Source organism: Uranotaenia lowii, chromosome 3 (genome assembly GCF_029784155.1).
Source record: "Uranotaenia lowii strain MFRU-FL chromosome 3, ASM2978415v1, whole genome shotgun sequence".
Classification (NCBI taxonomy): Eukaryota; Metazoa; Arthropoda; class Insecta; order Diptera; family Culicidae; genus Uranotaenia; species Uranotaenia lowii.
In genome coordinates this window covers 69,587,220-69,720,326 of record NC_073693.1, presented here as the reverse complement: position 1 = coordinate 69,720,326, position 133,107 = coordinate 69,587,220, and the positions used below count along the sequence as shown (strand labels likewise).

The 133,107-nt window shown below is 37.0% G+C and overlaps 3 protein-coding genes and 1 long non-coding RNA gene across 5 annotated transcripts; 2 read left to right on the top strand and 2 right to left on the bottom strand.

Annotated features, from left to right (window-relative positions):
- Positions 1 to 12,888: 12,888 nt before the first annotated feature.
- LOC129758431 (uncharacterized) lies at positions 12,889 to 48,712 on the bottom strand. Of its 2 annotated transcripts, none has more exons than XM_055755935.1 (3): positions 48,551 to 48,712; positions 21,952 to 22,115; positions 12,889 to 14,688 (listed from the first exon to the last, which is right to left on the bottom strand). In XM_055755935.1, exons 1-3 carry the CDS (start codon positions 48,573 to 48,575, stop codon positions 13,504 to 13,506), a joined length of 1,374 nt encoding a protein of 457 aa, XP_055611910.1. In that variant the 5' UTR covers positions 48,576 to 48,712; the 3' UTR covers positions 12,889 to 13,503. The 2 variants fall into 2 exon arrangements, with proteins under 2 accessions (XP_055611910.1, XP_055611909.1); XM_055755934.1 differs by lacking the exon at positions 48,551 to 48,712 and adding an exon at positions 32,894 to 33,417 and having other exon boundaries at positions 12,896 to 14,688.
- An 898-nt stretch (positions 48,713 to 49,610) lies between these two features.
- LOC129758435 (uncharacterized) lies at positions 49,611 to 50,073 on the top strand. Its single transcript, XR_008739982.1, has 3 exons — positions 49,611 to 49,746; positions 49,851 to 49,880; positions 49,958 to 50,073. It is a non-coding gene; the product is annotated as an uncharacterized LOC129758435 (long non-coding RNA).
- A 31,874-nt stretch (positions 50,074 to 81,947) lies between these two features.
- Positions 81,948 to 82,906, top strand: LOC129756577 (serine protease SP24D-like). The gene is made up of 2 exons (XM_055753485.1): positions 81,948 to 82,232; positions 82,298 to 82,906. The coding sequence occupies exons 1-2, from the start codon at positions 82,024 to 82,026 to the stop codon at positions 82,833 to 82,835; spliced, it is 747 nt and encodes a 248-aa protein (XP_055609460.1). The 5' UTR covers positions 81,948 to 82,023; the 3' UTR covers positions 82,836 to 82,906.
- Positions 82,907 to 86,246: 3,340 nt separating this feature from the next.
- LOC129752274 (uncharacterized) lies at positions 86,247 to 90,998 on the bottom strand. Its single transcript, XM_055748060.1, has 3 exons — positions 90,720 to 90,998; positions 90,224 to 90,678; positions 86,247 to 89,160 (listed from the first exon to the last, which is right to left on the bottom strand). Exons 1-3 carry the CDS (start codon positions 90,996 to 90,998, stop codon positions 86,247 to 86,249), a joined length of 3,648 nt encoding a protein of 1,215 aa, XP_055604035.1.
- Positions 90,999 to 133,107: the final 42,109 nt, after the last annotated feature.

Here is a 133,107-nt window from a genome sequence, read left to right as displayed (position 1 = left end):
GTTGTGATCCCAAATTAAGCTCAGAATCCCGAAAAACGGCTTCTAAAGGCCAGAAAACGCATTTTAAAGTTGTGATCCCAAATTAAGCTCAAAATCCCGAAAAACGGCTTCTAAAGGCCAGAAAACGCATTTTAAAGTTGTGATCCCAAATTAAGCTCAGAATCCCGAAAAACGGCTTCTATTAGCCAGAAAACGCATTTTAAAGTTGTGATCCCAAATTAAGCTCAGAATCCCGAAAAACGGCTTCTAAAGGCCAGAAAACGCATTTTAAAGTTGTGATCCCAAATTAAGCTCAAAATCCCGAAAAACGGCTTCTAAAGGCCAGAAAACGCATTTTAAAGTTGTGATCCCAAATTAAGCTCAAAATCCCGAAAAACGGCTTCTATAAGCCAGAAAACGCATTTTAAAGTTGTGATCCCAAATTAAGCTCAGAATCCCGAAAAACGGCTTCTAAAGGCCAGAAAACGCATTTTAAAGTTGTGATCCCAAATTAAGCTCAGAATCCCGAAAAACGGCTTCTAAAGGCCAGAAAACGCATTTTAAAGTTGTGATCCCAAATTAAGCTCAGAATCCCGAAAAACGGCTTCTTTAAGCCAGAAAACGCATTTTAAAGTTGTGATCCCAAATTAAGCTCAGAATCCCGAAAAACGGCTTCTAAAGGCCAGAAAACGCATTTTAAAGTTGTGATCCCAAATTAAGCTCAAAATCCCGAAAAACGGCTTCTATAAGCCAGAAAACGCATTTTAAAGTTGTGATCCCAAATTAAGCTCAGAATCCCGAAAAACGGCTTCTAAAGGCCAGAAAACGCATTTTAAAGTTGTGATCCCAAATTAAGCTCAGAATCCCGAAAAACGGCTTCTAAAGGCCAGAAAACGCATTTTAAAGTTGTGATCCCAAATTAAGCTCAGAATCCCGAAAAACGGCTTCTAAAGGCCAGAAAACGCATTTTAAAGTTGTGATCCCAAATTAAGCTCAAAATCCCGAAAAACGGCTTCTATAAGCCAGAAAACGCATTTTAAAGTTGTGATCCCAAATTAAGCTCAGAATCCCGAAAAACGGCTTCTATTAGCCAGAAAACGCATTTTAAAGTTGTGATCCCAAATTAAGCTCAGAATCCCGAAAAACGGCTTCTATAAGCCAGAAAACGCATTTTAAAGTTGTGATCCCAAATTAAGCTCAGAATCCCGAAAAACGGCTTCTAAAGGCCAGAAAACGCATTTTAAAGTTGTGATCCCAAATTAAGCTCAGAATCCCGAAAAACGGCTTCTAAAGGCCATAAAACGCATTTTAAAGTTGTGATCCCAAATTAAGCTCAGAATCCCGAAAAACGGCTTCTAAAGGCCAGAAAACGCATTTTAAAGTTGTGATCCCAAATTAAGCTCAGAATCCCGAAAAACGGCTTCTAAAGGCCAGAAAACGCATTTTAAAGTTGTGATCCCAAATTAAGCTCAAAATCCCGAAAAACGGCTTCTATAAGCCAGAAAACGCATTTTAAAGTTGTGATCCCAAATTAAGCTCAGAATCCCGAAAAACGGCTTCTAAAGGCCAGAAAACGCATTTTAAAGTTGAGATCCCAAATTAAGCTCAGAATCCCGAAAAACGGCTTCTAAAGGCCAGAAAACGCATTTTAAAGTTGTGATCCCAAATTAAGCTCAGAATCCCGAAAAACGGCTTCTAAAGGCCAGAAAACGCATTTTAAAGTTGTGATCCCAAATTAAGCTCAGAATCCCGAAAAACGGCTTCTAATGGCCAGAAAACGCATTTTAAAGTTGTGATCCCAAATTAAGCTCAGAATCCCGAAAAACGGCTTCTAAAGGCCAGAAAACGCATTTTAAAGTTGTGATCCCAAATTTAGCTCAGAATCCCGAAAAAACGGCTTCTAAAGGCCAGAAAACGCATTTTAAAGTTGTGATCCCAAATTAAGCTCAGAATCCCGAAAAACGGCTTCTAAAAGCCAGAAAACGCATTTTAAAGTTGAGATCCCAAATTAAGCTCAGAATCCCGAAAAACGGCTTCTAAAGGCCAGAAAACGCATTTTAAAGTTGTGATCCCAAATTAAGCTCAGAATCCCGAAAAACGGCTTCTATAAGCCAGAAAACGCATTTTAAAGTTGTGATCCCAAATTAAGCTCAGAATCCCGAAAAACGGCTTCTAAAGGCCAGAAAACGCATTTTAAAGTTGTGATCCCAAATTAAGCTCAGAATGCCGAAAAACGGCTTCTAAAGGCCAGAAAACGCATTTTAAAGTTGTGATCCCAAATTAAGCTCAGAATCCCGAAAAACAGCTTCTACAGGCCAGAAAATGCATTTTAAAGTTGTGATCCCAAATTAAGCTCAGAATCCCGAAAAACGGCTTCTAAAGGCCAGAAAACGCATTTTAAAGTTGTGATCCCAAATTAAGCTCAGAATCCCGAAAAACGGCTTCTAAAGGCCAGAAAACGCATTTTAAAGTTGTGATCCCAAATTAAGCTCAGAATCCCGAAAAACGGCTTCTAAAGGCCAGAAAACGCATTTTAAAGTTGTGATCCCAAATTAAGCTCAGAATCCCGAAAAACGGCTTCTAATGGCCAGAAAACGCATTTTAAAGTTGTGATCCCAAATTAAGCTCAGAATCCCGAAAAACGGCTTCTAAAGGCCAGAAAACGCATTTTAAAGTTGTGATCCCAAATTTAGCTCAGAATCCCGAAAAAACGGCTTCTAAAGGCCAGAAAACGCATTTTAAAGTTGTGATCCCAAATTAAGCTCAGAATCCCGAAAAACGGCTTCTAAAGGCCAGAAAACGCATTTTAAAGTTGTGATCCCAAATTAAGCTCAGAATCCCGAAAAACGGCTTCTAAAGGCCAGAAAACGCATTTTAAAGTTGTGATCCCAAATTAAGCTCAGAATCCCGAAAAACGGCTTCTAAAGGCCAGAAAACGCATTTTAAAGTTGTGATCCCAAATTAAGCTCAGAATCCCGAAAAACGGCTTCTATAAGCCAGAAAACGCATTTTAAAGTTGTGATCCCAAATTAAGCTCAGAATCCCGAAAAACGGCTTCTAAAGGCCAGAAAACGCATTTTAAAGTTGTGATCCCAAATTAAGCTCAGAATCCCGAAAAACGGCTTCTAAAGGCCAGGAAACGCATTTTAAAGTTGTGATCCCAAATTAAGCTCAGAATCCCGAAAAACGGCTTCTAAAGGCCAGAAAACGCATTTTAAAGTTGTGATCCCAAATTAAGCTCAGAATGCCGAAAAACGGCTTCTAAAGGCCAGAAAACGCATTTTAAAGTTGTGATCCCAAATTAAGCTCAGAATCCCGAAAAACAGCTTCTACAGGCCAGAAAATGCATTTTAAAGTTGTGATCCCAAATTAAGCTCAGAATCCCGAAAAACGGCTTCTAAAGGCCAGAAAACGCATTTTAAAGTTGTGATCCCAAATTAAGCTCAGAATCCCGAAAAACGGCTTCTAAAGGCCAGAAAACGCATTTTAAAGTTGTGATCCCAAATTAAGCTCAGAATCCCGAAAAACGGCTTCTAAAGGCCAGAAAACGCATTTTAAAGTTGTGATCCCAAATTAAGCTCAGAATCCCGAAAAACGGCTTCTAAAGGCCAGAAATCGCATTTTAAAGTTGTGATCCCAAATTAAGCTCAGAATCCCGAAAAACGGCTTCTAAAGGCCAGAAAACGCATTTTAAAGTTGTGATCCCAAATTAAGCTCAGAATCCCGAAAAACGGCTTCTACAGGCCAGAAAATGCATTTTAAAGTTGTGATCCCAAATTAAGCTCAGAATCCCGAAAAACGGCTTCTAAAGGCCAGAAAACGCATTTTAAAGTTGTGATCCCAAATTAAGCTCAGAATCCCGAAAAACGGCTTCTACAGGCCAGAAAATGCATTTTAAAGTTGTGATCCCAAATTAAGCTCAGAATCCCGAAAAACGGCTTCTAAAGGCCAGAAAACGCATTTTAAAGTTGTGATCCCAAATTAAGCTCAGAATCCCGAAAAACGGCTTCTAAAGGCCAGAAAACGCATTTTAAAGTTGTGATCCCAAATTAAGCTCAGAATCCCGAAAAACGGCTTCTACAGGCCAGAAAATGCATTTTAAAGTTGTGATCCCAAATTAAGCTCAGAATCCCGAAAAACGGCTTCTAATGGCCAGAAAACGCATTTTAAAGTTGTGATCCCAAATTAAGCTCAGAATCCCGAAAAACGGCTTCTAATGGCCAGAAAACGCATTTTAAAGTTGTGATCCCAAATTAAGCTCAGAATCCCGAAAAACGGCTTCTAAAGGCCAGAAAACGCATTTTAAAGTTGTGATCCCAAATTAAGCTCAGAATCCCGAAAAACGGCTTCTAAAGGCCAGAAAACGCATTTTAAAGTTGTGATCCCAAATTAAGCTCAGAATCCCGAAAAACGGCTTCTAAAGGCCAGAAAACGCATTTTAAAGTTGTGATCCCAAATTAAGCTCAGAATGCCGAAAAACGGCTTCTAAAGGCCAGAAAACGCATTTTAAAGTTGTGATCCCAAATTAAGCTCAGAATCCCGAAAAACGGCTTCTAAAGGCCAGAAAACGCATTTTAAAGTTGTGATCCCAAATTAAGCTCAGAATCCCGAAAAACGGCTTCTACAGGCCAGAAAATGCATTTTAAAGTTGTGATCCCAAATTAAGCTCAGAATCCCGAAAAACAGCTTCTACAGGCCAGAAAATGCATTTTAAAGTTGTGATCCCAAATTAAGCTCAGAATCCCGAAAAACGGCTTCTAAAGGCCAGAAAACGCATTTTAAAGTTGTGATCCCAAATTAAGCTCAGAATCCCGAAAAACGGCTTCTAAAGGCCAGAAAACGCATTTTAAAGTTGTGATCCCAAATTAAGCTCAGAATCCCGAAAAACGGCTTCTAATGGCCAGAAAACGCATTTTAAAGTTGTGATCCCAAATTAAGCTCAGAATCCCGAAAAACGGCTTCTAAAGGCCAGAAAACGCATTTTAAAGTTGTGATCCCAAATTTAGCTCAGAATCCCGAAAAAACGGCTTCTAAAGGCCAGAAAACGCATTTTAAAGTTGTGATCCCAAATTAAGCTCAGAATCCCGAAAAACGGCTTCTAAAGGCCAGAAAACGCATTTTAAAGTTGTGATCCCAAATTAAGCTCAGAATACCGAAAAACGGCTTCTAAAGGCCAGAAAACGCATTTTAAAGTTGTGATCCCAAATTAAGCTCAGAATACCGAAAAACGGCTTCTAAAGGCCAGAAAACGCATTTTAAAGTTGTGATCCCAAATTAAGCTCAGAATCCCGAAAAACAGCTTCTACAGGCCAGAAAATGCATTTTAAAGTTGTGATCCCAAATTAAGCTCAGAATCCCGAAAAACGGCTTCTAAAGGCCAGAAAACGCATTTTAAAGTTGTGATCCCAAATTAAGCTCAGAATCCCGAAAAACGGCTTCTAAAGGCCAGAAAACGCATTTTAAAGTTGTGATCCCAAATTAAGCTCAGAATCCCGAAAAACGGCTTCTAAAGGCCAGAAAACGCATTTTAAAGTTGTGATCCCAAATTAAGCTCAGAATCCCGAAAAACGGCTTCTAAAGGCCAGAAAACGCATTTTAAAGTTGTGATCCCAAATTAAGCTCAGAATCCCGAAAAACGGCTTCTAATGGCCAGAAAACGCATTTTAAAGTTGTGATCCCAAATTAAGCTCAGAATCCCGAAAAACGGCTTCTAAAGGCCAGAAAACGCATTTTAAAGTTGTGATCCCAAATTAAGCTCAGAATCCCGAAAAACGGCTTCTACAGGCCAGAAAATGCATTTTAAAGTTGTGATCCCAAATTAAGCTCAGAATCCCGAAAAACAGCTTCTACAGGCCAGAAAATGCATTTTAAAGTTGTGATCCCAAATTAAGCTCAGAATCCCGAAAAACGGCTTCTAAAGGCCAGAAAACGCATTTTAAAGTTGTGATCCCAAATTAAGCTCAGAATCCCGAAAAACGGCTTCTAAAGGCCAGAAAACGCATTTTAAAGTTGTGATCCCAAATTAAGCTCAGAATCCCGAAAAACGGCTTCTAATGGCCAGAAAACGCATTTTAAAGTTGTGATCCCAAATTAAGCTCAGAATCCCGAAAAACGGCTTCTAAAGGCCAGAAAACGCATTTTAAAGTTGTGATCCCAAATTTAGCTCAGAATCCCGAAAAAACGGCTTCTAAAGGCCAGAAAACGCATTTTAAAGTTGTGATCCCAAATTAAGCTCAGAATCCCGAAAAACGGCTTCTAAAGGCCAGAAAACGCATTTTAAAGTTGTGATCCCAAATTAAGCTCAGAATACCGAAAAACGGCTTCTAAAGGCCAGAAAACGCATTTTAAAGTTGTGATCCCAAATTAAGCTCAGAATACCGAAAAACGGCTTCTAAAGGCCAGAAAACGCATTTTAAAGTTGTGATCCCAAATTAAGCTCAGAATCCCGAAAAACAGCTTCTACAGGCCAGAAAATGCATTTTAAAGTTGTGATCCCAAATTAAGCTCAGAATCCCGAAAAACGGCTTCTAAAGGCCAGAAAACGCATTTTAAAGTTGTGATCCCAAATTAAGCTCAGAATCCCGAAAAACGGCTTCTAAAGGCCAGAAAACGCATTTTAAAGTTGTGATCCCAAATTAAGCTCAGAATCCCGAAAAACGGCTTCTAAAGGCCAGAAAACGCATTTTAAAGTTGTGATCCCAAATTAAGCTCAGAATCCCGAAAAACGGCTTCTAAAGGCCAGAAAACGCATTTTAAAGTTGTGATCCCAAATTAAGCTCAGAATCCCGAAAAACGGCTTCTAATGGCCAGAAAACGCATTTTAAAGTTGTGATCCCAAATTAAGCTCAGAATCCCGAAAAACGGCTTCTAAAGGCCAGAAAACGCATTTTAAAGTTGTGATCCCAAATTTAGCTCAGAATCCCGAAAAAACGGCTTCTAAAGGCCAGAAAACGCATTTTAAAGTTGTGATCCCAAATTAAGCTCAGAATCCCGAAAAACGGCTTCTAAAGGCCAGAAAACGCATTTTAAAGTTGTGATCCCAAATTAAGCTCAGAATACCGAAAAACTGCTTCTAAAGGCCAGAAAACGCATTTTAAAGTTGTGATCCCAAATTAAGCTCAGAATACCGAAAAACGGCTTCTAAAGGCCAGAAAACGCATTTTAAAGTTGTGATCCCAAATTAAGCTCAGAATCCCGAAAAACAGCTTCTACAGGCCAGAAAATGCATTTTAAAGTTGTGATCCCAAATTAAGCTCAGAATCCCGAAAAACGGCTTCTAAAGGCCAGAAAACGCATTTTAAAGTTGTGATCCCAAATTAAGCTCAGAATCCCGAAAAACGGCTTCTAAAGGCCAGAAAACGCATTTTAAAGTTGTGATCCCAAATTAAGCTCAGAATCCCGAAAAACGGCTTCTAAAGGCCAGAAAACGCATTTTAAAGTTGTGATCCCAAATTAAGCTCAGAATCCCGAAAAACGGCTTCTAATGGCCAGAAAACGCATTTTAAAGTTGTGATCCCAAATTAAGCTCAGAATCCCGAAAAACGGCTTCTAAAGGCCAGAAAACGCATTTTAAAGTTGTGATCCCAAATTTAGCTCAGAATCCCGAAAAAACGGCTTCTAAAGGCCAGAAAACGCATTTTAAAGTTGTGATCCCAAATTAAGCTCAGAATCCCGAAAAACGGCTTCTAAAGGCCAGAAAACGCATTTTAAAGTTGTGATCCCAAATTAAGCTCAGAATCCCGAAAAACGGCTTCTAAAGGCCAGAAAACGCATTTTAAAGTTGTGATCCCAAATTAAGCTCAGAATCCCGAAAAACGGCTTCTAAAGGCCAGAAAACGCATTTTAAAGTTGTGATCCCAAATTAAGCTCAGAATCCCGAAAAACGGCTTCTATAAGCCAGAAAACGCATTTTAAAGTTGTGATCCCAAATTAAGCTCAGAATCCCGAAAAACGGCTTCTAAAGGCCAGAAAACGCATTTTAAAGTTGTGATCCCAAATTAAGCTCAGAATCCCGAAAAACGGCTTCTAAAGGCCAGGAAACGCATTTTAAAGTTGTGATCCCAAATTAAGCTCAGAATCCCGAAAAACGGCTTCTAAAGGCCAGAAAACGCATTTTAAAGTTGTGATCCCAAATTAAGCTCAGAATGCCGAAAAACGGCTTCTAAAGGCCAGAAAACGCATTTTAAAGTTGTGATCCCAAATTAAGCTCAGAATCCCGAAAAACAGCTTCTACAGGCCAGAAAATGCATTTTAAAGTTGTGATCCCAAATTAAGCTCAGAATCCCGAAAAACGGCTTCTAAAGGCCAGAAAACGCATTTTAAAGTTGTGATCCCAAATTAAGCTCAGAATCCCGAAAAACGGCTTCTAAAGGCCAGAAAACGCATTTTAAAGTTGTGATCCCAAATTAAGCTCAGAATCCCGAAAAACGGCTTCTAAAGGCCAGAAAACGCATTTTAAAGTTGTGATCCCAAATTAAGCTCAGAATCCCGAAAAACGGCTTCTAAAGGCCAGAAATCGCATTTTAAAGTTGTGATCCCAAATTAAGCTCAGAATCCCGAAAAACGGCTTCTAAAGGCCAGAAAACGCATTTTAAAGTTGTGATCCCAAATTAAGCTCAGAATCCCGAAAAACGGCTTCTACAGGCCAGAAAATGCATTTTAAAGTTGTGATCCCAAATTAAGCTCAGAATCCCGAAAAACGGCTTCTAAAGGCCAGAAAACGCATTTTAAAGTTGTGATCCCAAATTAAGCTCAGAATCCCGAAAAACGGCTTCTACAGGCCAGAAAATGCATTTTAAAGTTGTGATCCCAAATTAAGCTCAGAATCCCGAAAAACGGCTTCTAAAGGCCAGAAAACGCATTTTAAAGTTGTGATCCCAAATTAAGCTCAGAATCCCGAAAAACGGCTTCTAAAGGCCAGAAAACGCATTTTAAAGTTGTGATCCCAAATTAAGCTCAGAATCCCGAAAAACGGCTTCTACAGGCCAGAAAATGCATTTTAAAGTTGTGATCCCAAATTAAGCTCAGAATCCCGAAAAACGGCTTCTAATGGCCAGAAAACGCATTTTAAAGTTGTGATCCCAAATTAAGCTCAGAATCCCGAAAAACGGCTTCTAAAGGCCAGAAAACGCATTTTAAAGTTGTGATCCCAAATTAAGCTCAGAATCCCGAAAAACGGCTTCTAAAGGCCAGAAAACGCATTTTAAAGTTGTGATCCCAAATTAAGCTCAGAATCCCGAAAAACGGCTTCTAAAGGCCAGAAAACGCATTTTAAAGTTGTGATCCCAAATTAAGCTCAGAATGCCGAAAAACGGCTTCTAAAGGCCAGAAAACGCATTTTAAAGTTGTGATCCCAAATTAAGCTCAGAATCCCGAAAAACGGCTTCTAAAGGCCAGAAAACGCATTTTAAAGTTGTGATCCCAAATTAAGCTCAGAATCCCGAAAAACGGCTTCTACAGGCCAGAAAATGCATTTTAAAGTTGTGATCCCAAATTAAGCTCAGAATCCCGAAAAACAGCTTCTACAGGCCAGAAAATGCATTTTAAAGTTGTGATCCCAAATTAAGCTCAGAATCCCGAAAAACGGCTTCTAAAGGCCAGAAAACGCATTTTAAAGTTGTGATCCCAAATTAAGCTCAGAATCCCGAAAAACGGCTTCTAAAGGCCAGAAAACGCATTTTAAAGTTGTGATCCCAAATTAAGCTCAGAATCCCGAAAAACGGCTTCTAAAGGCCAGAAAACGCATTTTAAAGTTGTGATCCCAAATTAAGCTCAGAATCCCGAAAAACGGCTTCTAAAGGCCAGAAAACGCATTTTAAAGTTGTGATCCCAAATTTAGCTCAGAATCCCGAAAAAACGGCTTCTAAAGGCCAGAAAACGCATTTTAAAGTTGTGATCCCAAATTAAGCTCAGAATCCCGAAAAACGGCTTCTAAAGGCCAGAAAACGCATTTTAAAGTTGTGATCCCAAATTAAGCTCAGAATACCGAAAAACGGCTTCTAAAGGCCAGAAAACGCATTTTAAAGTTGTGATCCCAAATTAAGCTCAGAATCCCGAAAAACGGCTTCTAAAGGCCAGAAAACGCATTTTAAAGTTGTGATCCCAAATTAAGCTCAGAATCCCGAAAAACGGCTTCTAAAGGCCAGAAAACGCATTTTAAAGTTGTGATCCCAAATTAAGCTCAGAATCCCGAAAAACGGCTTCTAAAGGCCAGAAAACGCATTTTAAAGTTGTGATCCCAAATTAAGCTCAGAATCCCGAAAAACGGCTTCTAAAGGCCAGAAAACGCATTTTAAAGTTGTGATCCCAAATTAAGCTCAGAATCCCGAAAAACGGCTTCTACAGGCCAGAAAATGCATTTTAAAGTTGTGATCCCAAATTAAGCTCAGAATCCCGAAAAACAGCTTCTACAGGCCAGAAAATGCATTTTAAAGTTGTGATCCCAAATTAAGCTCAGAATCCCGAAAAACGGCTTCTAAAGGCCAGAAAACGCATTTTAAAGTTGTGATCCCAAATTAAGCTCAGAATCCCGAAAAACGGCTTCTAAAGGCCAGAAAACGCATTTTAAAGTTGTGATCCCAAATTAAGCTCAGAATCCCGAAAAACGGCTTCTACAGGCCAGAAAACGCATTTTAAAGTTGTGATCCCAAATTAAGCTCAGAATCCCGAAAAACGGCTTCTAAAGGCCAGAAAACGCATTTTAAAGTTGTGATCCCAAATTAAGCTCAGAATCCCGAAAAACGGCTTCTAAAGGCCAGAAAACGCATTTTAAAGTTGTGATCCCAAATTTAGCTCAGAATCCCGAAAAAACGGCTTCTAAAGGCCAGAAAACGCATTTTAAAGTTGTGATCCCAAATTAAGCTCAGAATCCCGAAAAACGGCTTCTAAAGGCCAGAAAACGCATTTTAAAGTTGTGATCCCAAATTAAGCTCAGAATCCCGAAAAACGGCTTCTATAAGCCAGAAAACGCATTTTAAAGTTGTGATCCCAAATTTAGCTCAGAATCCCGAAAAACGGCTTCTAAAGGCCAGAAAACGCATTTTAAAGTTGTGATCCCAAATTAAGCTCAGAATCCCGAAAAACGGCTTCTATAAGCCAGAAAACGCATTTTAAAGTTGTGATCCCAAATTTAGCTCAGAATCCCGAAAAACGGCTTCTAAAGGCCAGAAAACGCATTTTAAAGTTGTGATCCCAAATTAAGCTCAGAATCCCGAAAAACGGCTTCTAAAGGCCAGGAAACGCATTTTAAAGTTGTGATCCCAAATTAAGCTCAGAATCCCGAAAAACGGCTTCTAAAGGCCAGAAAACGCATTTTAAAGTTGTGATCCCAAATTAAGCTCAGAATCCCGAAAAACGGCTTCTAAAGGCCAGAAAACGCATTTTAAAGTTGTGATCCCAAATTAAGCTCAGAATCCCGAAAAACAGCTTCTACAGGCCAGAAAATGCATTTTAAAGTTGTGATCCCAAATTAAGCTCAGAATCCCGAAAAACGGCTTCTAAAGGCCAGAAAACGCATTTTAAAGTTGTGATCCCAAATTAAGCTCAGAATCCCGAAAAACGGCTTCTAAAGGCCAGAAAACGCATTTTAAAGTTGTGATCCCAAATTAAGCTCAGAATCCCGAAAAACGGCTTCTAAAGGCCAGAAAACGCATTTTAAAGTTGTGATCCCAAATTAAGCTCAGAATCCCGAAAAACGGCTTCTAAAGGCCAGAAATCGCATTTTAAAGTTGTGATCCCAAATTAAGCTCAGAATCCCGAAAAACGGCTTCTAAAGGCCAGAAAACGCATTTTAAAGTTGTGATCCCAAATTAAGCTCAGAATCCCGAAAAACGGCTTCTACAGGCCAGAAAATGCATTTTAAAGTTGTGATCCCAAATTAAGCTCAGAATCCCGAAAAATGGCTTCTAAAGGCCAGAAAACGCATTTTAAAGTAGTGATCTCAAATTAAACCAGAAACCTGAGCAAAAATTTATCCGTGTTATAACCACCTTAGTGTGCTTTCTATAAATAATCTTGGCTCTGATGGTATACGTATAAGTATGGCAATTCAATTAAGCTTTTTCTTAAGAGTTTCTTAAATGTCCCGCTTTTTTCAGCTGTGTCCCGCTTTTTTGTCGTGAAATGTCCCGCTTTTTTTCTGAAAGTATCTGGCATGCCTATCTTAACATAATGTTTAAAAGGCCAGTGTCACATGGCTAAAAGGTGCGTTCGCACTTACCGCGGTAGTGTCGTTTGCACTTGCCCTACAGTGTGAATTGACAAGGGCGAATATTATCTTCATCACTTTCAGGGTGTAGGGGAACATGCTATATTATGCCCCATCTAAGCAAATAGCCAATTTGGCCATGAACATTTCGAATAAAAGAGGAGTAAACTTGTTGAAGAAAAGTGCCTTCTACAAAAGCATATAATTTTTTCAATATGTAGGTTCTTAAATTTACTTAGTTGCTCAAAATTTTCTAAAACCCTATTAAGAGCCGAGAAATACTTAAATATTCCAACCCCTCAAGTTCTGCCATGTCAGAAATTATTCGATCTTTTAACGGAGCTTCGCTTCTAATGAGCTTAAATTGCTCTTGATTTGGTCTTTCGATCGTGACCTCATGTAACATCGGCTTATCCAGGTAAAAGGCGAGAGTCACTGCCCAAGAAATAACTGATAAATTTTGCACGAATCTTCGGCGTTGATGAAAAGAATTTTTTTTTTCGAAAAGAGTTAAACACTGTACACCAGGACTAACAAGTTCATCTTAGTTTTGGACAAATTTGATTACCTACTGTTGAAAATGACAGTTTCGCCTGACGGCCGAATACTCGGTATAGCTTAAATATTTATTCAATTAAATGTATATTTGTACCTACCACCTTTGAACATAAATTTAAATTTGGTATAATGCGGCGTTTCGAACACAGAAGATGGTGAAATCCTCGGACGTTTGGGAATGTTTAAAAAATAAAACATCAACAAAGTTTTTTTTTTCATTACATGAAATGGTGCACTTTGTTATATTTTTGTGTTGCGCCTTAATGGAAGATGAGAAAAAAATGGAAATGTGTAGGGTAGATCTCATTCGCTTTTCTACTTAGCATATAAGTATACCAATATAAATCTATCAGCCTATTTACACAGCACAAACAGTGAACTAAATTACTTCTATTAGATAGAGACAATGTTTCGATATTTCGAGTCTTTTTTCTGATGAATTTACGGCTTCAATACTCAAACAAAGCTAAGTAATGATGAATTTCGTATCTTTGTGTTTAAGGTTTTTCTGTGTGTTTCAGTAAATATAATATTTAAATAATGCAACTAAACCTACTGAGTCGTGTTCATCTCTCTCTCTTGTTCTATATTCTCGATTTCCATTCATTATTAAGCCTAGCTATTCTCACGTGTATAATTTCAGTACAACGGTTTGTAGTTGTTTCAAAACTTTAGAAGAAAAAAAAATAACAACATTTTACTATGCTGTCATGTAACGCAAATACTTGAGAGCTATACACACCATTTGGGAACCAAACGGCTCACGAGTCTAGGTCGATAACTTCATCTTTTATACTAACGTAGGGATGTAGAATCTGAGGCAAGATTTCCGAATCGTCATCTTCTTCGTCCTCCATGCGCGGCCGCTTGGAGGCGAATTCTTCGAACGAAATGTTATTGCTGTCGGAGTTTTCCCCGTTGAAGAAGCCCGAGTTTTCCAAACTGGACCGGCTGCTCTCGTTCAGCAGTTGCTGTTGTTGTTGCTGCTGTTGGGTGAAGTGCATCTTGATGACGTGCTTCGAAAAGTTTGAGATCACGAAACGATCGCCCTTCTTGGTCGGCAGTTTCGACACTTTAATCTGAACCGCACACATGGGACACTTGATGAAGGCGTTGTAGCCGTTTAGTTCGTACGTCACATTGATCATCTCCTCGGTCAGCTGTAGCTTGATCGGTTGTTTCTCACTCCACATTTCGATCAGCTTGATGATGATGTTCTGTATTTTCTTGATGCGAGCTTCGTCGCTGAGAGGCGGAAACATGGTGGCCTGTTCGAAGGCAAATGGTGGATTTTTGTTCGAGGCCGGTTTAATGTCGGCCAACATTTCTGGCAGCAGATCGGGCTGCTGATTGATAAGCTCCTGCTGGTGTTGAGCTTGCTGTAGCTGAAGTTGATGCATAAGAGCACGTTGTTCACGGATTTCTCGGACCAAGTTGATGTCAGCTATTCGGTCGGGTCGTTCGACCTTTTCCACCGGTGGCAGAGGTCGTTCAACCATCCTTGGAGGTTGATGAAGTGCTTGCTGTGCTGCCTGGTGGTGGTGTTGTTGCTGAGCTTGATGATGGTTCGGCACGTGATGCCCATGATGGTTGTTGAGCATCGGTTCCGCACGCTGCAGTTCATTGGCTGCATTGGTGTAGTTTAGGTAGGCACTCATTTGGATCAGCAACTTCCGGTGGCCAGGAACGAGCCGGAATTCCCGTGCCGGGTCACTGCAGAATATGTGGAAATAGAACTGGGTCGGTGGCACCAAGTGGACCAGCTCTTCCCGTGCGAAGCGTTCCATGTCCACGAAATCGTCATCGTTGAGACTTCGCAAACTGCTCTCCTGCTCGTAGCCGCACATTTTCAGCAAGTTCTTCAGGTATATCGGCACCGGACCGCAAACCCGTTCAATGCGGGACCAATTGATGGAACTTGGTTTTTTGGCGATCGGATTTTTTTCCTAGAAAAAAAAAGACAGGGTTAATCGAATAGTAAACGTATGAAGCTTAGTTAGAAATGGGACAGTGCGCGTATCACGAAAACCATTTATTTGATCTAAAAAAAAATGAAGGAAATCAAGGTAATCTTATTATTTTCATAGAAAAATATAAAAACAAATTTTTTGTCAGAATAATTGTGTTGAATTCTTAGTATCTCGGTCAGCGCACACTTTTTTTCAGTTATGTGTTGATCAGATTTTTCCAGTAATACTTCATTTAATCGATGATTTCGGTGACTACATCCTTCCTCTTTATTTTTTGCTACTGTTTTGACCAATTATTCTTCTAATTTGCCAGAAATTGGAGTCAATTTGGTGGGTTCAGCTGTTTCAAATTTACCAAAACTTGATTATTTTTGTGCAACTGAAACACGTTTTTACTTAAAAGTCGGCTAGCAAAATCAGACAAAAGCATAGTAGAATCTTCAAAAGACTCAATTAGAAATAAAATCGATTAGTTTAGATCGTAAATAGCGCAGTTTTCAAACAAGGCTACTCTTTTTAGGCTTTTTGAATCATCTAAATTCAGAGATTTCGTTAAGATGATTTAGTTTTTTTTCCATAGGGACAGAGTTTTGCCAAATTATGACATTTTGCCTAAAACAACTAGCAAATATAAACTTGTCAGAAGCAGATTCAACTGCCGTAACTTGTGAAACATTGTTTTGATCGCAAATTTTGTCGTCCATCAAAATTTATCTTACGCATTTGCTTGGCTGTGGCTAGACAGCTTACGAGCACTGGAACTGGCAAAAATTTGTTGTTTGAGGTTTAGTTCACATGATAAATTGCTGGGCAACAATTGGTTATTCATAATTTAAAACGCAGGTATAGCCTTGAATTTCGTGATGATTTTTATCCGTGGTTTTCGATCATGTGCATAACTCTAAAACTTGACCGTAAAACGGGGTAACATTGAACATCGGGGTAGCTTTGATCAACATGAAATTTTTCCACATAATCATCAATTACTGAGTCTAAAGTTAAAATATCTGAAAACTTTTCTACGTTTGAAAACCTATATTAGTTGAGTTTCAAATTGGGAAAAAATTGGTTTGTTTTTGAAAATTTCAAATGTAAGTAAAAATGTAATTTAAAAATCTTGAAATATTCATTTTTTCGAAGAATCGGAAACAAACACCCTTCCTAAGGAAATCAAAGCTTTAAGAAGCAGCAATTTGATGTATGTGAGAGTTCGACTATTGTCTTCAGTAAATATATTGTTTTGGTGTAGTTTTTGTTGTATTTTGAGGTAAATTTTTGGTATTTAAAAAATAGAGACGTTCTAGAGACATAAAAATCCCTTCCAAATGGTAAAGTTTGAAGGAAAAAATTAAAGAGGAGCAAAGTAAGGGCCTAGAGAATTGAATGAAGACAAAATTTCATTTTTTTTTCGTAGTTAAATTTTAAAAGTAATGTTGAAAAATAGAGCCCCTTAATTTATGCAGCATCATTGTCCACCTTTCAATTTTAATTGTTGTTCGGCCTTAACACATTAAGGTCCGCGATGTTGTTGTTTTTGGACCGCGAAGAAATCTTCTGAAGATGTTTCGTATCATTTATGATCAAGGAAACTCGTTAAAATCGTCAAAATAGAGACTGATCAATGTTATCCCAAAGTATCAAATTCTGAACAGAGACGAAATCGATTTTTAAATCAAATTTAATGTAGTTTGTAGTTGTAGCATTTTTTACGTTCATAGGAGTCCAGTACTGGTTTTAAAAATATGAAACATGCCACATTCCCCTTAATAGGAAAAAAAATAAAAAATATTGAAAAAAGTGATCAATTCGACCCCGTTTTACGGTAGTCATCGAATAGACCCGGCAGCAATATCAACTCTGAAAAAATTGGCAGATAATTATTGTTGTAAAAATGTACAGCTTTCAAAATCTATATATATAAAAAGCAATTTCTGTATGTTTGTTTGTTTGTTTGTTTGTTTCTTTGTTTGTCCTCTATAGACTCAGCCGTCTTAAGAGCTAGAGAGCTGCTCATTAGGACCAGGAAGGATGAAAATTGTTTTCAGATTTTCGGATGACCCCTTCTGAAGGGGGTCGTCCATACAAGACAAATATTGTTTTCGCGATATTGACGTTACTTTTCGTCGGATCGTGTTGAAAATTTGCACATAAGTGTTTTGAAAGACGAGCAATCGATTTCTGGTGTTAAATTTTGTGTAAGGGGTCAGCCAAAGGGGCCGTCCATATAAACTGTTCACTGTTTTTGCGATATGGACGTATTCAAATGAAAATTTGTACACGAGAGTTTTGATTGACGTGCAATCGATTCGAAGTATCATGGACGATTACTTTGCATGGGTCCGTAAAGAACCCTAAAAAATTGTTGTTCAGTAAGGGTCATCGAAAGAAGTAATTGTTTACAAAAGTTGTCACTTAAAGGCCTAAGCTTTAAAAAAAATGTCGGTAATCAAAATCTAAAGGCTATATCCTCAGTACAGCTCAAAGTTCATAATTTTAACAAACAAATGTGCATGAAAAAACAGACTAACAGACTGAAAGGTAATTAAATATTGTAAAGTTTGTAAAATTTTGGTTATGTTCTGAAATCTAGCGAGATCTGATGTGTGTATAAATTATGAAAACAATTCGATTGACCAATCGTTTTCAATATTGAGATCCAAATTTTCTTGGATCTCATTTAAAAATTGCACAAGAACCGACCTCCGATTTCCAACTGTGTTTGCTTAATAGATCCATAAAAACAGAATTCGGTGGAAAAACGATTCGAGGTAAAAATATTTTCTTTTCCATCATTAAAAGTACAAAGCAAAAAAAAGGGCTCCAGTAAAGACTGTTTCATTCCCCGCAGTAAATAAAAATGCTATCTCGTTCCAATCAACTGCCAACGTTGGCCGTTCTTCTCATCACCCTGTTTCGTGATATTCATCCCACGGTACTCTGTATTACATTATGAGCAGCATATTCTGTGAAGTTCCATCATTACTTCTGCTGTCGGGCCTGTTTTATTCCATTCTTCGTTCGAACCAGCCATGAAACGGGCAGCTGTATTCGGTGAAGTAATTTCCGATGCTAGCTGTTGTCTGTTGCTCCCACTTTTTTTCCAACCCAAGTTCCAAAAGAAACATCCGAGAAATTCTCGCATTTCTTGCTACATCACAGCCGAAGAAACTGAGCAAGACGCTGGTGCTGCTGCTGCTCGGAGAAAATGACTCAACGGAAACCTCCTGGAACATGTGGTTGGTTTTTTTTTTTGAACTTCTTGCATCTGGTGCCGGTGGTGGGCAATTTTAGAAAAATAACTAAAATTTTGAATTGTTTTCGAGGCCTCAGTACTCAAACATAAACGAGGATGATAACAAATTATGCCAAAAAAATTCTTCTTGAATACCCTGGAAAATTTTAAAAATTATTTTTCATTGAAAATCAATCAATCAAAATCATGGTGATGATTTAAAAAACCTGAATTTTCATTAAAAAGATGCCGGATCAACCCCAATTCTTCCTAATATTTTTAATTCCCAGCTGAATTATGTACCTTAAAATTGGGTTAATAGGGACGCAAATGGGAAAAATGGTTGTGATCCGAATATCAGCATTCTACACATTATTCTTCCTCCTTTTAGGACCAAAAGATCCTTGATCAATTGTCATCATTATTATTAAAATATAAATTTAATTTACTTCATGTTGCTTAGATAAATAAAAAAAAAGTTTTTTGAGGCATAATAAATCCGCCAAACTTCATACTGTGCCAAATGTTTTTTGGCAATAGTGATGAAACATGTCTACCATTTGGAGAGATGCCGCCGTCATGTGCTGCCTACCGTGGCCTAGAGGATAGCGTTCATGTCTTCAAGCCAGAGGTCATGAGATCGAATCTCGGTCACGGCATACATAGTATTCTTTCTGTGGGTTGGTGGTTTTAGCATTTGTTAGATGGTAGCCAACATATGCTTGAAAAATTTACGCCTTAGATTTAAGTAAATTATACCTCTTCAAAGAAACATGAAGTATCACCACTGAGATCCTATATGTATGTGTGTGTTCGAAAATCTTTCAATATGATTTTGGCGAAGAAAGGAAAAAAAATCATTTAAACTGCTTCGAACGGTGACACATTTTAATAACACATTTTTTGGCCCTCCAATCGTGGGGTTAATCGGGACATGCCCATAAAAGTGTTCGAAATCTCCCAACATTGTGGAAAACAATGTAGATTTGAAGAAAATTTACTTTCAAGATGATCCTAGCTAGAAAAAGCAGGCGCTCAAAGAGCATCTTTTGACTGTCAACAGAAATTTTACGGAAATAGTTCAAAAATTGTCCCGATTCACCCCATTTACGGTATTCAGAATGACTTGGTGAAGAAATTGAAATTTTGGAATTAAACTCACAATCAAAATTATAAGTCATCTTGACAATTATATCTTGATTGTGAAACTCATTTACGATCTGAATCTGAATCTGAATTTTGAACACATATTCGTATTAAATAAAAATTGTGCACCTGAACTCAGTATTCGCATTTTTTATCTGTTTCCAAATTTTAATGCAATTTCTGAAATACACAGAAAAAAAACTATTCCTGAGTTAAGATTCCTAATCAGCGTTTTCATTACGAGCCAAGAATCGAAATTTGTTAGAGACTCTCACCATGAATCTATAATTTTAATGCTGAATTTATTATTTGAATTATAAATTTAAATCCAACTAGCATAGCAAACTTGAATTGAAATGTGAATAAAATGAAAAAATGATCAACCTGATTCTGAGTTTAAATTCTGCATAAAACTTATTTTTTGCATTTTTTAATGCGAATTAAAAAAAATTAAATTGAGAACTTCGAATAGATATCAAAGAAAAACTTAGGATGGTTTCTTATTTTTTTTTCATATTTGAAAACATATTATATGAATCTTGAAAAGGCATGTGATTCTCGAAAATCATTAGTCAAATTGTGAAATGCTAAACCAAACTTGAACGGTTTAAAAAAAGTTTTTCATTTCTATTATTTAATAATGATTCGAACCAAACATCTTAAATTCAAACTGGATATTGAATCAGAAATATGAAAAATAGAACAACAATTAAGATTTTGATAATATGAAACCAGAACTTCCGGAATGGGTATAATCTCCTTCAAATTTAATGTTCAGAAACGAGTTTCTATCAACAAGCAAAAATTTTTTGAAAAACTGAAGCAGGATTCTGAACCTGTGATTAATTTCCGAGGTTTTGGCACTATCTCTGAGTAAAGATTGTTACTCTTGAATAACCTCACTCAATGATCGAAATTTGATGAAGAATTTCAACTTTTGAGTGTAGAGTAGAATATTTCACTTGTTTTTCAGGACCCTGCTGGGGAGTTAAACCCCCAAACCCAACGAACCATCCTTTTTTCAAATCAAGACTATTTTTGATTACGTTTCCTGTTTCCTGAAGCTTGACCTTCAAAATAACTCAAAAAATTTAAATTGGTCGAAGTTATAACGATTGTCCTCCTTCGACACAAAAACAATATATTTGACTTTTTATCAATTCCTCACAGTTTTTTTGCGTAATGGCACGAATCCAGATCCAGCAAAAACAGAATATAAACTTTTTGGTCCCTATTGAAGGGCTTTGCAGGGAACAAAAGTCGCATTTAGAGGCAGTTGTCTTTGTATATTTATCCATTCATCGTGTCCATCGTTACAAGACATCAAATTTTTCAATTTTTTCTTCTTGTTTATCTCCGGAGTGAGACTTGTCAACGAAAAGTTTTTGGCCGTAAACCTGCCAGGTGACCGCTAAATAGTTCGTTTGCTGTCCATTACGAAATTTTTAACATAATCTTTCCACTATAGCAGTTCAAATATTTTGCGCACGATTTAACCACCGTATTTCGTTCATTTTACCGGTGGGCAGCTTTTCTACCTTGTAGAAATGAAGCTAGGTCTATTTATCAGTCAACTAGACGAACCAGTCAAAAAAGTGCATCGTTTTGTATCACTTCCTCTATTGATATTTTCGGATTGAACTTGAAAAAACCTCTCCTATTCCTAAACTTCATGATTTTAGAGTCCTGAACTCGAATTTTTAGTCAAATTTGATTATATGGTGTTTAAAATGTGTAAGGTTTAAGTGAAATCAATCATTGATAACTGATTAACTATCCATCCTACATATAAAAAAAATATCTACTCAAAAATCAGAATTTGATTAAATAAGGAAGAATATTTTCATGATGATAACGCATAATACAACCAAAAATTGCTGCAATTTGTGCTTAATGCGTTATGACATCACGAATATATCAAAACCTAAAAGTTTTAAACGTTTTCATTTGATTTGAATTTAAAACAAAGTTTGTTGCAACTCACCCCTTTTTTAGTAGGTTGAAAATCGTATGTTTTTGTAAATTAAAAAATAACTGGGAAAAAGAATATTTTTCTAACTACGTAAATTTGAAGTTCCATCAACCTTTAATCTTTTGATGTGATTATCTGTGGACATTAAGTTTTTAGAAGCCATTGAAGTTAAAAAGTGTTGCATGGTGCCTCAGTTGACAGTATTCCAGAAATTCAAAAATGAAGAAAACTTGGAAAACATTCAAATAGTTATAGTTTTATTTTTTGTTTTGATCCCTTTATCAATAAATTTATTCTCATTTTTATAAAGATTATTTCAATGGAGTTTGTTATGATAATTTTATAATATAATATATTTTATAATTTAATAATAATAAACAAATGATATCATTAGGATTTCCAGAAGCTGACTTTTCAGGTTTTGTAAAAAAAATATTGGAATAGCTTGTAGACTGCACGTTGGAAAAATCCTTTCACAAATCTTTTAATTTTTTTTTTTGAAGATCTTCATAATTAGGTACTATCTACACTAGATTTTGATCTTAGTGTTATTGCTTTTATCAATTGTTCAAATTTTTCCCAAAAATCTTAGAATTCACGAAAAACCGTAATACCTAATTTTGTAATTTAAACTTAAACTTTTAAAAGGCAATTTTCCCATTTGCTGTCAACAACCTTGCCCACCTCTGAACGGTCGCAATTTTCAGCCCGTAGTTTTTTTTTCATCTTTATTTCACTTATTCTGGAGTTCCCATTAAATAAGAGAATACGAGAAAGATTGGGCAAAGGCCACAGTCCTATCAGAGATCGCATAGTAATAAAACGAATGAAAACAGGCAACCAGCATAATAGAACAAACTTTTACATCCAACCATAGACAGGAACGTACCTTCTCATCCAGCTCCAGTTCGCCGAAAGCTGGCCGATCCGTTAGACTCTCCCGGTATTCCTCGTACTTCTGGATGAACTTGGCCCGCTTGCCCACCTTCGGGATTATCTCCTTAATCATGTCGTATTTCAGACACTTGAACGCACCTTCATCGATTTCCTCCTCTGGATTCGGTGCCGATGGAAAGAAACAGAAAAAAAACACAAACAAGTCAGGAAAATGAGTACCTCATGAAACTTCAAGACATCTCTCTAGGAGGAATATACCAGGTTTAATGTCTTTTAGCCCGGTCGAAAAGGCAAAAAGGAAATGAGAATATGGACGTTAAAATTACCGTAATATAAGACAAAGTTTTAATGCTGTTGGTGATAAAACTTTTATGTGTTCATGTTTCCGAGAAGCTTTGGCTTTTGGTCTTATACATATCTGTAGATATGTATAGAAAGTTTTTGTACCACCTCAACTCAAACCCCCCTTCTTCCGATTTACCGATGTAGCCTGACGATTTATCAAACGAATTGCTTTCTACATCAAACTTGCTATATCTAAATATATTTATGTACCCTGGCTGTCGTGGCAAATCGAGTATCTCGTAGTGGTTGGGGGGGAAATATTCCGCCCCGGCAATATTAAAACGGGGACCCGGTATTGCAGCTGGGAAGAGCGAAATATCCGAATAGGGACAGCCAGTATTTTATAATCAACGATAAAGGCGGTAATTTTAAGGAAGAGCGTTTGCGCAGTGCCAAACCTAGCCTGACTGAACACAAGCAAATCCGGAATAAAAGCGATTCGTTTTAAAAATAGGGCCTATTGCGCCCCTTCCCGTTTCTCCCCGAGAGCCTCCTTCAGCGATTCGATTTTTACCTTTGGAGAGCTTTTAATAGATGCTACTATTTTGCTGTAATGAAAAATCATTTAAGTTGCACCATTGACCCGGAGAAATCGATGGCTGTAAATCGTCATATTTTTGTCCATGTTTATGGAAAGTCTGAAAGAAACAGTTGGAATTTTTTAATGTTTTCAAGGTCTTAACATACATTCTGGCGCGAATTTCCCTGTTTATGTTTTGTGATAAATTATTTATTTATTGTTCGTGGTCTTCGACAAGTTAATATCATTTAGACTGATTTCTTAATCTATGCTCAAAACTGTATTACCTAATATTAAAATCGGAACACACAAAAACTTGGTTGAAAAATTTACATGTCATGTGAAATGGGTTGTTAATATCGTTTCTTCCATAATAAATTATTCTTAGAGGTTCAAAACTCCGCAGAAAGCAAGAAGGAACATGATAACCGAGGTTAGCACTGTAAGTATTCCGGGATATAATGTCAAATATAAACAGGCGACTGAGAAGAATAATTCGTGAGCCGATCGGCTCGATGTTCAGGATCCCACATCGGGCATGGTAAGGCTGAAGTCGCTGAAGTTCATTCCAGGGTAAGTAAGGACCTTCATAACCGCTTCTGATGGACTGATTCGAGTAGTTTCATACCGCCGTTTGAGTTTGGTGCCAAGACTTCAATGTTATACTCCAAATCACAGCGGCGAGCGAGCAGTACAATGCCTTCAGAGTGGTAGTATCGCTGAATCTTTTGGTGTTTCTATCCAGAAATACCAGCACTGGTTTTGCCTTTGCCTTGGTTATAGCAAAATGTTCTTTGAAATTTAGAAACTTATCCACAATCACACCCCACGAATGGATTCAACTCACTGAAGTAACATGTTGCTATGTAATGACGCGCGATTTCATCCCTGCTTCTGGTGACTATTAAAAGTTTACATTTTTTTTAAGGGTGTCCCTTTATGTCTAATCATGATTTTGATAAAACCCTGCTCATTGCAAATGACGTTCAAATAGCTGACTTCTGCTGGTTGTTGTTGTTTACAGTTTAACTTTAAATGCTGTGTATCGTAAGCTCCAATTTTCATAATTTTCGGGAATATGAGTAGCATTCCCCCGAAAAAGCGCTCAAACATCGCGCACAAATGATGTAGGGTAACGGACTTATTTTGGACCGGGTACATATTTTGGACCACCTTGCCGCTTTTTTCCAATATTGCACTCAAAAATCATGTTAATCAGGAACATTTTGAACAAATATAGTTAAAGCTACTTCTTTTGATTCTAATCATATCTAACATTTCATTTGAATAAGTTGATAAGGGAGAGAAAATTGAAAATAAAGTTTTGATTTTTCACAGTTGGACCGAATCAAGCCCATTTCAGGAGGACGTGCCATTATTGGAGTCAACAGGTTTTCTGCATAGCTGTGATGTATTTAACAACTACATACATGTTCAAAGATATGCTAAAACACTTGAAAACTAGTTTTCCAGCCCGAAGTACCGAAAAACTTGTTTTAATCTTAATTTGACCCATATCGAAAATAGGTGCTACTTAATTCCATAGGGACTTATTTTGGACCACCCAACATAACCTAAGTATTAAACTTGCTGTTAAATGTTCAGGGACGTAATAAGACGTTGAACGACTATATGAAAGAATTTTGCACACTATTTCAATCACATATTATAAGAGGCGCTTAGTATCAGAGGGGTGCAAGTGCCGAAATGATGATTTCGAGAAAACGGGCCTCAAAGTTTTTTTTCTAAATCAAAATTATGGAATCAATTTTTTTACTAAATTTTCGATGGAGTGTGTCTCAAGAGGTCTAAAATGAACGATTCTGAAAGAAAAACCAAAATTTTTGCGATATTTATGTTAAAACGACGAACTACTTTTATTGATATTTTTCACTTGCACCCTTCTGATCCCAAGAATGACACTTGCACCCTTCTGACTCCATACAATATGATAGCATCCTTTTGGAACCTGTGTGTAACGAGTATTTTCAGTATGATACTAGATGTTTTGTTTTTGTTCACACATTTAATTTTCTGCGTTTTCGGGCTTCAAATTTCTATGCAACTCATAATGAACGAGGTTTGCAAGTTCCACTATCCTAATCCCCAGAATTTGTTGAAAACTTTCAATCTCTCTTTTTTCTTAATGGATACACAAGAATACCTGCATATGTGTTCATTCATTGGAATCAACTGTTTAGCTGGTCGCTTTTTCCGGTAGAACCAACGTACGCTTACCCTTGGTTTCGTAGCTTTTTTCGCAAGATGAGTTTCCAGACTGCCTGATTTCTTGGCGTATTTGGGGTCTTGATGATTGGCCAGTTGACTCTCCAGGAATGGACTCATTCTTGCTAGCAACTGCAGCAGCAGCAACTTCTGATTCTCCAGAAGAACCGTGGGTGTTTAATTTTTCTTTTTTTGGTCTAATTATACCAGGCCTCTTTCCTAAATAGTTATGTGAATATTCCTTAAAAGACTTATTGTAATTTTTTATAAACTACCTGTCGCAACGACTCATCTGAACTTTTCGAAGTTTCATTTTGTTCCGTGAGATAGTATGTGACATCATGATCAGAGCCTGTCGAAAAATCTGAATCCTCTGTGCTTTCATCCGAGAGATTTTTCTTAGATATGTTTGCCAAAAAATTATTGTTAAGTGCGTTTCGTGTTTGCCTTTTATCATTATTAGCATTAGCTAAATTTTCCAAAAAAATATATATATTTTAGAATTTTTTGTATACATAACAATGAGTTTTTCATGCCGACGAAGTTACACCTGAATCTATTTTCATCACTTCTCTATCTGGAGACTTTGGATTATCCTGGTCTGAACCAGTAGAAAATCCTAGTCGGAGCTAGATGATGTTGTTTTCATCTGACAAAAATGTGTACGTTCTAATGAAATCAGCCTAAAAGTATAATCCCTTGGTGTCAGAAGGGTGCAAGTGCACTTGCACCCTTCTGACACCAAACGAAACAGGATTTTCATTAACACGTTTTTTTTATAAATAGCTTAAAAATATGGAAATAATTTTTCTTTTGACCTGTGTCTTCTACAGAATGTTAATCTATACTTTAACTATCCAAAAAACAGTTTATCTCAGTTTTGATAAAAATTCACTTGCACCCCTCTGATCCTAAGGGCCTCATAAATAAAATTTGGAATTTTGGCATTATTTTATTTAATCAACTCGCTAAAGCCCAAGCTGGCCTTTAGACGGGATTCACTTCAATCGGCACAAAACCAAGCCAATCATTGTTTTAACTTACTTTTTGTGCACTATGCTTTAAACAACGTTAATCTACCAATCCATGTTCTTGGCAACTGTTTGATAAACAGTTGTCAAAAGCTAAAAGAAGCTTAAAACATAAAACAACTGGACTTGCACCAATTTTTTAATTAAGTCCTTATTTTTTATGCTTCATGAACAATTATTGACAGTTTTGTATAAAAGTGACCACCATTTAAGGTTGATTTTTAAGAAAAAAAAACTTGGTTAGGTAGAAGAGACGAAATATAAACCTGATGGGGTTTGGAAAAAACGACCGCAAATCGGCAAATATGCAACAAGTTTAATTTTTGTAACAGTTGAATTATTTCAGTCTATAATCAAACAATTTTAATGAAAATGTATTCAACTATAGCTAAATATGTTTCAAAACTTGGGAGAAAATTGTAGAAATGTGAAAAAATTACAAGCGGAAAAGTACTAAAATCTAGTTTTTCAGCCCCTGTGGTTATGTAATTTAAAAAAAAAACTGTTGAAAAATTTAAAAATCTGGCTTCATGGTTAAAAAGATAGAATAATTTTTGCACATTTTTATCATTCTGAATCTATGTTTTCTACAGAACTGAAGCCAAACTAAATCAAATAAAGTTTTTTAAGTCAAAATGCATCAATTGCTCTTGCGGAGTTAATGATGTCAGACTTTCTTAACTTATCATTGGGTTGCCTGGAAGAGATTTGCGTTTTGAATATTGCTCCTAAAGATAAGCCAATTGACCAGTATTTAACACTGCAAAACAAATTTCGTCAAGATTGCAGTATGCTATCGGAATTTTTAAAACATTTGAAACACGCTGTATAACGGAGGAGTTTTTTTTTGTTTTAACTCTATTCTTATCGAACAAACAAAACTTGACTACAAGAATAAGAAACGACAAGATTAACTGAATTATTGGCATAGCAAAATTAAAAAAAAAACTTATTTAGTTTAAGGGTGGTCCAAAATAGGCCAGAAGGTGGTCCAAAATAGAAATCTGGTGGTCCAAAATACCAACCAGAGTAATAATCGAAAAAACGCGTTTTTAGGCTTAAATCTTGTTACATTGCATCAAACGACGATATATTTCGAAAGAAAAAGCCTTGATCTTCGTAATGAAAGGATAAAGCAGTCAAAAATTGTAACATGTACTTTTTTATTTCAGAAAATAGCATAGCCACTTCCCAAAGCGGTCCAAAATAGGTCCGTAACCCTACTTGTGGAATGTTTTGCTTATAACACGACTGGCTGGCGTGTCTCCCGCGCCTTGTCTCACTGATGGTTCTTCGTGAACTGGCTGAGTGCTCACGACACTGTGTGTGCGTGTAGAAAGGGCGATGAAGGGAGATTGTTGACTGAGAGTCTGATGCTCACAAGTCACAATTATCGGCTGCACAGTACTATGCTCAACATTTGGCTGAGTCAATTGGCGAAACTGGAAGAAGCATTGGTGCGGTCTGAAATTCGATTCGAGAGTACGGAGAGGAAAGCAGCTTGGTGGAAAAAAAACAGGGTGAAAATAGGGTCCGGTGGACAAAACTTTGGACCGAAAAGTCAGGACGTGGCCTCTCAGCCCTGTCCGTCGTACCAAGGTAAGATTGAGTCTAAAGACATAAAAAGCAGAAGAACCGAAGTCGAGTCAAAAACAAGCTGCTTTCACCAAACCAAGAGCTCGTAAATTATATGATCAACTGCTGTGCCTGAACTGTCTCCTGTTGTCCATGATCTGCAAACATGATCACTAGACTATCCCAAATTTGTATGGGAAATTAAAAACCTGTGAAATGATATGCTCTACAGGCTAAAATTGATCCTCGGCCTAGTACAAGATCTCATACCAAATTTGGGCCACATCGGATCACGGGAAGGGGTCGCTCAACGAGCCTGAAGTTTGTATGGGATTTGGAAATATTTAGTTCGTGAGTTTCCTTCGGCCGATTTCTTTTGAATACGGTTTCTCCTAAAGCCAAAACTATGACAAACATTTTTTTCTGAAGACTGCATTATAAGATAAGAGTTAAGATAAAAATGTGATTAGGTTTCATAAATGGGCTTACTTTTTTAAGGGTGGTATTCAATTATTCATCAATGTTAATGAGTCGGGACGGTTGAACATATTGACGCCTCATTAACAGAGAGGAATACCACCCTTAAAAATGTTAGCAAATTTTTGAAGCCTAATAACTCCTTTATCTCAACTCTAATCGAAATGCAGTCAGTCTTCGGATGAAATATTTATCATAGTTCGGGCATTAAGAAAAATCGTATTCAAAAGAAATCAACCGAATGAAACTAAAGTTATCGATATAAAACTTATTTTTCATGTTTCCCCGGACAAAATGTCTCAAAATCCCATAACTTCAAGGTCGTTGAGCGATCCCTTCCCGAGATCCGATCTGGCCCAAATTTGGCATGAGATCTTGCTCTAGGCAATTAGTAGGCATAGGATTATTTTAGCCTACAGCGCATAACTTTTCGGGTCGGGTCATTCGGGGCACTCTAATGATCACCCAGTACTGTTTTGGCCGAGTTTGGCATCAGTTCACTACTCAAAGGACACGATGGCTTAGTATAAATACAACAAAGTCCAGATCGTATGGAATAAGATGAATCCACCAAATTGTCCACAAGCGAGACCGATTGAAACAATTGAAAATTGTATTCGAAAAAACATGTGAAGTCTGCACATTCTATCCAAAACTTTGCAAAAGACTGGAAAAAAGTGGTTAAAATCATCGCAAATCGGTCTGTGCTGGAGCTAATGAACAGTCTTCGATCAATAATTCGATTACGGGCCTATGATTGAATGGAATCTAATATTTTATTGATTGACCGTAAAAGAAGACTATAGCGAACATAAAAGAGAAAAAAAAACTCCTAAATTGTGCTTCTACTGTTCCAGTACCAGCCTATAAATTTACTTCCATCGCATTCATTTGGCACCAGAACATAAGCTTTTAGAGATCCTGCTGCAGTGAGGAACAGTCTCAATATTGTAATATTCAGCGGTACCTCAGCGTAGAACACTTATTCAGAATAAATTAGTTCACAAAGGTCGACCATGAACAAGTTGAACAGTAGTGCACCCAAATGACTCCCTAGAGGAACTCCAGAAGAAACTCTCACATTGTCAGGGCAAACTCTTACTTCAGAAATGCTGATGTTCAACAACGAGTTTACTGAAACCAAGTGTTGAGTCCCCGAAGTAATGATGTGGTCAACTAACGAAGTTTCAAAGAACTCTATGCACAGCTGGACAGCTTCTGTCGTATTAGTGGATTGGCGACTTTCATACGACCAATTTTGTGGAAGTCCAGCATAAACTTTTTGGTTCTTTACGTAGCTCCAAAATGATGATGGTTTATCTTTGAATTTACGTTGGATATCGACTAATTAAAGACGATGACTTAAATCTTAAAGTTTTAAGTATGCCAACTCAGTTGGCTCTGACATCTTCTTTCGAGGAATCAGTGGGGTTGCGCCTATGTATTTTTTAGCTTTCCTCAGGCGATTTGGGACCGTTCAAATATTACGTGACGCGTTTAGGGGGGAGGGGAACATAGCAGCTTATAACGCTTTATGGATTTTTGATAGAAAATCTGATGAGAATGTGTTATGCAGGGAGGTAGAAAGGAAGGGGGGGAGGGGGAGTTTAAAATGATCGAAATTTTTAAATTTAGATAACTCACGATTCCACCACGCAAATTTTTTGGACATATGGCGAGGGTGCGTGGGCTCTTTTCTGCTCAGAATGTCATTAATACGAGAGTAAGTAGAAAGCCTCAGTCGCCGAATCTACGTCAGGCGTTTTGGCATATAAAACAGTTGGCCAATATTCCTGCTGTAGTAAAAGCTCGTAAAAGTCGCAATTTTCAAAGCATCTAGTATAACTGAATCGCATAAAATTTCTCAAATTGGTTCAAAATTCTTCGAATATTTGTCCAAATGAATTTCCAAATTAATTAACTGATTTAAGCGTCTGCTGTTATTGAAGGGCGAACACGAAATTGTTGCGAAACTTTCAAAAGGTTAAAGGTTAATTTACCATAGGGGAAGAATCAACCATATTCTTCACACTTTTTCATTGATGTGTATTGTTTACATGTTGTCAAACTTGAATTCGTGTTTTTCGATTTAACGAAAATGGAGGTGAACCAACGCGAGTCGAGATTCTTTCCAAATTCCTGAAATTTCCTGACCTTTCGCACCGGCAGTTGGGAAAAATGTTGAACATTCAACCGTCTCCAGAGTGTTGAAGCGGTTCCAGGAGCGGTTTACTTTGGAACACGGCGAAGGAGCTGGAAGAAAACCGGGACCGGAAAATAAAAAGACCGAGGGAAAGGTGAAGCGGTACAAGGTAAAAACTTCCCAAACCGCGATGAGCGGCAACAATCGACGGCTAAAACTTTGGCACGGCAGCTCTATGAGAAGATGCTGACAAAATATGGCTGCTGTGTGATGGACGACGAAACGTATATAAAAGCCGATTCTAAGCTAACTCCGGTGTTGGAGTTTTTCACCGGCAAAAGCAAGTTCGATGTGGACGACAAATTTAAGAAGAACAAAATTTCGAAGTTCGCCTCTAAATATCTTGTTTGGCAGGCCACCTGCTCTTGCGGACTGAGGAGTGAGCTTTTCGTGACAAAGGGCACAGTAAATAGCGAGATCTACAAAGCTGAGTACCTCGAGAAGCGCCTTTTGCCGTTCTTGCAGAAGCACGACGAAGCACCTCTGTTTTAGCAAGATTTGGCGATGTCAGGTGAATAGATTATTTTCCAATGTCAAACGACATACCCCTAATCAACAGCTAATAACTTTTTTACCTATTAAGATACGAGGTTACGGTCTTGGACAAAGTTGTTCATTGGAAAATTTTCTTTCAAGAATTTATAAATTGGCACAAAAACCACTAGCAGGCTAGGTTCCACAGAAGAAACAAAAATGATGTTAATTTTTCAGTACAAAATATTCAATTTTCCCATACAAACATAAAAGTTGAAATTTACTCATGTAAACGTAACTTGAAAATTTTGCTAAAATAATTGGATGAGATTTGAACCAAAACTAGGTTTGAGAAATTCAAAAATGATCCCAAATCGACTCAGTCTAGCGTGCCACACCATGATACAGCTCTTTGGGTGCTTGAACGTTCTTTACCTGTAAGTTTCCCGATAGAAGTCGTCGTACAGTTGGTCACAAAATTGACCATAAATCCATTTTGTTTTCTTAGGTATTGAATGTTAAGGCGTTTAACAGTACGTAAAATAAATGTCATCTAACTTAAAAAAAATTTAAATATAAAAATTTTAAAAATAATCTATACACGAAAAACACCATGAAATTCAATTACCAAAAAAACAAAATGAGCGTTTTGTGACTAACTGTAGAGACTTTTTCAAAAAGTCTTATGAATTAAAGTCGATTGATAACAAAGTTTTAAATCTGGTTTTATAACATAGGTACCAAAATTTTTTGTTGGGGTTTATGAAAGTTAGACTAACTTTTTTTTAATATTAGGAGGAACTCAAACATTTCAAACTTCTAAATCATTTAGAGGCGCTAGTTCAAAATTCAACTTCCTCCAATAGAACTTATGGTAACAATCCTGTTTGACGACACTCGATACTACGCCGAATTATATATGATTAATTTCAAACATTCCTTGATAGTTTTGTGAACTAAAAAAAATCCCAGAGATGATTAGCTGTCTGCCCAAGTGGTTCCGTCCGGGTGTGATTCACATCCTGAATGACGACGAACGAAATACCAGGAGTGACGTAACAAGAGAATATTCCGAATACTATCATTATCAACCCACCAGACAGGCAGACAATCAGTGAGAATCTGGTTGGAAGCACCTGCTTATTCTGTGGCCCCCCCATCGAATCGAGCAAAGCAAGCAACACTATGCCTCGGTAGCGATAATAAAATTCCACAAACCACCTGAAATATGCAATCATTTTCCGACCCTCCTTGGCGAGTCGAAGAAATGAAATACGCGATCGTAGCACGAGAGAAACTTTTTGTTACAACTCAGCATATTTCCTGCATGTCTACCTTCAACTGCACAATCGCGGCCTGAAAATGGTTCGTAATATTACGGTACATGGCCCCGACAGTAGGTTTTTGAGGCATACTAGGCACTCTCAGCCCTGGGCCTGTGTAGTATAAAACCATAATATTTATACTGCACGGTGGCTCGTAACAACAAGACTCGGTATATGTATAAATACTTATATGAACGGATACACACACATCGGCAGGCGGGTATGTTGGCTGCCCCCCCCGGACCAATCTGAGCCTCAGCGACTCGGAAACCCAAACGGGCTTAACCAGACACAATCAGCCAAGCCAAGCGACGAATTCACCGAATGCGCTAAGCCGAAGAAATCAGCTCTAAGCCAGCTAGCCAGCCAGCCACCGAAGCATTAAGTCGAGGGAATTCGTAATAACTTGCCATGAAAACTCGGCTGCAGAGCCTCCCCCTGTGTGTGGTTCGCATTTTCCACCCAAAACCCTCGCGTCTTGCTCTCTACCGCAATAATTCCATCAGAGGCAGCTCTTGCTGAAACGTGTAATACAACAATAAGATTTCCCGAGCAGTCGACTAGCCACAGCTTAACACGAAAAAAAAACTCCATGTGTAAAGCATTTTCAAATTTACCAGAATACCGCATCGAAGAGACCCAGAAGCCTCGATTCGATACAAACTTCCCGGAAATCCCTGGTTTCCGGAGTACTCAGCCAACAGTGAGGCAAAACATAAAAAACTATATCGTTCGATTCCCGAGAACTTTCATCATACCTTGAAACACTTTGATCAGCTCTGGCATATTCCATCCATTCAGCAAATTTTTCACGAAGGTATCCATTTTGATTTGAGCAGGCGACACCGTAATCCCTTAATCGAACTTCTCACCCGACCGGGCCAAAATTCCCGTAATACCAGCCGGATTAAATTGATTACTATATTCCTGACTGGTGATGTATCGTATCGTAACCACTACACGCTTGCAACCGCCGAAAAAGAATAACAGTCCACAAGGCAATAACAACTATAACAAAACAACATCAACAAGATACGCGGTGCTCTTTCTCCGGCAATGTTGTGCTTTTACGGAACCGACAACGACGGCGACGGAGAAAACCCGGAGCAAAGGAACATGTGCAATGGAAGCTAATAGGGTATAAACACTCAAAATATATATCAAAGAGTGAAAGAAAAAAGAATAAAATCACACTTCACAGCACGCCATTTGTGCACGTCGCGCGAGTACAGACAGGGGTAATACGACTTGCTTTGAGATCTCGATACACACTGGCCCCGGCTCTGTTGGTAATTCCGTTCCGTCCAGTCGGGGTGAACATCCGTGGCGGAGAGACAAACTTACGACGGCTCTCTGTTCTCTCGTTAGAAAAGAAGCATGCTTGGGAAAAGAGAAAAAGAGTGCGATGGAGAGGTAAAACTTTTATGAATGAAGCACGTGAGCAGGAGAATTATATGCTCTCCTTTTGAGTCTATCAATCAACGTAGAGTGGCCAGCTGATTCGCTTTCACCAATAATGAGTATGAGTCTTTTATGATATCTAACTCTCACTGTGGAATACAAATTGTCATAGGTTTAGATTTTGTACAGTATTGGCCCCAGGATACTGCCTTGAGGTACACCATTATTTATATTCAACTTTTCTAAACCTACGCATTTCAGAGAGACCCATAAAGCACTGTTCAAGAGCTATGTAGATCTTCATAATTTTCATAAATTTAATATAGTCTAGCGAGAATATTTTCGCTGCATTTATAGCATTAACGATTTAGTTCCAGAACTAGGATTCCAAACCGAGAAAGAAGCCCCCCATTCCTTAGCTGAAAAATTCAATCCCGAATGTTCGACGAAAAATTTTGCTGCTCCATCAATTCAAAGGTAGCGGACCTTATGAATTCATTTTTTAACAGTTCCTAAAAGTCTGTTTTCGAAATTTTGGAAGATCTCCTATATGTGCCGATCGAGAGAAATGAATCAAAACTGCCTGCTAAAAATTATCTTGGTGTAGCAGTTCTCTCTACTGTACTCAACGATCTGATCGAGAACATAATTTATGACCAAATATTTCTTTGGTTAGAAGAAAAAATGGCAGGCTTTCACCCCCATTCTAATACCTGAAGAGTCCAATTTGTGAAGATAAGAAATGCGAGATCCAGTGTATTCTTGATCAACAACGGCATACCACAAGGGAGTCACTTGGGATCCATTCTTTTTGTCACTGTTATGAACGTGTTTCCCAAAGTGTTGCGTAACGTGTTTGTGCTAGTAGACTTAGATCATCTAAAATTATTTCTTCCTGTCGCGCACCCATAAAATTGTCTGCCTCTACAAAATGCGCTTAATTGACTGGAACTTGCTACAATCTGACAAAGCTCCCTGAATCGATTGCATTCCTCCTAATATGCTAAAAGATGCCGAAGAAATTTTTTATTTCTGGTAACTGCGAATAATGTTTCCAAAAAAATCGTAAAAAGAGAGAGTACCCTTCCTCTCAGGAGAGAATGCCTGTTTTGGGGTTTGTTTATACTTGCGTTTCACTCACATCGAACCAAGCTGGAGCAGTTGTCGAAAAGAGATCGAGCAACGCGGCGCTGCACCATGCAAACATATTTCTATTAAGGAGAGAGAAAACTGTTCGAGAGTGCAGAGCCTAATCTTAAAATCTCTCACACACCACTCACTCTTTACCTCCTTATGAATTTCAAATTACCAACCATCCAAGACTTTTGTTTCGGTAATACTTGGAGTGTTGCTGTCTCAATCTTAGAAATGGATGCTAAAGTCGAGTTCAATTTATTCCAGTGAATGTTTCGGTACAGTGGTAAAAGAAGGGGAATGTGAATAATCTCGGATTACAGTTAGAGTATAGTCTATTCATAATGGAAGTTAGAAATTCAATGCTGGTTGGTGGTGGGACTTTGGCCAAGATGTGATGTTGCTTCCCATTGAAAAACCGACTTTCTTTCTGTACGAGACTCAAGCAAGAGTTTATTCACATTTGCCAAGACGCGAAACTCGGAAGGCTCCGATAAAAACTACAGTTTTATTACACTCTAAAAGTTAATTATAGCTCGCCTTTCGATCGGGCTGAGCCATTTGTTGTGTAATTTTTGCTTCAATGAATTACTAATCATTGCTTCGTTGCACGCTACTGGCTTTGGAGGAAATTGTAGAAAAGTGTATCAGCCACAAGAGAATACAAGCATATCGAACTCCTCGAATGAGGTGGTAGATGCTTGGGGGAGCCTGATGATAACGTGACTTTCAAGTTTCAAGATGATTCGATTGATATCGAAACAGTTGGGCTGCGATAAATTTATTTCAAATACACGGTTCCTTTTATCGTTGAATAGGTTTTGAGATCGAGAAAAAAAATTAAATCAAGAGCCTGAAGTTTGGGAAATTTTTAGATGAAATATCCCGGATATTAAATTCTGGCACGTCAAACTGAAAAATGCAGCCATTTAAAAAAACCTCGCACAAACAGTCAACAGGGTTTCACATTTGCTTGCGATCTCTTACAAGGGGGGTAGGGGGGGTTCCCAAAAATATTACGTAAGAAGTGTTACATTGATAATTCGTCACAGCCATAAGAAACTATATTACTCAGGTTTTATTTTTTTTCACTACCTATTTGTTGGTTATTTGTTATGTAATGTTATTTATCTTCTAACGTCTTTGAATTAAAACATGGATCACGATGAATCTGGACGCCTTAAAACGGGTCTATCTCGGAGCTATGTAAACAAAATAGATATGTTTTGTACTCAAAATGTAGGGTTTTTATTGCACTTTAAAGAAAAAATAATTTTAAAAAATATTCTTATAGTTTTTTGATGAAATTTCGAACTTTTCGTCGAGTACCACTCATCATAGTTTGGACACCCTATTCGCTGACCTCAGCGGCCATTTTAAAAAGACATACACCGTCTTAGCCGTTTTAGGCTTTACAGACTGAATAAATGACGTGGACAACTCAAGATTAATATTTAACACCCAGTACCGAGATGGGAATCGAACCCATGTCATCAGAGGACCAAAGATTACCGTCTTACCAAGCTAACCACTCGACCACCGAGACGTACAAATTTTGTTCCACGATCTCTTCATCTCTGTTGCATCCCGAGTCGTCCTACCATTCTTCTTCACCTTCTGCTTGACAATTGCCCAAAATTTTCCGATAGGGCGGAATTGAGGGCAGTTGGGTGAGTTGATGTCCTTTTCGACAAAATCCTCCCGTTGGCCCGATACCACTGTAGTACTTTTTTGCTGTAGTGGCAGCTTGCCAAATCTGGCGAAAACTTCACTGGTCCTTTGTGAAATCTAATGTACGGAAAAATACGTTTTTCAGACACTCCTCCTTGTACATTTCGGAGTCCATGGTCTTGTTTTTCACAAAAACCGGGGTTTTTCGTCCGCAGCTGCAAATACCTTGCCAGATCAAACACTTTCTTACAAACTTATCGGCAAAAACGAATTCGAACTTGCCGGGGACATCCCCCCGACCAGTGCAGTGCACCACTTATGTACGCTTTATAAAATGTTTGGCCAGGAAGCTGCCCAAAATCTATCTTCACGTACGTTTCGTCATCCATGAGGATGCATCCGTCGAACTTCGTTGGAATCTTTTTGTATAACTTCCGGGCACGTCCTTTATCTACTAATTTCTGTTTCAATGTACGGTTTGGTTGCTTACTGGCCGGATCGGATCGTATTCCTTCGCGCAGACGAATCCTTCTGACGGTGCACCGGTCGGCGTTGAATTTCTTGGCGATGTCGTAGTCCGACTACCCTGTGTTTGCCTTGATCGTTCTCAACACCTTCAAATGCAGTTTTCGATTCTATGACTATGACGCTTGGTATGAACCTGCCGATCGATAGTATGCATCTCACGGAAACGTTTGAGAACGCTGCACACGGTTGATTTGACCATTTTTAACGGTTTCACGATTTTTGAACCCGACCACGTCGGGTTTTGACGTGGGTGTCCAAAATTTATTTTCGTCTCGCGGCTTCCATCACGTATAACTTTTTTCAGCACTGATAGAGAAAACATTTTCGAACAAAGTACTGTCAAAACATTCCAGATCCAACAATTAGGAACGCAATGGTATAATAAACAGTGCGTCCAGATTCATAGTGATCCATGCTTTAATAAAAAAATTGCTGGTTCTATAAAATTTATAGAAAATCAATTCAAACCAACATGCCATCAAAAACACTAAATCACGCTATGAAAAATAATCGTCGCTTTACACTTTTCATCAATAACAATCTTTTTATTTGAGAAATTTATAGAAACAAATAGGAATGTGGGGCGTTGTAACACCACGATTTGAATCCATCATATTTTGAAAATAACTTCATCAAGAGAAATCTTTAAAAATCAATATGAGTCGCTATAGATAATGAATTTCTTGATAGTTTTTTCAGTAATAGACACTGCCAACTCTTAATTTTTCAAACGATTAACCAAAATAGCCTTAAACTTTATCGCGCTTACCGCTGAAATCAGAGCTTTTAGGTTAGTTGACAACGTAATTGTCGTTAAACACCGATTGGCACCGATTCTAGTAGTATAGAATGAATTATTTTTAGGTTTTTATGATTTTTGGGTAAAAAACATAACAATTTTAATGGTACCTTGTGCTAACCCGATATTTCACACTTTTTTTTTATCGGAATTCAGAATTTATATTGTTTATTCGATTGTGATTATTTTTATCCCGCACATGCTACACAATAAACGAAAATTACCGAGCTCGGTAATTTTTTTACCGAAATCCTAACATGTGTAAATCGGTAAACTGTTCGGTAATTTTTTCGGTAAAAAATAAACGAACATCGGTAAATCGATTCTTTATTTACCGATGTTCGTTTATTTTTTACCGAAAAAATTACCGAACAGTTTACCGATTTACACATGTTAGGATTTCGGTAAAAAAATTACCGAACTCGGTAATTTTCGTTTACTGTGTATGTCTTAAATAATGTTTTCTATAATCATTAAAGACATTTCATCTGTTGTTTTGTGAAAAAACTGTCATTTCAAATGCAGTTATAAAGAAGTTTAACTTAAAATGTGCTTTTCTTTGAAGCATAGATGTCACATTTTTAATATAAAGGGTGATACGGTCAAAATTTGGTGAATATCAACTTGACGAATTTCTTTCAATTTTGTATTTAAAAAACCTGAACACCCCTCATTTTGAAGGTGTGTGTGTGTGTGTGTAGAATGTTGCTCCTATTTTGATTTTGGAATTCACTCTTCAGTTGTCAAAATGCCGTCCAAGGAAGAAGAGCAGCGTATCAAAATTTTGCTCACGCATCGCGAAAATCCGAGCTACTCGCACGCAAAGCTGGCAAAATCGCTAAAAGTTGCCAAATCAACCGTTACAAATGAAATTAAAGTGTTTGGGGAACGTTTGTCGACACCCAGGAAATCTTGATCTGGGGGAAATCGAAAACCGGAAGCCGCTGAGACGACAAAAACAGTTGCCGGTAGTTTCAAGCGAGACCCTAACCTCTCTCTCCGAGATGCCGCAAATAAGCTGGGTGTATCGTCTACAACCGTGCATCGAGCCAAAAAACGAGCCGGACTATCGACTTACAAGAAGGTAGTGACTCTAAATCGCAATGATAAACAAAAAAACGACTGCCAAAGCGCAATCCCGGAGGCTGTACACGACGATGCTGACGAAGTTTGACTGCGTGGTTATGGACGACGAAACCTACGTCAAAGCCGACTATAAGCAGCTTCCGGGACAGGAGTTTTATACGGCAAACGGAATGGGAAAGGTAGCAGATACTTTCAAGTACATGAAACTGTCAAAGTTCGCGAAGAAATATCTGGTTTGGCAAGCCATCTGTACCTGTGGCTTGAAATGCAGCATTTTCATAGCTTCCGGGACTGTCAACCAAGAAATTTACGTGAAAGAGTGTTTGAATAAACGTCTGCTGCCTTTCCTGAATAAACACGGTTGTTCCGTACTGTTTTGGCCGGATTTGGCTTCTGGCCATTACGGTAAAAAGCCATGAAGTGGTACGCCGCCAACAACGTGCAGGAGGTTCCCAAGGACAAGAACCCTCCCAACACGCCAGAGCTCCGCCCAATTGAGAAATACTGGGCTATTGCCAAACGGAACCTAAAGAAGACCAAAAAAACTGCTAAGGACGAGCAGCAGTTCAAGGAAAACTGGCTTTCTGCGGCGAAGAAGGTGGAAAAGATGGCTGTACAAAATCTGATGGCAGGGGTTAAGCGTAGGGCCGACAAATCGGATTTGGAAAAACGGAAGCCTAACTGAATATTTTTCCTGATTTATTTACTAATTAAACTTGAAAAAGAAATGTAATTTGATCTTTTAAATAAACGATTTCACCGATTTACACGCGTTTTCCCTTGACCAAATTTTGACCGTGTGAATGGATTAAACACGCATTTGGTCTTCCGCCACGAGCGTGCACGTCAGTCAGCGAGTCCGTTGGTCGACGAGCAGCGGGCCAGTCATGCAGTGTGTGATTCTTCCGGCAACTTGTGATCTGGTGGCTCACCGGTACTACTCCAAGCTTAGGAGCTCCGGACCGGTCTGCACATTTGGCGACCGTGGCAGGTATTTGTATCATCATGATCTTTAAAGATCGAAAATGCAAAAAAAATAAGGAACCGAAAAGAGGAAAAACGCAACCTACACGCTCGTTTCCATTTAACCATTTACGGATGAAAGATAACCATTTTTTGTTTTTTGCTGAAGAACTTCCAATATGGTTATTTTTTATTATTTTTTTCCTATGAAATTTTAACCATTTTGGTAGTTCTCAAATGAAACCCACAAGATGGTTGAAAATTTCGGCATTTCATCGCCGCCATGTTGAAAGTAATTGGTTCTGCAGCCGGGTGCGTTCTGCATGGAAGAAATAAATTCAAGATTTTCTTCCACTTAGTAGTGAATATGATCCGACGAACATCCTCTGGTCCAAAAAGGTAAGTCGTCAATTATATTTTATATTCGGAATTGAGTCTGATGAAGATTTTTCCCCCTAATAGGATACCGAAATGTGGAAAGTTTGTCGGAACTGCAAATGCAGGATTTGCGAGCTTACTTATAAGCCCGTTAAGCTGGACTGGATTCCACCTTATGTGACTCTGGAGCTGGCTTCGGATTTTACGACTCAGCTGGAGCAACCGAATATACCCATAGCTGGTAGTGATGCAGCGGAAAAGTGAAAACAGCAGCTAGAATATCAAGTTCTTTTCCATGACCTGGATGCCAGTTGCCATTTAGGAATCATAATCCGACGAACATCCTTTGGTCCAGTAAGGTAAGTCTTCAATTATTTGTTATATTCGGAATTGAGTCTGATGAAGATTTTTTCCTTTCTATAATAGGATGCCGAAATCTGAGGATCCTCAGATAATCGGGAGCTGAATATTAATCCGACCAGGTGCTGCGCAATTGTTCCACCATGATAATTTGATGGTACGCGGTAATTTTCCGAACTATCTAGGGGGTCAGACTGCCGGAAAAACATCATCCGGCTGTGGAGTATTGGAAACACCTCCCGAACAACGAAATTGTGCTGTTGGTGCTGATCATCCCGCTAGGAGCTCAACAGAACCCCCTCAACCCTCAAAACATTCTACTTGGACTTCTTCCGGAAAAGCATTTACCGGTCCCTATCGTTCCTGGCTATGTTTTGCGATCCCGGATCCTATTTTTCCGAATCACAAACAGAGCCGAAGGATCGGGACTTCCATCGGGACAGTGAAAGCACAGAGAAGTGAAAGTAAGTGGCTCGATGCCGATTCACAACAAAAATCGTTGCATCTTTCTTCGATCTGTATTTTTTATGAACATCTTTAAAATTATGAAATAAATAAAAAGATGTGAAAACCTCAATTTTTTTTTAAATTTTATCTTTTTTTTTTCGAAAAAACCGATTTGTACTATTTCTAGGTTAACATTCTCCCTCATTTTGCATTATGGTTCAAAAACAACCATTTTTCAACTTCTCCTTCAGAATCCCATCCGGTTGAAAAATAACCATATTCGAACTTCTCCCTTAAAAGTCATTTTATGACTTCTCATGGAGAACTCATAAAATGACATTTCCCGGGAAAAGGTCAAAAATGGTTATTTTTGATTCGTAAATGGTTCAATAATTTCTAGCGTGTACGGCAACTTACACGATGAGAAAAAAGTACCCAACAAGTGTTAAAATTTAAATAGATTTACCCATTGAGTGCTAGTAAATGAGTAATTTTCAAATTGTGAGTAAAGTTCATTGGTGCGAGAAGCAAGGCTGGTCGATAAATCTTTGGTTTATGTTTTAATACAAAATCGAAGGAAAACGTAAAAAGGTTGTGATATTAGGTAATTATATCAAAACAGAGAATTGTTATGTTGCGTTGAAACTATTTTTAATTATCTTATCAAATTGAAAAATCAAGCGAGTTGAGAGGACAGTTTGGATAAGATTCTACTATGAAGCGAGTCGAGAGGACAGCTTCAAATTTGAAAAAGCGGGTCGAGAGGACTGCTAAGATATCTTATCAATTGAAATTCAAGCGGGTTGAGAGGACAGCTTGAGATAAGATTAAACTTTAAAGCGTGTGAGAGAACGGCTTAATTATCTTATCAATTGAAAATCAAGCGGGTTGAGAGGACAGCTTGAGATAAGATTTAACTATGAAGCGAGTCGAGATGACAGCTTCAAATATGGAAAAAAGTAGGTCGAGAGGACAGCTTAAATATCTTATCAATTGAGAATCAAGCGAGTTGAGAGGACAGCTTGAGATAAGATTTAACTATGAGGCGAGTCGAGAGGACAGCTTAAAATAGGGAAAAAGGCGTGTCGAGAGGACAGCTTAAGTATCTTATCAATTGAGAATCAAGCGAGTTGAGAGGACAGCTTGAGATAAGATTTAACTATGAGGCGAGTCGAGAGGACAGCTTCAAATATGGAAAAAAAGCGGGTCGAGAGGACAGCTTAAATATCTTATCAATTGAGAATCAAGCGAGTTGAGAGGACAGCTTGAGATAAGATATAACTATGAAGCGAGTCGAGAGGACAGCTTGAAATATGGAAAAAAGTGGGTCAAGAGGACAGCTTAAATATTTTATCAATTGAGAATCAAGCGAGTTGAGAGGACAGCTTGAGATAAGATTTAACTACGAAGCGAGTCGAGAGGACAGCTTGAAATTCGAAAAAGCGAGTCAAGATGACAGCTTTAAATATGAAAAAAAGCGGGTCGAGAGAACAGCTTAGTTATCCTATCAATTGAAAATCAAGCGGGTTGAGAGGACAGCTTGAGATCAGGTTTAAATATGAAGCGTGTCGAGAGGACAGCTTGAAATTCGGAAAAGCGAGTCGAGAGGACAGCTTTTATAAGGAAAAAAACGGGTCGGGAGGACAAGTAAAATATCTTATCAGTTGAAATTCAAGCGCGTTAAAAGGACAGGGTGAAATTAGACTGAACTTTGAAGCGCGTCGAAAGGACGGCACAAAAGATGGTTCAGACCTAATGCGAATATAAAAAAGCTTAGGATTGTGGGAAAAAAATCGAAAATTGGAAAGGACTGTTTTCCCATTGAGGAAGAATGAAGAATAGGATGAGGAATCATGTAGATTGAAAGATCTGTTTATGTTAATAACGAAACATAAAGTGGGCAACTCGAATGAATTGTTTAAATTGCAAGTGAGTGGACTACTTGACAATGTGTTTAAAAGACAGCCTTGGTATCTGATCAAATTTATGACAAAACGATTTGAAGAGGCATCTTTTGAAAGAATAGAGCAATGACGCATGAGAAGGACAGCTTTAACAAATTGTTTTCAATTTCAATTGCTTTGAGAATTTGACAAATTGAGAAAATAAAGTGAACAGTGACGCAAGACGAGGAACTGCTCGGATGAATTGTCTACGTCTCGGTGGTCGAGTGGTTAGCGTGGTAAGACGGTAATCACTGCCCAAGCAACCAAAAGTCGCGTTTTTACTTAACTCCGAACTCCGAAGTTCACATTTGGCTGAAAAAATGTATTACGGGAACTTCAGGTGACTCTTGTCGCGTAAAAGTTACTCAGGAACTTCCATCGCCCTTTGAAAGGTTAAACTATCGATAACGGAACTTCTAAGCGCTTTTAATGGAACTTCTTTCAAGAAGGTCGATAACGTTCGCGTAACATTCCAAAACGCACCATTAAGATACTTGAAGGTGTTTTAAAGAACCTATATGGGAAATCTAAGCGACATGTCAAAAATGTCTGTCAATTTCTTGTCATGTTATTTGTTTTGTTTATATCTGTACTGATATTTACAAATTGAGTTCAAGATTTTTTCGAATTTTTCTTACAAATGATAAATAAGATATTCGAATAAATTTTTGATGATGCGAATTTTTGTTATGATTCATATTGGGTACTGAAAGTCCTTTGAACGAAATAAGGTACCTTCTATTGACCAACCCACTCAATCATCTCAAATGACATTAAGTTTAAATACTAATCATTACAGTGGCAATTAGCTATTGCTGGATTGGTCGAGAGGCTGGTGAGTTTCATTGCAACCTAGAGATCAGCAGTTCAATTCTCTAGGCGTGTAAGCAGCTTTTGTAATCAAAACAATATAATTAAAATCAATGAGATAGACCATGATAGACCGGCAACCTAGCAATCTGACATGTGGTTGTCAGAGCAATCTGTCAATTGGATTTTTTTTTCGGCGCGTAGAAGTTTCTTGACATTCTCTTAGAAGCTGAATAGCGTTCTCTACAGCCCCCTAAACGAACTTGAAAGTAGCTTTAAGAACTTAAATTTTGGGCTGATTAGCATTCTCTTCAGACACAAACGAGAGCTGATTAAGCTTCGATGGAACCTTTTTAAGGGAATTCTGGTTGCTTGGGTGGTCTACTGATGGCATGGGTTCGATTCCCATCTCGGTACTGGGTGTTAAATGTTAATCTTAAGTTGTCCGCGTCATTTATTCAGTCTGTAAATCCTAAATCGGCTAAGACGGTGTATGTCTTTTTTAAATTCAAAATTGAAATGACAGCTTTAAAAAAAAATGAAAAACTTAAACGCGAAAAGCTCATCATGCATCTATCAAGCCAAAAGTCATCATTTACATCAAGTGAGCAGCTTAAGTTAGTACGGCAAGTTTGATAAATTAAAACCTTGAAGTTTAAGAGGATTAAATAGTGATAATCATAAAGATTCAAGAAAACACCTTTAAATTCAAATAGAAACGAGATGATGGCTAGCAGTTTGAAATATAAGTGAGATTGACCATGAAATAGAAAGAGAAAAAGCGGAAACATTTTTGTTGAATTTTTTGATCTATTGAAAAGCCAGCTTAAAAATGAATGATCAAGAGAAGTATGATAGAAAAAATGCGTGAAAACAAAATTATTTGGTTAGTTGACAATCAATGAGATTAAAAAAAAACAAATGACTGAGTGTGGATGAGATCGTCTCTGTAGCGAGTCAATGAATGTGGGTGATTCAATCTAAAAGTTCGATTCCGTGGTGGTTTGCAACTTTCTCAACTTATTCTTTTGCAACCAATTCGATCACTAGTGATAATGATAACTTGTCTATCTTTTGCATGAATAATAACGATAGATATGTGAAAGTGATAACTGATTTGACAACTCCAGTAACGATCATTTTTTTTTTGTGCCGGGTATTTATTCCACTTTTGTTGTGTTAGTAAGAGGGGGAGCCGTAATCGTCACGACGACTAAACTGTTAGAGTTTATTATATTTTTGAGGAAATGAAGAGGATTGTGTAATGGTTCAATCTCGATGGTATCTTTCCGCTAGGGATCAGGGATCGCTTCCTGTAGCGTGGTGTTGTTAGCTACTGCAGGTATTGTCTTCCTGGCCAGCCTGCTTTCCGGTGTTATCGAACAGATCGAACGAAAGGTTGTTCTAATTAAAAACAATCCAGATAACTAACAAAATATTGTTTCCTGTCCACGAGTTCGAATTCCTCCAAAAATGGAACAAACGAGAGATCCTTAACATAATGTGAGTGGATAAATAGGGATCAAAATGAACCGCATGCGGATGATAAAATATTGTATTATTATTGTTTTTATCGTTTCAAATATCGGTTTTCTCAAAGCGAATAAGTAATGGTTGAACTACAACACCGTTTCATAGATTATGTTAGCCGTGTATTAAATTTGTGGTGAGTAAACAAAACACAAACAAACGATGGACGACTAGGCATAAAACCACTGCGATCCATCCTGTCTATATAGTGTAACTTTTTTATCTGATCATGTTAATTTTTCTTTTGCTTGGGGATAATTTTTATAAACGAGTAATATCAAGGATATTTTATTCCAAACAGCTATAAAAAAATCGTTTATTGAAATTGTACTAAAGTCTGCTTCATTTAATATTGGAACAAATTCTTTTGCTCATTGTGGCGCTCCTAGTGGACGGATTTTGAAACTTTTATCACCCACGTGTCGGGAAATTCATTACCTTTCACCATGTATTTATGTCATAACACCAAACGATAGCATTTTGTAAACAACCGCCATGGAAGCCGAACGGAGAGATCAAATTGTGCACAGTTTTCTTGAAAATCCATTGTTGTCGGCATCGAAGCTAGCTAAACAGCTTAAAATGCCCAGAAATACCGTATGGCGTGTTATCAAGCAGTACAAGGAAACATTGACGACGGCTCGGAAGCCGCATTCGAATCGTCGGAGTGGAACTGTCGACCGGAAACTGCGTGGGAAAGTCATCAAGGCCGTCAAGAGGAATCCCAATCTTTCAGACCGCGATTTGGCCAATAAGTTCCAGGCCGCTCACAGTACGGTGCGACGAATTCGTCTCCGGGAAGGAATAAGGTCATTCCGAGCCAGCAAACAGCCAAATCGGACGCTGAAGCAGAACAATGTGGCCAGAATCCGTGCTCGAAAGCTGTACGACCAAGTGCTGACCAAGTTCGACGGATGTAAAGTCTGCTTCATTTAATATTGGAACACAAACAATTGCGTGTAGTTCAGTCATTTATTAACGAATTCATAATTTGTTTTTCTTACAAATGTAGCATTTTCTTTACTTTTTCATAAAAAAAATTAAAAAAATTATTCATTGCTGTTTCGAAGAAATTCTCGTACTCGTACTCGTAAGAAAACTGTGCACAATTTGATCTCTCCGTTCGGCTTCCATGGCGGTTGTTTACAAAATGCTATCTTTGGTGTTATGACATAAATACATGGTGAAAGGTAATGAATTTCCCGACACGTGGGTGAAAAAAGTTTCCAAATCCGTCCACTAGGAGCGCCACAATGAGCAAAAGAATTTGTTCCAATATTAAATGAAGCAGACTTTATTGTTTTTTTTTCGAGATAGGAAGGGGATGTGTGAATGGATTAAACACGCATTTGGTCTTCCGCCACGAGCGTGCACGTCAGTCAGCGAGTCCGTTGGTCGACGAGCAGCGGGCCAGTCAAGCAGTGTGTGATTCTTCCGGCAGCTTGTGATCTGGTGGCTCACCGGTACTACTCCAAGCTTAGGAGCTCCGGACCGGTCTGCACAGATCGTATCACCCATTATCTTAACGATGCGTTAGAAAGTATTGAGCGAAAGTTATCGACCTTCTTGAAAGAAGTTGCATTAAAAGCGCTTAGAAGTTCCATTAACGCATGTCAAACTGGAGGTTCGCTGGCCGCATGCGGCCCGCGGCCTTGGTCAATGCGGCCCGCGTAGCCCCGTCTTAAATTATCACAAAATTCCCTACTACACAGAAGTACGCTGGCTTTCCTGCCACAAAATTATAAAAAGATTTTTTATGGCTACGAGAGGAAATAATATTATTTTTGGAAATGAAAGATTTTTAATGCGGCCCGCCCACTTAAACGAGTTTGACATGCCTGATTTAACCTTTCAAAAGGCGATGGAAGTTCCTGAGTAGCTTTTAGGTGAGCAAAGTCACCTGAAGCTCCCGTAAAACATTGTTTTAGCCAGATGTGAACTTCTGAGTTCCATCTTTAAGTAATAACGCGAATTTTGGTCGTTTGGGTTATAACAAAAAAACGATAACCGCAAAAATGGCAGGTTGAGATGTTTGACGATTTGAAATTTTATGTACCTACAGGTGAATAAGAGTACAACAATCTTTCTGTTTTTTTACACAGGCCAGGAAGAGAAAGTTAATTTGACAGGAAATGTGTCATCCGTGATACTGGAGAACATTGCCCTGAATTCACGGGGATAGTTCAAGTTCCTGTGCACTCGTAGAAATGTCATCCTGAACTACAGGGGAAAAGGAAAGGTCACGAAATTTAGGTGGGTTTTCGTTCAAATTTCGTTAAAATTGTCCAGTTTTCCTGTGGTTCTGAGAATCATTATCCCGAGCGGAAAAATTGCAATCTCAGTGTGTAGACTTTCAGATAAATCTAAAATTAATTTATCGAGTGATCGTAATCTTCAAGTGTTCCAATTTTCTCTGGAGACAACAGGATACAACAGACAATCGGGATGATTCTCAATGAAGGGGATTTAGAGAAAAAAAATTTAATCTGATTGTGTTGGCGGACAAGTATTCAGTTTTGGTAAGTTCGTTATTCTAGTTGGCTGAATTGGCTGCTCTCTTGGCTTGGCGAAATATCTCTTCATAATCAACTCCTTTCCTAAACAATCTTCTACAAACTTGTTCCTCATTGTTCAAACTAGAAATTCTGAAATTCTGAGTCATACTAGAAACGTATTTTAGAACATGAGGAATGAAACCTAAATGCACCAATTCGGGAGGTGCCGCATTGAATATAGGGCTTTTTTGGACCAGTCTACTATGTAACTTTATCTGTGAAGTCTTTGTATTGCAGTCTTTGAGATTTACACAAATCTAATGGAAATATTTTCAAATCTTGAAGTGGCCTAACCGCTACATTGGGACCAATAATAAATCCAGATTCCAGGAAAGTTTTCACCACATGCGTGTTCTTTTTAAACTACACTCAAAGTGCATATTTTCTTCGGTGCTTAAGTTGAGCTGAAAATTCCAGCCCAAAGTCAAATGAACTGACAAGACGAGACGTCTTAAGATCAACGAACAACCGCTCTCGGATCCATTCGAATTTCATAAATATGTATGCCAACAGAGACGAGCCGGTTAGCTAGCTGGATGGCATGGATATTCCGTATTCACTGGAATATAAATTGAACTGGAGTGTTGTTTGTATGTAGGTATAGACTAGGAAGGTTCCAGCCAGATAGAAGAACCGGAATCACAATGAGAAACGGTCCAATACTTGTCTGGGAGAATACCTAATTGTATTCCAAGTTTTTTATACGTAACTATATCAGCCGAGCCTACGGGTAGAGGCAAACAGGGGCAAACAGAAACGAAAAGTGGAATAATATTAAGAATGGTGAATTATTCAAATTGAAAGTACCTTGGAGGGAAAAATATTTCTTCATTCTGGGCTATTCTCGGGGTGCAGGCCTCCGTTTGATGGTTGTTTCAATCAATTATTCACGAGCTTTTTTATGAAAATTTCTTAACACCACTTATCTACACTATGCATTTTGTATCATGCTCCACTAAAAGTCACTATCATCATAAGTTTTGAATAGCCTTTTTGAGAGTCGTGCTGTTTATGTTAGGCTTCGATCATAAATTCGAATCACAATCTAGTTTCCGATTCGGTATTCTTCGAAATTCCTCCTGAACAGCAATGAAAAAAAATCTGAGAAAACTGTGCGAACATGCATAGTTTAAGCGGCTTATTCGAAAGGCGAGGATCGAAATCGCGAACAGCAGATGAAAATATAAATACGAAAGTACCTACATTTGTATACCTCCTAATACAAACTTGGGAATAATGACTCCGTCGAACTTCGACTTCAACTATTCTCCTGCCTGGCCTGACTGAACATTTTCGAAAAGCGTGGCTCTTCTAATGGCGTGGCGTGGCAGGCAGGGGGAAAATTTTACGGAGATTTTATCACGCTGCTTGAGAAATTTTGCTCGCCATCGTAATCTTCAGTAGGGGCCGGGGCGTTATAGACCTGAGCTTTCATAACGTCGAATGAAACAAAATATAAACAAACAGTTTTATAATTAAAAATACAAAAACAGACAAACTACCCGCATACTAAAAAACTGTATCTCAAACTGTCTATACGATACATCTACTGCATCATAAATGGTGATGTTCTCTTTTAGCGTAGCAATTATATCAAACTTTACTTCGAAAACGATAAGAACGTATCATGAACGTTCATGTGGAAAAGTGATGGTTTCTGAAAAGGTAAAAGGACGGTATGGACGATATACTTAGATTTTTCTTTAATCGTAAAAATGATCTCAAACCGTTACCCACACGGTAAATTTAGATTATTCAGAGACTGAATAATTTCGGTTCAGCGGTCGCATTATGTATGAAGATGAAAACAACTGAGTTGGAATCCATCAAAATTCTGAGTTGTTTTCATCTATTGACTTTCAAAGCCTGGAACTTAGCGAAGACGCAAATGTTGTCGAACAAAATAGATGAAAACAACTCAGAGAGTACCAAAAACCAGTGTTGATTGTTTGGATGCGATGGTCAGAGACCAGTTGACGAAATTATGTATCACAATAATCAAGGTGAGTAGTTGTCTGAACTTTTAATTACATTTACTATTGAGTTAGAAATTAAGTGGTGTCGAAAGGATAAATACAAAATTTAACAAATTTATCTTTTCTTCCAGAAATCTCTACGGAAGCCATCATTCACAACTGTAAGTATAATTTTCTCATAATTTTGAAGTGTAAATGATTTTCACCAATGGTGTTTTATTTTTCCTTGTCTTTTCAGATCAGGTCAAATTAGACAGACTGTGCCGGCGGTTAGCGTATCAAGTGAAACAGCACGTAGTTCCACCGGCTGGATGCGGTCAAATGGCCCGGTGGCACTAATTTTTTTGTGGTAAAAATAAAGCCGACCGGATAAAAATGCACGAATCCATCTTCTAAATACACCGCACATTCGTCTTTTCCTTTTTGAAATCAGAAATTCCATTCAAAACCGCTTCAAAATTTCATAAATTTTTGTTTTTTTTCATTCAGTCGATCCATGAACAAGCCTAACCCACCCTGAATAAAAACAACTCAGAATTCGCTAAAACCCCTACAATTCAGTTTTGAGTTTTGCCGCTCTAATCAAAATTTGAGTTTTCCTAGTTTTGGCGCATTTTGAATTGTTTTCCTTCAAATCTGAGTCAAGGAGAATTAGAGTGCAGAGCGTTCATGTCATACACACTCATTTGGCGCAACACCTTAAACTTGTAAAATTGACCCATTATTGCGAACAGCCGAGATCTGTCAAAAAAGTGTCGTTTCATCGAGTCAATTTTACACATTATTTAGAAAAGCTGGCTTACTAAATAAAGGGTAGTCTTCTAACTTCATTCTATCCGAGAGTGATGGTATATACGGTTTGCATTGTGGATTAAGCAATAAGTTTAAAAGTTGTGTTTGAGTTTAAATGTGAGTTGTTGAAATGGAATCGCTTAAACCTATATTTTATAACACCAGCATGAAAATAAATAAATGACCAGCATGAATAAAGAAATTCAAAATCAGTTTTATTTTTATTATTTTCTTTCCATCCTTCTGACACTTTAAAGGGCTAACATCAAAGGGCTGACATCGCCATGCAGAGCGGGCTTCCAAAATAATGTGTAGATTTTACATGTTTAAATTACTAATTTTCACCTCTGTTTGACGTACAAGCTGTGTACACTATAAAGGGTACAAGGCCTTTACATGAAAAAGGAGTTAACCCAGTCTTTTCCGATAACGGGTCAAAACTACATTATAAGGGGTTGCGCCAGATGAGTGTGTATGTCAAAATTTATCGAAACGTGGATCAGAGGTGCCAGACGATTTTGAAAATGAAAATTGTACATTTTCATGCAGATATCTTTTATATTTCCAAAATCAACATTTTATTTCAAAGTTTGTAGAAGTGAATAATAATGCTTTTACAAATCCTTTTCTGGAACAGATGTTTTCAATTCGATTAGGATCCGAAGAAGAATTCGGATTATTGATGGCTTTCGTTGTTCCTGTTGCTTTTTCCGCCAGTAATCGTTTTTTTTAAAAGAGATGTTGCGATAATAAATACAAAGTGTGAATCAGCAAAGAGCAAATATAGGTGGCATAACAACATCGATTTGTGTTAGCGTTTACATGGAGTATGGAGCCCTTAAAGCGGGCCATAGACTACACAAATGGCGCCATAGACTACACGATACAAACAAATTTCGCACGAACACAATCGTTGGCTGGCGAAATCAGCAACAGCAACAACAAAAAACCCCGCCTGGGGCTGAATAAATAACCTGAATTTTGTACAAACAGCACCATACACCATGCCACAGAGGGTGGTTCGTACAAAATATTTTGATCTGGACCGATTTTACTCAAACTGGGCGCTTATTCAAGCAGTGCCATACACGATGCAAATCGTATTCACAGCAACAGAATGTCATCAAATTTGGTGTAGTCTATGGCCCGCTTAACGTTTTCTTGATACTATATAGCTGATATAACGTTGCTTTCTTTTGAAAGAAATTCTATGATTAAATTAATGGCAAATGAAAGTTTCAATAATATTTTTCAATAACTAAACATAATCATCTAAAATATTGAAAAAGAACTTTCGCATTTTAATATTGATAAACCATTGAATCTGGCACCACTGACGCTAACGGTCCTCATTTGTTTTGCATGGTGCGTCGAACGGATTTTCTTTGGAGCCGAAAATTCTTTCTATTTTCGGCTGGATCAGGAGCAACCGGCAACGCCAGGGCACCGCATTCTAATTTTAAGGAATGCAAAAACCCGATAGTAACAGGTATGTACAATTAGAAATTATAGAAAAAACCAAACCTGATGACCCCGTTTCTCATATTCTAGGTTGTGCACCCGGGACCTCCCTCTTTTTGGTCCATACAATGGAATCGTCTCAGCTATATATGATCGGCTTTTCGGTCACTTAATGCTTCGTGGAATGAGTTTGCTTATCATAATAGCGAATTCAACGATGCAGACGGAAATCCTTACGGACCCCACAGGGACATGCATGGTGCTGGCTCCGGATCCGTTTACAGGGCGTGCTGATCAAAATGTTCGACAGGTGGAAGCAGAATAAAAATGACCCATTGGGACAAGATTTAGGGTGATATTCATAATATTAATTAAGTAAGTAATTACAAAATATATTAATAAAAATAGTGAAAATTAACACATTTCTTATTATTATCCGAAATATTTCCAATAAACATGATAAACATTTTGCGTCTGTGTGCGTGCTCTTTTCACGAATGGTTTCTCAAACAGTCTGCTTAAAGTTGGAATAACGTAAAGTCAAACCGTTACTGAACGTATCTACGTAAAGGTTGAGGTATGAGAGCTCTTCAAAATAACTATAATTACTACAGTTCGTTGATCTAAATACGTTTTCCACAATTGGTTTTTCAACCTTAAACGAACTGCTTATTGAACAGTTCTCCCATACAAATGTTTTAACGGTTTTTAACAATTACATAACCTAACGACATATTAAAAATACTGTGAATTTGGAATTCACGATTCAGGCAATTTACCTCACGGTTTAAATAATCGTTTGCTAAAAGTTTTTTCACGCTTTATCAAATCGTCGTTTGACTATTTTAGAAATCGTTCGGTTACAATCCTCATTTATGCGGGTAGTCGCAACTTCTTTCCATTTTGAATATTTGTAGCCTGGACAACATATCCTATATGTGAAAAACAAATTTTAAAGTTGTTTTGATAACTAAGTTTTCTGTGAATTCAGAGGGTGTTCCATACGACGCTGTTCACATAGTTTAATTACAAATTCGCTTATAATTTAAGCGTATTTTTGAAAATCAGGACATTTTGAAGACCAATTTCCAAAATCAGAACAAATCGAGTTTTTGAAAAATCAAGATCTCATGAAAAAAAATCAGGACACCTTGCATCTCTGATTGGTATAAATACTTCCGCACATTTTTGCTGGTTTTTGTCCCGCTGACTTTCCAGCAATATGAATTGCTGGAAAAATCAGCAAACATTAATGCTGGATTCCAGCAATTCAAATAGCTGGAAATCAGCAATCGATATTGCTGGAAACCAGCTATTTCTTTAAAACACTCTTTAAAAACATTTACTGTGTGTATCCGAATTCCTACACTCAGGCAAATTCTTATTATAATTTTTTTTTGTTTCGATTATAGTCGTTTTACCATCTTTATGGCATTCGCGACTTTATCAACGTTGCAGTTGGCGGATCGTTATTGAAAAACTTATCCGGTACAACTGTGTTCGATGTTTACTCTTGGGCTCGAACTCGCGGACATCGGCTCAGGAGACAACAGACTTGCCAACTGAGCTATATCTCAAGCCCCTAAAATATTCTTATTATAATTTTCATAAGATGCATCTTATAAACCGCTTTTTAGAGTGTAAAATATTGTTTCATAAGAGTCTTATGAAATTCTTTCAATTTTCATACGATGTTCTTATGGAAAATAGAAGAAACGGCATTGTGAAAAAATAATGAACACATCCATTCATAGCATCAGTTTTTTTCATCATCTAACTGTACGAAGCAATCGCCAGTTCATAGTTATTATAATTTCCCTTCAATGTTAAATGTTATTGCTATCTCCGGAATGGTAAGTTCGATTTGATGTTTTTTGTGTAAACGTCTAATATATTAGTAAACTAAAATACATTATTTGTTTACTTTTCAGCAAGCTGATCGGCAAAAAACGAAAGGTAAAAGATTTAGATGCGGCAAAAAAACTTTGATGGAGCCGTCTGTTGATGCGCTGCTGATGGTGACCATTAAGGATTTAATTTTAAACAAATTTGGCAAACAATAAAGTGATTGTTTCAGCATGAAATATCTAGAATTTTTCTTATTAGAAAGTGATTTACTATTTCCATAAGAATCTCTTATGAAAAGCAACAACCTTTCATTGAAGTAGGCGTTCATCTTCAGAATTCATTCGCGTCATAAGACAATCTTATGAATTTCATTAATTTTTCTTATGGCGCCACTTCATAAGAGAATCTTATGGCATACATAATAGTATTTTTCTGAGTGTATATCCAGCTCAGGGATGCCAGCTGGTTTTGTCGAAATTCACAAAGCGAATTTTATTTTGCTGGAAACCAGCAAAATTTTGCTGGATTTTGTCCCGCTGCAGCAAAATTTCCAGCAATTTTGATTGCTGGAAAATCCAGCAAACTAATTTACTGGAAGTCCAGCAATATTAATAGCTGGAAATCAGCATTTTTTTCAAAAAACAACCGGAATTTTCTGAATTCTAAATTAGATTTTAAATTTAATTTCCCTTGGTAGTCATATTAATAAGAAAAAATTTGTTTGTTAATTTTTCTTGAGTGACATTTATTTAAATTTTTGAAACAAATTTAAACAATATCTCCATGTAAAATAAAAAGTATTAGTTTTTTTCTCACAAAATACTAAACTCTTCGAAAAAATATACCTTTGATTGAAATGCTTCATTCTGGAGAGTCAAACACTTTTCGCGCGCAACGAAGAATAATGAGCGATAACAAAAACAAATTCAAGTTTGACAGATCGATTGCTGATTTTTCAGCAATGAATATAAAGTGCTGGAAAAATCAGCAAGACGGAGAATGTTTGCTGGTTTCCAGCAAAAATTTAGATTGTTGGACTTTTCCAGCATTTTTTTTTCTGCTGGAAATTGCGGCAAAATATTTTCTGATTACCTTTTTCAGGACACAACAAATTCTGCTTAAATTGCATCAATAAAGGCAAAAAACTGGTACTGTAGATACCTTAACTTATGCACTGAGGTGGGCAGAATCTTGGCTGGCAGCCAGAATATATGGAAAAACACCACCTGAACCGAACATTATTATCGGTTTAACTATTTTATTACAGATTTGTTCGATATCCTGGTAATTTAGGAATAATTTAATTACATTTTAGCTATTTTCTTGAATATCAGGATAATTCACTACAATTAAGATTATTTTTCAAAATCTGGAGAAATCAGGACAGTTTTTGAAATCAGGACGATCTTTCGAAAATCAGGAAAAATCCTGATTTATCAGGACACCTGGCACCTCTGATCCAGCCAGCTCGCATGTACAGGCATGTACGAAAGAAATCGGCAAGGCGAGTAAAGCTTCAGGTGTGTTCTTATACCAATGCACGGAATCGTCCATCTTGTGACAGGCGTGACAGGCAATCGTAATCGTAGGCATGGTAGGCGAACAATTCGCTGTCAAAAAGCGCACCGTCTCCACCCCCCACCAATGAGAAACTTTTGGTACCCCTTGCCTACTTTTCCTCAACCTCACCCTACTGGAGGCACTCTGGAAATCGGTACACAGCAGCAGTGTCATATAAACAGATTTTTCTGTATTATACAGATTTTTCAACGTCAATACAGATAAGATACAGATTCAGATTTTTATACAGATTTTTAAACATTGATACAGATTTACAGATTTTTTTTTGAAATAAATCTAAATCAATTGTTGATGAACCGTATTTATGGACTAATTGAGTTGAATCTTTTTAAATCTTTCCAATTACAGTATATACCGCAAATGCTTGCAACAGCACAAATAATTAATCCAGACCTTTAACTTCTACAAGTGAGCTTTGTGACAACTTTAACCATCTATTTATCATTTAGGTTAGTAGGAGCTTCAATAGTCTCTTTTTTACAGCAGCATAACTTAATTGTTTTAACGGCGAATAATAGTCCCCCTAAAAGAGTACGCGAATTTTGATAATGAAATCAGTATAAAATCTCTTCTCCTTTAGTTTGATATCTATAAAGTAGGGTGGTATTTAAGATTATCACTTTAAGGGAGTTTTAAAAAGAAATAAGATTGAGAATCATATAAAAATTCTAATTTCAATTAGGTTTGAATCGTCAGTTTTTAAATGCGAAACTATATAACTGAATAAAGTAGGAGAACATCTTAAAAAAAACAAATTCATTTCTTACACGATATGCAGTTAATTTTTTTTTAAACCAGCCCACTTATTTAAACGAATTTTGTGTTCATACAGGAACAAACATTCGAAATTTAATTTCGATATTTCATTACGATAACAAAAAGGAATGGTCTTTATGGTCCATATACTGATTTGAAATTCACTCATTAATAAAATTTTATCAACTGAACTTGAAATTAAACGTGTTACATCTCGACAAGCTTTTGTTATAGGTATTTATAGTTTTTGAGTTTTTTTTTCACAAAGTGCAACATCAGGCGTGATGTCTATAAGACGAAATTTTTCGAAGTTCTAAATGTGGTAAGGATTTATAAATTGGCTTTAAATTTTTTATCGATAACACATGGCAGAAACCTTCAAGCAATATAAGCTCTTATTTTAGATAGGAATACTAAGAATAGGTTAAAAAATGCATTCAATAAACTTATGCGCTGGCTAAACTACATGTCAAAAATATAAAAAAAATGGTTTCAATTCAGTCATCGATTTTCCCGAGGAACGCGAGAAACTTTTGTAGTGACCGGACGTCTTGTTTCCACGACGAGCAGATATTTCGCGTCTACTCTTCTTGAATCTCGTTTATTAACTGATCTGTTACCCTTCCAACGAAGTTGGAAAGACAGGTACACTCTTTCTCTTTTTTCCACATGTGAGCACTCACACTCGTTAGCGTCAGTTGGCTAACGGAAATCCGTTGCTTATAACGTTTGAAGTACACGTTCATATGTGTCTAGTTATTATCGATTTATAATTAGAAACTTTACATTATCATTCTAGTACATAGTAAATCCGAATATAATTCTGTCATTCATCTACCCAATCCTAATTCCTACACTACCCAATCCTAATTCCTACATCCGTCCCCTTTCCTACTCTCAGTATGTTCAGAATGCTTTAGAGATATTTAAATACCATGAACTTTTTTCCAAGATACGTAAGCTAAGTACGAGACCCCTTATTATTTACTTTGATCATTAAAATACCAAGGGGCAAGTTATAAGTCTAGTTAAAAATATCCCAAGAATTAGTCTGCGATCCTTAAATTTTTTTACTGTTACTAATTTATTTCAAAATTGTGAATCTCATTTGTTTTTGTTTCTCAAAGATCCTTCTACTTGCTTAAATTTCAATAATGAATGAATATGTGATAATTTAATTAATTTGGCTCTGTAGCAATAGTTAAGTTTATTTGGCATATTCCTGAATTTTATCTGATTTGCAGATTAATATTTCAAGATTTTTTTTTTAAATAATATTTTCAAATAGTTTTACAAGTACTAGTTCGATACTTCCACTATACTAGCAGAAAAGTTTGAAATATGGGTTTGGAAATAGAAGCTGATTTTTCAAAGAATACAAATTAATTTGCGCGTTATTCTTCGCTGATTAATTGCAGCTGCTAGAAAATCAATCTATTTCTAGTTTCTCCTTTTAATCAAGAAATAGTTTTCAAACTTCCGGTACAGGTTTTTTCATTAAAATCATTCAAAAGATGTTTGGTTATTTTATTTCGTCGTAAAATCCAAACAATTTGCTTTCGTAAGAAAAACAATATTTTGTTACTAAGTTTTTTTTTTATGGAATTATTAAACTTTTAGATTTTTCAAGCACCATGCAAAAGTTTTCAATGTATTTTGTTTCGTCCTTACATTATGACACTTTTCGTTAGCATACTGCAAACAGATCTTTAAGATTTTCGCTTTGTTAAAATTAATCGAAAGTTTTTAATTCATTTCGTTTCATTTTTTTTTTTTCATTCACAATTCATCAACAAAGCTTTACGTTTTGTAAAAATCTTCAAAATTATTCTGTTCTTCTTTTCCTCAGATTTTCGTCGGCTTAGCATATTTCTATTGGAACAAAATACTTTTATTTCCCTTTCGCTCTCATTTTTCGTTGGTAAAGCTTCAAAATGTTCTCTTAGTCTGGAAATTTTCATGCCAATCAATCTTCTTCAAATCATTCGATTCAACCCAATTCAACTTTTTATTTTTTTTCACTTCTATCATCGGCAAACATTCATTTTTATTTATTCACTAACCTTGTGTCGGTAGATCTCCTAAATTTTCATTAAGTGTATTTCTCACTTAATGAAAATTTCAATCAACCTTTTTTTGCATCGATAGAGTCTTTCTTTCATCTCACCTTCGGTCGGCATATTTTTGAAATTTTCACTTCGTGATAACTCAATTTCTAATCATCTTTTTTTCTCTGCTTTCGTCTTTCATGAACAAAATTTTCGCTTTTCGATAAATCCTCTTCAAACCATGATGCATCTTTTTTCGTTTTTCCTCACTATTGGTAAGATTTTCAAATTTTTGCTCTTTTGAAATTCTTTTATTTTTTCATTAATCTTTCCTATTCCTAATTTTTTCTCTAACATCTATTTTCGACAAATTTTTAAAAGTTTTGCTTATTTAGAAAAACTCTACCTAAAATAACTCTGCTTCTATAGACTTTCTTTATTCACTAATCTTCTGTCGGTAGATCTCCCAAATTTTCATTAAGTGAAAAATACTCTTTCAATCATCCTTTTTTCGCATCGATAGAGGTTTCTAATTTTCCTTTTTTATAATGTTTCTCTATTTTTAATCTTTAAACAGCTGAGCTTTTAAGTTTTCGATTCTTTTGGTCGTGAGAAAATCCTTTTATTTTACTTTTTTTTCACCTTTAATCGCTAGATCTATAATAGTTTCGTTTCTTAAAATTATATCAAACCTCCTTTAAAACTTTAAGAATTAAAATAAACTTTCTTTAAATCATTCTGTTTTTCTCTTGCACTTCATTGGTCAAGGTTTAAAATTTCTGCTTCTTTTTAAGTATTATCAATCAATCTTTACCTTGGTCGTTGAGCTCTCTTTATCTCTATATCTATAAAATTTCCTCTGTCTCTACTTTTTCTAATGCTTATTTAGTCTATTTATTAGAACCTATTAGAACAACCAATCGTCCTATAAGTTCGATAACACCGGAAAGGAGGCTGAGGAGACAATACCTGAGGTAGCTAACGAAACCACACAACAGGAAGCCACCACCAATCCAAGACGAAAATCTGTTCTCAAGAAAGAGCAACCCTACACAATCCTCTTACCTTTCCTCAATAAAGAAAAACAATAGTGGAGTCGCCGCGACGATTCCTCTATTCCTAACACTACAAAAGTGAAATCAATACACTGCAAAAAAAAAAAACTTTGAGTTAAAAGCCTTTAAAGTCAACCTTCTTCAAAGTAAGCTGTTCCTATTATTTTCTTCTTTCACATCTACCATAGGCGAATCTTCAATTTTTTTTCTCAGTTGGTAAAATTTCATAATTTTCGGTACATAAAACCTCAACTTCTAATCATCCTTTTTCTCTACTTTCGTCTTTCGTGAACAAAATTTTCACTTTTCGATAAATCCTCTACAAATCGTAATGTTTTTTTCGTTTTTCCTCACCATTGGTAAGATTTTCAAATTTTCGCACTTTTGAAATTCTTCTTGCTTTTTCTTATTATTTTTCTTTTCATTCTACTTTACATCGGTAATGCTGTTATAAAAAAAAAACCTTCCTCAAATCATTCTGTTTTTCGAGCATAAAAATATTTGTTAAAATATTTGTTTTTTTTTTCATTAATCTTTTCTCTAATCAAGCTATTCCTAAATTTTTCTCTAACATCTATTTTTGACAAATTTTCAATATTTTTGCTTATTTAGAAAACTATTCTTAAAATAACTCTGCTTCTATAGTCTTTCTTTCCTCTCACTTTCTGTCGGCATATTTTTCAAACTTTCATTTGGTGATAAATCTAGTTCAAATCATTCTATTCAGTTTAAATTTTTAGCTTCTTTTTTTTTTAAGTCGTAACAAAATAACTTACCTTTCGTCGGTAGAAATTTTTTTTTTATCCTTTCAAAATCATTCTGTTGTCTATTTCTGTTTTTTTAAAGTAAATCTTCCATCGGCAGTTTTGAAATTATTTCTTTAGAAATTTTTTTTTTTGATATCAAAATATTTTCTTTATTTGGAAGTTTTCAAATCATTCAATCTTCTTCATATCAAGTTGTTACTCATTTTTCTAAACTTCTCTTTTTTCACATCGATTATCAACAAAATCTCGAATTTGTCTTTCATTTTTTTACTCACCTTTTGTTGAGAGTTCTTAAATTTCGATTCAGTAAAAAAATTAAATTAAATTTTTTTTTTTTTTTGTTCATTTTTCATCGTTAGAGTGTTATAAGTTTCGCTTTTTAATAAATCTTTTTCGTATCGTAATGTTTCTTTTAACGTTTTTTTCTCCAACCTGATTGATTTTCAAATTTTCGCTTTTTTTCAACACCTTAAAAAGCTTCTCGTTTTTTTTTTTTTTACAGTTCGACGTCAGAGTTTTTAAATTTTCGCCTTTTTGTAAATTCTTCACCTACTTCACATTTATTTTTTTTTTCACTTACCTCTCATCGACAGAGTATTCAAATTTCGCGTTTCTTTAGCATCTTTTACTTGTTTCTCTTAGAGAAAAGTTAAAATTTTCGCTTTTAAGAAAACCTCAAATTCCTTCTGTTTTTCCTTTTTTTTCTTTCTCTTATCTTTCGTCGGAAGAGTTGAAAATATTTGCTTCTATTTTAAAACATTTTGTTTTTCTTTTCATAGTTTTCATCGGCAGTTCCCAAAATATAATATATCTCTTTTTTTTTCTTACCTTCCATCGGTAGAGTTTTAAAATTTTCGCTTATTCAAAAAAACATTCAAAATAAATTAAATCATTATCTTTTCATTTTTCTCTCACCTTCCATCGGTAGAGCTTTCAAATATTCGATTTATGTAAGTCCAATCAATCTTTTAACAACATTTTTCATCGTTTTTTTACCCTTTCGTCGGCAGAGCTTAAAATTTTCGCTTTTTTCCAAACCAATTTGTTTTTCAGACTTTTTATCGGCAGTTGAAACAGAATAATTTCACCTACTTTGAAACCTTAAAAACATTGTTTTTCTCTTTGTTTTCTTGCCTTCCGTCGGCAGTTTCAAAATTTTCGTTTACTTGAAAAAACATCAAACAAATTCCAAATTTTAATTTTCGTTTTTGTTTCTCTAACCTTCCATCGGCAGAGCTTTAAATATTCGTTTAAAAATTTTTCATTAACATTTCGTAGATACGGCTTTAAATTTTTCGTTTAAAAATAAAGGCTTTAAAAAATTTCCATCGTTTTCTCCTTTTTTCTTAGCTTTCGTATTCGTTTTCGAAATTTATCGTTCAGGCTTCAAAACGTAACATTCTAGTACACAACTTCGATCCATCACCATGGCTTATGAAAATATTCAACTGGATTATCACTGAAACACTCCATCATCCTTTAAATCACTTTTCGCTTGATATTTTCATAACCGGTTAGGAGCATACTGCGCCATTTGTAGTGACCGGACGTCTTGTTTCCACGACGAGCAGATATTTCGCGTCTACTCTTCTTGAATCTCGTTTATTAACTGATCTGTTACCCTTCCAACGAAGTTGGAAAGACAGGTACACTCTTTCTCTTTTTTCCACATGTGAGCACTCACACTCGTTAGCGTCAGTTGGCTAACGGAAATCCGTTGCTTATAACGTTTGAAGTACACGTTCATATGTGTCTAGTTATTATCGATTTATAATTAGAAACTTTACATTATCATTCTAGTACATAGTAAATCCGAATATAATTCTGTCATTCATCTACCCAATCCTAATTCCTACACTACCCAATCCTAATTCCTACAACTTTGACTTCGGAGGAAACAGTGATAAAAGTTTCCGTTTTGTCAATTTTATTCCAATTCAACAAAAATGGAAATTTTGACCTAAATTTAATGACCAAAGTACAATCTTTCATTTTTCTTGAGGCATGAGTAAACACGTTTTGTAGATTTCGGCACAGTTGGAGAATAAGTTAAATAGAAACTTCAATATCAAATTCTCAAAGACTTTTTTTTGAATGATGTCAGAAATAAACTGCTGGTCAAAAGTTTGGGAACACCCCCTGAAAAACATGAATATTTTGATCGCTCATATCTCAGCCATCTTTTTACATATTGGAATTCTTTTGATCATATTCAAGAGATCGTGAGCTAAACCTTCTTTGTATGTATTTGACAAAATGTTAATATTGAATTTATATGACTAAAATTTAGCTTAAAGTTGGGACATTTTTCAAAAACCAAACTTAAAATTTCAAAATTCGAGTTGCATACGAATTCTTTTTTCGTACTTATTAAAAAAAACATTTGTTTAATTTTGTGCGAAAAATTTGCAATGTACTTAAAGTATATAAAATAGCTACTCAAGTCATCGTCCAAAAGTTTGGGATCACCCCGTAGTATGGTGTAACGGCCTGAAGTTTGGGATCAGTGTTCTAAAAGATGCACTCTTATTTCGCGTATCTTATAACGCGTATCTCTGTTATCAAACAAAGTACTGTTTATCTGGTAAGCTGATTTGGAAGCTAATGAGTTGAACCTGTTTTATGGATATTTATTTGAAATATTTTTGAAGACTAACTTCTTTAGAACTTTAGCTAAATTTTCATAATTTTCTTATGATTTTTCACCAAATAGTCAGACCGTTGAAAAAACATGCAAATTTGTTTTGACCATAACTTAGTTGACTCTCAAGTTATTGCAGATTGCAGGTTGCGGCCAACAAAATTGCATTTGTTCATCTTGTGTGAGTGAATTAGCCTTTAATAATAATTTTCATATCCAACAAAAAAAATTAAAACTAACATTTTATCGCTCTACATTTAGTTCAATTAATGAAATAAATTTCCATTTTAAAATAATGAATACGTTAAAAGCATTAAAACTGATATCCATATTGCATATTAAGCAATAATCTAACAAAGAAATCAATAATAGAACTTTTTGGTGGTTTAAGTTCAAATACAGATAAATACAGATTTTTTCATGAGGCCAATACAGATTTTTTTAAAAACTATCTGACAACCCTGGTTTGATGTATGTAGATGCAGCTTACGATCCGTTTTACTCGCGATCAGGAACGAAGCATCGATGTTGAAACCTGTAGGAGAAAGATGGATACTTGAGGCCACCTTCACTATTCTCCATCTCAAATCGGGATATATTATCCGAAAGGATGAATTAGAGATGGGCAAAACGGCTCATTTCAATGAGCGGCTCAGAGCCGTTCGCTCAATTCAATGAGCCGGTTCATTTGAGCGGCTCAAAATTGAACCGTGTCACGCAGCTCAACACTGGGGCCGTTCACATACCACGTGATCAACCTAGGGGAGAGGGGGAGGTGTTGGAAATGTCCACGCTTGTCTATGTAGAGGGGGGTAGGAGTTTGAGTCATTGTCCTGTTTTCATGTATGCATTCATGTCATGTATTTATAATCTTCAATATCTTTCTCATTCTTTAATATAAACATTTTTTATTCATTTTTCAAATCTAAGGTTTTCTAACTGTAAAAGGATTAGATTAAGGCAAAATAAAGATTTCGAATCTTTTCACGTGGACATCAGGACAGACAGGAGTTTGCCAAATGTTCGCTCTTGTCCACGGAGGAGCTGGTCAAAAATCGAATTTTTCTGTCCACGTAGTATCAGAACGGCCTCATTAAATCAAAATTTAACTGTGGCTCGCAACTTCTAATTATAAAAAAATGACTAGCAGCTCATCACAAGCATTTTAAGCAGCAGTTCAATATTCGAATCAGTGTTGATCTGCGAGTCGCGGATCTTTTGAAAAGAGCCACGGTTTTTTGGTACGAATAAGCAGCTTTTGGTTCTTTGCCCATCAAATTACAGGCTGACTGAGGAGCGAAGAACAGTAGAAAGCCGTTCGATCGTTTTCTCGAACGAAGGAAACGTGGTGGGTGGAGGTTCAAAAAAGAGTCGAAAAACGGCTCGAAAAAGAACCGCTCAAAAAAGAACCGCGACTCGCTCAACTCTGTTTCACAATCTGAACGGCAAAAGCGGAGTATGGAGAGCCGTTCAATTTGATCAAATGAACGGCTCGGCCCCCATGCTCTGTTCGATTCTTTTCGAGCCGTCCTCCCAGTGATTTTTTAAATTCATTTTCCGCTTCGCAGCGAAATAAATCCGGAGCGCAACTGCGAAATAGCAGTTGGAACAAAATTGTCGCGTTATACGCCGGAGTGAACACGACCTTCGAGTGAGTTCCTTGTGATTCATCCGAAAGCTCCGAAAGCGGAAGAAACGCCCCTCGGACATCGTACTAGAGCACGATGCCCGAATGGTGCATACATGGGATGGAATTCGGATCCGAGCTGCGCTGTAACGATTTTTCATCGTTTTTGTTTAACTTTTCTGCAGAACCCGTTGAAAATAATTGTATTCGTTTGAAATTAAATTGTAAATAAATATTATACAGTTTTCGAATTAATTTTGACGATGAATCAAATTAAAAAATAAATCTATGAAAATTTTAACAGAATGTGTCTAAGATATTTTTTAAAATGTTTTCAAAATGATAGAAGATAATTGACTTGAAGTACGACATTTAAGTATTGGAAAAAGGAATCAGTATTCATAAATCTGTGTTCATAAAATGTTTAGATTTCAATTTTTTTTCAAAAACTTTTCATTAAAAAGTTCAGCGGTACCTAATTTTTGTGTGATTTTTAAATTTAGCTTTGGAACAAACCCGTTTGCGATTTTAGTTGAAAAATATTCTCTTAAATCATCTCTTTTTAAATCACAACCGGTACGTTTATTGAATAAGGAATTTCGGATTCCCGCATTTGAAAAATCTAAAAAATAGTAAAAGAAATTTGAGATGATATCTTTTTAATTTATTGATATATTTACGGAGAAAAGGTTAAATACAATCAATACATCAATATCATCCAGACAGTAATATAAAAGAAGGAATTTCGGATTTGTAACGAACGACTTAATGAGATTTTGCAGAATACATTGTGTAAATAACTGCATTTATTTCAAACAAATTTTCAATGAAAGTATATAACATATTACAGTAATTTATCAAGTAAATCGTTTGTAAGAATAAGAAATGTAATAGAAAAAAATGTAAAAATAAATATGAATTTATCTGAAAATGAGAAAATTATAAAAAAAACATTAATATGAATACACGTTACAACTCGAGATTTAAATTCAATCAAAATTCGCAACAAACAAGGTGAATCCAGTAATTCTAATACAAACAATTCAGATAGATTTTAAATTTTAACATTCAAATTCAGATTTAGATTTAAGTTTCAGATTTAAGATTCAGAATTCCGATTCACACTACACAATCAAATTTCAAATTTAAGATTCGCATTCCAGATTGAAATTAGAATTTTACATCCACATTCACATTAAGATTTCAAATTCAGATAGTGGATTCAGATTTCAAGATCAAATTAAAGTTTCAGATTTCAGTTTCAAATTCAGATTTCATATTCAGATTTCAGATTCAGGCTTCAGATTCAGATTTCTGATTTCAGATAAAGATATCAGATTCAGATATTAGATTCAGATTTCAAATTCAGATTTCAGATTTAGATTTCAGATTCAGATTTCAATTTTCAGAATCAGATTCAATATTAAGATTTCTGATTTGATTTTTTGATTCAGATTCGAAATTTTAGATTCAGATTCTATTTTTAAGATTCAAGTTTTAGATTCTCAATACAGGTTTAGATTTCAGTTACTTTTTAAGTAAGATTACGAGGTTATGAATTATATAAATTATATTAAAAAAAATAACATATGGCTTTCAATTCAACCAGAAGTCAAAATCATATAGAGGCAGGGTTTTCAGGATTTATAATATAATGTTTATTATTACAAATACAAAAATGTTTTTGAAATTCACCAATAAGAATAAAAACTCCGTGGTTCGGAATTCAAAATGCAGTTACCGAATTTCAAGACGTGGAAGTCAGAACTTAAAAACTAACTAAAGAACTCCGCTCCAATATAAATAATACGATTCAATATAAGAATCAGGGTTCAGTTTACTTACTTTATTATAAACATTTGTTAGCAGCTTTCTTTTCAAATTCACTCACTTCATCACATACATATTTTTTTTTCTTACGCTTATTCAAACAACACTGTTTTCTTTTTGCACTTCGCAAAATCACGACACTTTCAAAAGACTGCCATGTCCGTACAGCACTGAAGCACGAATGAAACTGAATTTATTACCAACAATAACAATAATCTACCAGCCGCGGGGCAACTGAACCAGCTGAACGTGAACCATGGGCCAACACATTGAAAAGCAATTGCGTACATTCGAAAGAAATGTGAACTTTAAATCTGTGTTGGTGCATGAAGCGGGATATCGACCAGAGATGTTAAAATCGCGAGTCTACATACTCGCACTTTGCCCTTCTTTGCAGAACGATTTTATTTCGTTAAACTCAATCTGCAATGATGCTATCTAAAGTTCAACTCGGAAAGCATCAGGAAGTAAGCTTCGGGTAAACTCGGCAGGAGTAAACAGCAATCGGGGGAAACATCAGCGAAGCAAACGAACAGTTCTGCGAATTAAAAAACAAATCGTTTTCGTTCGGCAGCCGAACACATCAATCGGACAACGCATGGGGGCGTGGCTAAAATTGATAGATACAAGGGAACGAGAAACGAGCGAGAGAAGGGTGCGAGGAATGTTAACTCGGTCCGTCGGGCAACGATCGCTCGTGAGCATTCGTGTACGGTAAGCATCGTTCTGTTGTTTCGTTGGTGGGATTTTATTCCTGCGAGGCATGGAAAACATCAATTCGGAACTGTTCTCTTCGTTTTGTGTGCAATCGCGTCATGATTGGAACGAAGATAAAATCAATCTGCACATAACAAGTTAAACTCGGAAAAAATCAGCCGAATGATTCTTTCCGAAGCGAGTCTACACACCACTGATATCGACACAAAAAATAACGAGAATATTCTAAGTTCGGAATCTCAAAGCCGGTGCGCTTTCGGAAAATAACTCATTTATTCATTTGGAGGCGGAATCGATGAACGGGAATGAATTTTTTCTTGCTGGGCTGTAGCTCTTTTTTAACCACCCACCACCCACCTCGGTTCTTTTGGTTCGGGAGTGCGAACGAACGGATTTCTGCTGTTCTCCGCTCTTCAGTTTGTGTTGCTTTGCTTGTTTAGTGATGGGAGAGCAACAAAGAGCTGTTTATTTGAACCGGCTCTTTTGGAAAGAACGAACGAACCGTCTCGTTTGAATCACGGTTCTTTTGATACGAAGAACGGACGGCTCTCCACTCTCCGCTCTTGTATATTGCAGCGGTTAAATATTTCAACCGGTGTTGAGCGGCGGGTCACGGTTCATTTTTGAGCCGCGGCTCTTTTTTTAAGAGCCACGGGTCGTTCGTTCTTTTTGAAGAACCGGCTCAAATGAGCGGCTCTTGAGCGCTCGCGCATCACTAGGATGAATATCTAATAACCCCTGCTAAACAAATCCAAACTAAAATTAAAGTCTACGGCTTTTAATAAACACCCTCCTAATATCACTTGTGTCGTGTGTGCCTAGGACTCCCATGATGGCAAAACAGGGAAGAGTCTATTCGCGACTAAGTAGCTAAGTAACATTAGCTTTGTTGTGACCTTTAGGGGGAATTTTTGGCAGGCGGAACGTGCACAATAGTCCGCCTCGTAATGGAATCAAATAAATGTTTGATAAACTATCGTTTATGAGAAAACGAAAAATTTAAATGGAGAAAACTTATTACAAATCCAATTTAAAGGCAATAAAAGCAATACATTAAGTTTCTGTCCTAGAGATATATTTTAAGATATAGGGTGATTAGTAACTCAGTTGACTAAAATCCCGTTTTCTCTTTAGGTTAAAAATTGGTAGCGCCATACAACGCATAAATTAAATAAGGAACTGCTAGTTATGTTATGAAATTGCATCTTTCATCGATATCGAATTTAAATTCATAATGGTCACCCATTGATGTAGGGTTGTTTATACTCTCCAATTGAAGGTAACATAACTTTTTTTCGGTACAAAAATTAGGGTACTAGTTTACTTTTTCGTTTTTTCAAATATTACGAATAATAATGTTGTGTATCTTTAGTGTTTGAAATACATTTTATCAGAAAATGAATTTCTATCAATTTAGTTAGTGTCTATTTCGCTGCAGTTACTGGAAAGGAGAGAGACAACAAACATGATAGGTTTTCCAATGTTGGTTCGAATCCATGCTATTTCGTTTCGTTCAAACGATGAAAGCTTTACTTTATCACGAAAGCTTCCTGAAAAGGAAAGGTGGTATAAATATGCGAGCATCGTTTTGCAAGCTAACTGTTGTACCGACAGGGATGTCAGGTGTCCTTATTTTTCAGGATTTGTCCTGATTTTGAAGAGGCCGTGCTGATTTTGCAAAAACGCTTGAATTGTCCTGATTTTTTTTAAAATGACCTTTAAAATGTCCTGATTTTTCCTGATATTTTTAAATATCTAAACTATAACTAAATTCATGGTTAAATGGTAAGAAAATCAATCAAATTTTTAATAAAATAGTTTAACCAGTTTAACTGATGATAATCTTTGGAATAAATGATATTTATATAATGTTCTCGATATTAACTTCAGGCCAACCAAGGTAATTTTCGCTTCAGTTGCATAATTTGAAGCGTCTTCAGCACCAGTATTTCACCTTTAGTTATGCAATCTAAGCAATCGGCACACCTGTGTACCGATTTCTTTCGTACATGCCTGTACATTAGGGTGTCCCAAAATTGCATAACTTCTGGCAATCTGGGGGCTCACCCTCCAAATGCTAGATTAGGATGTACAGAACAAACTTTTGTACGGGGCCGACTAAAAAAAATATGTTTAGAGTTTCCGCAAGCCCGATCTTTGAAAAAGTCCACTTTCTAAAGATTTGATTTTCAATCAATGCTCGATCCAAAAAAAATCATAAAATTTATATATTTTATATTTTTCTAAATTTTGTTTGAGTTAAATACTACACGTCAAAAATAAAAAATGAACCAAGTTTGTATCAAAATGTAAAACAAGCAAGCTAATTCCAGGAAAAAAATTTTTTTGGTCTAAAAATTTTGTTTTCAACTGACCAAAATGTGTACCAAGCGTAAAATATTTTTGATACCAATGCCATCAAATGATGCGGATTTTTGTACACTTAAACTTTGCTGAACTAAATATGTTGATTGTATCATCGTGTGAAGAGCTATTCACGGTTTAATACTCAATAACTATCACAATTTAGGATATTTTTATTTAATTTATTAGATTTATCGTAATAAATACCTACTTTAAATCAAAATACTTGCAAAAAAGAATTTGATGGTTTAAGGGAGTCATCAGGAGGCCATATGCCAAATTTGAGCGGAATCGGGCAACAGGAAGGGGTTGCACTGAATCTCAAGTGTGAAAGGGAATCTGAGACATAGTGTTTTCAAGATGTATGAAAAACTGGTTTTTCATCATACATTTTTTTCTCTACTAATCGATTGCATGATTACGTAGATTTTATTAAAATGTCAACTTAGACTAACATTTCACCTGAAGACTACAACTCGATTGGACTTAAAATAAAAAAAGTTATCAGGACATTTTAAAGGTCATTTTAAAAAAAATCAGGACAATTCAAGCGTTTTTGCAAAATCAGCACGGCCTCTTCAAAATCAGGACAAATCCTGAAAAATAAGCACACCTGACACCCCTGTCGGTACAACAGTTAGCTTGCAAAACGATGCTCGCATATTTATACCACCTTTCCTTTTCAGGAAGCTTTCGTGATAAAGTAAAGCTTTCATCGTTTGAACGAAACGAATTAGCATGGACTCGAACCAACATTGGAAAACCTATCATGTTCGTTGTCTCTCTCCTTTCCAGTAACTGCAGCGAAATAGACACTAACTAAATTGATAGAAATTCATTTTCTGATAAAATGTATTTCAATTTTCAAACACTAAAGATACAAAACATTATTCGTAATATTTAAAAAAAAACGAAAAAGTAAACTAGTACCCTAATTTGTGTACCGAAAAAAAGTTATGTTACCTTCAATTGGAGAGTATAAACAACCCTACATCAATGGCTGACCATTATGAATTTAAACTCGATATCGATGAAAGCGCTGCTGAGTTTCGCGTATATTGTGCGTGGGAGAGATGTAATTTCATAACATAACTAGCAGTTCCTTATTTATTTTATGCGTTGTATGGCGCTACCAATTTTTAACCTAAAGAGAAAACGGGATTTTAGTCAACTGAGTTACAAATCAGTTACAATATATCTTAAAATATATCTCTTGGACAGAAACTTAATGTATTGCTTTTATTGCCTTTAAATTGGATTTGTATTAAGTTTTCTCCATTTAAATTTTTCGTTTTCTCATAGACGATTGTTTACCAAACGTTTATTTGATTCCATTACGAGCAGGGTTGCCAACTATTTTTCAGAAAAGTCTGGAAGATTTTTAAAAAATGTCTGGAAATTTCTGCAAATGTCTGGACACCTAAGTTTTGAAGGTGGCGACCTTTTTTTTTGGTCCCCAGATCTCAATGTTACAATAGTATTTTTCTGTCACTATATCAGTCACGTGCTCTGTCTGAATCTCAATTTAACATACATCCTCAAAGCATTTGCCAAGGTTTCGAACCCTTATTGAATTCATAGTTCATAGGTTCTACTAATCATTTTCTCAGGGTGGCCACTCGAAATCCATTTTGGATTTCCCGCATTTTTCCCGACTTTTTCCCGCATGTTAACATGAAATTCCCGATTTTGTAAAACTGGAAACAAAACAAAAATCCGAATATTTATTTTTGAAACCACCTACCTAGACCTAGATTTCTAAGATTTGCCTTTGTTTTTATATTTTTTCAAAAATCGTCCTGAATTGCCCGACCATGTAGAAACGTGTGATGGAAAGTATGGAATTTTTAAGTTAAAAATCATCGTTCTTTGAAACTACTATTTTGAAGATATTTTGCTCAAATTCGACCTTCATATAATTCAATATCAAGTAAGCAATTTCAAATTGCTTAGCACCTGCTTTGACATGTTTTGTTACAGATTTCACAGGATCCAAATATCTTTGGTAACCAACGCCCTAGCAGCGACAAGTCATCTGATGTCCTTTCAATTCTTAGAAATCATAGAAACCCCTACCTGAAAAAGACCTCGTAATACATCATACGGTAACATCATCTGATTGGAAATGATCGATTCAAAACATGAGGGGTATTACAATGGAACAAATATAAGGAAAATGAAATAATCGCTCTTGGTTTTATAATTAAAAACTCACTGGAGTATTCGACCGAATATTCGTTTGGCCGAATAGTTTAAAAGGTCAATATTCGGTATAAGGCCGTTGGCCGAGTACATTTTTTTGTCCATCATGCTTCCTCTCTACGAGCGTCGGATAGAAGCTTCAATTGTTTTGCCTCCTCGGCCGCCTCTCGCTTCCGATTTGCAATAGTTTCTATAACAGATTGTTTTCCTTTTTTTTGTTTTAATAGGACTCGACATCTCTCGAGTGAGTATAACGAGCATACTGGATTAACGATTTCGTTGCGGTTATTCCCGTTGTTCAATGAAGCAAGTTAAAACTAGTCAAAACCGATCCAATACGGTAGGAGGATCCATTTCGACCTGGTAGAAATCGGTCCAAGCCAATAGGAAAGAGATTGATGATCAACTGTGAATCAATTTTTACTTGTTTCGCCTTTTTCGTTCAAACTTCATTGAACAGACTTTCACCGAGCCAAAAATTACCGACTTTTCGGGAGAAATTCCCGGCTTTTTCCTGCATTTTTCCCGGTGGATTCCAAATCCCGTCTTTTTCCCACATTTCCCGAATGGGTGGTCACCCCGTTTCCTGCCATATTACACCATGACAAAATTGAATTTTCATAGAATCTTAGAACAATTTATGTCCAAACACAAAAGTCTGGAATTGTCTGGAAGAAATGCCAAAAGTCTGGAAGTCTGGAAACCTAAAAAAATGTCTGGAAAAAGTCCAAAAAGTCTGGAAAATCCAGACAAAATCTGGAAGGTTGACATCACTGATTACGAGGCGGACTATTGTGCACGTTCCGCCTGCCAAAAATTCCCCCTTAAGGTCACAACAAAGCTAATGTTACTTAGCTACTTAATCGCGAATAAGCTCTTCCCAATTAAGCCACCATGGGAATCCTAGGCACACACGACACAAGTTATATTAGGAGGGTGTTTATTAAAAGCCGTAGACTTTAATTTTAGTTTGGAATTGTTTAGCGGGGGTTATTAGGTATTCATCCTTTTGGTGGCCTCAAGTATCCATCTTTCTCCTACAGGTTTCAACATCGATGCTTCGTTCCTGATCGCAAGTAAAACGGATCGTAAGCTGCATCTACATGCATCAAATTTATATTTACAGTTGAATGCACAAAATTAATCATACAACTATAGTTGAATGTATTATATACATTGTTGACTGTACGAAATCAATCAGATTGTCTATTATATGTATTGTTGAAATTTTTTTAATTATAGTTAGCTGAGAAGCAATCAGATATATGATTAAATATAAGTGGATTATTGTTGGAAATACTATACTTTTTTAATCTTTATAAGTCATACAGAAAAATCTGTCTATATGACACCGCTGTTGTATCGCTGCTTGGTAGGTAGAGTTTTTATAGCTAAGAGAGAACCATAACGAACGTAATCGACTTCCCCAGGTTGGTTAGAGTCCATGCTATTTGGTTTCATTCAAACGATCAAAGCTCTACTTTATAGCGAAAGCTGTGTATATCTGAGAGGTGGTATAAATTTGAGCGCCAGGGTACTAGTCCAAGGTGCCAGGTGTTAGGATTTTTCAGGATTTGTCCTGATTTTCCAGAGACTGTCTTGATTTTTCAAAAACTCTTGAATTGTCCTGATTATTGAAAAAAAAAGGTCTTCGAAATGTCCTGAATTGACCTGATTTTCAAAAAAGAATCTCAAAAACAACGCTCTTGAGTATCAATGTGACAATATTGGAAATTTGGTGGCTAGTACCCAGTGATTTTTTAAGTTCATTTTCCGCTTCGCTGCGGAATTAATCCGAGGTGGGACTGTTGTTTCGGAAATGAAACAAAATTGTCGCCTAAATTTCCGAAGTGAAAGCCACCCTCGAGTGAGTGCCTTGTGATTCATCCGAAAGCGGAAGAAACGCCCCTCGGACATCGTACCAGAGCACGATGCCCGAAGTGTGGATGGGATTTTTTGATCCGAGCTGTGCTGTGACGGTTTTTCATCGTTTTTGTTTAACTTTTCTGCAGAACTCGTTGAAAATAATTGTTTTCGTTTGAAATTGAATTATAAACCAACCTGAAATTTTTTCAAATTGATATCGACGAGGAATTCAATTCAAAAATAAATCATTTTAAATTTTCAACAGAGAATGTTAACGATATGTTTAAAATATTTTTAAAACGATAGAAGATTATTGACTTCAAGTCATTCAAAAAGACATTCAAGTATAGAAAAAAGGAATTAGAACTTTATGAATCAATGCTCATTAAATAATGAGATTTCAAAAAAGTTTATTCTAAGAAGTTTTCATTAAAAACTTGAGCAATTTTTTTTATTTTGTTTTTTTAAATTTCGCTATGCAATAAAATCATAAGTTGAAATTCCAACGCGTTTTTATTAGTTCTCTGAATACAACCTCCTAATACAACCCACTCGCCTTTTTCAAGTACCGATAATATTTTCTGAAGGAAAATCTATCTCACAAGAGGAAACGGTTGTTTTTAGTATGGACCTTTTAACACTAGAAAGACCGCACCAGTCAAAATGACTGGTTGGACACTTTGTTTGTTGAATATCTTTAAAACACTACGCTCTAAAAATTCGCAAAAAATACGACTTTTCATGAATTTTGAATCTCTACAAAACTGTGTTATTTTTTATTTCACTAGCTCTTTTAATAAGCGAGAAAAATTTCGCCATGGACACTCGGACCGTGACCAGTCAAAATGACTGGTAAAATTCACAACCCTTTAACTTAAACAAGATAAATTTTTTTCGCTTGCTTTTGGTTTCATTTGCAATCTACATTCAAGACAATGAGCCTAAGTTGATTTATGGTGGGCAGGAGTGTGTCATTCGTAATGAAATTATTGATTTTCGATGCGAAGTCATGAAAATTTTTAGAAAAAGTTCTCGAATTTACCGCTGTGTGGCGCTTCAAGCACTTGACTCCCAATTTTTTTAGTCCGTTTTGTTGCTCAACTATAATCAAACTTTCTGTCAAAATTTGGCGAAATTTCATCAAGATTTGTAAAAGTTATGTTGGATTTAATACATGTCCATTCGAGAAATCGAGGAATTTTAGGTGATAAATATGTTTTATACTAAACTAGAATGAGTAAAATAATTATGAATTGTGTACTCATTTATTCAAATTTGAAGACATCAGCTATGAAACTGAATAATTTAAATGATATTTCAACATGGGTGCACGGAATATTTCTCATATGTTGGTTACCTACCATGGGTGCACGGATACACCGCAGTTTCTGCCCAAGTATGTATTCAGATCAATAGGTTCGACAAATTTCCAATGAAAGTTCACTAACAAGTAGTCCGGCACCCGTGTATATACCTGGCCAGCTGGCAACTGATTAAACATTCTTATTATAAGAGAAAACACGTCTTACCTGTCGGCAACTTATGGCGTTTGGATCCGAGTGTTTTCTTGCCGATACCGGGAATCGAACCCAGTACGCCTGGCATACCTAGACCAGACTCGCGCCAGCCTATCTGATAGACCACATCGGCACTAAGATATTTCAACATGGGTCCACAGATTGGCTGTAAATCCGTCGTTGAAAATTATATAGAAATAAATAGTTTTCAACTTGCTTCAGAACACAAAATATTTTTGAGCTAGATATGATAGGTATTTGAAATGCAATATTGATCAATCAAAAAACTTTTAAGGAAAAACAAATCAACGTGTACATTTGACAAAGTTGATTCATTATTTTTATTTTCACTGTTTTCTGTCGCACCACATAGCTTGATGTATATAATTCCTAAAATTCACTCGGTCCATGGTAACCGTTTTACAATTTCTTGGATGTTGATCAGATCTTATCAGATAAATATACGATTGCAAAAACCTGTGTTTTAAAAATAAATAAATGAATTTATTATTTCAAGATATAATTAAAAAAATTTTTTTTCAGGAATAAAAACGGATCTTAAAATAAAAATCTTTATTTAAATCATTATGTCTCAACATGAAAGACATGATTTCGGCTTTGCTTTAGTTAAGATTTGTAAAAATGCTTATTAAAAATTTGCAAAAAAGTCCAATATTTGATTAAAACGCAGTGAATCCGTGCACCCATAGTGAAAAACCATGTATTTAACACAATTTTTCATTTGAATCTATAAAAGTATTTATACTTTACCTTTAACATACAAAAAATTGATTTTGGATGAATGGCGGTGAATCCGTGCACCCATGGTGAATTGCTCTACTTATAGAAAAAGTTTGCTTCAAAACCTACAATATCAGGTATAATTTATAGGCAACGTGTTGAAAAGTTTCAGAGCGGTGAATGCTAGAAAATATCTACTAAAACAAAATTGAAGTGAAACCGTGCACCCATGGTCAATACCTATAGCCATCTAACATGATTTTATAATTAAATTGATAATGTGTTTTAATTTTTTGATGATTATTTGAAATACTCATTTTATGACATACACGCATTCGTCAACTATGCGAAAATGAGGTGATTTCGTGCACCCATGGTGAAAAAATATTTCCATTTTATAACAAAAATGATATCGAATAAATAACAAAATAATTTCAAAAGAAAAAAATTAAAAATATTATGATATAAAAAATTTTCCCTTTACCAGTCATTTTGACTGGTCGCGGTCCGAATAGGTATATTCAATTTGCCGGTCCTTCTAGTGTTAAGGAGCAGTCAAATCAATATTTTGGATCTTGACAGAATGTATTTTGTGAAATTTTTTACCGCAAATTTAGTTCAAACTCCGAAGTTTACATTTGGTTGAACAAATAAACGGGAGCTTCAGGTGAGTCATGTCACGTTAAAGTTACTTCCATCGCCATTTTAAGCGTTAAAATAAATATCGATAGCAGAATTTCTTAGCGCTTTAAAAGCAACTTCTTTTAAGAAGGTCGGTTGCGTTTGCTAAGCACATTGAGATACTTCTTGCGGTTTAAGAACCTATTCGAGATTTCCAAGCGACATGTCAAATATATCTGTCAATTATATGCCTTGGTAAGTTTGTTTGTTTATTTTTCTAGTTCTAATGTTTGCAAAGGAATTCGTTGGAGGTTTAAAAAAATATGTTCAAGAATTTCCCGAATTTCCATCATGTTTTTTTTATTATTATCAAATCCTTTTTCACTTCCATCTGTACCGTTGAGCCGTCAACACGTACGCCGGAGCATCGTATCGTTGCTGTGTACCTGCAGGAACATTTTACATTATTTATTTTTTCCTTACCTGTATTTCAATCAGCACTTTTCAGTGCTAAAATTATTTTCATTTTCTTTTATTCATATTTTCTCTTATCTTTCCAGCATGGGGAAGTCTTCGGCCGGCTCAAGGGCCGGAAGAAAACGGATTGCTGAACCTAATCCAGGGCCATCTGCCAAAAAAGTTGAAATTTCCAATTCATTCGATGTCCTTCATAACATCGGTGATGAGGAAATATTCATATTTAATTCTGATAAGAGTACTAAGAAACTTTCTTCTTCTTCTTATACTCTTAAAAACGAAAAGATTCCACCAATAACGGTCACGATTCCTGACTTCAATGCCTTTCGAAAAGAAATCGTCACTTCCGTCAAGGATGTGAAGATTTCTTTTCAGATCGGTCGAAGGGGAACTGCTCGTATATTGGCGGAATCTTTTAATGATTTTCAAAAGGTTTTAAATTATTTGAATAATAAAAAACACCAATTTTTTACGTACGACACTAGAAGTGATCGTCCATTTAAAGTTGTACTTCGTGGTCTCACTGGCGATCAGACACCGGATGAGATCACAGCTGAATTAAATTCTTTGTTAGGTTTTTCTCCAATTCAAGTAATTCAAATGAGGAAAAGAACCAACACGAATAATATCAGTAGTGTTGGTTTTGCTCCTGAACTTTATTTGATCCATTTTAAAAAGGATCAGGTTAATAATTTGCAAATTCTTGAAAAGGCTCGTCTTATGTTTCATTGTCGAGTCAAATTCGAACCTTTTCGTAAATCTTCTACCAATTTTCTTCAAAATATTACGCAATGTCGTCGTTGTCAAGCTTTTTGTCATGGCACTAAAAATTGTAGAATGAATGCCAGATGCATGTTTTGCGGCTCATTCGATCATGAAAAATCTAAATGCCTTTTTGGTGGTGATAAGCCAAAAACAGAATTTTTTAAGTGTGCAAATTGCGCAGGTAATCATTCCTCGAATTCGCTAGACTGTCCCATCAGGGCAAAAATTATTGCTTCTAGGAAAAATCCCAAAGTTTCCAGAAAAGTTTCTTCTCCTCCTTCCTCTTTTTCGTCTTCACACGTCGGGCCGGCAAACAACCTGCCTGTTCGCATTCAGCCTCGGTCTACATTGGAATCACGGCTGGGTAATACCCGAAGTGATTTTAATGTTACCTGGGCTGATTCTGCGCCCCAGACTCGTTGTTTATCGTTCTCAGAGGTGGTTGAAAGTGGGTTGCCCTCTTCAGGTTTAACTAATAAAAATGGGAAAAAACCAAGTCTCAACGTTCATGCGAAGGCTTGGGAAAATCCCCGAAATTCAAATACTTTTTCTTCTCCTTTCTCTTCTGATTCTAACAATTTTGTTGATTTGGGTGAGATTACTGAGGAAAAATTAAAATTTTTGCATCAAAATTTAATGGAAATGATGCAACTTATGTTGAAAGCAAATTCAATGTTTGAAGCTTTCCAAACTTCTTTTAATTATGCTAACAAAATTATTATGACTTTACGATTCCCTCATGGATCCAAATAGATGTTTAAATATTATGAATTGGAACGCTAGATCTTTGCTGGCTAACCAAGACGAGTTCTTTTTATTTTTGAAAACTCAAAACATACATATTGCTGCCATCACTGAAACTTTTTTAAAGCCAGACAATAACTTGAAAAGCAATGCTTTCTTTAAAATTTTACGAAATGATCGACTTGATCGACAAGGTGGGGGTGTAGCTATTGTCATCAATAGTCGTCTCAAATTTAGACTTCTTCCTTCTTTCAATACAAAAGTCTTAGAAACAATTGGAATTGAATTAGAAACTTCTATGGGGAAAATTATAATTGTTGCCGCATATTTGCCTTTTCAATGTAGCGGTGAACAGAAAAATTTTTTGAAGGGAGATTTACAAAAACTCACCAGAAATAAATCTAAATTTTTTATTATTGGTGACTTTAATGCAAAACACCGATCTTGGAATAATATTTCATCAAATTCAAATGGGAATATTTTGTTTAATGACTGCTCTGCAGGTTATTATACTGTTGAATATCCTAATGGGCATACTTGTTTTTCTTCAATTAGAAATCCCTCCACTATTGATTTGGTTCTAACGGATTTAGGCGAGCATTGTAGTCAATTAGTTACTCATGCAGACCTCGATTCAGACCACCTTCCAGTAACATTTTCTTTATCCCAAAGTCCCATTGAAAACCCTTTAAAATCAACTTTTAACTTTCAAAAGGCTAACTGGGAGCGATATATGAATTTTATTGAACGTAATTTAGATGTAAACGTTCCACTGAATTCAATAGAAGATATTGATTTGGCTGTAGAAAATTTGACAACTGCAATAGTCAATGCTAAAGCCGCTTCAATACCTAAAGTTAAACATAAATTCAATCAACCTTTAATTGATGATGATCTTCAGTTTTTGATACGACTGAAAAACATTCGTCGACGCCAATATCAACGTACTAGGGATCCTTATTTGAAATTTATTTATTGCGACCTTCAAAAAGAGATCAAACGTCGTTTAAATTTCATTCGTAATGAAAATTTTGCTAAAGCAGTAGAGGACATAAAACCCTACTCAAAGCCATTTTGGAAATTAACTAAAATTTTGAAAAAGCCCCAGAAGCCAATTCCTACTTTGAAAGATGGGGATAAACTTCTTTTAACTAATTCAGAAAAGGCTCAAAAATTAGCCCAACAATTTGAGTCTGCTCATGATTTTAATTTAAACGTTGTAAGTCCAATTGATGCTCAAATTTCCCTAGAATTTGATGATATTCTTTCTAAGCAAAATGTGTTTGAAAGTTCTTGTGAGACAAATATTGATGAACTTAAATTGATTTTCAAAAAATTTAAAAATATGAAAGCTCCAGGGGAAGATGGGATTTTCTATATTCTTCTTAAAAAGTTGCCTGAAAGCACTTTAAATTTTTTAGTTAAAATTTTCAACAAATGTTTTCACTTGGCCTATTTTCCCAATAAATGGAAAAATGCCAAAGTAACTCCAATTTTGAAACCTGGTAAAAGTGCTTCAGAGCCTTCAAGTTATCGACCAATTAGTTTGCTTCCATCTTTAAGTAAACTATTTGAGAGAGTTATTTTGAATAGAATGATGATTCACATTAATCAGAATTCTATTTTCCCTGATGAACAATTTGGTTTTCGTCATGGACATTCTACTACACATCAACTTTTGAGTGTAACTAATATGATTAACGCTAGCAAATCTGAGGGTTATTCAACTGGTGTTGCTCTTCTTGATATTGAAAAAGCTTTTGACAGTGTTTGGCACAAAGGTTTAGTAGCTAAATTAGCTCGATTTGATTTTCCTGTATATCTCACCAAAATTATTCAAAATTATTTGACTAGCCGAACCTTACAAGTAAGCTATCAAAATTCATGCTCTGAAAGGACACCCATTAGAGCTGGTGTCCCTCAAGGCAGTATACTTGGGCCAATTTTATACAATATTTTTACTTCTGATCTTCCTGATGTACCAGAAGGAAAAGGTAGAAGATTATTTGCTGATGATACTTTGCTTTCAGCAAAAGGTCGAAATTTACGGGTGGTACGCAGTAGATTGCAACAAAATTTAAATTCCTTTTTGAATTACTTGAAAATGTGGAAAATTTCTCCTAACGCTTCCAAAACTCAACTTATTTTATTTCCCCATAAACCAAGAGCAAATTTTTTAAAACCTAATGAAAATCATTCCATAACTTTTAATGGGGTTTCATTAGAATGGTCTGATCACGTGAAGTACTTGGGACTCACACTTGATCGGAATCTTACTTTTAAAAATCACATTGAAGATATTCAATCTAAATGTAATAAATACACTAAATCTCTTTATTCTCTCATCAACAGGAAATCCAGGTTGTGTCTGCGAAATAAGATGTTAATCTACAAACAGGTCTTTCGACCAGCGATCATGTATGCAGTTCCGATTTGGTCTAGCTGCTGCGCGACGAGGAAGAAAGCCATCCAGAGGATTCAGAACAAAGTTCTGAAAATGATTTTGCGGCTTCCACCTTGGCACAGCACCGAAGATCTTCATCGGATTGCGGGCATTGAATCGATCGAAGAGATGGCCAACAAAATCATCTCCAACTTCAGAGGCAAATCGATGCAGTCTTCCATCGCAGAGATTCGTTCTCTTTATGTTTAGTTTAATTTTAAGATAGTGTTTAGTTTTAAGTATAAAATATTTTTACTATTACAGGATGTTCTCCTACATTAAAAACTTGATTGCGCTCAGCAAATTTAAATCTTATAAATAAATTTTTATAATCTAGTTACTTATAGGGCCATGAACAGTTCATTATTGAGCTGAACACCTAGTTTAATGCAATAATGTAATATAAGTGTAATCATGATTTGATACAAATAAAGACATATTTAAAAAAAAAAAAATCAAATCCTTTTCATCATCCACAGCTGCGGTTGAGGAGGGTAACATCACTGTCGGTAATTAACATTAAGTGAGTCTTTTGTGTTCAAAGAGATTTGTTCAAATAAACTTTTTCGATGATTTTTTGTTGTAATGGTTTATTTTCTTAGTGTACTGAAAGTCCTTGGGAAACAAAAGGTATAATCTTTGGACCGACCCATTCAATCGTCGCTCATAAGCATTCTCAAATGAAACTCAATCCTAATACTTATTATGACAGTGGCAATGAACTATTGCTGGATTGGACGACAGGATGGTGAGTTTCATTGCAACCTAGAGAGCAGCGGGTCAAATCTCAAAGCGTAAGAAGCTTTTGTAATCAAAACTTAACATTAAAATCAATGAAATAAACAGTGACAGACCGGCAATCTAGCAATCTGTCATCTGATTGTCAGAGCTGCCTGTCAACCGTATTTTTTTCAGTGCGTAGAAGGTTCAAAATATTGTCATAGAGGCTGAATAGCATTCTCTTCAGCCATTGAAATGAACTTTAAAGTCTACTTAACAACTTACATTTAGGGTTGATTAGCATTCTCTTCAGACGAGAGCGGATTAATCTTCTATGTACCCTTTTTAAGGGGATTCTGGTTGCTTGGGATACTTATAACTTACACATTTGAAGAAATTTAAAATTTGAAGAGAAACGAAGGGCAAACGTGGATACTTAAAAACACCATCCACCCCTTCACCCCTCCCCCCCCCTAAGTTGTCCACGCGGTATGTGAACGGCTCCTAACCAATGATTTCACATATACGCAGGAAAAAGTGCTCGCTCGATAACGCTAATCTACATCCGCCAGCGCGTGTAGCTTCTTCAACTCAAGTAGGTTCCTACCTGGGGAATTTCCTGATGGTTTCTTAAACATTGAACTCAATCGATAGAACTCGTTCATTTGCCTCGCGTCCCTGAAACGGTCGAAAGCTGGTTCGATCGTTTTTCGCAGCTAAAATGAGCCGTGTCGTGATTTGTGTTCTGCTTTTTGCGTCCATCTTAGCTGCTGCGCAGGGATACGCTTTGAGAATAGTCGGAGGTCAGTTCGCTGAAGAGAAACAGTTTCCATACCAGGTGGCACTGTTCATCGGAGGCAATTTTTCTTGCGGTGGATCCATCATCGAAAGTAGGTGGATTCTGACGGCTGCTCACTGCGTCAATAATGGGTTTGTTTCTAAGAAATTAAGGTTCATTTATACTTTAGAGAATTTGATACTTAGACTTTTTTTAGGCCAGTTGAAAACGACACGCTAACAGTCTACGCAGGCTCACCGCATCTGGAAAAGGATGGAGTGTTCTTAAACGCCGAGCATGTCTACCATTATCCGGGAAGCGAAGGAGTGATGCATGATATTGCGTTGATCAAATTGGAAAAGGCAATCACATTCGGTGCCACCATGCAGAAAATTGAACTCTACACCGAGGAACTTCCGGTTAACTCGACGGTGACTATTTCCGGACATGGCAAAACCGGGCAAACGGAAGAGTACTCGGTGCTGCTCAAGTACAACACCATGTATCGAGTCGACCAGACGGAGTGCGACGAAATGACCGGTGGCGCTAAATCGCCAGGTCTGATTTGTTTTAACAACGTGGAGGATAATGGAATCTGTTCCGGCGATTCAGGCGGCCCAGCTGTATTCGAAGGAAAGCAGGTTGGTGTTGCCAACTTCGCCCTGGGACGCTGTGGATCTGTTAGGCCTGATTATTACGCCAGAGTGCAGTACTACGCGAAATGGATATCGGAAACCATGTCAAAAAATGATTGAAGCACTTTCTTCCATACAAGCGTATCCCCCAAATAAAGTCTGACACCTGTCTTCTAGGTTTCAATCATTCACTTTTCCAAGTTACAATTGATTTACTGAAGAACTCGTCAATACTATTCAGACCGGGAGCAAAACAACGACGATGCTTCAATTTCGTTACGGATAAAAACCAAGGGTGAAGCTCGTAAATCATTGACTTCCATCATTAGATTTACAATCGCGTTTTGTTTTTCACCACGAAAAACGACAGTTCCTATCATCATTTTGATTACTTATTGCGAGAAAATATCCCACTCGCTGTTGGGTTGCTTGCCATCGTCTTAGACAAAAACAGTTTTCGTCTGTCTAGTCTTGGGAAAATCAGGAGGAGTCCATGTTTTGCTCGTCAACTATTCGCACAAGAAAATTTGTTTAGCTACGCACTAAACGTAACGTTTTAAAATACGTAGTAGCTAGAATATACTTTTTGGAGAAATTTACTTTTTTTGTATGTAAAGCATGGATCATGTAAAATCTGGACGCACTGTTCATTATACCATAGCGCTACTAGTTGTCTGATCTAGAATGTTTTGATAGTACTTTGTTCGGAAATGTTTCCTCTATCAGTGCTGAGAATTTCATCAAGATTCGTTTTGTTCCAAAAAAGTTACACACGATGGAAGCCGCGAGACGAACGTTAATTTTTGACACCCACGTCAAAAACCCGACGTGGTCGGCCTTAAAAAATACGCGAAATCTGTAAAGATGGTCAAATCGACCGTGTGCAGTGTTCTCAAACGTTTCCGTTAGATGCATACCTACTATCGATCGGCAGGCTCATACCAAGCGTTATAGTGGACCCAAGGATCGAAAACTGCAAAACAGGGCAATCGGACTATGACATCGCCATGAAATTCAATGCCGACCGCTGCACCGTCAGAAGGATTCGTCTGCGCGAAGGAATACGATCTTATCGGGCCAGTAAGCAACCAAACCGGACGTTGAAGAAGAATGTAGAAGATAAAGAACGGGCCCGGAAGTCATACAACAAGGTTCTAACGAAGTACGACGGATGCATCCTCATGGATGACGAAACGTATGTGAAGGTTAATTTTGGACGGCTTCCTGGCCAAAAATTTTACAAAGCCACTGGTCGGGGTGATGTTACCGCCAAGTTCAAATTCGTTTTTGCCGATAAGTTTGCAAGAAAGTGTTTGATCTGGCAAGGTATTTGCGGCTGCGGACGAAAAACCCCGGTTTTTGTGAAAAACAAGACCATGGACTCGGAAATGTACAAGGATGAGTGCCTGAAAAACGCCAGTAAAGTTTTCGAAAGATTTGGCAAGCTGCCACTACAGCAAAGAGGTTCTACAGTGGTATCGGTGCAACGGGTGGATTTTGTCTGGGCTTTTTTCTTCCGGCGTTCGTGCGAGTCAGAGGTGTTTCCCAACAGCCAAGAAGTGTGTGAAACCAGAGTGTTTGTTCTTGTGCCACCCCGTTTATTGTTGAGGAATCCCGTCGTACGATTCGGCCTAGATTACCTGACGGTAGTCTACGTCTTACCGTAAAACACTTCGGCCTCTGGTTCAGGTAAGAACCATAATCGTAAAGGACGCCTATCTCTCGGGACTTCGAGAGATTCTCGAAGTCTCTAATTTCCAAGGAGAGCCCTTCTCAGCGCGGCCAATACGCCTTGCCGTGGTCCGCTGATCCCCGTCAACGAAGGAAGACGCCGTATTCGACCCGTTCGTCAACGCCAGACAAACTGCCACCATTTTGGCAATCACATCAGGACACAAGTTCCCGTTCCTGATCAGCCATAAAAAATCCGCCATTGTCGAACCAAACCCCGGTAAAGGTAACCTGTGAGCGCTCACCAACGTAGTCATCGAGCATCCGGTACGTACCGCAACGCCCAACGGTCATCGACCACCGTCCAACCCACACCCTACATAAACACACCACACAGTAGCGTGCTTAATATAGCTTAAATTTCAAAAACCAAAGTTTAGATAGTAGTTTTTCTCGTGTTTTAAATACAAGTAATTTTTCCGTCCAAAGTTTTAATTTGTTGATTGTTTTGATTGTAGAAAGCCCGCAGTTTGATTCCTAGTTTTTGTCCGCGTTCCCCTTCGATTACCCAGCCGTAGGCCGATCCTGAAATTATTCAAAGGGTCTTCTGCGACTGAGCTAGAAATATCCGGGAGTTGCTGGCCAATAGTCTCACAATACTTTGCACATGATAGCATTACATTACTAAGTAGCTTCACTGAAAATTAAATCAATTTCTATCCATGCATTCAAAAGTTATTCACAAAACAAAGTGTTGCATTTTATTCGAATACACTCCTTACCATTTGAATACTTAAAACATTTGTTCGGATAATTAAAACGAATCCTCAGAGTAGCCTTTCTTGTATAGCAGCTTGAAGCTAAAAGATATTTTTTATTGTTAGTTAAGCGATTATGAATAACAAATTTCTTCAAACTTACATTAAGTTTTCTTTTATCGGACAGTAACGTCGGTGTACCGGGATCAAGAAATTAAATCGCTGCTTTTTTGCTATCAGCTCGAAACCCTGATTTACAAAACATTGTAAGTTGTACTAGTCTTAACATGTTAAGGTATTTACTTACAATTCAAATGGTTTTATCTTGTTTCACGAACTAACTGTATCAATCAGAACTGTTTTTGTAGGTTAGATTCTGTTGCTGTTACCTATGTGAGTTCAAATACAACTTTAGTAATAAGTATTTTAGCAAATGTCTTTCACTTACGGTTTTTAAATGTACAACGTCCTCCAGTAAATGTTAATCCGTACTACTCAGCACTAACCGTACGATTTTAGCTTAATAAGGTAATTTTACAAATCACTCCTGCACTATGCACGCAATGACGAGCCAAATTTTAGTTTGTTTCTTTTATTTTTGTTTATCCTACTCCCCATCACCAATCACCGGTCTCCGTCTCACTTTCCGACAGAGCTGCCGTGTCGCGCAGTTACACGCTCAACAGTCCCCCACCCGTAAACCTGGTCCGGAACCACTCTCTGGAGCCACCGGATCAGAGTTACCGCTAATTTTAAAAGTTGCATGATGAGCGGCACTCTCTGGACCCACATTTTAAACACCTTCCGTACTACCATCGATCTCTAACACTGCTAGATTAGTCGTTCCGCGTCGGAAAACACCACCCGTTGTGCGCACCAACGCCTGACGTACACGTCCGTCATCGGATATGATCGGCTGCTCGATGATTCCTCGTACCCATGCCTTACGTCGATTTCTATCTACCACGTACACGAGATCTCCTTTCTTAAGAGGATCTGCTTCAGAGAACCACTTGGATCGCTGGTTGACTGTCGGCACGTATTCTTTTATCCACCGTTTCCATAAGTCGTCAGCCAGCTGCTGCGATCGCTTGTAAGCATCTCAAAGGGCCTCTGCAGGGTTGGTAGGTTTGATGACTTCATGCGGCTCGTTAGGATCTGAACCACGCAGGAATACATTGGGACAAAGTGCAACTACCACTGGATCCGTAGATACAAGAGTAAGGGGCCGGCTGTTGATCATGTCCTCAGTTTCAGCTAGCGTAGTCAGAAGAATTTCATCGTTCAGTCGACGTCCGTCGTCTAAGGCTGTCATGACCTGCTTCACCGAGCGAACCATCCTCTCCCACGCCCCTCCCATGTGGGGTGTTCCAGGTGGGATGAAGTGCCAACTCGTGATAGCAGTCGTAAATTCGTCGGCGCAAACATTATCAATTTCCCGTACTTGTTGGATTATCTCCTTACTTGCTCCTCGCAAGTTCGTCCCGTTGTCCGAGAAGTATTCCGAAGCGGGACCTCGGCGGCTGATGAAACGGCGTATCGCCATTATGCATGATTGCGCGGTAAGACTGTGGGAAACTTCTAAATGTACCGCCCTGACAACCATGCACGTGAACGCCACGACCCATCGTTTTTCTCTGCGGCGACCAACGACGACTTCAACTGGACCCATATAGTCAAGACCAACGAAAGTAAATGGACGTTTAAAGGGGGTTAATCTTTGCACGGGTAGTGCAGCCATTTTGGGATTCTTCGGTAGACATTTTCGGACTTTACACCACACGCAGCTTCTCTCGGTTCTTCTTATCAAGTTGGTGAGACCGCTTATCACAAAACGTTGCTTGATTTCATTCTTCACCGTTTCTCGATATACGTGTCCAAACCTCTCGTGGTATTGTTGAACCAAAAGATCCGTGATGCAGTGGGATCTTGGTAGAATAATCGGGAATCGAAGATCGAAGGGGAGAAACTCCGCCCTTTCAGAGCGACCTTCCATCCTCAACACACCATGGGCGTCGATCAAGGGCACTAGCTTGTAGAGAGGGCTGGAGTTTTCTAGGGGAAACCAATTTTGGAAGGGTAGCTCTGCATTCTTCTGCAGTGTCTTGATTTCGTCGCTGTACGAATCGCTTTGAGCCAACCTGAATAGAGCATTTTCTGCACATCGATGCTCGTCTTGCCGCAACGGAACCACTACAAACGGAATGTGAACTTTGATAAGCCCTTTGAGCTTTGGAGTTGACAGGACAGCCTCGATGGGTTTGCCAGCAACTCTGCGCCGGCAGTTGGAGATGAATCGGAAAAGGCACGCCACTGTGCGAACTGCAACATTCCATTTTGAAAATCTGGTCACGTCGATAAAGCAACTCGGAAGCTCAACACCATGAAAAAGATGTATTGCTTTGATTTCCGTTCTTGTATTTGCAGCGGGAAGATTATGTTGAGGCCATTTCGATGGATGCTGGTACAGGAACTCCGGGCCACGAAACCAAGAACCCTCGCTCGAAAGATTTGGAAGACGACCCCATTTGGTGAGCGAATCTGCTACATTCAGCTTGGTTGGGACGTAACGCCAGTCCGTCAACTTGGAGAGACTCAGAATTTCTCCGATTCTGAAGCCGACGAAGGGTTGATAACGACGTTGATCAGATTGAATCCAGGAGAGAACGGTTTGTGAATCGCTCCAGAAGTAAGTTTGGCCTATAGGAAGGGAATGATTGTTCCTGACAGCGAGACTCAGATTCGCTCCCAAGACTGCTGCCTTCAATTCGAGCCGTGGAATGGAAAGTTGTTTAATCGGTGCCACTTTCGATCGTGCCAGCACCAACGAACATTTTACGTTGTCCTCTACGCAAATCCTCAGATACGCTACGCATCCAAAGGCATTTTCCCCAGCGTCTGTAAAGATGTGGAGCTGAATTTGGCCAAATTGGTCAGAAGGTGTTGACCCAAAGTTACATCTTGGAATCCGAACACCCTCCACCAAAGAAAACATTGCGACCCACTGTCGCCACTTTTCTAAACACTCTCCGCCGATTTGCTGGTCCCATTCGCAACCCGCTCGCCACAGGTCCTGCATGAGCATTTTTCCAAGCACTGTAAAAGGAGCCAACAGTCCTATCGGATCAAACAAAGACATAACCGTGCTTAGGACTTCACGCTTCTTCGGTGGTGCTGCATCAGTAGCAGCTACGTTTGTAGGTACTGCAAAAGAGAATTCATCGTTGTGTGTATCCCACATGATGCCGAGAACTCGTTCATAGTGTTTTGCTTTATCTCGGTTCAAATGGATGGACTCTCTGGAGCCACCGTCAATACCCAAGCTTCGAAGAACTTCAGTGGAATTAGATTTCCAGTTGGTGATTTCGAATCCACCTTTCGAGTGAATAAAACGTACCTCTTTGGCCCGCGTGATAGCTTCCTCTTCGGTGTCGAAACTGTCATAGTAATCGTCGACGTAATGACGGTGAACTATGGCTGCTGCTGCTGCTGGATAACTTGTAGAGAACTGCTGGGCGTTGAGGTTCTTGATGTATTGCGCCGAGCATGGAGAACTAGCAGCGCCGCAGGTGGCCACATCCATGACGAACACAGTTGGATGATCATCTTTCGGAAAACGGAACAAAAACCTTTGCGCTTGCTTATCTGCATCTCTTATCCTGAGCTGGTGGTACATTTCTTTAATGTCACCTTCCACGGCAACTCGACGCTCTCGAAATTTGCTGATGACTGCCGGAAGTGATGCCAGTAGGTCGGGGCCTTTGAGTAGGAATGAATTGAGGGCAACTCCTTGGGATTTGGCCGCTGCATCCCACACCAAGCGTATCTTATGTGGTTTCTTCGGATTGAGTACTACGTTTAGAGGAAGATACCACAAGGAAGAAGGATTGGTATTCAACAGTTCCTCTTTCGTGGCCTTGTGGCAGTAGCCTTTGGTAAGGTAGTATTCGATCTGTTGGTTTACATTCTGTTGCAGATGTGGCTCTCGATTGAACCGTCGCTCAAGACTCCTCAGTCTTTTTATTAGTTGTTAACCCAGGTGGTAAATCCATTTTACGGATTGCATTCCAAGGCACGGCGAGCCACCGCGTCCCCCCAGTTTGCTACTCTGGGTCCATGGGTGCAATTGGACGACTCATGATACAATGCTAAGGAACACTGTACCCCCTACGCCATAAAGTCCACCTGGGGCCACTGACCTTTGTTCCCACCTCGAACTGTTTGACACACTTTGCTTCAATAGTGGGAGGTCATTTCGCGCTAGTGCGCTCCAAGGCAATACTCGTTTCCGAACCCTCTGATAGCATAGCCTCATTCTAACACAACTCGATGCGCGACCCCTCCTCTGACGAGTTAGGACCCGACATCTCATCGTGTGAATGAGGTCCCCACGTAGCGCAACTACTAACTTTGTGAATCCAGTCCAAGATCCAGAAACACAAAGTGAGTTGTCGACGGCACTTTCTCTGTTCAAACACGTGGGTAGGGGGGGTAAGCCCCCTAGGCCACGTGTAGGACTCAGACTCCTCCGAACTCACAAATAGTGTTGACTTAAGTCACCACTCAGCGCAACTACCCGATCTTCAAGTCGGGCGCTTGACCACCCGAAGCGCAGATCGGGCTATAGAACGCCCTCATCAGGTCACACTCGCGGTTCGGGCGCATCAATTCCCGGAACGCGTGTCGAACCCTGACACCTCCGGCAGAATGTGCCTCTCGGACACTGACGTGTAAACACGTCCCTAAGTAATCGGCCCACCATTGGCCACCACTTTGCGCATCTACTCATTTTGCGAGACGGGTCTATACCCACCGAAGCGCAAAACAAGTTGGCGATCGCTCTCCCTCCGGTCGCATCCGCATATCAGGGTCATGACCCCCCGACAGCGTGTTGGACCATCACACTTACACCCAAGTACTGGTACCAAAGTACCCGGGTGCACCACTTCTTCCGCGCGGGTTTGGCGGGACCCGTCGACGGCCTCTAGTGGGTTTGGTGTAGTTCTCTTGGCCGTACATCTGCAATACGCCGGACTTGCAGACACGTTTCCACTCTGCACCACGGGGAGGTGGAACTACGTCGCAGAGCACTCCTCGCAGGAACTCCTCAGTCTATTCAACGCCATTCGATAGCTGTCAGGAAAGACAGGTTCCTGTTTCCAGATGAGTTCCGTTTCGAAACGGTCGCCTACACGGACGGTGGTCGATTCTAGGATGTCCCGGGCTCTGCGAATTTCCTCTGATTCCACAGACTGCCCAAACGGTGAAGGCAATTCCTCCTGAGCGAACTGCTCCGCCATCAGATCGTGAAGCTCCCGATTATTCAAACTCTGAACCAGATGGTGATTGAAGTAGCTATGTCGCTGTTCCGATCTCAAGTCGGGACCGTAGATTGCCCAACCCAGCGCTGAGCGCACGGCAATCGGTTCTCCCGGGGCACCAACCTTAGACTCCAGAGAGGCGAATAAGTGTAGGTTGTCAAGAACGATGAGTACTCTGGGAACCTCCATCTTGGTGCTTGCAAAGGGACTCCGCTTAAGTGTCGATACTTTTCCAAGATGTTTCCGTAACTCGCCTTCTGCAATGGCAGCTTCAGTTCTCCCACGGTATGGGCGGATGACAGCATGAATTTCCGTCGAGAATCTACCGAGGATATCAGTAGGTCGATTTTTACTGATTTTTTTTCGTTTCGCTTGACATTTCCTGTCCATAAGATGACCAGGGGTTCCGGAATACCCTTGACGCCCAACGAATCAGCTAACGAGCTCTCAACGAGTGTTGTTGAAGCTCCCTCGTCCAGGAACGCCAACGTTTCGACTGCATTTTCCCCATGGTACAGAGTAATCGGTATCATTCGAAACAGGCGCGGTCCTAGCGCTGGCTCTTGGGGGGGGGTGATTTTCCTATTTTCAAAAATCAGTCAATATAAAGGAACGTTAATATCTAGTGAAAAAACAATTATTTGAGTGAGCGGAAGGAGCGGGGAGGGATTGGGGGGGGGGGGGGGAGTTATGGTTGCAAATGAGTCTACAGTCTAAGCGGCGCAATGCTCCTTTTTCCCTCATGAATTTCACTGAACAACATGTATTTAAAAAAGTATAAAACAAGCGATGAATAATGAAACTTTATCAATTTACTCATTTCAATATTCGTCTACACAACTTACACATCCTTTTATTTAACAACCAGCGAATCTATAATATCCACCGCGAAAATATGTTTCTATTTTTTTTTTTTAATTTGTAAATATATCTGGTGTTTGAAAATTGTCACGTCAAGAGCTCTGTATTGATTTTCTCGTTATGAATGTAATTTTTTCAATGAAAATAATACACACGTTGTTGAGAGATGAAAATGTAGAAAAAAACATTCAAGCTATCTTCATTTTTTTTCCTGAGCTTCTAAATATTGGCGCTTTCATATTTTATAATTTTTCGGAAGCATTTTATTTTTCGCCAATAAGGCCGAAAAACTAATTAACAAGCATGACTAACGGGCATTAAATTTTTAATTGGGGTATTTTACTGAATCGTGAATTGGAAATTTAGTATTATTATTTTCAAATTTGGAAACACAATATATAAAATAAACACTTTCAATATAAATTTAGTAGAATAAACCGATTATGAAAACACATTATAAAAAAAAGTGATTAATCTTTTTAATTATTCATGAAGGTACATACCTTCACATAATTCTTCATTTGATAATAATTTACTGCTATAAAAAAAATGATGAAACGAAGGGTTTATTCCGAATGTTATACTTTTTTTTAGTGAAGAGTCTCAATTATTTGCAATTGAAATGGCCAAGCTTTCGAATTCAGAATATCAAACCTTAAGCTAAATTTTAATTTAAATTTCAATATTATTGTGTAGATAAGCTGAAAGCACTAAAAGATCTTCTGACTGTTTAGCATGATAGATTGCCTTGTTGCCGAAAAAATAGTGGAATGATAAGGGGATAGTTTTAATTGACAAGGGAAAAATTAAGCGCATGCAAACTGAATTTGGAAGATTTTTTCGTCTCAAACTCGATTTTTTTGTCAGATTTTTTTTCTCTCTTCTTATTCTCTGGCATTCATTAATTTTAAAACATAGCAGTAGACCTACATGAACAACAAAAAATATTTAAAATCTTTTCATTATCCATTATTCATTCAACAATACAGATTAGAGGGAAGAATGCCAAAAAGTAACAAATAACCGAAAAAAATAATACATATTTCGTCTAGATAATTATCTTATTTTACAAAATGGGAACAGATACTTACATCTATTATTTTTTCTCATGGTAAATTACTCACAGTCTTCATTAAAATTAATCATTAAGTTAAAATCTTTTTTTCTAAATCTTTTTGATATTTTACACTTTTGCTAAAAAGTTCAAAAATTTTTTCAATGAACCTTGTATTTTTAAAATTTATACCGGAATCAAGAGCTGATTAAAAATACAAATTTGCATTTTGTGCTCCTAAATATGTCAAAATCAGTTTTCAAGTTCTTTGCACTTCGGAAAATATGGGATTTGTTTTCTTGCGTTATAGTTTTGAATGCAGATTTTGGGTTCTGGAGATAAATTTGAATCTCTATCGCCAAAACCAATTCCTTCATATTGAAACAGATTTTATAAATACATTTTTGTTTCTTTTTGGCTCTAAAAACTCATAGGGAACGCACGTGAGTGATAACACGTGATCTTTTTTTTCGATTTATTGTTGCTGAAATCTCTTGAGAAAATTTTTAAAAATTTAAACTTTTATTACGAATATTTTATATTCGATTTCTGTTTGGCAGTACTTGAATTTTTTTCATGGTCATCCATAATATGAATGTTTGATGTGAAACATTTCAAACAGAATTAAATAAAATCAGATCTGAAATTTAAATTTTTGTTTTTTAATTTCATAATGTAGGTTAATCATTTTTAGTTTATAATTCAAACTTCAATGGTGGAAAATTGAGGGTGGAAAAAATCGCCAAAGAGAATCTTTACTGTGATTCAGAATCTGAATTCTTATTTTGCAATAAGTCTAAAATTCCTTGTATTAAACACTAGTGAAAATAGCACTATACTTTAGATTTTAAAATGAGGTTAACATTAGACATCTGATATGACCTTATAAAGTTTAAAAATTCTCAATAAACCAGCTGTAAACAAAAGAAAAAAACTAAATTTTAAATTCAAATTTGTATTTTAATTTCAGATATGTATTAGCTTTTTATTCTTTAAGTGAAGTTTTATTAGAATGATTTTTCCTGATTCTGAATTTATAATTTTTTTAAAAAATATTTTGAAATACAAAAAAAAAAACAAATGGGAAGCTTTTCGCTGCTCAAAACTTCATCAAAAATGAATTTAATGCGGCATCAATACTTGTTGTTTATTACGATTGAATTTTAAATATTGGTGACTAAAAGACAAAAAGAAAGATTAGAAAGTTAGATGGTCGTTTCTTAAACCCCTACTGGAAAACTGATCACTCCGATGGATAATTTGACTGAAATTGAAATTTCTTACAATGGAGGTAATTCAACACTGTGATACGATTAAAATTTGTTTTCCCGTGGAAAATGGGAACTCCTGGCAGGATCGCCAATTGTGGCTGCAGGGGCGGACCGCGGAAGGATTATCCGGTGACTTTTGGGTTGCTACCTGGCCGAGGGTTCAACGATACGATGCACCATTTTGTTGCCTGTAAACTCCGTCTGGTCCGATCGAGCTATCGGGGGAAAGAGGGACGAGCGAGGGCTCGAATGGAGAATGTCCGAAAGAGGGCTGGGCGATTCTGTTGACTGACGAGGGGTTACCTGCTAGTTGAGCTTGCTTATCGTGTGAATACCTAAATTATTAGGCTGTTTCAAAGTGCATGGAAATACAGCACTCCACAAGCTCCACGGGGATTGTTCTGCTTCTCCACCCAGCGCTTCGTCTTGTCTGAACCAACATCCGGATCTTGCGACTCATCTTCGCTTTCCGTTTCGAATTCTCGACTTAAATCCGCTAGTTCCAACTCCAACTGCTCCTTTTCCTGCCGAAGCTTTTCCGCTTGCTGCCTTTGATAGAACGTTCAAGCGCCAAACGTCTATCATGCAACACTTGTTCCTCCTCCAGTTGCTGCTCGATCGCAGCCGATTCCTGTTCCAATAGACTCAGGAATTCTTGTTGTTGCAGTTACACGCTCAACAACATTTCAAGTAGCTAATAATCCACGTAAGTTGTAGGTGACTTTCATACAGCATCAATTTTTATAGGGGCGCGTTTACATATTTATTTCGTAGCATCTGCGTGAAAATCAATTGGATTTAAACTGAATAGTTTTTCAAGTAGCAACGACAAACAGATTATTTTGCGTGTACATACCTCGAAGCAGATCAGCCACAGTTGTTCCTGCTGCTTCCTTCTTGTCCATTGCGCAGTCGGAATCCTAATCATTGACTTGAAACTACAGATTCGAATGAAAAATGATGGCAGTTATACTTCATGGCTTATTGTTTAGAAATGTTTGGTCGTTGGCATGGTTGTCCATATATGCAATTTTTTGTTAAGTTGCGCTTCTTCAAAAATTGGTTTATTCTGAAATGATTTTCCTTCACTTTTTATAAAACATTCATAGCAAAAAAAAGGACAATAGAAGAAACCTTTCAGATCAAAAATTGAAATAAACGCCCATGTTTGCGAAACTTTACTAAAGCCATCAATTCAACAATCACTGCCAGTCACGTGTCTAGGTAACCTCCCGCAAGAGGAAAACTAGTTCCGGGAAATGAACTAATACGAGCAATACGTTTCGACAAAAAGTCTCCAAAGATCCAAATCAAACCGATTTCATTGCCGAGTGAGCTTTGGGCGGACGGGGGAAAATCGTATAAATCCTACAGAGCGCCCTAAATTGACACCCATTTCTAGAAATCCATCAAAGCGATGATATGATCTCTTTCTCTCTACTTCGTAAAAGGCAGCAGCAGTCCAAAATATATTGACTCATAAAAACACAACCCCAACATAGTCGTCGTCACCGTCTTCGGATGAGCCGTTTTCCTGCATACTTAAGCAGCTGCCAAACCTCCGGTTTTTTACGCGTTTCCACTACCTATGGGGTTTTATTTTGGTTTACAGATGAAGAAGGAAAAAAACTGTACGCAAATTTCTTGAAGCTTCTTGCTCTATAAATATAGGCCAGCGCCAACATAAATGGCACAACAAAAAAGGTCCTGACCCGACACATTCCACCAAACCGCTTCTGGCTTGGTTCAACCATGGAAATGTTGCTGCTATAGAAGTAAAACGAAAGTTATTTGGCTGCGTTCCGAACTATTTTGCGTTTTACTGGGGAAAATAAAATACGGAAATTGAACTAACTTTTGATCGGTATTAAAGCGTATCAATCAAGTTGGTCGATGTGGGTTTGGCGAGCTTTGGGAAAATGAAGTTTTAGTTTGGAAAATTTTAGCGTTAAGACTTGACAGGCGCATACAATATCGTATCAGATACAGAATAATCATAAAAGGGCGGTGGATTATCTTTTAGCGTTAAAGTGAACAGTAGACTGAGTCGATTTGGAATCATTTTTGAGTTTTTCGAACCCTGGGGTCACAAAAAAGCTTCGTTTATATGATTCAAAACGCAACCATGATTTTTCGCAGATTTTTAAGTAACGTGTTCATGAGTAAATTGAAACTTTTAGATTTGTATGAGAAAATTGAATATTTAGAACTGATTCAACTTAATTTTTGTTTCTTCTGTAGAACCGAGCCTGCTAATGTTTTTTGTGCCATCTTATAAATTCTCTAAAGGAAATTTTCCGTTGAACAACTTTGACCGTAACTACGTATCTTTTTAGACAAAAAAGTTATTGTGTGTAAAAAGTGTTGAACGTCTTTTGCCATTGAAAAACAACAAATTCAGTTGACATCACTGCTAGATAATCAGCGAGGTATTGTGTGACTAATTTTCAAACAATACTTCGCGAGGCACCAACAGAGGTCGGTTACAGCTAAAGGTAAGCTAAGTGTGTCTTGAGGTAAGTTGGGTATAAAGGTAAGGCTAATCTGTTGTTAAACTATTTCATTCATTGATTATATTATATAAGAACGTTCAATCAGTTGCCAGCTGGGCAGGTATCTAAAGCTTAGTTCTTTTAGAAATGGGACACTTTCATTTGCTAATAGCTCGTTAACTAGTTATTGGATTTTAAAAATTTTAACAACATTTTGTTGCCTGTAAAAAGTACTATTTGACCAATTTTTTCCAAAATTTAAAATTTATGCGTTTTTGAGATATGTACGATGCAAGAGAAAAAGAAAAAAATAATTTTGCACAGTTTCCTTTAAAATTCGTCATTATCAAATTGATAGCTGACAAAACCGTTGATTATTCAAAGAATTACTGAGTTTTTGTGGTGGATAAGTATGCAAACACTGTCAATAATGTCCACAAAGTTCAAATCAAGCAATGGAGTGAAGCAGATGATCGGCAACAACGGTTAAGGATCATCAAGGAATGCAAGTCTCATACCAGCATTTTTAATTTTCAATAAACGAAAAACCAAGGATAGATCGCTGATATGTCCAAAACAATTTTCTCCGATAAGCTGAAAGTGTTGCCTAGTGATGACTCATTAAAATCCAACCTCAAACAACCATTTTTTGATAGTTCCAAAGCTCTTAAGCTGTAAAACCGGTACCGAAAAAAAAACGTTCAAAAATGTGGTCAAAAATAATCAAATTTGTTCATTTCGAAACAACTGTATCCACTAAAATGCTTCCAGTTTCCAGTTTCCAGAGAAGTATTGGACCAAAAAGTATCAGAAATTGAAGAAGGAAGGTGAAGCCACCTAAAATATAGATTTTACGAAGTGTAAGTTGGAGAAACTGATCAATACCATGACTAAACAAAGTGTGCGCCGGCCAATGAGAGATACCAAGAATAAAGTAGAAATTTCTTTAACAAAAAACGGTAAATATTTTTTTTCAAATTTTTTCATGAAAGATCATAACATTGCCTTCTTTTTCTTCATAGAAAGTATTTCGTTCAAACGAATGGTTTTTGAGATACAGGCATTCGTAACTGTCCCATTTCTAAAAGAACTAAGCTTTACACGCATGCGGAATACCTGTCGTAGATTCATAACACAGAGAATGTTCTGAATTTTATACGGTTGTGAAACTGTTTGCTCGTTCTACAAATAAGACATACACATACACGAAATACATTCATTACATAACAGTTCACACGAAGCCATGGTGTCGGGTATGTGGTAATTTGCATTGAAGATTGGCCGAACTTTTAATCTAAAGAATGCAAATTGGCGCATACGTTGGCGAAACTGCGGTGAATCCGTGCACCCATGGTGGATTATCTACATACATACATACAATACTTCGCGAGGCACCAACAGTGATGTCAATTTAATTTATTGATGAGAATTTTTAAATTGGCAAAAAAACCATTGGCAGGTTCGGTTCCACAGAAGAAACAATAATTATGTTGATTTTTGTATGTATGTATGAAAACCCACCAGGTCTTTCGACCCGAGTCGGTACGGCAAGTCTCCATCGCACATTCAAATATTGTCCATGCTTAACTCATTAACAATAATTGCCGCACAACCAAGGGGTCAGTTACCACTGGCTTGGGACAGGTTTGGTTCATCTTACTTCCACCGAAATATATTTCACATTTTCTCACCCTCATATTTGATGAAATCTGACGAAGTGCACATTCAGCTTTGTTGGAAAACACTTTTTCTTGTACGATTTTTGACGTAGAATTACGTCTTACGGCAACACTATAGGGGGGTAAATTGAAATCCGCGAACGGATCTCGCGTCACGAAAAACGCCTCTTTCAGAGACATCTTTCTTAAAAGACATACCATGCCTGCTTAACGTTGATTGGCTATTCGAAAATGAAAAAAAACTAGGACGCCCCGCCCCTTGATGATTATTGTTTTTTCCAGCCAACGAAAGTTATAAAAGAAGGAGTCGACTAACTGTTTGGTTCATTTGTTAAGAGAAACTCAAACTGGACACATGTGCAGCAGCAGAGATGGACAACAGCGCGCCGGAAAAAATTAAGACAGCTGAGATGATATCACACACACACATACACACACACACACACACACACACACACACACACACACACACACACACACACACACACACACACACACACACACACACACACACACACACACACACACACACACACACACACACACACACACACACACACACACACACACACACACACATACACACACCCACACAGACACACACATACACACAAACACACACATACATACATACACACACACATATACACACGCACACACACATATACACACACGCACATACACAGACAACATACACAACACACGCGCATACCTCCCATCACATCCCATCACAACCTCCCATGGAACATCACCCACCAGCCGCCGCCCTCTTCCCACATCACCCATCATACTTCCCATCCCCATCCTTCGCTCACAATCCACCCATCGCACACCACCCACCCATTGCAAACCATCAACCCATCGCATACTACCACCCACCCAACCTCACCACCCATCGCACACCTCCACAGACCCATCTCACACCACCCAGCCGTCACATGCTACCCACCCATCGCACACCACCCCACACCCATCCATACCGCCCACTCTACGCACACGACTACCAAAAGTTTAAAAAAGCTCAAGAACAACTCTTTGAAAGTTTATGGCCCTGAAAAGGGCCGTTTATAAATTTTGGATGAAATGAAAACATGGTTAATCTAACGCTTTCTCCGGAATCCTAGGTAGGAAATCAACATTTTAAGTTAGTGATTGCAATGTGATCTGAAGGGAAATGAAAACATAATACTGATTCCAACGAGACGCATGAGGCTAAGCAGTTCGAGAGCTTTTGCACTGAGTCAAGCGTTTAGATCAAAGCAGTCATTGAAAGCTATTCTCGCAAGCGTTTGATACAAAGCTCGTGTGTTGATAACATTATTTGCATAACTACCGGGCGCAATCATTTCGACGACATCGGCTTTGTTTCTGCTTATACTTATATTTAATTCGCCTTTTGTTATGCAGTTAAACAAGCTGCATACTATCTATATGGGTCGTTTTAGACCATTAATAGGTATTAAAACGACAATTTAGGGAAGACTGACTTTTCTTGAAGATCATTTCCTTCAAAAAATTCGACATACTTTATTCTAGGATGCTAATTTAAGACGAAAAACACATTGACACAAGACAGGCTGTCGTAATTCTACGTGAACTTATCGGTCGTTTCTTATATACAACCTCTGTAACTTTTTTTGTCTATTAGCGAACTTTCCCAAGGAAACAGCGACAGATCTGGGGGAAGATTTACCTTACCATGATGGCTTATTTCTCTGACTTCATTTGCTCACCCACGCGGGGGGAATGTTTTGTTTCACTTTTTCACAATAAACTGGATTTGAGTTTCACAAACGTTTTAGAACAACACGAATGGAAAAAAAACCCTTATTCTTACTTTTTAAACTCCATTTAATTAAAATTTTCACGGAGCTAAAAAAAATGCGTGCGTCGTCAAAAAAAATCAAAGCCTACTCCACAATAATTATGTTGATTTTTCAGTACAAAATATTCAATTTTCCATACAAATTTGAAAGTTAAAATAAACTCATGTAAACGTTACTTTGAAATTCTGCATTAAACCTTGGTTAAGTTTTGAATCAAAACGATGCTTTTTAGATCCCAGGGTTTAAAAAGTTCAAAAATGACCCCAAATCGACTCAATCTAGTCAACAGTCAAACTGTTGAATGTATACAAAGACTTTTCACGGCAAATCGAACGCTTACCCTAAGGGAATATTTTAAATTCAGAAACGATGTGGTATCTATAATTTTTGCTATCAATGCCAGGATGAAACTATTTCAAACTCTTACACATGTGACGATTCGTTTGATAGTGTTGTGCCACGAATGTCTATCCATTGTGCTGTTGATTTCGAAATTTCTAGGGAAGCTTTTTTTAGCTTCAACGAATTTGTCGGAAAACAGGAAGCATGCATCAGACTTGAATTGGAATCGTTTCTTTACTGCAGCAGATGTCTACACCAAGGATACAACGACGAACCACACAACTCTGATATGCATCCGCAGGTACACACCTCTACGAATGATACCTAACTAGTGCCCCCATCGATCTTCTTTTAAATTTTCTTGCTCTCCTCCTTCAAGCACCTTTTTGCACCAGGTGAGAGTATGTACAGTACCGTTCATAATTGTATAGAAATTGGAAGCACGCGCACTGTCACTTCGACTTTGAACTTCCATAACTTTTAACTCTGATGATATTTTTTGATCAAATTTTCTGCGTTAGATAGAACAACTATCACACTATTATATCACAAAATTTGAGCTTTCTGGAGTTTGTGTGGCCTGAGATACAGTCATTCTACGAAAATCGGACTTTTTGGACTTTTCTCATTTAAACTGTAATATCTCAAAAACCACGCTTCATTTTTTGTTGAAATTTTGCAGAGTGATTGTTGAATTGTAAAGCTATCATGTCTGAAGTTTTTGAAAAGTTTTATCGACGGGAACAAAAGTTACACGAGGTACAATTTTTCAGGCATGAACCTAAAAATGCGATTTCTATAGAATAATGGACGATTGTTTTCATAGGAAACTCCTATTTTATGTTTAACAACCAGTAAATCTATTTCAACCAAAAAATCAAAACAATATTGCGAGATTCTGATTTCAAAACAAAAATAGTTATTTAATTTCATTTTTTCAATTCATCATTGCTTTTGCCAGACATTTTCTGACTGATTTGTAGATGGAAACGATTATGTTCTCATGAATCGTCCAAAATTCTATAGAAATCGCATTTTTAGGTTCATGCCTTAAAAATTGTACCTCCCGTAACTTTTGATCCCATCAATAAAACCTTCCAAAAACTTCAGACATGCTTACTTTATATTTCAACAATCACTCTGCAAAATTTTAACAAAAAATGTAGTTTAGTTCCTGAGATATTGCAGTATGAATGAGAAAAGTTCAAAAAGTCCGATTTTCGTAGAATTACTTTATCTCAGGCCACACAAACTCCAGAAAGCTCAAATTTTGTGGTATAACAGTGTGATAGTTGATCTATCTAACTAAAATTTGATCAAAAAATATCATCAGAGTCAAAAGTTATGGAAGTTCAAAGTCGAAGTGGCAGTGCGCGTGCTTCCAATTTCTATACAATTATGAACGGTACTGTAGTTATGTTTGTTGACAACCAGCTGGAACCGGAAGCTCAGAAATTGTCAATTCCGTACCGGAAGTTGAACTTCTCTTAAGATGCATCGATTGTACACGAAACCTTGCGACACCGACGACCGGGAATGGAAAAGTTTTGTGCCCTGTGCATGATAGGTAGGTACCTGAAGATGTTCAATCATTGTTCATTGTGGTCTCTCATTATTGGGAATGTTTTTTATTTCGAGTAGCAAACTTCGAGAATTACTTTGTAGGTTTTAACCTAGATGATGCAATTAGAAATTCACTGCAGCATTTTTTAAGTATTTTTTTACTTTTCGACAAAAAACTGAGAAATTTTTTGATGATTTTTAATCGTTTAAGGGGGAAATATGAGTAGAGGCCAAAAAATACGACATTTTCAGAGGCTTATTAAAAAAACTAAGCATAAAATTGGTTCTTGAGAAATCGTGGTCACCGCATTTAAAGACGTGGTTTCGAGAAAAACGCGTGTGAAAATTTGGTTATGAAAAAATCATGAAATATTGTTCACTTACATGGAGTCATCGATATCAGGCTCGTAATCAGCGATGCCACACATACCGATTTTACAGTATTTATACCGATTTTTGAGCAAAATTTTGACCAAGAATCGGTATATACCGATTACCGATTTTTGGCAAAACATACCGATTTCATACCGATTTTTAAGATTTAAACTCAAAATTCATTCCACTTCAACATTTCCACTTTATTCAAGCTATCTTCGTAAAGGTCCCGTAGAAAGAAGACAAAGTTCGGTAGCTGGCATGGCGTAACTTTGATCTGTACAACTTTTAAAGTATTCTGCAAAGATCTCCACGGCTCACTCTCATAATTCGTTTAGTTGTTCGCGCTGTTTTGTTCCTTTGTTCTGTCAAATGATGCACTATAATGGTACTCTACCTCAAAACCAATGGAGCTCAAGGCTGATATTTGACCTTCTGCGACTGCCAATAGAAGTTCCTTAAGGTCAATCTCAATTGACGATCGCATTAAAACTCTTGTCTCGTGAGATGCTAACTTTTCAAGGAAATACATACACCGTTTGAATATAATCATAATCCTTGTTCAACTCGTCGCCAGATGTGGTATGGCGAGATTTGACGTGCAATCAGATACACAATCCTTCTGCATCTTGTTAGCCAAATAAATTATATCATAAGTACCTAAACTACAGAGATCGAAGAATTAAAGACCACGCCAGGCAAAATGGGTTTCAGTTATAGTAAAACTATGTGTTTTTTTAATCTTTTTCGGAAAAACACCTTATTAGAGCACATCTCTCATTTATTTTTGCATAAAATTCTTTGATTTTCATATGAATAATACGTGATTTTTCATAAAATAAAATTATTTTTTTATTGGCTATAAAAAAATTGATGCAACAACTCTCTTAACATTCTGCAATCATTTCTTTTTCTAATCGCTAGAAATCATATCTAATACTAAAAGCTGAATTGGCCAGATTGGCGAAAATCCATCAATAAAACGAAGAAATCAACTTGGGTCCATATTTACCTCGAACGTCAAAAAGAAATTGGATTTATAAGTGCTTACTAAATTAAAATTTCCTTTAGGTTGAACTGGTTCTATTATTGACTTATCGAATTTATCAAATTTACATCCCACTTTAGCCAAACATCAAAGTCTCAAGTTTTTACTTAATTTATATGCCTAACCAACGTGTAACCTGAAGGTGCTCGCCATGCCCCTATTTTTCTTATCAAACGGTAACTTTTAAAATAAATTTCCATTCAGTTATGAGAACTAAAAAAAAAACACTTATTTCGGATGGTCTGCTGAATTTTCATGTGTGATTTTTGCTTTCGTCAGCAAAAGCAGATAGTTTAAAAAAAAATAAATGTACTAGTCATAACAAACATAAAGTTCTGTTAAATTTTCAAAACCGTCATTTTGTGTAAACTAGTGCAACCTAGAACCTAGTTACGGAGAAAATGCAATAATATATGCTAAAACACATTTTGTCAGCTAGTTTTGAACTAAAAATGAACATTCATAAGATTTCTTAGACTTGCTGTTTATTTGCAAGCTTCTATTTAAGGAAAAATACGTAAGAAAGTTGAAAATGTAAGCTTTTTTGAATATTCATTTCAAATACCGATTTTCATACCGATTTTTAGGATTTACATACCGATAAAAGATTTTTTTGGGTTTCAAAATATCGATAGAAATGTGGTATCTCTGCTCGTAATGCAGGTCTTCAAACTCTCCAAATTTTGTTGTCGGCGCCGAATTAGAGTTTCTTTAGTCTGTTTTTGAGCTACCGGAAAACATTTGCCAGAAAATTCAAGATGCGGTACCCGATTTCCGAATCTTCTGGTGCTGATGACTCATGATTAGCCATCAATTTTTTGGCACTTGTGGAAACCACATCACCTCATCGAAGTGTAGGTAAAGCAGAGGTCTGTTACCTTAGCGATGCATAACAACGATAGTGAGCTACAACGATAGATAGCATTCATGCTTTGGTTCTTCATGTCGAGTTTGGCCCACACAATCACCCTCCTCTCAGAAAAAAATGGAAAAAAAAGCTATCAGCTGGTATCTTTTCGTCTTCAATCTGCCGGGAATATATTTTTTCTAAATTGTTAATCTGTCCCTGAACTTTTAGAATTTTCTTGCACAGTTATTGAAGGGCTTTTTGTTTACATTTCCAATTATGCTTTTTTCGGAAGCTATTAGCAAGCTGCCACTTATGTTAGGGATAGCTTTCTTTTGTGGTTTATGCAGCAACTTTGACTTCCATTTGTATGCGCACAACCATCTTGCTTTTCAGGAGTATTTTTTGATTCGTTACTGAGCATTTCAACTTTTGGCAAGTTTAATTCGCATGTTGTATAACATTGCTCGTCGTAAAAATCGTTACTATATGCAGGCTCGCGTGCAAGCGAAATTGTCTACTTTAGTAGCAGCTCAGTTAACTCACTTGTAGCATTGTAATGTAGTACAACTATGCTTTTGTCCGCTTACAGCGCAACACGTTAAGCTTGTAATTATAAAGGAGTAACACATTAGGTCCGCTTCTAAGTGTTGCAAATTAAGCTCGAGATGAACCGCAACAGTTTGTTCCCAAGCGCAGCACATATAGATCGGATTTCGACGCAGTACTATCGGCTCGCTATCGCAGTACTATTGCTTCTAAGCGTAGCTTCAGCTCTCGCTGTAGTGCAGCAGTTTGCTCGCAAGGCGAAACACTCGTTGGCATATAGATGGAGCTTTTATGCTCACATTGAAGCGCAACATACTTTACTGGCGCAGCATAATGACCTAACATTTGATGCAGCACCCAAACTCTTGAGTGTCTTCCCTTTGCTCATCCAGCTCGCAATTCGGCGCAGCTTTTCTAGCTCGCAATTTAGCGCAGCCCATTCTTCTCACACGCGCAGCTCATCCAGCTCGCAAGCGCAGCTCATCCAGCTCGCAAGCGCAGCTCATTGAGCTCGCAAATTGGCGCAGCATTCCAGCTCACAATATGGCGCAGCATTCCAGCTTGCAATATAGCGCAGCCCATTCGGCTCGCAGGTACAGCCCATTATGCTCGCAATTTGAATCTCTATCAACCACAGCTTTCTGAACATGAACTCAAAAGCAGCATGTTTGTTCAGTTTAATCAATACTGAAAAGTTTCTTTCTGAAATTTAAGAAATGATATTAAAATTTTTACACTCTACTTGGCCAAAAACAGGCTTCGGGAAGGATCGCTTAATGTGGAAACCACTTAATGCCAAAGTATCATCACCTCATCGAAGTGTAGGTAAAGCAGAGGTATGTTACCTTAGCGATGCAAAACAACGATAGTGAGCTACAACGATAGATAGCATTCATGCTTACGTTCTTCATGTCGAGTTTGGCCCACACAGCACTGGAACTAACACTCTCGTCGGAAAGTACTATTTTTTAAGCTTGATTTTGTACAATAGGCCTCTTTTTCATTCGAGTTTTACGGAAAGAACTACAGTCACGGAGGTCTCGAGAACCTTTAGCTTTGGCATTCATTTTTGTCCAAATATAATATTCAGTGTCAAAAACTCACTACTGCGCAGCTGCACGAACGACTATAGTCTACGACTATAGATATATCAACTGACGACACGCGTCCAATTTCTGGAAAAGAATAAAGGTCGTATGATGCTTCTTCTCCGAAAATACAAAACATAACTGGTCTGAACATGTTTTCTGGAGTTGGTTCACTCTTTTGGCCATAACTTCGTTATTTTTGAAGATATCGACTTTGATCATGGACCAACATATTTTTGAGAAAAAAGTCGATTTTTTTGAACCGCTAAACACATTTCCCCCCTCAAGATAAAAATTCATGCCGGAATCAAACACAATTAATAAAACTATATTTTTTATGTACAGGCAATTGGACTCCTACATTACTTCAACAGTAATTCTTTCGTTGCACACGAAACAGTATTGAACGATCCCTCGACGCTTTGTTTTCATTAAGTCTGAGCTATCATAGGATGTAAGTGTTACTTTTGTAATCAGGTGTTATCCGGAAAAATGGATCTCGAACAGAAACGTAGCGCTGTGGTTGCCTTGTTCCTAGCCTGTTATTCCCTCGATTAAGAATTTCAGTGAAATAATTTTCTTTTTACTTTTTCCTGGGAGAAGAGGGGAGGTGGTAGTCTATTGAACGAATGTGTTACATAAAGCTGTATAATGTGAGAGTGTTGGTTATGTCCCATCGCTCTCCCGATCACTGCTTGAATGTCTAAGGCGGCATCCATAAATTACGTAACACAAAAATGCACTTTTTTGTCCCCCTCCCCCCCGTATGTCACAAATCGCAACGCTTCGACATACTCCCCTAGAAAACGCTTACAATTACTCCTCCCCCCCACATCTGCTCATGATTTTCGAAGATAAAAAAAACATTCTTTAAAACGGAATTATTATCCATCCAAATCGCTTCTTAGTACTCATTGATGATAACTCTCTGATAAAATAAATAAATTGTCTTATTACGAGTTGCTTTGTGCTTGTTAACTGGTACTCTACCTTGTTACTTTATTTTGTTCAAGCAGCATAACTTGTTATGCAAAATATACTCCACTTAGTAATATTCGTCAGAATAATCAAAATAGCTGATCGAAATAATCAAAATCAATTGAGAAAAATAGTAAAATTTCAGTCTTAAGATTGGATTGAGTTCTTGGGAGTAAATGTACCCAATATTCGGTTTTCCAACGGTTATTTCACGGATATCCAATCGATTGGTTACAAACCAGTTTCAATCTTGTTAATGCTTACAAATTTTAATGTGATTTTAGTTTTTTTTCCTTGTAGGGGAGAGCCCACTGCGACCAGTAGTTGATCTATTGTGGTAATTACCCCGCGTTACTGTATGCTATCAGGCTCACCTGCACTATGGGTTGAAGTGACAGTTGATTGCTGACTAAGCATTTTATCCCACTCGGGTATGATATCAAAGATGTATGATATAACCTTCTTAGGGCTGATATGCAACCATATGTCTTGTGCGCTTATTAACTTTGCCCCAAGAACACGCTCTCTCCTCTTAAGGAGGGCGCAGCAGTTGCATAAGAGATGCTCTGCAGTTTCTTTTTCGAACCCGCAGAACCGACAGATTTTAGTTTTGCTTATCATTTAGCAAAAATTGCATGATATCAAAAAAGCTGCGATTAAACTGAATTTTTTTTAGGAAAAAATCGTTACGTAACGATGAGCATACCTCCCTCCCATAACGCTAGAGCTTACTCCCTCCCCCCCCCCCTAGGAGCGTTACGTAATTTATGGATGCCCCCTAAGCGTTCACCTCTCGCAGGGCACCATTCATTAGTTAACACTGCGGGAGATAAGAGGTGTGTTGCTTGTTGGGTGATTTCTTGTGAACGACAAGCTTGCATAGTTTTTGGGTAAAATAAGTATGTCAAGTACTAGGTTAGATCTTTATGCCCACAATGTTTCCTTGAATTCTGAGAGGGTCATGACCGTCATGACAACTTGCCAAGTTGCCGATTTGGTGTGAAATCCGTCAGATATAGAATGTTGAATATTGAATTTACAAACTAAATCTGAATTTTAAATAAATATAGAACTTGAATTCTAAATTTTTATTTTGGATTTGTTTTCGGTAATGGTTTCTCATGGTTTTTTCACATATAGAATATTATTATTTAAATATTGAAAATCTATTTGAGTTTCGAAAACCAAGATTAAACTTGAAATGAAATGCAAAACCAAATTTGAACGACAATTTCAAAACAAATTTGAAACATGGTTCTAACTGGACAGGATACAGAGTTCGAAACATGAAAACAGATCCAAAACTTTGATTTTGATAATACGGAACCAGAACCTCGGAAATAAGTTTAATTTTATTTAAAATTCAATATTCAGAAATGAATTTCTATCAAAAAGTCAGAAAACCTGGCTACCTGGTAGGACGGAAACTTATAGAACGAATAGGTGAATCATTTTCCAATCAATTCCCTGCATCTTCTGGAGTACCTCAAGGGAGTCACCTAGGACCCACAATATTTCTAATCTACTTCAACGACGTGTTGCTTTTCGATGGACCACAACTTGCGCCTTTCCTTTCGCCTTCCTCGGCTGTTTGGTGTCCTTTCTACCAAAACGGCTAGGAGCTAGGCCATGCAGAAGCGTTTTTTGCGGTTCGCTCTCTGGCACCTGAACTGGCACAATCCGTTCCGACTTCCCAGCTACGAAAATCGCTGCCGCCTGATCGACATCGACAAGTTGCAAGCCCACCGGACCGCAACACGGGCCGCTTTCATCAGCGATCTGCTTTCGTTAAGAACTGCCCCGATTTGTTAGAAGCACTCCAATTCAGGCTTGAAACGTGATCTTCAGCTCTTTGCTCCTCTTTGACAGAACAACTATGGAGCTAATACAGCGATAATTGGTGCGAAAAGAACATTTAACCGCTTATTCGATGAATGTGATTTTGACGATTCGAGGGAATTATTTCGAAGAAGAATCCCTAATGCTTTAATTATAGTGTAGTGTAAATTCCATGTATTTATAGTATGTCTTTAATTTTTAACCTTCATTTGGATCAATATGTGATCTGTTGATGAACAATAAACCTCATCGCTTGCGGGACATTTTTTTATTATTTTTTATCTTTACCTAGCTAGTACTTTTCCGCAAAGATACAATCAGCCGCCTAAGGGAAGCTTAACATTTTGACACAATTTTCCTGCTTTAATCCACATTGAAAGACGTGTCGTTTCTTGTTTTCAGTTTCCTTCCAAACAAAACTTAACTTTCGTCTCGACGTCAACGGCGACGTTCTTTGAAGTGTTCGGTCGGTTTGGCTGCAACTTCCGAATGAAGGAAAACCTACTTCCACATTGCACGGCAGCCCGGATCAAGACCGCTCAACATTGCAATTCAATTAAACGTGACATGCCATGTCGGTACAAAATTGATTGCTGACGTACTGCTGCTACTGCTTTTTACCTTCTCGGATCCGGCACCTTGTAGGTAAAGCTTCAGTTTGAGGCGCCAAGCAAAAGACGACGACGACGACTTGAAGTGATTGGAAATATATGGGACACATTTCTTGTCGGTGCTGAAATGTTCGATATTCATAGAATTGTGATTCAATATTGAAGCCGAATGGAAACACGAAAAGTCCTATGCATTCTGTTCAGGACAAAAAGATGATATGCTTCAAGCACTCTGAAGAGTTTTTTCTTACTTTTTTTTGCATACAACGCTTGGAGTATAATCGAAAGGAATACAATTGTATTATCAATGGTGCTGGATCGTATTCTTAAAATGCATTTGATATGCAAGGTTTAATTTGAAAAATTGATCAATGCAATACTGCTTTCGAAGAAGCATTTGCTCTATTTTCATGGCAATTTGGTTTCATTTTATTCCAACGGAAAAGAAGATGTCAGTAAAACATTGAGATACGGTGATTTAAGCTGAAAACGACAAAAATGACAAAAATGACAAAAATGACAAAAATGACAAAAATGACAAAAATGACAAAAATGACAAAAATGACAAAAATGACAAAAATGACAAAAATGACAAAAATGACAAAAATGACAAAAATGACAAAAATGACAAAAATGACAAAAATGACAAAAATGACAAAAATGACAAAAATGACAAAAATGACAAAAATGACAAAAATGACAAAAATGACAAAAATGACAAAAATGACAAAAATGACAAAAATGACAAAAAAGACAAAAATGACAAAAATGACAAAAATGACAAAAATGACAAAAATGACAAAAATGACAAAGATGACAAAAATGACAAAAATGACAAAAATGACAAAAATGACAAAAATGACAAAAATGACAAAAATGACAAAAATGACAAAAATGACAAAAATGACAAAGATGACAAAAATGAAAAAAAATGACAATAATGACAAAATTCCGAAAAAATTAACTTTCATGTGTTAGAATATTTAATTCAATTAAATTTTTCGATCCAATCAACAGCCGGTTGATTTTTCCTCAACTACCGCTTTTCTAAGCACCTATTTAAGTCCCATGCATGCAGCAGTTATCATCATTATTATTTCAAATAAATTTTAAATAATGACCGGTTTTGTTGCCCGGTGAATGGTTTTCCGGCCTAAACCATTCCGGAAACCATAATGTGCGATGATGGTCAACTGGCAGTTACTTATGTGAGTTACAACGAGTTTGAATAATTTGCAAATTTTATTCACACCATATCGCCCACAAATGGGACCTGAATTCCATCATCATTTCCACTGAAAAAGGGAACGCTCGGGGTGGAAGAATTTTTAATGGTTATGAATTATTCGCGGCCGGATGTTATTTTCTAGCCCACACAATGATGTGGTTAGACTAAAACAAATGTGATTGGAATTGTTAAAAAAGACTTTTTGAATCTCGTCAGTATAATTTGTCAATCACCTTGATAAAATTTGTAAAAAATTTCTGAAACAGACTGTGTTTGCTTCGAGCTTAGAAAATAATAATTTGTGTGATCAAAAGATATTGGAACGAGAATTGTCGATTCTATTTCAACCAATTAAAATGGAAATAGCTGTACGAAATTTCCGGGAAATTTAACCAACAGAGAAACTTTGTTCGTCTCTTCCACAATTCAGGATAACTTTTTCCGCAGGAAAGCTGCATCTGCTGTGTGCATCAATTTAGAAGATCGAAATCGTTAAAACTAATAATTACTGTTGACATCAATAGAATATTTATGGTTAATTCTACTGGTTGTGCAAATTATTTATCCGATACCCTCCTACCCCAATCCATAAACGCAAACATATCGTACTAATTGGGTTATCTAGAAATGATAACAGCATGGCAAAATTAATGGCGAGCATCCCGTTGAATATTTGGTACCAACAAAATATTTACCCATCATTAGAGATGAGTCGATACTGTTGATTAGATTGATGAATTTTTTCTATGAATTGCGATTACAAATTCATAAATATTTAAGAAAAAATCACTTCCTGAATGTTTGGTTGTCAATTGATTTTGTCAGCTATTCTAAAATAACCATATTCAAGTTAGGAAGGATTGAGTTCTCTTATTTTTTTGGGATTAAAGCTTAGCTTAGCTTGGATGACCACCAATATCCACCTTTAATTGTTGAACCCAAAATGCTGAATCCAAGTTACTATTTTAATACCATTTTAAACCATGAGGGTCCAAAAATGCAAGCGAGCTATCCTACTCTAAACTGAAAATTTTAATCTTAATCAAATTATGATATTAGAGAAAAGATATTCAAGTGTAACTATCTGAACTAAAATAAAAACTATCTGAACTAAAATAAAAACTAATATCGAAACCTCAAAAACCCATTCCAAGTTCAAAATTCTGCTACAGTTTTTCAAAATTTTCTCTCTTGTTCATAGAATATGGTTGTCAGATTTTTTTTTTCCCGCACGTATCCGGGCTGGACAATTCGGGCTGTTTTATATAAAAACCTGGCAAATCCGGGTATCTATTTGATTTAAAAATTGTCGACCAAATCCAGGCAAAAGCGGTCAATTTTTGTCAAAACCTAGGAATTGCTCATAAAAAATCTAAGAAAAAAACTTAAAAACCTTACATGATAATATTTTTAACTTGCTGCAAAAACTGGACGCATAAATAAAAAAAAATTACAACACAATTTGTTTATTTTTAAGTTTGATTTAAAAATGAGAATGAGAACAAACCCGTGCAAAATCCGGGCTTTTCCAATGAAATCTAGGCAACCGGGTCGGACCGGACTTTTCCCAAATTTAATATTGAATATCCGGGCCAATCCGTATTAAACCGGTCAGTTTGGCAACTTTGTCATAGAAATTCAGGTCTAAATATTAAATTTTTAATTCAACCCATTTTTGAAGTTCTGGTTCCATATTCCTAAACTAAAATTGTATTTCTACATATTTTCGTATTTCTGATTTTGTACCAAGTTTAGGATTCTTGATTTTCAGTTCGAATAATCATAAAAATTGTGAATGAAAAGCTGCTTTAAAATCCTTGTTTGAATTCGTTTTTTCATTTCATATCAAATTTGAATCATGTTTTTGCATTTTCAATATTTTAATAACAGTTTTCCGAATATGGAAAAAGAAGAAATTTGTTTTATATTCAAACTCGAAGTTCTTAAACTTTATTACAATACAAAACTCAAACATTACAAGCTTCTAAGTGGCGATCCAAAATGGGAAACCAGATTCTGATTCGTCATTTGAAATTCACATTTTAAATCAGATTCACAAAACAGATTAAAAATAAATAATTGAAATAATGAATGAAGATAAAATCAGCACTACAGAATTTAAATAATAGATTCATGAATGAGGGTTTTATGATTTGACTCATGAAATTCTGATCTGGAATTAAGATTCGGAAATCGTATTTTTTTTTGTTTTTTTCGAAAATCTTATAGAAATAGGAAACAAATTCAAAGTTCAATTTTTGAATTAAGGTTTAGAATTCAGAAATAGATTTAGCTTGAGAATGAGTTTTTCATTCAATATAAAATAGTTAAGAAATTCAAGAGAACATAAACTTAAAAATTTGCTTGTCAATTCAACTTCCAGATTTCAAAGTTTTTAATCAGAATAAGTTTGTACACAAGATTCAGCTGAAATTCACAAATTTGAGTTAATTTTTTTAAGTTTTGATTCATGCAAAACATCCAGAATTATATTTTAAAAAAGTCATCCACATGATTTTTTAGTATGGAATTGATTTTTTATGAAAAATAAAGTCTGCTTGAGAACCATGTACATGATCTTCAACTAAAAAATCATAAATTTAGTTCAAGTTTGCGTCAAACGAATTTGATTCCAAAATTTTTTATCTCTTACGTTTATTTTTTTCTAAAATTTTATTTATTTTCATCAAAGGTTAGAATCTTGGAATTTGCAAAAGACTTTAGAAGATTGGGCTTGTTTGATTTGAGTATAGAATAAGTTTTTTTTAATGAAGAAAGCTACCCTAAAAAAACTTGTATGTATGTTAAAATCAAATAATTTTGATCTACCAGTCTTTTAAACAAATTCAAAAATTTTAACCATCGATGAAAGCAAATTTCATATTTTGCTTCTAGAGGTTTCATTAAAAAAATATAGCTCACCTTTTAGGCTAAGGACCACTTTTCTAAAGCTATTTTTTTAAGGTTTTATTAATGACACTTTATCATCCTTGTGGCATTCGTGTCTTCTCTTAAGTTACAAATTCATACGAAAACTATTAATGAGAACTTAAAAATGAATAATCATATAGTTACAAACATAATTGATTTATTTTTTTTTATTTGTGCGTTTTTAGACAAAAAATCATAGGTAAAAATTAGTCACCAAACCCCCCTCTCCCCCCATGAGTCGGTTCTTCCTACGGCCCTGAAGAAGTTATTGGATTTATAATAGCACAGTAGAATTTCAAACCTTTGTTTCAAACCTTACATTAAACATTGTAAGTGATCGATCTCGATCGTATTGGTCACCTTGATTTGAGTTTTTAGTGATTTTATCAGAATCCCTCGTACCGTTCGCCATAAAATTGAACTCTAAATGTTGCCAGCTCGTTATTGTTTTCTGTATTTCAATGAATATTTGAAGCGCCAAAAACTGTAATTTTATGAAGAAATAAAAAGAACGATCTCTTTCGTTTTACTAGTCGACTAGATAACAAGTTTCTGATTTGCATCCGAAACCCATCCAAAATGGTCTGCCCAAACAGTAAGTTTATACTTTTTACAAAATTTTAATGTTTTCAGTTGGAAGAAGTACTTTTAAAAAATTCAAGATACATTATGGAACGAAAAAATGGCTAAAAGAAAATAAAAAACATTTGGTGTATCGGAAATAAGGGCATGATTGCCAATGAATATATTTAAATTTCATATATTTGCTAGTTTTGTTTTTTGTAATTTGAATCATCGACGTTTTTCGGCGGATTTTAGAATCAAAAACGTTATTACCAGTTGTCCAGACGTTTCGAGCTACTATGGCTTTCGCTCCTCTTCAGTGGACACTAAAATTATATTTTAAACAATGAATTTTTTATCTAAATTTACAATATTTAAAATCTTACAAACTACTGGCCTTCGTCTATACTAGTTTGATTCCGGATATTTTGTTTTGATTTTCGTTTACATTTGTATGTTAGTGTTTGTGACAATTTTTTGATTACAGAGTCGTAAGCTGTCTTAAAATTACAGGAGTCTATCTGCCTATTGACTACATTGTTGTCACCTCTAATCTTAATGTAAAAAGTTTCAGCTGTGATTCTTGCATTATAGCCTGTAACTTTTTCTAAAATGTTTGTATTGTCGAAGTCGAAAAGGTGACCAGTTTCCAAACTGTGTTGTGCTAGTCCAGTGCTTATTTGTTTTGCGATAAACAATATTCCAATAGTTTTGTTTTTGTGAGAAAAATAAGTAGGAGTAACAAAAGAAATAATTGATGTTGGTTTTGGCCTTGTTTCTATAAACATTAAAAAAAACTATAACAGATTCCAACATATTTTTCAAGATTTTGATAGTTTGAATTACTATTAATTTTTGAAAGAATATTAATATTTAAATTTAAATTTAATAATTCAAATTTAAAAAATAACAGGCATGATAGTTCTCTGAAAGGACTTTTTTCGTGGGAAGTGTGTAGGAAAAGGAGATTTTTCTTCAATATTTGGTAAAAATTCCAGAGATTTCCTTATATTTTTTGGAATGTGGTTTTCATAAAGGCAACGTGATTTCATCTTACATATATTTCAAAATTTCGTCAGACAGCGAAGTTTGACTTCAAAACTTGGTTTCATTCCAACCGGTCATTCCCAACGTATCTCTTGTTTATTTTATTTAAAAAGTCTGCCCTCATTTACTGTACTAATAAATAACAACTCAGAAATGAGGAACTCATCCTACGCGTTTAATTGGTTGGCTTGCGATAGAAACGTCAAAATATTACTGATTTTTATTTAAAGTAAGAATTTGAAACACATAACAAAAAATGTGCTACGTTCCTTTTTGTTTAGACCGAAAGCTAGCATTTGGTATTATTTTTAATGAAATGATTTCTATTTTATGTTGACAATTTTTTTTATTTACATGTTATGTTCAGCTAGAAATCAAAATAACGTTGCAATTAAAATTGAAATACATGTTTCAACTTTTTTTTTGGGTTTTTATCTCTGTTAACTTTGCTTTGAATTTACAAAAATCAACTTGGAAAAGAAAATCAATAAAGTTGTCATTGAAGGAAAAAATAAAAAGTGTACCCACCAATTTTTTTTTGCTGGAAACCAGCAAAATTTAGCTGGTTATTGTCCCGTTGACTTTCCAGTAGATTTTCCAGCAATTTAAATTGCTAAAAAAAAAACAGCAAACGTTAATGCTGGTTTCCAGCAATTCAAATTGCTGGAAAATCAGCAATCCAAATTGCTGGAAGCCAGAAATTTCTTTCAAAACAACCGGCTGTATTTAGTATCAAATTGATGTTTCAATTCTAAATTAAATATTGATTACTGTCTGTGCATATAATGAGCAATGAAAAAGATGTTGTTTCTTTCATTTTTTAATTATGTTTGTATTTATTTCCAAGAACTTATTTTTTTAATTTTCCAACACCGGCTCTGGAGTGGCAGCTTTGTGTCAAAGTGTTGATCATTCGCCACCTGAGAGAAGAGTTCTAATTTATCTTTTATGAAATCTGTCCAATAAAAACTCACCCTTGACTTATGTCTGGTTGCTAGAATATTGAGGAAAATAAAAATAATTATTTTAATCCAACGAAAATTCGTAAAATAGAGTCTCACCTCGCTTCAGTGTACGAAAACAAACAAACCCCAATGTGACAACTCGATTGCTGATTTTCCAGCAAACTAGATCAATTGCTGGAAAGTCCAGCAAATTGAAAAACGATTGCTGATTTTTCAGCAAAAATGACAAGAACATAACCGATTGCTGAAAAATCCAGCAATTCGAAAACCGATTGCTGGTATCCAGCAAAAAATTGGATTGCTGAACGTTCCCAGCAGTTTTTTTTCCTGGAAATCGAGGCAAAAATTTACTGTGTAAGCAGTCTTTATCAAGATGACCGTAAAAAATAAGTAATTAGTCCACAAAAACGCTGCAATGGTGCCAATTTTTCTGTGAGAATATCGTTATGAATATCAATAAAATCTATATTAAACGAACTAGAATTCGATCTCTGAAGGATTCACATTTTTCTTCTCGAATATCAAAATATTTTTTTTGAAGCAGTGTGATCCCACTGTACATAGTGTGATGAAAAATGATTGTTTGAAAATGTGTTAAAAATTTATAAATTGAAATTTTCATTTCATTTTAGCAACATTGGTCATCCAGTGCCCTGTCTAAGTAATGATTATGATTATAATGATGGATTTTCAAAAAAGGCTCATAAGACACATTAGCATCATTCTCAGTTAAAAATTTTGCTCATAAATTTGATTTGGAATAGAAAAAGAGCACTTTAATCAATCATTACTGCAATTATTCGAACTAATTTAATGGATTTAATTTTTTTTTAAAGAAAATTTAACGAATTTCAAATACTGAAATATCGGATTTCTAAAAAACTGGTAAAATAGACCACGGGATGTCCGATATATTGGAGAACGGTTGTCATGGACCGAGTGCATTTTAGAAATTATGTTCATCAATTTAAATATATCGTTAGATGGTATAATCTGATAATAAAATAATCATTTTCAAATCATGTTTTCAAAAAATAAACAAACACTTTTTTAACTCTTTAAAATTGCTTTATTAAAAAAAATTAAATTTTCAGGGGTTAATAGAACATTAAAAAAACTCAACTCAAATTTATTATGAAATTTCATAATTCCTAAATATTTAATTCAGGAATTCTGAAACTTTCAAACTTCAATCGCAAAGGCAAAAGTTGAAAAATATCTTTACAAGTATTATTCACTCAATATAATTTAGAAGTTGTTGCATTTAAGTAGTTTATATGCAGTCCTTGAAAATATAATTTATAAGAAATATGATCACCAAAAATTGATAATTTCGTTAAGTGTATAGAAGAAATACTAAAATCGGGTTTGAAACAGTTTATAGTAATTTTTCCATTTCCTTCATTTAAGACAGGCTCTCTGGAGCCACCCTCATTTTGAAAAACTCTATGAACTTTATTCAGAATTCTTGACAATCCCAAGTCAGGAGTGTTTCAAATGATTTTTGAAATTTTAAAATAAATCGACATTTTGTTTTCTAATTTGTTAAATTTATACAAACAAGTTTCCGATCTTAAAAAAATAGATTTCAAACACGATAGATTAAATAAAAAATCTTCCATATGCAGTTATAAATAAAAAGTTTAGTGTTGCAAAAATATGTGTTATATTTTAAACAAAAACAAAACAACCCAGCAATCATTTTTGTACGTATATTTCTCATCAAACTTTGTTTTCCATGCGATAAGAATTATTCAAATTAGAAGCTTATTCGTACATCCTGAAAGTATGCGAGAAAGAGCAAGTTTGCTCTCAATGCAGGTGAACTATTGCCAGCGATAATATTTGCAACTTCTCTTATTGGACTATTTTTCCAAATGAACCATCTGATTTTTAGCAATTTTTGCAGAAAGAAATATAAGGTTGTTTTCTCACTTGAATCCCGCGCGAGAGAACAAATTTGCAAACATGGTGGACTTTTTATCTTATTAGATTATAACCGACTTTAAGCAATCATTTTTACGATCATTTGTTCATTTGTTAGGAATTGCGATTCGCATTAACATTGTCAACGATTTGAGCTATCTTTCCTAATGCGTTTTTATGTTTGCTGGAAGATTCATATTTATGAAAATATGCTGCACTATCTTGCTCTTTTTACAAATAAATTCATGTTGAAATTTAAAACTAACTAATATTTCATTTAGGAAAACAGAAGCAAATTAAGATAAATTTGCGTTTTTTACAATCAAGGCTCATGTAACTCAAAACAGCATCCTGCAAAGCCTTTCCAATTTATTATGTCATTTTTTGAGCCGCTGAAGTTTTTCTTTCAACAACTGTTTGTTACGTGAGTTATTGAAAAAATTGAACTTTTTTTTTGCAAGTGAAAAACTCTCTGATTTATGTAAATCACCTAGAAAAAGTTAAGCACAAAATTTTTGAAAGGATTAATATTTTTGTAATCTTTCACAAATATCATTCTTTTTGAAAGTTTTGAATAACTTTCGAACTTTTTTCAGACGATTTAAATAAAAGTGGCTCCTGAGATTTTTTGCTTGGAGAAAAACAATTTAGTTATTATCATTTGTTGTTTTTTTAAATCAATTGTTTACCATAGATGAAGAACTAAAAGAGAAAGTTAAAAATTTATTGGAACCCTTACAGGTAATTGAAGTATTGGAGAAACAGTTTTTGAATTGTTTTAACTAAGGCTGTGATCATTTAGAATCCGGACAGTTACAAACGTGTGTATTTTAAAAACTATTCATTTGATCGAAAAATGGAGGAAATTAAGGTGTTAGTATGACATTTAATGTGGAAATATAATAAAAAAATATTAATCATGGATTTTAAGAAATACTCTAACATTTTCATAAAATCTCTTTTTTATCTTTGCACATTTTTTTCAGTCATGTATTGATTAATTTTTTTTACCACAGAAGCAAAACCTTTGCCAAATCATAATATTTTACACAAACTCACCTGGATAAAGCAATTGGAATCTGCTTGAAACCTTTTCATGTGTAGGCATCTCGAAGAATTTGACCTCTAAAATCCGGTTTTAACATAAATTTTTTTGTCCATCAGAACACATCTGTCATATTGCGTAAAAACCGGATGCACAGATTGAGATCTTTGGAACTGATCATTTTTAGTTATTTACTTGATGTCTATTAGTCAGGCAACACTTTTTGCCTGCCGGAAATGGATTTTTTGCAATATTTAAGGAGTCTGCATTCAGTTATCCCCAATAACCATAGACTTTTAACCATATTTAAGATCAAGGGTTGCACTCCGATGGTTGGTTTGAACTTCGTGTGGACCCTAGAGTGGCTCTTTATACTTCTTAACCATTTGGTCCGAAAAAAAAATCAACAGTTCATGAGCTTTCAAGTCAACAATGAAGAATTTTCGAGGCGCAAAATGCGTAAAATGAGCAAATTTTTTTTACCATGTCTTTTTGCTTCGTAAATATCTAAAACACACGTTAACCTAAAAATCTGTCAAAAATATACAAGATAGCCCTTTTCATAACCAACACAACGCTACTAAAGTTTTGCATATCCGAGCTCTTTTAACATAGTTATCACTGTAATAAAGTGCCCGGATACTAAATGATCATAGCCTTATATAGTGAATGATGTAGTCAATTTTGAAAATAGAACAAATACCTTATCTCTGTTTTTTTTGTATTATTCTTGTTTTTAAAATAATAAGTATTCATCATGAAAAAGGGTCACTGTAACGCTCAGAATAGGAAGATATTATTTTGAATAATCTCATTTTCTAAGGATCATGTAACACAAAACAGTAGCCCTTAAGGCCTGGGGAAAAACCAACATTGCAAACCTGTTTTATGAAAGCTTTATGAAAGCTGGTGACCGAAATTTTATAGCATAATGTTTTTTTTAGGAGATTAAAAAATCGGTCACCACAGTAAAGCTGACCACAGTAAAGCTATAATTGTTACTTGGGAAGTACTAACACAAAAATTTGGAGCAATCACTGAAATATTAAATCAATATTCGATAAGTTCTTGGATCGTTTTTTTTCTCAATTGTTATTTTGAGATTTAGTCATTTTTTTTAAAGGTTTTATTTTTGACACTTTACCAGCATTATGGCATTCGTGTCTAAAGATATAGCAATAAAAAAGTCCTTTTTCATAGAAACTGTTTTCGTTTTCCCCGTACTAAAACAGGACAAAACAGTAAACAAATTTAAATCCAAACCATTGCTCTCGATTCACTGGAAATGTCAACCGATAGATCACACAGTCCACGGATCCAGAACGTGCCCGCTCCAATAAACGCGGCTGAGGTTTGTTTGGGGCGTGATAAACCAATTTGTCACCGGAAAAATTGCTCGGAAACGGCGGCAGAAAAAAAAGCAGCACGCAAGAAGCATGTTGAACATTATGAAGACCGCAGCTTTGGCCACGCCGCCGCTAGTTCGAAAAGGAAAAATGTACTAGCTCAATCCGCCCCGTCACGCCTCGAATGGTTTCACGAAATCCGCTAAATTCACTAATTGCTGCAATAAACATGATTTACTGGAAGCCGACGTTCTTCTTGGCTTGCCCGATTTTTTTACTCCTACAAATACGCTCTCTCGTTCGCTGGCTTCCGGAATTTGCTTCTGTTCATGTTTATATATGTTTGATTGCAATAACTGCAGCAAAAGAGTGACCAAATCCTGGAAGTAAAACATTGCCGGTCTACCTCATATACAGTACACACAGAACGCCTGAAATAATCGAGTTCCCGGTAACTGAAAAAAAATCACATCAGAAGAAACCGGGAAAAAAGTGTACACAAGCGTTCGGCAATTAACCGGAACAGGAAACCGACCGGTGTGAACGGAAGGAGAACCGTTTTGCTTTCACGATGAGGAGGGGCGAAAAAAAAACCCTGTGAATCCTGTTTGCTCTAATTGGAGCGTTCGCTTGGCTGTGTTGTGTTCGGCTCCAGATTGTTTTTGATGTTGCCCTCTGGAGCTTTCTTGAACGGAAAGGTGCTTATGAGTAATTGTTAACCCCTTCTTCGATTCAAAACCAGTGTTTGTAGCTGTTATCTCTCTGGATCAGACAGAAAAAAGAAATATCTGTGGCCGACAATAAACGTGATTAACTACCTCATAAATAATCAGAAAGGCTGTCCACTGTCAAATGGCTTCAAATTGACAATTGTCTCTAGATCACGGTGTACAATATCATAAGGTGATATATTCCCGATAAAGTTGTCATTACTATCCTTCTAGTAATCCTCGGTGTAGGCAGCATTATCCTCTGCGCGCAAAGCTTTTTGTCTTGCACGCTATTCGAATATAGTAAATAATGACGTCACTTGTTTCATTTGTTTACATTAAAACAAGTTGTTTACTCCTGGAAGTAGCCTACCTTTCCTATTTATACCATGTCTCTAGGTATAGTTTCCATTTGTAATGGTAGAGTAGGCTGTCCGGTTAAAATGTTAATAAATCATCAATGATCAAAAATGGTCTCACACAAAGATCTGATTACCGTATTTAACGATGTATAGCGAATTTTGAGCAAAATTTTTTGAAAAAAAGTATGAAATGTACTTCAAATGAAAGCCTACTTTATATTGCATGCAATTTTTTTTTTTCCTGTAGGGGAGAGCCCACTGCGACCAGTAGTTGATCTATTGTGGTGTTTACCCCGCGTTACTATATGCTGTCAGGTTCACCTGCACTATTGATTGGAGTGACAGTTGATTGCTGACTAAGCATTTTATCCCAATCGGGTATAATATCAAAGATGTATGATATAACCTTCTTAGGGCTGATATGCAACCATATGTCTTGTGCGCTTATTAACTTTGCCCCAAGAACACGCTCTCTCCTCTTAAGGAGGGCGCAGCAGTTGCATAGAAGATGCTCTGCAGTTTCTTTTTCGAACCCGCAGAACCGACAGTCATCGTTCAGAATTATGTTTATCCTTTTGAGATGCTGTTTTGTTGGACAATGTCCGGTCAAGAGACCTGTGTAAGTACTTAATTCGTGCTTACTTAAGTTCAACATGTTTTTTGAGAGTCGTGCGCTTGGTTCAATGAATCTTTTTGCCTGAGTTGCTCCCTCCGCTGTTTTCCAGTTGGAAACAATAGTGGTGCTTTCCCAGTTCTTGAGCTCCATATTCAAGGCACTTCTCGAAACTCCGCAGAAAGGTTCAGGTCCAATCAACAGTCCCTGAGATCCTTCCCTAGCTAGTTGGTCTGCTTCTTCGTTCCCTAGGATACCGCAGTGGCCTGGTACCCAGAATAAAGATACTCTGTTCCTTATGGCCAGGTTTCTTAGTGCAACTATACACTCCCAAACTAGTTTGGAGTAACATGTGAACGTACTTAGTGCTCGGAGAGCAGCCAGAGAACATGTAGATACTTGTGTACCTGTATCCCCTTTTCAAACAGGCTAAAGTGCATTCTAGAATTGCTTGAATTTCAGCTTGGAATACTGTTGGCCAGTTTCCCATAGGAATTGAGATCCTGAGTCTAGGTCCGAAAACCCCTGCCCCAGTTCATTTATCCATTTTTGACCCATCAGTGAAGAATAGGATCGATCTGGGAGGAACCGCAGGTCCACCTGACTCCCACACGTCCCTATCATTGATAGTTACATTGTATGGTATGTCTAGGTTGAAAATGGGCTCCATCCAGTCATCATTTTTCACAATAAGTGAGTTTAACTTAAATTTCTTTAGGATTTTGAGGTGTCCTGTAAGATCTCCTTCATAGAGAGTTTTGTGTTTGGAGAGTCTCAAGGCACTACGTTCCGCCTCTAACTCAATGAATTGATGTAGAGGCAGAATATTTAGTAGTGCATTTAGAGCCTCATTCGGTGTGCTTCGCTTTGCGCCAGTTATAGCTAGCGTTGCTAGTCTTTGGAGCTTCGCTATTTTTTTCTGGGCCGTAATTTGCATAGTTTTGGTCCACCATACTAAGGAGGCATAAGAGATTTTGGGTCTTATAATAGCTACAAATATCCAGTAGATAATTTTCGGCTGAAGTCCCCATTTTTTCCCTACTCCTTTGAGGCAGACCCATAGAGCTGTTGTAGCCTTAGCGATTACATGCTCTATCTGTGGGTTCCATGATAGCTTTGAGTCTAGTACTATGCCTAAATATTTCACTTGTGATTCGAGGTTTAACACTTCCCCATCTAATGTTAGAGGTTTTAGTGTAATTTTTCGTCTCCTAGTGAATGCTATCACAGTAGTTTTGGAAGGGTTTATGTTTAGCCTCTCTTCCCTGCACCAAAATAGTGCGTAGTTGAGTGCAGTTTGCATTCTATTAGACAGCACATTCTCATGTTTTCCCCGAACTATAATAACTACGTCGTCTGCAAAGCCAATAACTTCGAATCCCATGGATACAAGTTTGTTTAGGAGGTCATCCACTATCAAGGACCACAACAACGGTGATTGAACCCCGCCTTGGGGACATCCCTTCGTTGGTGTGGCTTTGATTGTAAGTCTTCCCAAGCTTGCATAAATGGTTCTGTTTATTAGCATCGCACTAGTCCAGTTAACAATTGCCGAGTGGCACCCTCGTCTTTTCATAGCTGTTTCGATTGAAGTGTGAGATGCGTTGTCGAATGCCCCTTCAATGTCTGAAAAAGAAGCGAGTGCTATTTCTTTTGCCTCTACAGTCTTTTCTAGTTTTTGTGTAAGGGTATGTAAGGCCGTAACCGTGGACATACCTTTTTTTGTAAGCGAACTGGAAGTTGTTTAGCTTACTTAGGCTTAGATATTGCGATTTAATATACTCGTCAAGTATCTTCTCCATTATTTCCAAAATAATGGACGTTAGACTAATAGGTCTGAATGCCTTAGGTTGTGTTTTATCTTTTTTCCCTGGTTTCGGGATAAAGATCACGCGCACCTTCTTCCACAGAGTTGGAATATGACAGAGGGTCATACTGGCGACGAACATCTCTACCAAGGCAGGTGTTACCATTTGTTTAGCTTGCTGTATTTTAATTGGTAAAATTCCATCTTCACCAGCTGCTTTGAATGGTTCGAATGTACTTATTGCCCAGTCAACCATTGAAGGTGTAAAGATTGTGCGTGATTTGCGAAGTGCTTCATCACGTCTGACATTTCGAGTGAGTCTTTCAATCGGAGTGTCATTAATCTCTATTCCTTCAATGGATTCTGGGAAATGCGTACTTAGTAGTAATTGAAGCGTTTCATTTGGGTTTGTAGTGAACTCCCCGTTCTTTTTCTTCAATTGACCCAGTCCATTTGAATGTTCTTTTGATAGAACTTTCTGGAGTCTGGCAGCTTCGGGTGTAGTTTGCACGGTTTCACACATGTGCTTCCAACTACTCCTCTTAGCTTTTCGAATGTTTTTATTGTACTCTGTTAGGGATTTACGATAATTGTCCCAGCTTGAGTCAGCTTTTGCTTTGTTGAAAAGTTTTCTTGTTTTTTTCCTCAACTTTTCTAGTTGTCTGTTCCACCAAGGAACTTTCCTGTTTGAAACACTTTCCTTGAGTGGACAGCTGGCTTCGAAAGCGTGTATAATTTTATTTGTGAACCTGTTTGAAGCTTCCTCTAATTGTTTTGTTGTTCGTATTTTCGCTTCCAACAAAGGATTGCAAGCTTCAAGTGTGTGTTTATAAAGACTCCAGTTGGTTTTCCTGGGATCTCTATAAACGTCCTTGATTATAACCCCTCCCACTATGTCGAATGAGATATGTCTGTGATCAGACAGTGATTCTTCATCCGATACCTCCCAGTTTTTAATTTTATCTAGAAGTAGTGGTGTACATAGAGTTAAGTCGAGGACTTCTTGTCTATTTCTCGTTATAAACGTTGGTTTGTTTCCCTCATTGCAAATTTCGATATTATTCTGTGAAAGAAACTCTAGTAAGGACTCACCTCTTGCGTTGATGTCGGTACTTCCCCACAGCGTGTGATGTGCGTTGGCGTCGCAGCATACGAGGAATTGCTGGTTCTGAGCCCGGCACTTTCTCATATATTCTACAACCATCGGTGGGGGTATATCGGTGTTATCTCCGGGGAAATACGCTGACGCTACACTTACCGTGTGCTTACCTTTTGGTGTTGGTATTTCGACCCTTATAGCTGCAATGTCTCCGCTGATGAATTCTGTAAAGGGAGTAAATTTAATTCTATTGTTTACTAGTAAAGCAGCCCTTTGGTGAGAACTGCTTTCATCGTATAGAATCTTACCATTCGGCGTGTATAGCCCTTTAACTTTACCCTTGTTAATCCAAGGTTCCTGGATAAAGGCAAGGTCCAGGTCTTCGGCGGCGAATCTTCTGAGTAGTGTGCACGAGGCTCCTACGGCATGGTGAAGATTCACCTGGACACATTTTAAGGTGTTTATTTTGGTAGTGCTTTGCCCGTGGATGTGGGGCATTGCACCGGCTTTTTGCCTTTTGCACATGTTTGACTACCCTTTTTCGGTTTGCTCCATGTGCTCAGTGTTTTCGGAGCCGTTTTATCGGTCTTCGGTTTTGAATTAACAGGTTTATGGAGGGTTGAAATACCCCCAAGGCTGCTCATCCCGCTCGGCCCTGGTTTCTGTTGATTAAGTTCCAAAATGCGGCCCTTATACAACTTCCCAGTTCCTTCCGGTGAGCAATTGGCATTGGATCCACTGTGGCTCTCCTCATTGTTCTCGTTAGTCCCGAGGTCCTGTCCCTGGTCCATAGGTTGGCCCTGGTTCATTGACTCCAGTTCATTGAGATCTGGTGAGACCTCAGTGGTACCTTTGCTAATCGTCTCTCCTTCTGTGGATCGGACTTGGTCTATCGCCGACTGGTCCTTTACAAGGCCCGGTTTAGGCAGCCCAGGTCCTTGAGCAGCTTTGACGGTGTTTTCCCCTCGGTCAACTCCGCTGTCTGTTGGATTCTTCCGGTTTAACTTCCAGATTTTGCTGGAACCGAATCCGTAGTAGATAACGAATTTCCTTTTCTCTAACTCCCTCAAAGAATTTTCGTCCACGGTAAAGACCACTTCGAGAGCCTCGTTCCTTTTCTGGGTATTATAGAACCTCCAGCTTTCGGTGCTCAGCTCCTCATTCTGGCTTTCTATAGTAGCCTGAACAGTTTCGATGTCGTCTTCAGCAGCTCCTGGTAGGTGAGCCTTTAAAATCTCCGATCTAGGAATTTGGGATTCCCCAACGGCGATGAGCTCTGCATCTACCCATGGTTTGAGCACTGGTGTGACTTGTTGTAGCCAGTCCGCTGTGGCCTGATCAAGACATGTCACTACCATGAACCCAGATTTGTAACAACACTGCGCAAATTTTGGTTTAAGTTTCTCTAACCGTTGGCCGAGAACTGCCCTTTTTATTGCCTGTTGTATCAGTTTAAGTTGCTCTGTCGTCAGCTGTGTGCTTGGGTAGTTTTTGGCAAGTATGCCAACCCTAACAGAGCTAGCAACCTCTTTGTAAGAGGGCTTTTGGTTGCCATTTCTGTGGCTTTTTGTTTTCTCGATCGGTCTCACTGGGCGATTGGCACCATTCGACCTCCCACTCCTTGCTTTTTGTTGTGGTCGAGACTTAGTTGGTTCTTTGGGATCCGGTTTTGTCATAAGGTCTGAAGGTCCCTTTGCCTTTTTGGCATTTGACTTTTCCGCGCTGCTCGAACCACTGTTTTCTCCACTGCGAGCCCGTTTTGCATTTTTAGCAGGTGGTGTGCATTTAGCAGTGGAAATAAGGCGCATAGCCTCTTCGTACGGTACATTTTGAGCGAGATACTTCTTCAGTCGCTTCCGTCCCGCACCACTTAGTTGCCGAGTATCAAAGTTTTTTACTTTGATTGGCGTGTCGATCTTTTTGATGGTGACATTAACCCCATCATCGTTGCTCTCATCTTCCGCGGGGGAGTCCAAGGCGGAAGAGGAAATGGATAGCACTCCCGTGAACGACTCGATTGAGAGCTGTCTCTCGAGCTCACCTTCTGTGGCTTCCATAGGTTCCGGCTGAGGCAAGCAGTCGGCACTCGTTATATTTTTATTTTGACGTAGAATTACGTCTTACGGCAACACTATAGGGGGACAAATCGAAATTCCCAAACGAATATCGCGTCACGAAAACGTTCCAACTCAAAGACATCCTTTTTAAAAGACATATCATCTCTGCTCGTCGTGGATTGGCTGGTCGAAAATGAAAAAAAACACCGACGCCCCGCCCCTTGATGGGTTTTGATTTTCTCTGTCAACGAAATGTATAAAAACAGTGGGTAGCTTGCGAGTCGGTTTCAGTTTCTGTTTGCCCGTCGAATTGGAAAGTTCTGCTGCTGCTGCTGCTGCTTCGATCTGCGTTTGGACCCCACCAGTGGTAATCCAACGCAGATATCGATGTGCAGTTATATCAGTGGCAAGTAGCAGAGGCACTGCTGACGATTAGCGGCGGACACATTTTGACTTGTCATGTTCCTTTCGTATGATGTGATGTTGACATGAAATCTTTAAACATGTTGTGTTGTCATTTTATATTTTTTAATAAATTTATTAGATTTAAATGTCATAACACCACCGATAGCCTTGCTGACTTTTGATATACATCCATCATCTTACGTTCAATTTAAATCGAAACTATGTGAGCAGCAGACACACAATAGAACAGTTGTTTCATAAATTTTCTGCCCTCATCTATCTGATACGTAGTATATTACGCGCACCTGTCTTATAGGTATTACAATCATTCACACACCCATCTCACATGCTACACACTATTAGCACACACTCAGCCCAGCACACACTCAGCCCAGCACACACTCAGCCCACACCCGTTTTTCCCATAAACCCATTAGCAAAAATAGAAAGACAGACTTCATTCTTTCTGTATAGATTGGCCCTGAAAAGGGCCGGTTAGAATATTTAAGATAATTAAATCGGATCCGAAGTGCCAATTCATTGCACCTTTATGCTAGCGATTGCTATGCGGGATTGGGAATATGCAACTTGATACTGAGAGAAATGCATAAGGCGGAGCTTCCAGAAAACTCGCTTCTCTTTTGCACTGAGTCAGGCAGCGGTGCCAGGTGTTATACTTGAATAAAGTAGGATTTTTTTTTTAATTTTTAGTACACCTTTCATGATTTGAAGGTAAAATTTTCCTTCCGAATAGTTATTGCAAATAAATTAAAATGCATTTGCAAAACCGTTGACGAATAAGTTGCTTTGAAACTTTTCATAGGTATTCGAAGTTATTCAAGTATATTCAAAACCTTCTGTGTTTACTGAAGCTCTCGCGTGGAATATGGACATTTTATGTGCATCTTTTTATTGAACTGGTCCAAGAATATGAATCAAAGTTATCTTGGAAGCTGTGTCAAGTGTTGATCTATTAAAATATTTATTGATATTTTAGGATAAAGAAATGTTTTAATAAAATAAAAGATTGTTTAAATTTTTGTCTTTCTTCAGCTTAGCTTTTTGTTTCCAATCAATGAAATTGAAAAATTGGCTTAAAAAAATTTTGCGAAAAAACAAACTTCCTTAATTAAAAAACTGGTTAATTACCAGCACTGCACTGTCACTGTAAGCTTTTATCTCAAGCGTTTGATACAAAGCTGATGATTCTCTCATTGGTTGCAGAAGTACCGGGCGCAATGCACCTTAGCGACATAATATTGAGTTTTGATGGACTCTGCTTACCCGCATTTTTATTTCGCCTTTGGGTATGCAACTGTAAAGTTTTTGACCGTTAGAAATAATTTATATTAAACCGACCAGCTTAATTTGAACTGCAAATTCAATACGAATGCTGTCGGCATTGACATTGGACACACAGTTTATGTATACTTTCGTCTTCATTCATATATTTGTTTTGAGCTGTATACGTACAATTTTCTCAAAAAAATATTGACACAAAACCGACTGCCGTAATTCTACGTTAATTATGCGGTCGTGTCTCAAATACAACCTCTTTAACTTTTTATTTGGTGTGTTCATTATTTGAATCCCACGAGTATCTAGGGAAGAAACGGTCCGCTGTGTCAGTGCCCTGCTTTAACACAGTAAGGGCTATATACTGTGGGGTGCGCCCTGGTGCCCCACAGGCTCCGTTAGAGGGCAGGATTAAACCCCCCTGCCCATTCATCCTTCGGCACGGTTGCTCGCGTAACACCTTGGAATTAGGGGTTTGCCCCCCATCTCAGTCTGCATGCGACCATAGCATCCACCGGGGTTGGGTACCCGATATCCGCTAAGGTTGCACCCCGGCTAGCACCACGGGGAGGTAGAGAATCGGAGTTGTAAACAAGAGGTGATATGACCACTACCCGAAGGTTGGGTGTATGGGGTCTCGAGTTGCACATTGTCTACCTTCGCTAACCAAAAACTTAATGCATGCAACTTAATATTTGGCATAATAATTTAGGCCAAATATTGCGTGTTATTTAAAAGGAAAGGATCAAACGAATGCTTACAGATAAATATGAACTTCAAAAAACATGTTGTAAGAATGAAATGTTCATACCCAAAAACGATTAATCAAAGGTAAAATTGAGCGAAAAAAAGAATGCAGACACTAGAAAAGATAAAATCCAACGAGGTGTGCTCTTTTTGTTCAACCTCACCCACATGCGACCATATTTCACAAATCACTTCCAAAAGACGTTTCCGAAAATCTTTATCCATCAGACGTGTGTAAATCAGAGGGAAAGTGTCTGTCAAAAGGGCAAACAGCTCCAACCCACTCAGCCAAAATGATGATGATGATGATGCATTACATAAACATAGCAAAAATCCTTCCCGAACCAAAGTAGGAAAGGATATGATACAAAGGTAGCAACGCAGCGCGATGTGGTGACGATGATGACGAGAGAAGTTTGAAGATCTGCTGACGAAAAAGTGGCTTGACGATACAGCACGAACTTGTGCTTGTTGTATGGTCCTGTATGTGGTCTAGTCGCAGTTTTTCTTGTCTTTTCTGAAAATAGAACCGCCTTTTCCAACAGAACCCAAACCATGGGCTGGGAATGTATGTATTTGTGTGTAAGTTGTTATATGGTCTTGTTCTTGCGGTTAACGGAAGTGACAATGATTTATCGAGGAACTGTTAATAGGGCCCGGAATTTTGTCCTACCGGTGCCGGTGCCGGTTGTGTATGGAAGTGGAGGCTTCACAAACAAAAAGTGTGCTAGGCTAGACAGTGTATGATTTCTCCTCTTTAACAGTCGGATTTAATGAATGGCTTAAGTTTAATAAATGGAGAATATCAGATAATGTTTTTATGTTTTATAATCATAGTGCTATAAATTGAAAAGATCAAAATTTGATAAAGTTACTTAATTTGAACACCAATTTTAAGCAATGCCATTGATGAAGGTCCTTCTATTCAACAGAATAAAGCACATACCTACTCAATCAAACCTACTTCAATGAGATATTATTACCTACCTTAATCAGATATAGCTTTGTTATCAAAAACTTCGTTATTGTTGTTTCGAAAAATAAAAATTAAATCTCTGTTGATACAAACAAATATTTTTTCTGTCTCAATTTGCCTCTTCGAAAGATTTTATTTGCATTCTGAAGGTCTCTTTCCGATACATCAGGTATTCAACAGAATAACTCAATGTTCTGTGGTAGCGTGCGCACTTTTCAACCAGTAGGTCGAGGTTCGAATCTTCTGGCTGTACCCGATTTTTTTCAGCAAGTTTTGAAACAATACATGAAAGTTGAGTGCAAGGCAGGAGACAGTGCAACCTTGCATATAAGTATGTACTTGAAACCAAGGCAAACATTGCATGCTTGCTCAACATTTTTGTCTATCAAAGGATGATAGAATTTCGTGGCCTTTTTGTTACATTGTTTGTATCATATTCCGATGGAGAAGCCCAAGTTTGAAAAGGAAAAGTAGAAAATATACGAAGCCAAATAATTCATTTTAGAAGAAAAGAACGTAATTTAATAATTCAGAATTTCTCAACACGCACTAATGATTGAAAGACAAATAAACGACATGCGGAATCAGAGAAAATCTGGCTACTTCGAATGGAAAATATGTTCATTGCGTTCATTGTTGCGCGGTAACTTTTACCTATAAATAAAACAGCACCTATGCTAATCGGGTCATTCTTAAAACGAATTTTGGAAAGTAACATCACTCCATGGAAACGGGAGAAGGCGACCACGAGAAGACGGCCAACGACCAGGATCAGGAAATCACTCAGATTACGACAGATATGACAATGATTTTGTTCGAAGAATCCTTCGTGAACACGCCCAAAAAAGCATAGAAGTTAGACTGTCCTACTCGGAATTTCCCGGCTGGAAATTCCCGGGAATGAAAAAAAATCAGAAATTCCTGAATCCCGGGAAAACGCTTAAAAAATGCCGGGAGTTCCTGAAGCCAATAAAAAGTGCTAAATTACTAAACATTTACACTATCTAAATTTGAAAAATGAAGCAGATTTAGATAAGAAAGTGATGGTTCTTGATCTGAACCTTGATATACACACTCATTTGGCGCAACACCTTAAACTTGTAAAATTGACCCATTATTATGAACAGCCGAGATCTGTCAAAAAAAGTGTCGTTTCATCGAGTCAATTTTACACATTATTTAGAAAAGCTGGCTTACTAAATAAAGGGTAGTTTTTCAACTTGTCATTTAGAATATAGAACTCTTTCTGCCGTAACCGATCTCGTTCGACGATTCAATGAATCGGTTAATGCTGAAAGAAGATCAGTTGATTGAATATTTTCCTATTCTATAACAGGAGCATGAAAATTATACCTTGACGAATAGGGAAATTCAATACAAACTGATTTGTTTTTATTATTTTCTTTCCATCCTTCTGACACTTTAAAGGGCTGACATCGCAGAGCGGGCTTCCAAAATAATGTGTAGATTTTACATGCTTACATTACTAATTTTCACCTCTGTTTGACGTACATGCTGTGTACACTATAAAGGGTACAAGGGCTTTACATGAAAAAGGAGTTAACCCAGTCTTTTCCGATAACGGGTCAAAACTACACTATAAGGGGTTGCGCCAGATCAGTGTGTATGGCAACTTTTTTTTTCTTTCTAAAAACTGGATAATACATTGAATTAGATAAAAAATGTTTTTTAGTTCGAAAACTTAATGTAAAAGTGAGAAACGACAAAGAATCTTCAAAACCGAACTATTTCAATAAAGAAACGCTACGAAAAGAATCTGAATATTCTATTTTGAAACACTCATCATTTAAAACTTTCATTTCGCAAACTGTTTACAGTAATTAAACCATCGGCCACAAGAAATGACATATTTTGAAACAAAATGAATGTCATCTGAAAATTTACAGAATTTGATTAAGTCTAGCTTACCAACTTCTAGCGATAGTGATAAATCTTTCCTAATTATTTAAAAAAATTGCGGAATTTCCGAGAATTCTCGGGAAAAAAATCGTGTGATTTCACGATTCCCGGGGACGCTCAAATAGACACTCTAATTGTAGTGATACGAAACAATAGTTTGAAAACATAGTGGGATATTTTTTGTTGTAAAAAAAATATGATTTTGGTAATAGAAAATTTAACGAAAGTGGTGAGTTTTTGTTTTATTGAATAAATCAAAGAGGTAAATATAGAGTGCCCTGTTCCAGGTTTTTTCGTCCGGTAATTTCCGGGAAACCCAAAATTTCGGGAATTCTCGAATCACGGGGAACGCTGAAAAATCCTGGAAATTCCCGAACCCAATAAATAAAGCTACATTACAAAAATTAGATGACCTAAATTCAGCAAGGGATATGGTTGTTCTTACTTGATGTACGGCTTAGACTTAAACTTTTTTTAACCTGGCGATTACATTCAATTTGAATTAAAAGTTTTGTTTTTTGCAATTTTGAGTAAAAGTAAAAAAACTGCAAATAATCTGTAAAAACAAACAATTTCAATAAAGAAACGTTACGAGAATAATTGAAGTGTTCTATTTTGCATCACTCATCATTACGAGCTTCCTTATCGTAAACTTCTGACAGATGAAACAAATGTAAAAATAAATTGCGAGATTTGATGAATAACTTCACTCTATTGTGTTGTGAGCCTACTTGGTTGAATGATTAAACTGAATCAAAGCAATCGAAAAATTGCTTTTAATGCAATTACGTGGTTATGCCATGGTTCAATCAAAAGGAATCTTTCGATTGCTTTGATTCAGATAAATAACTTGAAGCTAAGCAAACTAACTTCTACTGATAGTGAAAAATCTTACTCAATTATTTCATATTTTTCCAGCAAGAAGCAGGTAAAATTATCGGTTAAAGTAAAACTTTGTATTTTAACTTATACTATTCTCTTTCTTAGTAATAGAATAAATTTATTGTATTATGTTATGAATTTGCATGATATTAAACAATTATTGTATTAACCATCTACTTGATGCATTCTAAAATATGATTGCCATAAATTTCTCAGCATGTATTCAGGCCGGACACATCCGGGCAGTTTTATATAAAAACCTGGCAAAATCCGGGCATTTGATCCCAAAAATC

Bases quoted from the DNA above. Each gene is read 5' to 3' on its own strand.
- LOC129758431 (XM_055755934.1), bottom strand. From the start codon at position 32,960: ATGGATACCTTCGTGAAAAATTTGCTGAATGGATGGAATATGCCAGAG. The intron at 22,116-32,893 runs GTATGATGAAAG...CACCGAATCCAG, and splicing joins GCTGATCAAAGTGTTTCAAG to AGGAGGAAATCGATGAAGGT. The intron at 14,689-21,951 runs GTACGTTCCTGT...TTTTTTTTCTAG, and splicing joins AACTGGAGCTGGATGAGAAG to GAAAAAAATCCGATCGCCAA.
- LOC129756577 (XM_055753485.1), top strand. From the start codon at position 82,024: ATGAGCCGTGTCGTGATTTGTGTTCTGCTTTTTGCGTCCATCTTAGCT. The intron at 82,233-82,297 runs GTTTGTTTCTAA...GACTTTTTTTAG, and splicing joins GCTCACTGCGTCAATAATGG to GCCAGTTGAAAACGACACGC.
- LOC129752274 (XM_055748060.1), bottom strand. From the start codon at position 90,998: ATGATACCGATTACTCTGTACCATGGGGAAAATGCAGTCGAAACGTTG. The intron at 90,679-90,719 runs GCGAGTTACGGA...TCGACACTTAAG, and splicing joins TGAAGCTGCCATTGCAGAAG to CGGAGTCCCTTTGCAAGCAC. The intron at 89,161-90,223 runs GTAGTTCCACCT...ACTAATAAAAAG, and splicing joins TGCGAGGAGTGCTCTGCGAC to ACTGAGGAGTCTTGAGCGAC.